A 144,179-nucleotide genomic window follows, 5' to 3' on the forward strand; every position below is an offset into this window, starting at 1 on the left:
ACTCCTCTGACATGCATTATGTGGACAAAAACAGATTTATTTTACTGCACAACAAATATATAATTATACAATTAAGACATTCTGCTGTCTGTTGCATAAACATCAGGGCTAATCGGCCATACTTTTCAGATTCAAATAGACCAGATCTACTTTTTTAAGACATTTTTTTTAGATGACTTGCTTGTAAAACTGCTCTAAGCAGTTTATGCAAGTGCAGTGCCGGCCTGGTCTTACCCTGCACATTACGTTGTCTCCCCACTTCCGAAATGCACCCGGATTATAAGCATGCTGACGGCTTTAAATTTACAAAACTGGCAGCACTCATTTTCAAAGGTGTTTCTGACCTCCCTCTGCCTTCTCAAATTGACTTGTTCAAGCATAGGAGGCTCTGTCCTTCAGTTTACAGGAACACATTCATCTCAGTGCAAATCCATTTCCTTTTCACTCGTTCTTGCGGGCTGAAGATATCCCTCTTTATCTGTTCCTTACAAAACACCACTAAAATTACACCCCTCTCCTGGGACTGTGGGGAAATGTGCTCTGCTGAAAGTGCAGAGCGTTTATTTCATCACTGCGCTTTGCAGATCAACTTGGGCTGCCTGCGTCTGGTCGACAGCCAAATGCATCCTTGCATCCACTACTTGGCTTCAAAACCGTTCCGGTGCAAAATATTCTGACAAAGAGCAAAGAACTGAAAAGTAATTACTTTGGGTTTAGTGACAATAATACAACGGCTGTACACAGTCCAAAATGCTCCAAGCTGTGCTAGTTCTGGTTGGAAATGTGATCCGTGTTGAGAAACATTTTGGCAAATGAGATTTGCTAGGATAGGAATACACAGACAGGCCAGGAAAGGATAATCTTGCGCTGCTTTTTATAGAAAGTTTGAATTTATTAAATATTATTTATAAATTAATTTAATTCATATTTATTTAAAATATATAATTTGCATTCCATACACACTGTTAAAATTGATGGTATTAAATCCATGTCTTACACTCTGCTACCCTCTAGTGGCATATAAAAAGGATTTTTTGATGAGTGAAAAATAACACAATGCATAAGCTCTCTGAATGTAATGATGCAAATATATTTCAAACAAGTCTCTTAATTCAAAAGACAATAAGTGTATGCTTCATATAATTTCCCAATTTTCAATATAACATTTCCCAAGTATTATGAAATACATTTGTCAAACCAAGATCCAGAGTAACAGCAGCGATGAGCATGTGTGTGAACGATAACAACAAAGCCTAAAGTAGAATGTTTCCTTTGTGTCTCAATAGCTGTTGAGGATCTTCAGTATGTCCTGATTGAGTGCAGCAGAAGAGTGCTGCTGTACCCCAGGAGCTCCAATACTGGTCTCCCAGCAGTCAAAGCCACAAGACTTTAACTCTTCAATGGTGCTCTGAATCACTGATGCATCCGTCTCTGCAAACAAAGAGGGAAAAAAAACAAACCCATTAAAGCACTATGTAGGATTTTTGCATTAAAATATCCAAAAACCACCGGGCCAATGTTATATATTTTGTTCAGTTAAGTTCTTATAAGAACCCAAATGTTTCCAACTATTTGTAAATTGTGAGAAAATTACTATTTTTACCAAGAAACCAGGACATCAGAGTCGCTGTCAATTGCGTCATACTCATATCTGCGTTACCCTCTGTTTCCGCAGAAATGCTTTATTCTTAGCAGTGTGAACAAGTGTCACAGCAGCCGGTGACCGAACGCACCGAGTCAACACACTCAAATGTATCTAATATGATAAACAGAGCAGCATTACCTCGTACTCATGACTGGAAAAGCAGAAATGGCACCAGCGACTGTGTCGCGTCATAATAAAAGTCCCGCTGCTGCATGATATGCACGCTCTTAAGGCTGTGCAATTGGGCAATTAGTTGAAAGGGGTGTGTTCAAAAAAAATAGCAGTGTGGCATTCAATCACTGAGGTCATCAATTTTGTGAAGAAACAGGTGTGAATCAGGTGGCCCCTATTTAAGGATGAAGCCAACACTTGTTGAACATGCATTTGAAAGCTGAGGAAAATGGGTCGTTCAAGACATTGTTCAGAAGAACAGCGTACTTTGATTAAAAAGTTGATTAGAGAGGGGAAAACCTATAAAGAGGTGCAAAAAATGATAGGCTGTTCAGCTAAAATGATCTCCAATGCCTTAAAATGGAGAGCAAAACCAGAGAGACGTGGAAGAAAACGGAAGACAACCATCAAAATGGATAGAAGAATAACCAGAATGGCAAAGGCTCAGCCAATTATCACCTCCAGGATGATCAAAGACAGTCTGGAGTTACCTGTAAGTACTGTGACAGTTAAAAGACGTCTGTGTGAAGCTAATCTATTTTCAAGAATCCCCCGCAAAGTCCCTCTGTTAAAAAAAAGGCATGTGCAGAAGAGGTTACAATTTGCCAAAGAACACATCAACTGGCCTAAAGAGAAATGGAGGAACATTTTGTGGACTGATGAGAGTAAAATTGTTCTTTTTGGGTCCAAGGGCCACAGGCAGTTTGTGAGACGACCCCCAAACTCTGAATTCAAGCCACAGTACACAGTGAAGACAGTGAAGCATGGAGGTGCAAGCATCATGATATGGGCATGTTTCTCCTACTATGGTGTTGGGCCTATTTATCGCATACCAGGGATCATGGATCAGTTTGCATATGTTAAAATACTTGAAGAGGTCATGTTGCCCTATGCTGAAGAGGACATGCCCTTGAAACGGTTGTTTCAACAAGACAATGACCCAAAACACACTAGTAAACGGGCAAAGTCTTGGTTCCAAACCAACAAAATTAATGTTATGGAGTGGCCAGCCCAATCTCCAGACCTTAATCCAATTGAGAACTTGTGGGGTGATATCAAAAATGCTGTTTCTGAAGCAAAACCAAGAAATGTGAATGAATTGTGGAATGTTGTTAAAGAATCATGGAGTGGAATAACAGCTGAGAGGTGCCACAAGTTGGTTGACTCCATGCCACACAGATGTCAAGCAGTTTTAAAAAAACTGTGGTCATACAACTAAATATTAGTTTAGTGATTCACAGGATTGCTAAATCCCAGAAAAAAAAATGTTTGTACAAAATAGTTTTGAGTTTGTACAGTCAAAGGTAGACACTGCTATTTTTTTGAACACACCCCTTTCAACTAATTGCCCAATTGCACAGCCTTAAGAGCGTGCATATCATGAATGCTGGGTCTTGTTTGTTTTCTGACAATCTACTGAACCTACTGGTAACTTGTTTGCCACGTAGCAATAAAAAATATACTAAAAACCTTGATTATTCTGGTTAGTCACATTGTACTGCTATTATTTTGAACAAGACTGTGTGTGTATATATATATATATAGTATTTATTTATTTTTTAAATTGTGACTCACTTTTTTTAGAAAATGAAACTGGATGTAATTGTACGTGCTTGACACGAAAACAGACCTCTTTGCCATGTCAAGTGGAGAGAAAATTTAACGTAATAAAAAGTATGAGACAAACTTTGGCTTAAAGTGCCCCAATTATGCTATTTTAAAGGTTCTTACCATTTATTTTGGAGGCCCCCAAAATAGATTTACATGCATCCAGGGTCAAAAAAACACTTTAATTTTCTCAAAAAATACATTGCAGCATCACCTATTTTCTCACAGTGTCTAAGGGCGTGTTCACACTTAGTTCAGCTTAGAACCATATTTTGGTTCACTTGGTTTGTTTGGTCTGGACCACAAAAACAAAAACAAAAAAACATTGATGTGTTCACAAAAGACATATTTGCTTCATTTAAAATGAACCTTGATGCGGTTGGTTCATTTGAATCAGTGTGAACGCTGCTATCCGTACCCTGATGTGCACCAAACAAGCTAAACAAACTCTCATCCAGTTCAAATGAAATGCAACACAGACCAAAGACATGTAAATGAACCAAAATGGGAAGATGAGACACTAAAACAAACAGAATGCTCACACATTCCTGTTTTTTTCTCTTCATAGTTGAGATGTTGCTCATCACAGTTTGGTACAGGCATCAGAGGTTCTGGTTGCCTGTAGCGACCTGCGGTGGGCAAACTCGCGACTATGACATGAAATAAAAGGGATGCGTGAGCATTCTGTTCTTTTAGGGTCACATCTTGTGACATCATTTTCCGTTAGTGGTTAGTTTTCATGTCTTTGGTCCATGTTGCATTTCATGCGAACCGCACCAGAGTTTGGAAGTGGACCGAGACTCATTCAGAAGTCTTGGTCTGCTTGTTTGGTGCGCATCAGGGTTAATCCATTGGAAGTGCATGCAAAGTGGAATTGCTTTTGCAAGGCAGAAAACTACAGTGATTTTGCAGGCTTCAGCTACAACTACAGTGTTTGATTATCCGTCAAAGCAGACGCGGGCAGCCAATGAAGCCCATAGTCTGGAATTATGCACATTTTTTATAAACCTACATAGATTTGTGCAGAACAGTACAGTATGATTCGGGAGGGTAAACCCTGACTCAGCTTGCGTTTCCACTGCCAACAGTATTCTTATGATAGGCGTTGTGTAGCGATCGACCATTCTCGCAAGAAAGAAGAAAGCGACACAGTAAACAACAGTGTCTGACATACAGCAGATCTTGTTCTTGCTTCTCGGCATGTGGCAGTTTGTCACAAGAAGAAGGCAACTTTGTTTGACCCAAAGCTCAAGGAAAAACACAATTGAAAAAGCATGCACAAGTGACGATTCTCGGTCAACCAATCAACGTTTTGCAGTGAGTCTAGCTCCACCCTTTAGTACTGGACTACTATGCTAATTACCCCAACGGAAGTATGCCAAAAACTTGGGAAAGTTCGGAATTAGGGTACCATTCACAACTTCTGACAATGGAAACGTCAAAAACTGCATACTGTACTGAACTGTACCGCTCGGTAGAAACAAGTCATAATTGCTGATATGGTAAACAGCCTGATTTAAAGAAGCGACCCACAACAGCTGAGAAAGACCAATCCTGTCAGCAAATCAAATGAAGAAAATGACTTTACTTTAGAAATCTCAATTCAGCCTCTCTCGTACCTTAAAAGGCCATGCCTAGAAATGACAATGCCACATACTCAAGCTGCTAGGCTGACATCACATCATAAACGTTGCCTGGCTTCTTCCTGCATTGTCTCCTCTTTATTGGAGGCTGTTTTTGAGGGTTCTAAGATCCTGATTAAAATTCAATGTGTTAGTGGCTTCAGGCATAAACAAAGAGTGTGGCCCAGTGTGACAGCTGCTGCGTCAAGTTGTTAGCTTTGTCAGACAAGAGTGACAAGCAAGATTTACCTCACAAATCACGTTAAACAGTCACACAGTCAGCAGGGTGCCACCCTCATGGAGATTTTTCAAACAATATGCAGCAATCAGACTGATTAACCACAGGAAGCATATAAAAAATATACACACCAGGGGTTCCATGATTTCATTTTATACAAAAACAACAATGATTGGTACAATTATAATAAATCAGCTGTCGGAATTGACAGAAGGTTATCTAGTTACATCAAAAATGCATCACAAAGCTTGAGCAGTGTTGGGGGTAACAAATTACAAGTAAACTTATCAGATTACCTTTTTTTGTAAAATAATGCACTACTCTTACAAAACATCAAAGCAAAACATCAGAGTAACTTTTTCAAATATGTAATGCAAGTTACTTTGTTTTTCCATTTGTTGACTGACACATCTCCTGTCCCCATGTTGAGACAAATCGGAGTAAGTGCAGAGGTGTTGTATGTGCCATTTAAGCATGATGGTTACTGTAGTTCTAGACTAAATGTGAGCCGGTATTTCACACAAAAACAGTGAGTAGTCTCTAAAATTAATAAAAACAGTAAAATGGAAACCTGCAATAATTAAATAATGTTAAAGGGTTAGTTCACCCAAACATGAAATTGATGTCATTAATGACTCACCCCATGGGCGTAGATTACACGAGGGACGGGAGACGTGTCCCGCACTTTTAATAAAATGTATTTTCGTCCCTCGCACTTTTACTTGGTCTCCCAGATCCTAGTCGACCATTCTCTAAACTAGCGCGCTTCTTAAAGTCACGGGCAAGTGTATTTACATGGAAACTGAAAGCTGAATTTACCATCATTACGCCAGAGTCCAGACTTCAATGTCACATGATTCCTTCACTAATCATTCTCATATGAGGATTTTATAATCAAGAAACATTTATGATTATTATCAAAAAAAAATTGAAAACAGTCGTCCTGCTTAAAAATGCTGCGGAAACCATGATAGGCCTATTTTCCAGGATTCTTTGATGAATAGAAAGTTCAATGAACAGAAATTATTTGCATTTATTAAATAAATTATTATCTTTTGTAATATTAAAAAATATCACTTGTGATCAATTTAATGCATGTTTGATAAATAAAAGTAATAAATTCACTCTTTTCATTTTATCAGAAATGTTAGAATGGCTTGGTTGTTTCCACAAAAATGAAGCAGCACCATGAGCAGCAAAACTTTTAAACACTGATAATAATCATAAATGTTTATTGATATATTATATATATATATATATATATGTTTGAAGTACATAAACCAATCGCATTGGCATAAATTGGCATAAATATAGGAGAAAAATATTATAGATATTAGTGGTTATTGATCAGCAGTGTATTTGATATCTTACCGAATTAAAAGCAAGAGATGCGATAAATTATATCGGTAAAAAAAAAAAAAAATGGTATTACGACATTTCTGTCCCCCTCACTTCTGAAAAAATGGCTATGCCCCTGACTCACCCTAATGTCGTTCCACACCCGCAAGACCTCCGTTCATCTTCAGAACAGTTTAAGATATTTTATATTTAGTCTGAGAAATTCTGAACAAGAGGAAGAATCGCCGACAACTCTCTCTCTCCCGTGCGCAAACTACGTTTCCCAAACTACACGTGCGATGTGACAAGTAAACAACGCGATATCACACGTGCATCAAAAACGATCATATTTATCATATTAAAATGATAAACTGCACAAACTTTGCTTCAAACTGTATGTGCGCTGATTTGTGGAGAAAAAGAAAAAAGATTATGGCGGAAGAAATTGTTGGAGAGACCGAGGGAGCCAAGATTGTGTCCTGCAATAAGAGTTTGAGGTAAATAAACAATTTTGTAATGTGCTGCTGCTGTGGCTGGATGTGCAAATGTTTGGCCTTTGTTTCTGTTTGATAGAATCTATTAAAATACTGATATTCTGCTCTATAACTCCTCCCTGAACGTCCTGCTGCCCTGTATGTCACTCTTTCATTGGCTGTCGGTCATCGCCGATGTAATTTTCAGTCAGAACGCTGTTCACACAGCAGGAGTTTCAATCGCCGACAGGTCCAGATATTTAGCATGCCAAATATCTCACAGGCGTTGGCGACTGGTCAGCGATTCTCTCTGATCGCGTCTTTGATCATTCACACTGCGTGATTGTCACTCGCGTGCACGAGCACCGATTTGACTGTGATCTCGGGCATTTGTCGGCGATTTCGCAAAACCTGTCGGCGACTCAAAATCGGGGCAAAAATCGGGCAGTGTGAACTAGGCTTAAGGGACTTGGAAAATGAGCCTATTTTCAAAAAAGTGGAGTGTTCCTTTAAATCCTCAAACAAAGATCTGAACGGTTATGAATCAGCGTATTGATTCATGATTTAGATTGCCTGTCAAACTGCTGAAATCATGAATCAATGAATCCGAATCATTAATCATTACACTGATTCATAACCGTCAATAAATCGCAGCTTTCTATGTTTCACTACCAAACACACGCGAGAATCGATAAGTAAATTACACAAAATTGACAGGAATTGTTAATAAAAATGGCAGCCCACAAGAAGCTTGTGATCTACGTAAATTGTCTGTACGCTGATTTACAGCAAAAAGGAAAAAAAGATTATGAACTGAAGCCATGCTTGCTGATATTCTGGAACTTTCCGCTGCCCTGTATCTTGCTCTCAGAACACATTTCACACATCAGGATTCTGAGTCGCAGACAGGTCCAGATATTTAGCATTCCAAATATCTCACAGGCATCTGCGATGCATCGTCGGTTCTTTGATAACCGTCTATGATAATGCACACTTCGGGCATTTATGCAATTTTCCAAAATATGTCAGGGAGTGAAAATCTGGGCTAAAATTGTGTAGTGTAAAAACACTGCTGAAAAATATAAAGCCCATGGGGTATTCCATTAAAGCAGGTTATGTGACATATCTGAGTATGTTTAAGAGTAAGCGGATAACCTTAACTTTCGGTTCCAAAAACTGAGGTAACTTTCAGGGTATGCAATTAGCCAGAGCAACCTGGTAACAACCTTATAACAAGGTAATATTTAAATGTTAATTAAATTCAAATATATTTATTATTTATTTTATTGTCATCTCACATGGATCTGCATTTAATAAATTAGCATAAAATAAACAACATAAATCGTATTTTTAGTGAATAAAGATTACTTATTAAAGCAGCACTAGGTAACTTTTCAACCTTCATAATATATTTTTTAAGACTCTTGTGATGATAAATCTACTTACAATAGGTTGAATGACACGTCTGCCATAGCCTGATGGGGTCTGTATCGTTTTTAATCGTACTTTTAAACTGCGGGTTTCGGGTAGTAACCCGAGAAAAAGAAAAGAACTACAAAATTCAACTGCTTTACGGCATATACGTCACTTCCACCAACACACACACTTCCTTACATTCGGACGTGCGAGCCCAACTTTGTTCGTCGGATAATATAGTCATGTCCGAAGCAGCAGAGACAAATAAGAAAGAAAAGGTTTTGTTGGAGGAAAGCAATAAGAGGAAATGAAAAAATGATGGGATTAAAGGCAGGACGAGGATCAAAATGTGACCAGGGTTTGCTCGTCGGCGTGAGCTGAAGGAGGCGTGCCCGACCGATGCTGTCCTGCTTGTTACGGTGAGCTACCACTCAAACATTGAACTTACTGAAGTATCATATAGATTCTGTAAAATGGTAACCAATAGACTACTATAATGACGCTGGCTTGTAAACGTGAGCATCGTGATTATTTGGCGTTTAAAAAAAACAAAACCCATGAAATTATATTCATATGACATGCTGAAACATATGCCACTGACTGTAACGTTACCTGGGATGAAGACATTTCACACGCGACGCCAGAAGAACTCCTCTTGCAGTTTTCAGGGGAACTGTTAGTGCTGCACCGACCGCACCGACCCGCGGGACGCTTGAAGTTATTTGGCCCGCACCGCACCACTGTATATATTTTTACAACACGCCGCGCACCCGCGACCATTAAATAGACATACGGGGTCCGCGGGTTATGAGACGAGACTAGTTCAGGGCTATCAGGGTTGTCATGTCAACAAATGCACGCGCGATGGCATCCCCTGTTGTAGGATTACAGAGCTTACGACAGTAGTTGAGGACATAATTTTTTCCAAACTGTAGGGGGACCCCGAGAGCAAAAGTAGCCAAGTGGGGCTTTAAAAGAAGAGATTGAAAAAATGGCTGCACAACCACCAAATAGTTGGCAATGTGCACTAAGTAGGTTATGTTAATCTGCATTAAACAAAAGAAGAAGGGGGGAGTAGAATGGCATGCTCAATCTTAGCGTCTGTTTCCATAGTGAATCATCGATTCGTCGCTCTGTTAAGAATGTTTTGTAAGTTAGCTGGGAACATGCTCAGAGTATATACATAACATAAGTTCTATAACATAAGTTCATTACATAAGTTCAGAGTTGAACTGAACTTAACACCCGTATGCATTTTTGGAACCAGCATACCTGGATTAAGCAAGGTTTGGGTTAATCAACCGAGAGTTCAAGGAATACGTGACGGTAAGTGAACCTTGCTTTCAGGAATATCCCCCAGTTGAGAAAAAGTAAGTAACGCAAAATAACGCAACTAGGTACAGTTTAGGGAGTTAACATCATATTGTAATTAATTACTTTTAAAAGTTACTTTTCCCAAAACTAGCAGCCACTTTTAACATTTTAGCATAAAGGCATAGATTTTTGCATGGACAATTGCCAAAATCTTTTTTATGTTATTCTGGTGTGTGTGTGTATTGGTACCTGGTCGTAGGAGAGTGATTCCACAGCCTCCTCCTCCTGCCCCTGTCAGTTTGCTGTGCAGCCCCCTGGCCAGAGTGACCCTACACAATGTGTCCAGAGACGAATGACCCACACCCATCACATTCAGGTGGTGCTGGTTTATATCAATTAGCTCCTGATGACAAATGACACACAGAGAAAAGTCTAAAAAGGATCAATAAAAATGCCTCCATCCATCAGGGCTTTCTCTGGTCTTCTGCCACTTTTTATTTAAAGGAAATGAAGAAGGGCAGGAGATTATGGGCAGAAACTGAGGAACCGGATAAAGATTCAAATTTGCATCACTCTTGTGCCCTACTCAAATCAATGTGTAAATGCTCAAACTGCTGGGCCATGTGTCCAACAACACAATAGCATCTTTGCTCTTGTGTAATGTAACAAGGTTTGCAGGAATACAGACAATTGTAATAAATTAAATAGATCACTATATTGGTTGTTTATAACACAAAATGTTTTGTTTGTTGCAAATGTAAGGGTTTAGCTAAGATTGATACCACTGACTGGGAATTGTATGTCACCATATCCATGTCCATTTGGATGTACTTATTTACATGCAAAAAATAAATGACGACACAAAACCATGCAACCATTTTACTAATGTTAGTAATGTTTTGCCTAGAAAATAATGCTAAAACAAAATACTGGGGTCAGTAAGGTTTATTTAGCAAAGACACATTAAATTGAACAAAAGTGACAAAAACATTAAAATAGTTTAAAATAATATATTTTAGATAAATGCTGTTCTTTTGACCTTTCTATACATCAAAGAATCCTAAATAAAATGTAGTTTTAAAATCAGGTTATTACACAGCACAACTGCTTTCAACACTATGACTGTTTTGAGGACCAAATCATACAAAAAAACTTACCAATCCCAAAAGTTTTAACTGTATTAAATCACAAAAGCAACTGCAGATTTTTTTTAAATTCCCTAAATTTATCTCAGACAGAAAAAAGAAGCAAAAAAATGAAAACAAGTGTCTGGCACAAATAATAATATACATCTATTAATTCAAATTTCCTTCTTATAAAGGAAAAGCTGTGTGATTGTACCTCTAGTATGTTGTAGTGCTCAGCTGAAGGGCCGTGTGCAGCTATCTCTGTGAGAGTCTGTTCACAGGTACAGGACACGGCGCTGACGGACTCCAGAACTGGCTTCATTACGGAGGGAAACTGCAAAACATCAGTGCAGAGGACTAAAATGACAAAAAAGTACTGCACAGGTGAGGGAACAACATTATTCATCAAGCAAAATGATCAGCTTAAGCTTGTCACAGTACAAGATAATTATAATGGTCATCCTTAGTCAAGCATAATATCACCGTTCAACTGCAACTCAAACTCTTGCTACTTGAAAATAATAGCCCAATGTGCTGCCATCGACATTCTCTAATAAGAAATGAATGTGCCATTATTGACAAATTAAATAGTCAGTGGTGGGGTTTGCGTTTAACTGGTTTGGGGTTAAAAAATATTATGCAGCTTTGACAGCTGCCATTAAATTAGCAGACAAAGTCGAATAATAGCACATGTATGCCACCTAAAAGGCTGGAGTTTGAACAGAAGAAAAAAAAATCAATGGCATCTGCTCTTGGGTGCTTTACGAAGTGTCAAGTTGAAGCATGATATCCTGCCATCGTGCTGAATAATTTCAACCAGATATTCTATAAACTCTCATTTTTGTGTTCAGCAGAAGAAAGTAAGTCATGCAGTTTGGAATGACATGAGGGTGGGTCATGATGATTCATTTTGGGTGAACCGTACCTTTAAAAGAAATTCTGAAAGAGGGTGGAAATTGTTGAGTAAAACTAAATTACGCTTGTTCATGGCTCATTCCTTTGACTTATAATGCCATGAAAGTGTAGAATATGACCCCTTTCAAGCCTGTCATGACTCTTTCCACCCTAATAATACCAGAATTCCACTTCACCAATCGGGATGTGCCAGCAGTGAGGCTACCTGCTGCCGTTGTCAGGGTAACAGAGCACAGGAGCGTTGGCAGAGTGTTTCATTTGGACCTCTTATAAAAGGCACTCAGCACTGGGCCCCTGGAGTGTTCCTACCTCATACAACACCGGCCATTATGCTAATTGAAGGGCACAGGAATAAAAATATGGAAGCAGGCTGGGGGGAGTCATTTACTACCTTGTTAATTTTGTCCTTCACTCCAGAAACAAGCACTTTGGTGCTACGTGGTACTTTGGTGTTAGTGAGAAGGATCCTCAAAATGGGGACCCTGGGGAGGAAATGAACCCAATAACACACTTAGAAAATTATGTTGGTTATGAAATTTCATTGAAACAACTTTTTATATACTTTACTGATAAATCGGAACAGTAACTCAAAATAACTTTGCACAGTAATATTTTACCTGCTTAGTGGAGTTATATTACCAGCATGGTATCTTAAAAAGCCACCTGTTATAGAAAGCATAAAGTGAGAGTTTTGCAGTGCTGTGTCGTATACGTAGTACAAAAAAAATACATCAAGTAGAGAAGATTCATGAATGCATAAGACAGCAGTCACAGGCTGAGAGTCATACCCCATGTGCCAACAGCATTATCCACCCCTGAAGGGTTACCATGGATGATCTTCTCGCCCATGAATGCCCACCTGTTAATCAGCTCCATCTCATCTTTACACCATCTACAACAGAACATTTTCAATTAAACAGGTACACAAGTCTTGTTGCCAATAAAAAAAAAGTAAAATATGGTCAATGGTTAGCAAAAATAACTATATTGTGATATATATCATTATCGTGAAAAAAAATTGCTCATCAGTCTGAACAACCAAGGTAGCCACAACACGCATAACCTCGAGGCGGATGGGCTACAACAGCAGAAGACCCCACCGAGTAACACTCATCTCCACTACAAATAGGAAAAAGAGGCTAAAATCTGCACGAGCTCACAAAAATTGACAGTTGAAAACTGAAAAATGTTGCTTAGTCTGATGAGTCTCGATTTTTGTTGAGACATTCAGATGGTAGAGTCAGAATTTGGCATAAACAGAATGAGAAAATGCTGGTGGTGGTGTAATGGTGTGGGGGATGTTTTCTTGGCACACTTTAGGCCCCTTAATGCCAACTGGACATCGTTTAAATGCAACGGCCTACCTGAGCATGGTCAGAATCAATGTCCATCCCTTTATGGCCCCCATGTACTAGGGTTTGAACGACTTCCGATTTTTTTAATTCGACATTTATGTGATGAAAGTCGAATCGACGTCAACTAGTCGCTGATGACGTCATTAATGAACAAATAAGCCTGAAAATTGAGCTGAGACACGAACACGGATTTTCTTGTGCACAAGACAGCTAATATATGACACAGCACTGCAAAGCTCTCAAGTCTCACACTTTGGCCGTGAGAAACACATTTCAACCCGTTCTCACGCAGAGAAATCACTAGGGTAACACACACGAAGTTGCGCGCTTTCAGACGAATCAAGCGAGCTCCTCAGAGTTCTGAAGGCCCTGCCACGCACCAGTTAATCTAATCTAAAAAATATATAGATACCGAACAGCCAATCATAAAATAGATTTGCTGTATCTGGGTAAGATTTAGATATTCCCGCCACAAGAACGTTTACGCTCTGATTCCAACGTCACATTCTGTGATTCACGGCCTCACTCCTTGATTCAAATGCTCGCTGAAGTAACGTTAGTTGGCAACTACAAGCCCCGATGAAAGACGTTGCAGAGACACAAAGATAATGGTGTTCAGTGAAGTTTCTAAAAGCACTTTGTGTTGCCTGTTCTTAAACCCTCAACAAAACTTAAAGGAAACATTTGTCTCGAAATCGAAATCATGATTTGTATGAAATGCCTTTTGCTATCATGTACGTTAATGCGCTCTCACTCAGTGAACATCTGTGCTCACCTGCACTCGTGAATGCAGTGATGGACAGCTGTCCTCCTTCGACTGGTGTTTGGATTTAATGTAGTTTCTCAAACTCACTTTCATTAATTAATTTTATTAAAAGTAATTCCATTTTGTAACCATGATCATTAAGTGATCAAATACAGTCGAGTTATTAACATGCTCCACAGCACCACCCAGTGGATTTAGTTATAATTGCGAGATTTAGAGGGATGTATAATGGATTCACTGCATTTACGGCCAGCGAAGCAATATAGTAAAATTTAAATATTATTTTTGTTTTTCCAATATTAATCACAGATCGAATACCCCTGCACACCCCTATTTATGGAAGCTTAAGTGTAGCAATATTAAATTAGCAATGCAATATGCAAAATGGCAATGCATTTTAGCATTTAAATTTACATTTTCCATACCATGTGTGCAACATTTCGAGCAAAATGATAATTCAAATTGAATAATATAATTTACATTTGCTATTTCCTACACTAGTTTTAACATATACTTTAAACATACATTTGAATACTTTATATAAGTTGCAAAATTCAAATGAAAATGTATTACAGAAATAATTAGATGTGTTTAACATGTTCAAGCAAAATTATTATTTAAATTTTATTATTCTAAATTGAATTTACACTCCCATTTAAGATACTTGCGATTGCATTTTCATTATATGTCCCGCAATGAATGTAGCTAAATTCAATGTGGAATTGAAAATGCAATCCGAGCCGATGAAGTCTCCGCCCCTGCCCGGTCAATCACCGCATCAAGGTGGGGCCAGGTGCTGGAAACATGCGGCAGCAAAGATATGAGCGAGGCGTTCACTGCCAGATGAAGAGGAGCAAGAACACAGAAAGTCTTGCTGAAGTGAGCTGTAGTTTACAACAGATTATTTTACTCTCAAATAATCTTAGACAAGCTGCCCATGATTATTGTTTGCTTTATCAGTATGGTTGTATGTCATTCCAAAAATTATGCCACGTATCCTTGTCACCGCACTAGCCATTATTTTTAATGGAAAAGAGACATAGGTGTGTTATTCAAGCATTAATAAAATTTTGCATGGTGGCAACTTTTTTTTTTTTTACATTTCGTTATTTTGCCTTAAAATGTATTTTGTTGGAAATATTAACTGAATTCAGAAATGTTTTTGAAATTAAAAACTTTGCATTTAATAAACAAAATACATTTTTGAAATAAAGACTGTTTGGAGTGGGGTGCTCCTTTTCCTGAATCCACAGCCTTTGTTGTTATTTTGAGTGTACACAAATAAAAGTAGACAGTTTATAATTATGTCTTGTACTTAGCCATCTCTATAGCAAAAAATGATGGCGTATTGGTGTGGGAGTTGTTTCCGCTGTCATAAAGAGAGGAAAAAATACAACCATACTGATATAGCAAACAATAATAATGGGCAGCTTGTCTAAGATTATTTGAGAGTAAAATAATCTGTTGTTAACCCCAGCTCACTTCAGCGCAACCACGCATGTTAGGGTGCCACCAACCCCTGTGCTGAAGGCCTCAAAAACCTGCTACCAACACCTACAAACACCACTCACACTTACACTTAAAGATTACATCTATATGAATGCATTAGTGAGTGATTGCGTGTGAATTAATTCTACCAGCAGCATCTCTCTACTAATAGTGAAGCTGTGAGTTTTAGTCATCAATAAATATATGCTAGAACTTTTCAGTTTCTACTCTATTTTATTGATAAATCACAGAACAGTGTTGACGATACATTTCTGCGCTACTGAAGGGTTTTGTGTGAGGCATGCGCGATCTCCACGTGATGTGTGATCGGTTATGTGTGTGCATTGCAATGCAGCACGCATTAGTTTAGCACGATGATTAACTTAAGTGTACAATGAGCGAGCATTCTCCTGATCAATTTTGAGCATCCAGATGGTATAAGCAAACATTTCTTGTGGAGAGCTCTCTGAGTATATGCATTTATTTGTCATTTTTAACTGTTGAAAACAGAGCCTGCAGGAAATTGCTTATCCTGTTGTGCCCTCTATAGGCCCTCAACTAGTCGATGTCAAGCTTAAAAAAAAAAAAAGACAAAAATGCATTTGCCCACATATCTTAATGTAGGAAAGAAGTTAAATAAGCCCTATTTCTAAAAACTGTGGAGTGTTCCTTTAAAAGTTCCTTTTAAAGAGTTAAAAGTAAATGAAACAACCCTTACCTACATTACCTACATACCGTTAAAAGCCCCATAATTCATTCCAATGAAGTGTTACCTGGCTGACTCCTGCTGTGATGTATGGGACGATATGGTCCCTCTGGCAGACAGCAGAGCAGCAGACAGGCAAACGTTATAGGCGGCGCTGGAGCCTAACCCAGCTCCTGTGGGCAACTCTGACCACACTGACACTGTGATACTGGCCAGAGCTCTAGAAAAAAACAGCAACAGAGTTCACATGAAGCTTTTAAATATTTGCAGATTTCAAGTGCCCCTATTGTGCCATTTTAAAAATTCCTCATTTTATTTTGGAGGTCTCTTACAATAGGTCTCTTAAAAAAAAACGTACTTTTCCTCAAATTATACAATTAAAACATCATCTATTTTCTGAAATATTTTTTTTTTTAAATCAAGGATTCAATCTTTCTAAACCCCTCCTTACTGAGAGCCTACTCTGCTCTGATTGGTCAGATGGCCCAGTCTATTGTGACTGGTCTAGTTTATAGTGCGTGACAGAAACAAGCAGCAACCTCCCCCAGGTTTCTGTTGAAGCTAGTACAAATGTGACTTAAGCTGAAATTCCTCAACTGGCCACTAGGCACAGGCTCCAGAAGGGAGCAGAATCTCATTGAGCCCCATGTTAAAATGCCCGACTTCACAGCAGAAAAAAAACAAAAAATAATGTTTAAAGCCTGGTACAAATTGAGGTTTTGGTCTATACGGCTAATTTTGCCCTTCATGACAACTGTGAGGGGGGTGAATTTTTTTATATAACTCATTAGTTTACATTATATGAAGCCTTAAAGTTCTGCATAATTAAAGGTGTGGCCACTTTGAGTGGCAGGTGGATAGTTTGAGGGCAGGTCAAAGTAGATATTGTTTGTAAGCAGCCAATAAAGACCACAGGTGGGTATTAGAATCAGAATCAAAATGAGCTTTATAATAACTTTATTTTTTATATTTTTTATATGCCAAGTGTGTGAAAACACAGAAGAAAAGCTGTTATGGAGATTATGTTAATTTGTTACAAGCTGAATCTGTTCTTTCTTTTGAAAGACAATAACTGCACGTTGATATTTGAATCATTGCAGACAGCTATATGATATATTATGTAAAAAGGTAGCATAATAGATCACTTTAGTGCTTAAGTGTTCTTACTCTGCAAAAACAGTCAGGTACATGTAGAGGAAAGCCAACACTGCCATGCTTCTTGTGTCGGTGGAATCATCTGATATGCCTGTGAATTCACGTAGTCTCTTCAAAAGATCTGTGTCATGTTCCTTCAGGTCCCCCTGCTCTGCTGAAACAATGATCAGTTAAAGAAAAACAGAAATGAAAAGCCAGAAATGATTGCTTTCTGACACTGCATTATTTCAACCTCAATGAACAGACAAGGTATATACAGGAGAAAATAATGAGTTTTTATTTTTTATTTTAATAAAAAAACATATATCTAGCTCCTCTCACCTTTACACCCAGCCAGAAGTGGCTGCAGTGCAGTTATTTCCCAGGACAGAAAAGTGTCAATATTGGGGAGGTTGATGCGCACTTCACTGGATGACGTGGACTGCAGCCGCAGATATGTGCGCAAATTCAAACTTACAGCCAAAGCAACCTGTTTAAGATTGATCAAGAACAGAAGAGGGACTGTAAAGCTGCTGTATGTAAGAATGACAGCTAGTAGTTGAAATGGGTACTACCGTCCAAATTCTAAATATTGTTAGCCTCACACCCGCCCTTCCACCTCAGACTCAACACTCACACAGGTTGCTAGTTTAGGACACGCAATTGGAGCGAGCTCAATTGAAAATTTGAGGCGAGGAGACTTACACACTGTAAGTTGATGAGTTGATATTTCATTTTAATATGCTTCTGTTCATAGAGATTGTTAGATGGACGCTAATGCTTTTTAGGTCGGGTAGAATCTGAACCAGTTTGTTTGCTGACTTCCATGGCAGCAATACGGTGTGTTTTCCACCAACTGGAAAACCGGGGTGTCGAAATACTTTTGGGTAAAATGGCAGTGTGCAGTATCGCACAGATCAAAACAAAAACAGAAATTCCGACACAGAACACACATTTCAAAGTAGAATAACTGGCTGTAGCATTGTTTTCAGAGAAACAAGTGTGAACTCATGTTTCCTGACTATCTGCAAACAAACTGTGGTATTTTTATGCCGTAGTGCGGTCAAAAAATGTCATACAGCATCTTTAAAGAGATAGTTCACCCAGAAATGAAAACACAAAATAATATATTTTAAAGAATGTTGGTAACCAAACAGTTGACGGTAGCTATTGACTTTCATAGGGTCTTCTGTTAACTGTTTGATTACCAACATTTTTCAAAATATCTTCTTTTGTGTTCAACTGAAGAACGAAACTCATACAGGTTACGAAGAACACAGGGGTGAGAAAGTGATGGCAACATTAAAATTTTAGCTGATATATCCCTTTAAATTCAGTTTTGCAACTGGACAAAATAAAGCTGAATGATCTGAATGATAAAACATTTTAACCCTAAAACCAACACTACAACAGTTGTTATTAAGTGATACCAAATTAAATAATACCTACTAAAAAATATTGATTAAAAACAACAGTAGTAAAAACGTTACATGTTGCAGCTTGCTTAAAAAAATAAAATAAAAATCCAAAATACTGCCAACTGAGACCGTATTAAATTAAAATATCATATTTAGTATTTTTTCAAGTTAGTATTCGACCTGAAAATAATTAAACTGTAATAACTTTTTACAACATTTTAGTGATTTGAAAATTATTACATCGCCTCAAAAATATAACTTATATAATACAGCTTTTGTAGCAAAATGGAATAACTATAAATGTTAAACTATACACAACATACAAAATATATATTTATTATATATTATATACACACATATACATATATATATATATATATATATATATATATATATATATATATATATATATATATATATATATATTAAATACACATAATGAAATCAAAACGAAAAAAAATAAAGAGACTATTGCAATGATTTTCAGGACAATAAAACATAATTTTCTATCAAATTTTCTATAAAATAAAGCACATAAGGATCCAAAATATCCTTTTAGAAATAGATTTGTCTAAACCAATGACTTCCTAAAACACTTTAATGAAGGAAAATGAAGAAGAAAACAAAAACAAAACAATTAATAGAAGTCAATGTTTCGGGTCTCTGATGATAAAACACCCACCTTTCCGTGCACGACAGAATGCTCACCGTGGAGAATTACTTTCCCTGGCGCTGAAACGAAAAACTCTCTTGTTTGCATTCTGATTATAAGAGCTTGCGTCAAACTTCTAAATTTGCAAGATATTTTGCAGAAAACGTATCAGTATATTCTGACCAAAGCAAAAAACCTTGCTAAAATCTCATATTTGTACTTATTCACCGAGCTAAATACAACGCACTACTCTTGCATCAGGTTAAAATAAAAGTTTAGCTAAATAACCGAGAAATCCTGAGGTAAAGTGTCATACACAGTTAACCATCGCTTCGGCTCGTCCATTGCCATACACGTGAAACTCCGCTGCAGTTTGAACCAATCAGAATTGAGCTCTCACATCGCTGACTCTTAACCCGCCTATCAGGATGAAGCTTTCATAGTCACCGACTCTCAAAACACCAATCGAAATGCGCACCACCTCGCGTCATAGGTTGCGCCATAGAACGTCCGTCTACGGGCAGCATAAGCTGTCAAAACGGTCAATAGTAAACACAGAAGTGCGTTTAGAAATGTTTTAGCGTTTATGATGTTATCTTTCGTGACCAGGTCCACAGGTCTTCACCGTGCCCTTCGTTTAGGGACATGTATGAGCATAAAGCAGATGCAGTCTGTGTGTGGGAATGAAATAAGGTAAAACGACTGTTGGAGCTTTGAAGCCCAAATCACACGTGTTCCAGGCTAATGTGGCCAATGAACTACAGTGAATCAGTTCAGATACGTTGTGTGTTTTTTCTCACTTTTCCAAGGTATGCCAGCACATCTGAAGAAAACAGAAGAATTCCCAAGATATACACAAAAACTGGAGATAAAGGTTAACGTTATTTCATTTTATGCTCGTGCTGGCAGCCTATATTTTGGGATTTTGAAATGATCAACAGTATATATTTACCTCAAATTTGGAAATGATGATGATGGATGCTAGAGTTGCATGTCAAACTGAAAGTCTTTTCAATGTCTCGCCTTATTAGGCTTTTCCAGTACCTTCACAGGTGAGAGGAGACCAAAGGAGGATCTTATATTTGATGCTTTGGGAACAACGGATGAATTATCATCAGCAATTGGGTAATGGATAGAGTTAATGTAGCATAATGTGTGGGTCAAATTACTTTAAAATGCTTTTCAACAAGAAATCATCTGATTTTCAGGTTAGCAAGAGAATTTTGCATTGACAGTGGCCATTCGTTCACAGATCAGCTGGAGAAGGTCTGTTTCTCTGTTTGATTAGAAGCAATGAATTTTAACTGCAGTGGACCTGAAATTATTTGGACACTTAAGCCACTCTTTAAATGCATGAAGGCATGTGCAAATAGATTTTGCTAGGCCTTTCCACAGAATTAATTCCAATTTACAATTACTTTTAACTGGTATCAAGTTAAATTTAGTGGCTGTCAGTTGACCTCAGATTTAAAATGTTTTCAAATAACTGGCACATGGTTTACATTTTTGCATGTCTTAAGTGTCCACATACTTCTCTTGACTGTACAGATCCAGTGTGTACTACAGGATGTAGGATCAAATATCGCCACTCCACGGTCCTCGGCTAGAGACAGTCACATCCGTAAGCTCTAAGCAGAACCAAAGGATGTTTTTTTTAATGTTCAAATGCATTTAAATATTGAATTGCATAGATTAGCAGTAAAATATGAGTATTATTCTTATGTTCCTGTTCCAAACAACAGAGAAAACGAAGTTCAGCTCTCAAGCTGTGATTGAGTTGGAAAGGTGGATTGATTCACTGACTGAGGAGCTGCCTCCTCTCACCAACTTCATACTTCCTGTATGTATTTTCTAGAAATATGTATGCTTACTTAATCTCCAGAGTTGACTGTCAATTAGACACTAGATTGGAAATTGCAATTGTTGTCTGATTTGGGTTGTTAAAGTCACCATGAAATCAAAATTCATATTTTATCTAATTCCTGCGCCCTCGTAATCTATAGATTAATTTCCCCTCCCTCTTGCAACAGCATCTCTTCTCTGATGACGTGGGACAACATGTCAATCTCAAGAGATTGCAAAAGCAAACCATAATGATCCAGTCAATTTCCCATGGATAAAATCAAGTCCCACCCTACATTTTTTATTGTTCGATAAGCTGTTACACTCGGATATATACGTCACAATAGGGAAGAAAAGATTATCCCAACTTCTGTTTCATGTTGACTTTAATGACATGTTGATGACAATTAATATTGTTAGTAAGGTGATTACTGAGGGAAAGCCATTTAATATCATACTCGATTTGCAGTCAGGAGGGAAAAGCAGCGCAGCTTTACATGTGGCCAGAGTAGTGTGTCGACGGGCTGAACGCTGGTCAGTCTCAAATTCACACAAACAATATTCTCATTTTCACTTGTGTTACCTTAAAGCTGTGTCAGTATCAAATGTTATCTATTACAGTGTTGCCCCTGTTGTCCGTTCGGGTGAGACAGACCCTGAAGTTGCCAGATATCTGAACAGGTATGAACTTATTCTATTATCCTTGTCATTATACATCATAAGTCATTAAAAGAGTATACATTAAACTTTTTGCTTCCACAGATTGAGTGACTACTTGTTCACGGTGGCTAGGTATGCTGCAATGAAAGAGGGAAATGCAGAAACCATCTACAAAAGACCTGAATAGGGGAAGAAGAAAACATCTCACCGAAAATTTCAACCATGTTCATAATACATATATAAATACAAAAACACTGATCTGACTTTTGGTCCCAGAGTATACTTTATGAAGTTTTGAGAAGCCTAACAATAAACAAGGGAACATATTTAAGCTGAAAAATTTTGAAGTTTATGAAGTATATTCCCTTCATGTCAAATTAAAATGGTCACTTTATATGTGCTTTATGAATTACTTTGATTAACTACTGAGGTTAAGTAATTTTAATATTACCATCTGTAACCTGAAATTTTTTGATTTTTTTATATAAAAATACATCAAAGTTTAAAATAACTACATTTGTTTTTGAAAGGAGCTCACCAAGGGTGCCTTTGATCAAAAATAAAATAAAAAACTGATTTAAAACAATTTTTATTTTAATATATTTTAAAATATAATTTATTCCTGTGATGGTAAATACACATTTTCAGCACCATTACTCAAGTCTTCAGTGTCACATCATGGTCCTTCAGAAATCATTCTAATATGCTGATTTGCTGCTCAAGAATAATTTCTTAATACCAGTATTATCAATGGTGAAAAAAGTTGAGTTGCTTAATATTGTTGCGGGAACTAATACAATTCAATGAATAGAATATTCAAAAGAACAGCATTAGGTACTAATTTATAAAGGTGTATATATATATTGTAATTTTATGTTTCCATTACAAATAACACTAGTGCTGTTTTCTCCCTTGAATGAATAACTTGCATTTTTGTAATATTCTCATTTAAAAGTCACTTTGGATAAAAGTATCTGCTAAATTAATACATGGAAGCATAAATGTGCCATTTACTCCAAGAGGACTGTCCCTGCATAGTTGTACAGAAGAGTTCTATGAGACAGATTCATTAAAAATTCCCATGTTTTAATACATATGTTTATGCAAAGGTTTAAAAATGGTGTTATATTAAAGGATTAAAGAGACTTTCCCACAGCCAGGGTAAAAAGGCATTTGCTTTGTGTCCTCTCTGCAACAGTGGCTCTTACAGTATAGCGCACCAACCCTGACTCCTCAGATTCAGAGAACTGGCCAGACTGACCAAGGACAGGTTGTGGTCCTCATAAGGTGGATAACGCAAGTATGCCATGCACTCAATCCGGGTGGTCCGCAGAAGACAGGACTTCTTATGAGAGAATGCATCAAAACTGTAGTGACCATGATAGGAGCCCATTCCACTGGCACCTGTCAATAAATCCTGAAGGTTACTGTATTAAACTCCTTTAATGATTAAACACTTTAGCAAATAGTGTTTGCATTGCCTGATTTCTTTACATGCTGTAATCAGATCAAATGAGAGCCTCACCAATTCCTCCAAATGGCAATCCCACCATCACACTCTGTAAGACGCTGTCATTCAAACAGAAACTCCCGCTGGATGTTTCATTCATTATCTTGGAAATCACCTTAGAATAAGAGTGAGAGAGTAAATGCATGTGTTTATGAGTAACATGTGCATCATTTTAAATGTAGCTATGCCCATAGGTTGTAGAGGAAGTATTTACCTTGTTGTTACTAGAGTAAGCATACACACATAGTGGTTTCTCTCTGGAATTGATGAAGGCCACAGCTTCATTTGCATCCTGGACCGTCAGTATGGGAAGGATGGGTCCAAAAACATCCTGCTGCATGATTGGATCAGACTCCACAACCTCCGTCAGAATAGTTGGTGCTTCAGTTTGAAATAATAGAAAACACAATAATTTCAATAACTATGCCTTTTAGGCATTTTTTTTCTGGATTTGGTGCCACTTTTTTATGTTTGGAGGGGTTTTGCATAATTAAGTACAGCTAAACTGGAAATGATGCAATATTAAAAATTTTCATTTAGCAAGTCTTATATTTATATCTCAGGTATGCTCTTTACTGACACTGTTGTTTTCTTGGTAAACATGTACATTAAGCAAAAATAAATAAATAAACAAACAAAAAAACTGTATTACGACCAAAACGGTTTCATGTGTTGGAAATTTTCAGTTGTAAAGGACAGTTGTAATAAAAAAAAAAGAGATGGAAATATACAATAAATACTAAAAATGATTTATGATTATTCGTCCAGTCTGTTTAGATGATAATATTTCTGCTTAGTTTTAATCCTTTATTTATTTTTCAAATTAAGGGGAAAATAATTCATTATAAACATAAAGGGCATCTGATTCATAGCAAATATACATTTTAATGTGAGCTTTTTAAAACTAAATAAATAATCTGAAATCAACCAACCCCTGGGACATACATACAAGTGCCTGGAGTTGAAGAAAAACACATACATAACTCATTACCATATTGGATTTAATTAGCATTTCGATAAAATAATGTCTGGTAATTCCACACTGCTTCCACTCACCAATGTACCTCTCCATCTCATTCACCTGACCTCCTATGAACACCTTTCCAGATTTCCAAAGCTGGTCTTTGGCCTTGGTGAAGTTCTCCTCATTCACTATCCTGCCGAAGCTCCTGGACTCGCGCGGATCAGTCCCATAGAACTGCTGGAGCGCGCAGCGGAGGGCCTGCAGGAGGTTTTCTTTGGCATCTGCATGGCACAGGACGTAGTCAGGTGCCACAGAACTTTGGCCAGCATTATGGAATCGCGCCCAGGTAATGCGACGAGCTGTGGTGTTGAGGTCACACTGACTGTCAACATAACAAGGGTTTTTACCATTCAGTACCAGAGTCACGCGAGCCAGTGTGCGAGCAGCAGCTTGAGCTACTTTAATCCCATTCTCTTTATCGCCTGAATGAAAACAGAATTAAAGCTGCTAGTACAAAAGACTTTTGACACAGAAATCTCACAAATACATAAATCCATAAAGTTGCAGCACTCTGAGCCTTGCGAAGTGTATATTTTAAAATTAAAGACTGTTAAAGGCTTTAAAGATTATCATAGTTAAAGTTTGTGGCTTTTGTTTTGAGGATAATACTGTAATCCTATGAAAATGTTTTAACAGACATACATATTTAAAATGTATACACATTTCATTCAATATACGCTAACAAAACAATCTTGTTTCTGTTTGAAATTTTGATTCTTATTGTTGTCCTAAACAGAAATAAGATTATTTTTCTTACATCATTGGTAAATGATTGTGACCCTGGATCCCAAAACCAGTCATAAGTGTAACATTTTTGAAATGGTGATTTATAAAAATAAATAAATAAGCTTTCCATAGAACAATATCTGGCAGAGATACAACTATTTGAAAATCTGGAATCTGAGGGTGCAAAACAATCGAAATATTGAGAAAAATCACCTTTAAAGTTGTCCAAATGAAGTCCTTAGCAATACATATTACTATTAAAAATACACTTTTTATATATATTTATGGTAGCAAATATACAAAATATCTTTAAGGAAGGTGATTTTTACTTATCCTAATGATTTTTAGCATTAAAGAAAAATTGTTAATTTTGATCTGTACAATGTATTGTTGGCTATAGCCAAATATACCCGTGTGACTAATGACTGGTTTTGTGGTCCAGGGACACTTGTTTTAAGCAAAAACTCAACATCCCCAGAAAACAAAAACAAAAAATCTTATGTAATTTTACTTATCTAGTAAAATCATCTTGATTTAAGAATTTTTATATATTTGGACTGGGGAAAAAAAGTCAAATCCTGAAAAAAGAAACATGAAAAAATGTCAATTGTTTTCAATTGAGCATCATAAGAAATCTTTCTTGAGCACCAAATCAGCATGTCAGAATGATTTCTGAAGAATCATGTGACACTGGAGTAATAGCTGCTGAAAATGTGCCCTAAAAGCAGTCTCTTACAGAGCCCACACTTGTACCATTATCTGATAGCCCATGTGACATCATAGCATTTTAAAATAATCTGGGATCAGCAAGGCCTTACCGGAGAAGAAAACATGATCAAATTTAAGGTCTATCATTTCTGGAATTTCGTGTGCTGCAGCTACAACAGAGTGAAAGCATTCCTGAAAATAAAGCACATGTGAAACGATTAGAAAGAACTAGGATAGAATTAACACTGCTGTGCTGATGGACTCAAAGCAGTTATGCTGTTTTACTCACATTGTCCAGGTAAGCTGGTATGAGTCTGTGTAGAAGCTCAGCTGTATGAGGGCAGGTTTCTGATGGGCTTATAATCACACAGTTACCTTAAAAAAACAAAACTATAGATCATGGTGTTTTAAACTGATTTCTCATCACCAGTAAGCACAGAAATGAAACGAACTTACCAGCTGCAATGGCACCTACTAAAGGTACCAGACAGAGCTGGACAGGACTGGTCCAGTTCCCAATGATCAATACCACACCCAGCGGCTCATTTACCACTAGACATTCATCAAACGCGGTCGCCTGGGAATAAAAGAGGAGGTGACCTCTCAGTAGAAAATGCACAAAAAAAAATGATGTGTGTAATGTTCAGAAAAGAACTCTAATACAGTGGTTCTCAACTTTTTGGCCGTTGACAACACTGTCCAACGCAATATCCAATAGAACCTCATAAAATGAATGTTCTGCTTTAATTATGATAAAGCTGCTTGTTTTAAAACATTTTTATTAACAGAAACTGGGAGTATCTAAACATTTAACCAACCACAATTATAAACTTCCAGAAGTTGCAAGAACTGTATATATTCTTCAAAAACAATAATAGTAAATCATAATAATAATTCAGTTTTGTAATAAAGCAGTGTTTACATGTCAAAAAAAGTTAAACCTTGTTTCTTAGAATTTTAAGCTGAAAGGTTTGAGTAACCAAAAATAGTAATCAGTAAGGCATCACTGCGGAAACCCCATTTTGGAACTTTTATTTATGTAGTGTCTCCTTGGTGGATTGGTGTTTGTTCAGAGGGGTGAAATGGTTGACATCATGAAGCATAAAAAAGCTTCACCAGGTTTTAGAATCATCATCATGGCTTGGGACATATCAAATACTAATAGCTCGTTAATCTTGTGACAGAGAATGGCAGCTATGGTCTTCGTCATAAGCTACTTTGACAAGCTGAGAGAAAACCCAATGTGAGGCTTTGAATGAACACATGTTGGCCAAGTGTCTGCTTCAGTCACTTCTCAGTTTATACCCAGTTGCGTTCTATGCGTTGTGGCTCCATCCACTTCTTCAAGTTGCTGATGGTGTGAAGAGCCTCACTTTTGACAATCATCAGCTCTGACATCACCGTTTCAAAGCGAGGCTGTATGAGAAAGATCACAAAGAATGTTTCATTCCACCCAAATTTGCTTTGGCTACAACAGGGTGCACCTCAATGCTTTGCAACTTTTACAAAATCATTTAGTTTTTTAATGGAAACTAAGCAAATTCACACTTAGTAAAGATTCAAATTGAGGGTCAGTAAGATTTGGTTTTTTATTTTATTTTATTTTTTTAAAGAAATTAACACTCAAAGAATGAATTAAATTGTGGATTAAAATTACTTTCAAATACTTTTAGATTTCTACAAAAACTTTTTCAAATACATTAGGGTGACCAAACATCCTGTTTTTCCAGGACTTCGATGTTTTGGTTATAGATAGTATTTTGTAATATAACAACTTTCTATCCATACAGAGGGGGTATACTTTAAATATATTGAAATAAGGCATATTTGAGTAAATTTTCGAGTATCATTTGAGTATCTCATTGCCAGGCAGTGTCCTAGTTTTTCGGTAATCAAAATATAGTCACCCTAAAATTTAGTGTTTTTTTTTTTTTTTCATGAATGAATGAATTCTGAAAAATAAAAGCTTCTAAAATTTCAGCTTTGCCCCCACAGGAATAAATGACATTTTAAAATATTTTAAAATAGAAAACAGTGTAAGAATATTTCACAACATTACAGTTTTACTATATTTATAATCAAATAATTTCAGCTTTGGTGAGCAAAACAGCCTACTTGAATCTGCGATATGGCAGTTGTAGTTTTTAAATGTGCTTAAAAGCCACAGTGTTGTTTTTTAAAACACAGTAATGATGATCCATCATAGTTTTTGTGCTTACCATTATCTCCACCACACTAGTTAAACCAGGCTACAATGCAAAAACTATGTCATATAAGAAATCGTTTGATTATAAGTTCATCTGACTTATTTGTACGAAACTCATGTTATATTTACCTTATGCAAATCCCTTCCAAGAGCATCTACAAAGTCACACTCGTGGTCCATCAACAAGCGCACCAAAGCCTCCAGCTGGGCCAGTCTGAATGTGTCCTGGGCTGTTCGTCCAGCCCTGAAAGCTGCTCTGGCTCTCTTCAGGACCTCTGAACATGCTACTCCACTCTTCAGACACACATCCTCAATCCTTGTCCTGAAATACAACCATGAAACACATTGTAATATTGCACAATATTTTTAATCAAATAAATGCAGACTTTATCAACCCCAGTTTGCAATAAAGCAGTCATTTTATCACCACTCTCATTAACAATCAGTCTGAAATTCAACATATTTTTCTTAAGCTTTAGTTAGTCTGAGCTAAAACTCTTAGGTTCTGTTTAATAATAAAAAACGCAAACTTCCAAGAAAATCAGAGTAAGTGTAAATGGGTGTAAAATGGTGAATTTTTACAATGTATACATTTTGGGGAATTTTTTATTTAATAGGTGAAAAAGACAGTAAACTATAAACTTAAAAAAATAAGCTAGTTGACATTTTAAATGCATCAATTAAAAACAAACATTTTTATTTTAGTCGTACTTACCTCCGCAGAGATTTGAACCACCTGGTTGGAGAAGGACTTGGTGGGGAGCTCATGGTTCTTCAGTTTTAAAAATATCAGCACATCACATCCAGCAGTGCACCATGGGTGAGCAGAACCTCAGCCTCTGGCAGTGCTCTACACAGACTGAGAGAAAACTGAAAGGCATCATAAGTTAATGTAAAAGAGCTTAGAACAGAAGGGGGTTATATAAACAGATTTACCTGCAACCCTCACTGTAAACATGTGACTGCTATTTTTACTTCTAGGACTCGGTTACATACATTTTGTCCCTGCATTATATAGTAACATGCTCTGTTCTTACAACATAGAGCATATATCCCATGTTTTCTTTATATATTTAATATGGAGCAGAGTTAGAGTCAGGACCAGACCCTCAAAGACCCAGAACAAGGGTAGACTCCTCAAGACCCAGATCAGTACGGTTGAAGAACCAGAAAAACATTCCTGGATTTATTGTTCTACAAAGTCATGTGTAACAGAGACAAGCTAGTAGTAGTTGCTGTGCGTGTAAACCTCACTCCTCTGACCTCAAGAGACGCTCTAGCGACTGACAATAGAGGCTGCAGCCTTTAGCCTCCTTGTTAGAGTGTCCGACTCTCATGCCAGCGGACTGGGGTTCGAGTCCCGGTCCGAACAGAAGGAGTTGCACATGCAGTTATCTTTAAGATGCTGAGCCAACCGTTAGTACGTTGGAAACTGACTGTAGTCTTTTCCTAAGATAAGACTGAGACCCATATACTAAAATATACGATCACGACCGATTACATATTTATAGGATTTTGAGAGGTTTCAAGTTAAAGACCAAAACTCTAACTCTGATCTGACAATGTTCTAAAGAAGAAACACACTACATGTCTTTTCAATCAAAGAATGTAAATGATTACAGAAAAACAACTGGGCATCATACACTAAAAGACTGAGGATCACAAATTACCATACTTTCACGTTGTCCGAACACAACAAACTCATGCAGAAACAATCACCTTGTGCTAGAAGATATATGACAAGTAAAAACCATGTGTTCTAACATCAGTTTAATATCTTTAGACTGGATAGAATCATATAAAAAAATGTATGTGTGGCAATCATACTGTTATTTTCTGTGAGATCTGCCAACTTCAATCGGCCAAAATCTGCAGACTGTCTCTGACTTTTGGCAACAGGCTTTGACAGTAAATCAGGACAAAACTCTGTGCAGAAGTCACGTAGTGCAATCCGGTCTTAACTAGCCTCTCACCAAATAATCAAATAATAAAACGACAGTAGACAATGTTTGTTGTTTAGTAAAGTTTTTAGATTTGGATATTCAAATGTTTACATGGTTGTTCGACAAATAAAAGTCTACATTTTACAGAGGAAATTTTACTGTACACATGAATAACTTTACAATGCCATTGCTTTTGTAATATACTGTGTATATAACAACCTGCAGTTCACGTAGTGCAACCAAATTCAAAAGACACTTCTTCATCAGGTAAATGAATAGAGAACAGACACTTTAAAGGTAGTTGCATCCCTATCTAAGAGAGAGAGAGAGAGCGCAAGATTCTGTGACATCATGAAATTCAGGTGAGTCGTTTCACCATACACAGCACGGTCCATAAAAACTCTTCATTAATGTGAATATTTTTGCATTTACAGCGTTAAGCCAAACACATTCCTCATCCGCAACACCAACCATAGCACTTGAACATCTTTCAAAGGGAATATCATGTTAATGTCAGTTAATTTAAATACCAAACTCTGCTATGGGAAACAGCCTAAGCCCTTGTGCATTAGGACAATACATTTATAACTTAACATTAACAGTAACGCATACAAAAAAGTTACATGAGCTTAAAGCCATTTTCACATCTACAAATGTCTCTATGCATCAGAAGATACTTTCATGCCTTGATTTATGATGAACTGGGAGGGGGGGCAGACAGATAATGGTAGGTTAACTATTTAATTTTGCATATACTGCATACAAAGGGAAGAGGGTTTGCATATATTTATATATATTCTGGAATAACTACAGCCGTTTACAGCTTTTTAGAGACCTGAAACCAAGGGACACAATCGTCATAATTCATCCCAAAATCAAAAGAAAAACTAAGGAAAAAAACATATTTTGCAAAACAAAGCCTCACTAAATACAAGCACTATATCCCAAAATATTATCTGGATATAATGACTTAAAAAAAATGTAAAATAAATACTTCTATGATGTATACTTAAAACTGTAATTTTCTAATTCATATAAATAATATACATTTAAATAATGCATTTGATCATTTAATAATTTGTTTTAATAATATATATTCAATTTGTTTTCTTGGTGGTCAATTTAAGTCTTGATGTAGCTAAAAATAGGCTTTCCTTTTATTTTTTTGCAAAACATATTTTCTGTTTTTCCTTTAGATTTGGTGGGGGGTGGGGGATTTCTTAAAAGACTGACCCTAACCTTCATTATGCCAAAGAAAAAGAAATAGAAAAGTAAGAACACAACACAACAGCATAGACAGCAGACTCTGACCTGTGTGACACGGACATGGAATCCTTTGAATCATCCTATGACATCATGCAAAGGGAGATTTTTTGTCAACTCGGAATAACAATTTATGATATTCCATTGAGCCCGTCGACTATTCAGAGAAGTCGCTGTAACACTCTCCCTTAAAGAAAAAAAAGTCCCTTCAAGAGCTGGTTTGATAGCTAGTCGTCTTCACCGTATGGCTTAATTCCAGTATACGCCGCAAGAGTTAGTGGGAGATGACGGGGGAGAGATTTGTCATGTGATGATTGATTACTTCCAAGCTGGAGTAAAATTACTTTTAGTGGTTGCGTTCTTGCCTGTATTAGTTGGTCAATAAGACAGCGATAGAGATGAATAGCATGAGCAGAATAACGAGTATAATATAATGAGCAAAAAGGAATGCCAACATCACATTAGGCCGATGATGCATTCTGGGTCAGGGACCCTGTAGTGTATACCATGAGAAAGCAGGAAAGGAAAGATGTATCTCTGCAGGGACATCTCTTATCTGACATACTGCTGGCTCTGCCTCACTGAAGTCAGTCAACAGTGCTGGGTTTCCTCTCAGCGCTCTGTCCTCAAGTCCAGCAGATGCTTAGTGCGCTATGTGTTTGAAAGCATTTGCCATACAAACAGGCAAAAGCCTTCTTTGTGTCTTGAGTTGCATGGCTTGCATTGCGTTAATATTGCTTTCCTGTTCTCTTCCTGTGGGAGTAAGACACGGAGACCTGAGAGACAATGCTGAACTGTTTCTGCAGATCTTACATCTTTACATCCACCATTGTATCTGCTGTAACTTCAACAGGAGGTTTAGGAGTGTTCATGGGCATAGTGCTTAAAAGCCAATGAAGACCAAACCAGATTTAGTTTTGGAGTTACTTTGGATGCACGCACAGTTGACTTTCTCAGTCTCCGATTGACAGGTTTCACTAAAATCCTGGTTTGACAACATTAAATTGAGCTGGTTTAAAACTGATTGTATAAGGCGTTTGGAGCTCTTTTGGCTTCAAATGCTGAGAATGAAGAACATAACACTAAATATGGTTCTTCAAGTGGTTCAAAAACTTCTCTGAAAGTAATGTTTGTACAGTCTAATACACTTCTATGATTGAGCTTCTCAAAGCGTCTCTTAGTCTGACTTGATACGTTTAGCTCAGTAGTATTTTAAGTTAGTTTGTTTATTCATTCACTTTCCATTTGGTGGACAAGAACAGAGTAGACATTGATGGAAAAATTGAGCTTGAGCATCTCAAGATCAAGGGCCTTAATTGAAGGCCACAATGCCAATGAAGCAAGACTGTAATCTTGTAATGTCTCCTACTTCGACCTCTGTGTGATCACCTTTACCAGCTAGGTCATCGCCAGTTTTGTTGATGTTCATGTCTGTAGATGTTCGTGTTTGTACAAATAGAATGAACCAGCATGGGTTATGAAAGCTCAAAGCCAGTATTCATGCTGATTGCGTAGCGGAGTTTGTCTCTGAGGATGCTCTTCTTGCTGTAGTTGGGAAGCTTGAGCAGGTTGAAACAAGTGGATGATGTAGGGAGGCGACCGCCTGGCTCCTTCTTACGGATGGTGAAAAATCCACGGAGAACACTGCCTAAAGTGTCACCTGTGTCCTGCATACACAAATCAAACAATAAATGAGAGATGAAACAACAAGATATTTGCAGAACAGTGCATCGATTAAGATGATGAAGTGATCTAACCTGATCGTCAGATACTTCCACACAGCGGATGGAGAAAGGGGGCTTGAGGTAGGCAAAACCGAGTAGAGGAGGTCTTGAGCAGCTGGTGACAAACTGTGATGAAACAGCAACTTAATAGACAGCAATAAACATTGGAAGAACTTCTATGAGAACTTCTATAAGATTTGATAAGTGTTACCTTGAGGAACATGGCTCTCTCCTCAGGGGAGAAGTCACTGGAGAGAATGTCCCACAGCCAAAGAATGACTCTGTGGCTGCTATGGAAGCCTCCATAGTACACAGTGTGCTTCCTAGGAGAAAGAGAAAATGACATGAAACGCTATCAGTAACCTTTTTAAGACTGTTCTTCACAGCATATGATTATATGACTACAGGTGGACATCTTTACAATTTCTGGACTGATTGTGGAAAGATCTGCACAATGAATATAAAGAGGGCCTAAAATTAACACTCACCAAGCGTCAAATGCGAGTAAAAAAATCGGTGTTGGAGAGAATATGATATGAAACGGTATTACAGCCTAATATTCTTGCTACTGTCTGCTTTTAATGTTAATCAAACAATAAAAGACAAATAACAATCACTTGCTGCTCTTGACTGAATACGTTTTCTAACTTTAATAAGGATTTATCTATATTTCATGGCTGGTAAAAAAAATTACGTCTGGTAAATTTTCTTAAGTCACCGGCCATTGGCAGATGTGGCAAAAATGTTAGGATATAAATGTGGTGAAATTAAAATATTTTAACAATTGTGTATGGTAAGAAACAAAATATGATTTAATAAGGCCAGAGACCAGAATGATTGTAAAACTGAAAAAAGAAGAATGAAACAGTAGTGTGGATAGTACTTCTACACAAAATCTCATCAGAGGAGATAACAGACGAAAGCGAGACACTCTACATGTACCCGATACAAGTTAACTCGCCAGTGTGGGAGTTATTCAAAAAGGTGTTACACAACTTAGTGTTCAGGAAATGCTAATCAACACTAAGCACATCTGGTATGGTTTTGTACAGTTATGGTTACAAACTCTCTCTCCCCAACCCTCTACACACATATTTTGAGTGTGATACATTGGCCAGAAAAGACAAAATAATATTGTTATTGTGAATTCTTCTGCCACAATAATTGTGAAGTGAAAATATGATATTGTGACAGCCCTGTTTCAGATGAGTTTCATTGCCTAGCAACACAGGCAATTAAAAAATTAAAAATGGGTGTCTGTGTACTGAAGGTATGATGCATTAGATGCTTCCTTGTTGACTATAGAGAGCAAATTGGGTTTAATGTATTGCTTCATTCTTAGTTTGTATTTCAAATCAACAAACTAATAAGCAAAACCCTTCAAGGGCAGAGTTAAGAACTGCAGGTTTACTTGAGATCATCCAAGTCTATTTCAGCGTTGTCTCCAGAGATGAGCCTCTGGACCTCAGGGGTGGAGAACATGTGCAGCCACTCTGGGTTGATGATGCTGCGGAAGCCCCTGATGAATGCTGCGGTCTGCTCCTTGATCTGAGTGTGCATGCGGAAGTGGGCCATCAGGTGGATGTAGCTGATCCTGAAGGGTGGAAGGAGGGTTAATGACAAAACAATATACTGGAAAACATTCTTTTATTTTGTCCTATTCCAAGCTTGCAGATAAGTTAAGTATTTGTCTGTGGTAGCAAATCCCTAATTGCTTTTTGAACCGCTCTGCTTCCAAAACTAATTTGTTTTTTCATCGGGTCATTTCTTCTTATAGTATTGACTGTGAATAGGAGGCAGCTCTGCCATGAACATTTTATTTACACTTGAATGAAGAGACAAAATGAACTCACTTGTTTTCATTAGTGACAGGCATAGTCTTTCCACCAGGAATTAGCTCATGACAGACTAACTGTGAAGAGACAAATAAAGGAAAAGAGTATAATAGAGAACAAGGAAAGCCTATAGTCACAAGAAGCAACAAATTAGGTTGCTGACACAAAAGTTGCTTACCTGCCCCATAACCTCTTCATCATAAGATAAAGTCAGACCCAAATCACTGACATCCCCATCATAACGCTGAAAATCAAATGAATACACAAATGACATGTCATGTTACTACACTTACAGTGAGAAAAGGCTGGTTTTCTGTCATTTAAAGTGTAACACCAAAGAATAGTGATATAAAATGTACTTTAAAGGGTAACTAAACCCTAAACCAACTTTTTTTAGTTAATGAGCTGCAAGACTGGGGCTTTATTAGTGCTCTTTATTGATTCTAGTACATTTTTTGACATTTGGGTACACTGAAAAAAATGACTTTGTGGTATGGTAAAATCTATTACATTAATTCATGTAATTATTACATTGTAAAATCAAGTTTAAGTTGGAACTATATATCTTAAGTAAAATGTACACAGTCTATTCATGTAATAAATTAACTGAGAAAAAAAAAGAGTAAATTTTATCATATATTTATAAAAAATATTTAATGTTTTATAGTCACAGCACATTCACCTAAAATATTAAGTAAATTTTAATCTTAAAAGCAAAGTGCATTTGAAAATGCGCACAGATTTTTGGCAAAGATCCCACTTGTTCAGTGGTGGCAGAGACAATCATTTTGGGATGTTGCTTTTATGTGGCTGACTTATTCTAAATAAGTTTTGACTTTTCACTGAACGTGAGTTTTAATCACAATAACGGTAGCCAACGCTACATAAGTTCTTACTGAGAATTAATAGAGGGTTTTTTTATGTCACCATTATGGCGATTAGTGTTTTCTTTAGTTGGGCAGTTTGGCGACTTTTTAATGTTAGTGTTTCTCTCACTGCTGAGACTGAGTTTGCTATGGCAAGAAAAGCAGAGAAAACATGATCAGATGCTTTTGGCCGCTTGATGATCAGAATATGATCATTGTGTAGTGGCTTAATTCACATCTTATACGTGAATATGAGCAATATACTATTAACCTTGTTTTATTCTAGAAAAGATCCAGCACAGTTTTAACCAGAAAAGTTGAATACATTTTATAACAGACTGTACACTAAGCACTTTGAACACCTGCGATTTTTTCTCACACACAGATATCAAGATTCAGCCTAAGAATCTCAACAATGGTGACATGCTTCATGCCACAATGCATTCTGGGTGCATCATGCAAAACTAAGAAATATCAGCAATATTCACTTGGGTTTTGTAATTGGATGCAATGGTAATCTGAGTGAAAGTTACAATCTATAAATGAGTATTGCCAGTGCAATTTACTTGTGTATTTTACATAAAAAAAATAAGAGGTTCTAGTAAGTAAATATTACTTAGAATAGCCAGAGTAAAGATTACAAGCACTTTATGTGTGGAAAAAGTTTCCTAGCTTTTTTTAAGTAAATGTCACTCCAAAAATGTTTCAGTGTATAAAGTGTTTTAATTCTACAATATATGGTGTAAAAGAATCTTAAGGTTGAATGGTGGCTACTGCAGTCAAATTTTCCTATTGGATGTTGTAGGACATTGTGACTTATGATAGTACTTACTAAAAATGTATCAGTTTCACATTAATATCTTCACATCATTTTGATTATGATGGAGTTATATAACAGATAGGATATTATTACCAGTATTTTAGGGGTAACAGATTTCAGTAACTGCTATTACTGCCTTGTAGGATTTGATGACGTTAATTTGGAGATGTTCACCCAAGTGAATTTGGGTAACATTAAAATAATTCTGTAGATGCGATTTTTGGACACCTATCACATACTTCCACGTACTTGCGAAACATTAAAGCAATGAGACTCATGATGTGCAAGGGATCCAGGTCCTCTACTTGATATTTAATGTTTATTTTTCATTAATCATTTTTCTTTTACTTTAATCACACTAGACATCAATTTCAAGGACAATATTCAAAATCCAATCACATTTCAAACCATGAAAACATAATTCCAAACAGTACAAATGCTACAATAGTCACATTGGCACTGACCTTGATAGAGGTAAGGTTTTTGTAGAACTCTGAGTCAAGGGAGGGCAGCTCATCTATGGAGCTGTAGAAGGTGCTGTGATGGTGACCTAGAACCTGACTGAGGAAGAAAGAGGCAAAAGGCACGTCCACCACAATGCCTTCATACATGGCCTTTCCCAGCATCTTTCCAACAAATTCAAACAACTGAAGGTGGTTCTCGTGGATGCTGGAGGTTGGGGAGGGGTATAATCTCTCATTCCCACTGGTGGTCTGAAACAAAGAGAAAAGATGAAGTCAAGGTTTATTGGTGAAGTAAACAAGCTCTTATGGGGATTGTTTTAGGTGAACTGCTCCTAGCCATTTGGACTAAGAGAGAGCAGTGAGTACCTTAAACAAATTGAGCGCTGGGTTGAAAACCTTCTTGATTATCTCTTCTAAAAACTCTTTAAACACACCATCCTGGTCAATTCCAGCCTCATCCACTCCTAAATCATTCACAAACTTCACGCGGATCACTCCCTTAATGGAATTTACTGGTAGACGCCGCAGCTGATCATAACCATCCTATAAAGAGTAAGGAATAGAAAGAGATTATTACTATGATCATTATTATTATCCTACAGTCACATTTATACATTTGACACTTTTATCCAAAGTGACTTTTATTGGATTAAAGGTATACATTTTTATTAGTCCATACATTAAGTGGGAAACAAACTTGGTGCCATGCTTTGTTGTTTGAGCTACAGGAAAGCTAATAAGCATAATACTCATTGTGAATATTTTTATCTATCAAATGAATGATAAAGCATCCATTACCTCCAGCATGCGCGAGCGTCTAATGGTTATATGAGTCACGTGGGGAGAGGCGGAGCTTGTTTCCACCAATCCTAGAGTCTCTTTCTCTTTTGTCACAATGTTCCGGAACAGCAGCACTCTCTGCAACAAAAACACATCTATAAATTTCAGTTTTTGTGTTAAAAAATGAAAAAAAGATTAAATTGGATACTCTATGTCAGGAAATGGGGATCTTGGAGAGATGGAGAAATGGAGAATGAATCAATCAAATTGTCGAATTGAATTATGAATTGCATGATCAATCTACTAAAGCATTCATGACCTGTGGCACCTGAGCATTAATCATTTCTTTGATTCTCACATTTTTGTGTGGGATGACATGAGGAATGTACTGAAGTAGCAGCTGTGCTCTTTTTTTGCCTTTCTCCAGCTCCTGGAACAACAGGCTGGGCTTCAGGTCTCTGTATTAGGAGCGCAAACAAAAAGAAAACAAATGAGACATATTTTTTCCGCCGTTGCATTTATCTTCCTCCTAAATGAGAACAATAATCTCTGTAGTTTGTATTTGAATGGACCCTAACCCCAACTCTAAAGTAAAAGAAGAGAATAATTAGGCTCAGTAAGAGTGACACACTTGCGGAGCCAGTGATCTTCAGGCGTGAATCTCCTTCGACAGTCCCGCTCATACAGAACCATCAGCCAGCCGTGAACACTGTGAAATAAGTCCAGCTTCTCCCCTTTGGCATTCTCTGAAATAAATTAATGGCCACAGTCACACACAAACCGAAAGCACTTTATCACAGGCGATGGGTCAAAAAAACTGTGGTTTATCTAAACCACAAGAAATGACTGGAGAAAAAGACTGGACAAAAGAATGCAAAAACATAAAAAGTCCCTAGCTGCAAAAACAAACGTATTGGCTAAATAATACCTGCTCACCTAAAATACCATCCCAGATCATCTTGTACACAAATGTGTTGAGAAACAAGGAGATGGTGACAAGCTCTTCAATTTTAAAAGAAATCTGTTCCTCATATACCTCTATGTCATCCAGAATCCTGTAATATAAATCACACAACAACATACGCATTCACTGTTATTTCTGACATTTGTTACATACTATTTTGTAGTAGAAGTAAAAAAATACAAATAAAAATAAAATAAAAAAAAACAGAAGAAATAGAAGCACCGCCACCAGTGAATTATACAACTCTTACGTGATGAGATGTCTGGAGCAGTCACAGAAGAGCATCAGCATGGCCAGGAGCTGTTTGGACTCTTCTGTGTCATTATTGAGACACTCCATAAAGAGTCGTAGTCCACCCTGAGGGCCAAGCTCACAGATAAATGCCCACAGCTTAGGCAGCAGTTCATCCAGATACGTCAGTCCTTTAAGTAGAAAGTCAGAGTTTAAGTAGAAACCTAACATCAAGATTAACAAGAATATCAATCTAATTTATTATGACATAAAATATTGAAAGGACCAATCAATTTTTGTTTCACTGGCAAATACTAAAGTAGTCTTGGGCCTATTCTACCCTACAGACAACTATTATTCTGCACAAGTGTGATGAAAGCATACACATTTTTCCAGGATGTGGAAACAAGGTGATCTGTACTCAAACTCTTGGAGCATGTGCATTAACCTCTGGCTCTGATAAAATAGAATACGTTACTATGAGATGAAACATTACTGAAGCATTTGCTTGTGTGAATATACATTCATGTGCGTAAACAGCACTGACTCCATAAATGGTTTCATATGAAAAGCATGTACCTGTGAGAATCTGCAGGCGGATTTGGGTGAGTGTGGTGAGGGCTGTCTGATACAACACACAAATGCTGCACACTTTCTGGACCTCGGCTGAATCCACACGCTTCCCCCCAACCGGTTTCAAGATGTTCCGAACAGACGCAGACTTTTGGAACGCTCTCTTGAACAGATCTAAATGTGCAGAGTTTAACAAGGGTTCCTCAGTGAAAACAGGATGAATACAGACTTGATGAATAAACGAGACAGTGTGGCTTCCTTTAGGCCATCCTATAACCTCCAACTGTCTATTTTTAAAGACAATACCTGAATGCCCTCTAATATATTTCAGATATTTTGGCAATATATCAAAATAAATAAATAAAATAATTATAAATAATAAAATGAAGTCCATAAGAAAAAAAAACAAAATTTTCTTGATGCTTTACATTTTTATTACCAAGTCATAATTTACAATACTTTTCTTGTTTGCAATTATTTTTTTCTCTTTTTTTGGACCCATCAAAAATACTATAGAGCATATTTAACATAAGTTATATATATGTTATATATTATGTGTCCATTTAAAATGACCTCATACAGTATATCCAGGTTGTCCAAGAACATGAGAACCCTGGTTTTAAGGAAATTATTTTTTTAAGGTAATGGCAAAATATGAAACATAATTTCAGCTTATTTTTTGATTTTTTTTTTTTATCCTTTTGATTTGCTGTTTTAGCTTATTTGAAACCTTCTTTTTTTAATCTGAAATAATTTTAAGCCATCTTGTGACACCCTTTGGAAGTGTGCTGAGGCCCCCTAGTGGGTCCTGGCCCTATTGGATGATAACTTTTTTAGGGTTAGTACAAAAAAAGTGGTCAGAAATATGGCAGAAAAAATTGAGTAAGTGGTCTTCCAATCGGAGTCAACATCCTTGAGTGCGCTTTAATGATAATCCATGTCCATGTGTAATCATCTACTTAATAACTTCTGTTCTATGATTATGAGCAGCGGCGCAGCTCCAAATTTTGGGCCCTGTGTACAAACCATCTTGCTAGGCCCCGTACCATGTATGTGTATGTATAGAAAACTGACTTCTAAGGGCCCCCCCCTGCCTCGGGGCCTGGTTACTCTGTACCCTTTATCCCCCCAGTCCGACGCCCCTGATTATGAGTATGGTTAAAAAAATATATATATAGTTTAAAATGATGTATTTCTCACTTTTGACAGGCAGGTTATTCTGTAATGAGCTTTGCTGAAGAGGGGGTGGTGGGGTGGGATCTTGAGTTTCTAGCTTTTTGCTGAGAACGTCACAGAAGAGAGTGCAGATCACTGGAACTCCCCACAAACACTGTAACTGCTTTGTTACCAATGGCATAGACTCATTAAGCCTGGAGAGAAAGCAAAAAGAGAGAGAAAAAAAAGTGTAAGACAATTTAATCCAGAAACGATCTGCTTTATTTTGTCAATAAAACAATGACATACCCATAGTCAACAGTCTGGGAGAACCAGCCCAACACCGGGTGCCAGTGTGTGAGATTGGATTTCTTCTGAGACACATATCTCTGACAGTATGACAACATATCCGTCAGATCCTTGACAAAGTGTCCTGCTTCCTGCTCTAGAACTTTTACATTAAAGTATCCCAGCTGAATGAGGTTACCTGGAAACAAAACATAAGAGAGACGATGAGATAAATGATCTAGGAATTACAAACTAAGAGCTAATATGGCCCAGCAGTGTACATCTTAAGTATTGATTCTTAGCTCTCCATTCACCAGTCTACCAACATTCTCCAAATACACACACCAAATGCCTACCTAGTAAGCACAGAGTGTGGCTTCCCTCCAGACACACACAGATATCCAAACACTGCTCCTCTCGGCTTAAAAACAAGACAAACTTGCGAAAGAGGTCATGGGTCTGCATGGTGACCATACACTGCAAGGAGCACAAATTCAGACAGATGAAATCAAATCATAAACCATTTTTATTTTGAGCGTTTTTATTTTATTTTTTATAAGATGCGCATGCAAATGAGGTATTATTATCTTTCTGTATGCGTTTGTTTCTTACATCTGGAGTAAGTGTGTTGAGGTGCGAGATGAACGCTGGAACAGACATGATGTGGAGGAGGAATGACCTCAGCAGGTTGTCTGAGAAATGTGCAGCAACAACTGGCCTGAAACGCACCAGAACCAAAAGCTCATCACATTATAGGCAACTTCACAAAAATAGAGCTACTGATGTAATCAGACCGAGATGTCTCAGAGAGCGAGCAAACAGTTCTCATGGCAACAGACCTGAGTGACAGCGTAAAAACAGCCGTGAGGGTTCCTTTGGAAAGGGAAGGTCTGGATCTTGCCAGTCCATTTGTAAGCAGAATCTGCGAACAGCAAAGATCCTTATAATGTCAAGCGTTTGAAGCTCAAACTCTTAAGGTTAAGCTAGAGCTTTCGATCAGTTAAAAAGTTTAATCAGATAAGGGTTTGAATTAATTCCATATACACTTCTGTTCAAATTTTAGGTCAGTAATGAAATTAAAAGTGACAGTAAAGACTGTTAACAGATTTCTATTTTTTATACTGTTCTTTTGAACTTTCTATTTATTAAAGAATCCCAAAAAATAATAAGTAATGTTCCATACAGACAAAATGATTGAATGATTAATTTGACAATGAGGATTAATTTGACAATGAGTAGGAATGGCTGATGAAAATACAGATTTAGCGACCCTGAATCTTTGAATTAAAGTGCATATCGTTATTTGCAGGGAAAAGTTCAAAGACATAAACGGCACTAAATGAACAAAGCTACATTGACTGCCTTAATTAATAGTGCAAACCACATATTAAAATTATTTGAAATGATCTACTGACAGCCTGTGACAAGATTCTAATTGACTGTTTGGATGAGCAGTACCTGAAGAACAGAGTAGAAGCCCTTCTGATTGAGATGTCCCATTATGTTCTCACAAATCCTGTTTAAAGCAGGCTTGAGGGCCTCACCTTAGAAAAAAGACAGGAAATTCTAGGAGGGTTCTAAGAATTTTAGCCTGGAAATTATCTCAAAAGCTCTGATTACATGACACGAACCCTTTCCTCGAATGATTTTCCATGTTGATGTGTCAGTGAATGTTATCAGCATTGTCAGGTACAGCGTCACCAATTTATTATCTTGCAGTATGTCAGGCTGCAGAGAGAAATAGAACAGGAAATAAGCATTCTTCAAGAAGCACTTCCTGACCTGTACAGATAACTGACAGACTCCAAATTGAACAGTTTTGGACTCGGAATTGCTAGTATGAAACTTTAAGGATGAGTAATTCAAAAAGATAAAGAACTGAATATTACCTTCAGTTTTTTCAGGAATTCACACGAGACCCAAAGAACATCTTTGACCTGTTTCAGCCAGGGGATGGTAAGATCTTTTGAAAGGGCCAGAGATACATACCATACCTAGACAAATAATAGCTTGTCACGACAATGCAGAAATGTGGAACTAATGTAATTTAGGATAGGATAAAAAAAAAATTATTCATTGCTTGGTTAAAGGCTTACTTTAGGTTCATTCTCAACATCCATGCTACTTAGTATGATTCTACATAACTTCTCAAATCTCTGTGGAAAACAAAAAACAAATAAATCAATTCCATTATTGCACTTTGGGATTGTTTTTAACTATGAAAAGGGCTTTACAAATAAAATTTATTATTATTATTATTATTGAAAATAATCACAAAATGTGTAAAATTAAATTTAAAAAAATTCACCTAAATAAACAAGTCTTAAAAAATTTAAAACATGACATTGTGTGATGCTTACCGTCTTATCTTCCTTGCTCAATATAAATAACAACTTTCTAGCAATTTTAAAGATGGATAATGCATTTCTTTTTGTTGACCCTGCATCGCTGACTGCAATGTAATCATCAACCTCTTTCCTGAAACAGAAAGTAAGATGAAAAATTTGTCAAGAGTATAAATTCTCAAACAGCAACTATTGTAAAATGGGAATAAAAAAGAAATACCGGTAGTAAAATTCTAAAACTATTTGGAATCATTAAAAAAATGATAAAAGCACAACATTGAACAAATAAAAATCTTTATGTATATTAATAAATTACTAAAAAACTATAATAGGATATTAACAATCCCAGATAACACTGGCTCAAACAAAACAAGTTATTTTAAATAGTTGTATTTACATTATTCATCACCCTTACATTCAATAGACGTAAGAGAAAGTATTAATACTGAATTCTTCACCTTTAATTTTCCTCTGAGGTTTCACTCCTTATTTTCACTTTTTATCTTAGGCCAACAAACTCAGCAAAGATATGAATGTCAAGAATGGTTTGACTATTGTAAAGAACGGTTAATGCCAGCCCTAACCTGATTTCTCTTTGCAACCTGCAACGGCAGATGAACCTTCTGACCAGAGCCTGGATTTGTGTGGCAGCTCTCTCTTTCTCCTTATAACCCTTCCGTTCCTCCCGTGCTATCCTGGCTTTATCCAGAAACTGGGATTTGGACGTTTGGGTAGCGGTGAACATGTTTTCACTCTTAACTGTGGGTTAAACTTTAAAATATCATGGCCAAGAACAAAAATCTACATCACAGCTGAGGGCAAAAGTCAGAGGCTATGCATGCAAGTGCATAAGTGTAAAACTAGAGACATTTATATTCAAAGCATGATAAATTAATAAAGAAAATAATTGTCTAATTTACATTTTTAAATATGTAAGACCTCTATTTTATATAAACAAACACACACTCACACACACTCAAATACCTTGCCCTGTGTAATGCGTCTGCTTCCACGGGTCACATGAATATTATCACATATTCACACGTGTTGTTCTGCAGATCCATTGGACTCTACAGAACAGAAAAATAATTCACTGAGATAAGTTTTATTTACCGTAATAAATTGAATAGTAATTTAAAGTACAAAAGAGCTATTGGGTTGCAAGTCATGAGTTGTGTTATTAAAATAACATAATTTTGATTAATATAATTACTCTGGAGATGGTACGTTATAAACATATGAGAGATTTTACTAGACACAGATCACAAAGCATCTGACAGAATTATATCAGCCCAAAACTGAAGAGAGTCCTTAACATTTAATCGAAACAGCGATTACACGACGCAAACAATATTGACACTAAAGGTTTACATTAGTTGAAGATTTGAACAAATCAAAACAACGTAGTTCACGTGAATTAAATAAACACACAGAAACAATAACATTCACACTAGCTATCCAGCTAGCGACATTCAGCGGGCTGGCAACGCTTGGGAAACGTTGTCAGTTGACAAACGTGTTTCAAATGAATTGCAAAGAAAGTCTTTACATTATGCAGAGAGGTTTCACTTACCTGAGCGTTGGGTAATAAATGTAAAACTGATGTAAACAAAAGAGCGACCCAAACACCGCAGCTCTAATCCATTAACGGTGTAACCTCGTAATCCTTCCGGAGAAACATTTGTAATGACAATCCACCTTCACAAGAAAATGGATCATACTTGTTCTTTGTCGTGATGTCGGCTCATTTTTTAAAGCGATATTACACGTAACCATTTTAAACGTTTAAACAAGACATTTGAGGATTAAAACAGCAATAAGCTATTTTTTTAAACAAACCCTTTGTGGAACATCTGGCGGAACCCTTTGTGTTACATTTGGGCTGCGTCTGAAAGGCGAAAGATGAAAATGTTGATGTAACGTTAGTTAGTTAGTTAGTTAGTTAGTTAGTTAGTTAGTTAGTTAGTTAGTTAGTTAGTTAGTTAGTTAGTTAGTTAGTAGGTATTGAAAATACAGTAGAGGAAGACCGCCATAAAATAAATCAGTATACACCGACACATAAATAATCTTTAGATTAATTTAATCTGATGAAAAGTCAGTCATACATTTAAAACATCAATAACAGAGATGTCTTAACACCTTAATGATTGTTCTTTATCAAGATTAAAGAAAAAATAACCATTAAAAACAGTGGTAAAAATGTCACTGAAAAAAACTTTCTTAATTTTGTACAGTTGTGTGTGTTCTATTGTACCGTTTCTTCAGCCTAGCTAGCCAGCCTATGTCATAAAACAATGTAGTAGCCTACATGTGTCATCTGGTGCTCTTTCCTGTTAACTTTATCTTTGTTTTTGTATGAGACAAATTTTATTTGTATATATATACAAACACAGCCATAAGTGTTATTATGACAAGCGCGATTATTTATTTGCCCGACTCACTGACTGTAAGCGCGTGACCTGAAGCCCGTGCACGAGTCTGGATTGCGACCGGAAGTGATCTAATTCCAGACCCGTTTCAAGAGGCCCGACAGAATCGGGGGGATTTCTATGGTAAGTAATGATATTTGTCTGATATTTCACCTAAATATCCGCTTCTGTTAGAGTATATTTTAAATCCCATTTATTTGGGCGTGTAGTTATTAGGTTTTTATCAGACATTTCCTTTTTTAATTAAACAAATTTAGATAACAAGCTAGTATGCTAGTTTAGCTCTTTAGCTCCTGTAACGAAGTCATCTGTTTCCTATAAGTATAACTTTAACTTTAACTATTTATTTTCTTCGTATTTAGTTATGACTGATGTGTATACAGACAAACAAATATATACAGGCGTGACATGCTCAAATCTACTGGGTTTACCTGAGAATTCCCTGCAGGTTTTGGCGTGACGTCATTAAATCAGTCTCAGTTTGCGATGAACCTGGTTTCTCATTGAATGATAAGTTAACATGGTTTAATGTTTTACAATTAATCAATTTGTTCATGTGTTACATTTCAACGGACTTAAGGGAATGTTAAGTGATATGCCCTGCCCCATCCCCTAACATTTTTAAACACGTCCATAACTTTATTTTTTAATTTATATTTTTATTTGAACATTAAGAAATTCCACATTGTCGCTTGCTGTGTTCATACACATTTCATTAACATTTTGAAGAATGATAGTGGTGTGTGTGGGGGGTTTGAAAAATAGACTCCTATGTTATTCATCCCCTGAGAGAAACTGAATATTAGTTTGTGTGTCCTTCATTACCATTCATTCCCATCCCTGTCTGATTTTCAGGAAGAGATGTCAGGAGAAAGTGTGGTGAGCTCGGCTGTGCCGGCAGCTACAACACGGACCACCTCCTTTAAGGGGTCCAGTCCTAGTTCCAAATACGTAAAGCTTAATGTCGGGGGAGCACTGTACTACACCACCATGCAGACTCTGACCAAGCAGGACACCATGCTGAAGGCCATGTTCAGTGGCCGTATGGAGGTCCTCACGGATAGTGAAGGTAGCTGTGCTGTAAAAGCTGCTGAAGAAGTGTTTTAGTAGAATGATGAAGAACATGGATGCAAATGTGTGGTTATTATGCAGCGTCCAGGTCTCACTTTTCACCTCTGATCTTTCTTCAGGCTGGATTCTGATTGATAGGTGTGGGAAACACTTTGGGACCATCTTAAACTACCTCAGGGACGGAGTCGTCCCATTACCTGAGAGCCGAAGGGAGACGGAGGAGTTACTGGCAGAGGCAAAATATTACCTGGTGCAGGGCCTGGTGGATGAGTGTCAGGCAGCATTACAGGTAGAGTAATGGTTACAGATAGTTCACCCAAAAAATAAAATTTTCATCATTACTCACCCTCGTTTAATAAGATATCTTTTGGGGGGGGGGGGGGGGGGGGGGTGAAACACTCAGTTTCAGTCAATCTTGAGTACCTATAGAGTAGTATTGCATCCTTCATATCTCCGAAAAGTCTTTAGTTTTATTATATTTATAAAAGAAATATAGGCTGTACCGAGTCTTTCCGGAAAAAAACGAGCGCCTGGAGGGGTATCATGTGGGCGGAGCTAAAGAATGACGAGCACACCCAAAGCGGTTCCGTCCTCAAGCGTGGAGAAACCCATGTATGCTTTCGACCCATGTATGCTATTGATTGGATTCAGCTAATACGTGATCCAGAATCGGGCTGAAATAAATTGAACAGGAGCAACAGCAGGACGTCCGTCTCTGTGGTATGTAAGTTACTGTATTTAGTGGCCTGTCAACATTTGTGTGTCTTTACTCGCCGTTTATGAGGACATGATTCGGTTTATGGACTATTGTATGCGACTAAACCTTAGCAGTAGCAAGCAAAACGGTTTTGCACGTCAGACTAGTGTAACGTTATACAAAGAACAACAATGGAGTAACCGTTAGCGCATTTGAATGACGAAGCACGCGATTGTGTCGATTACTGATGTTTACTCACGCGACGAGCCAACAGCACAGACATTTGAAGCAGTTTTACTCACCGGCTGCTTCCAAAGCAGGACCGAACCTTTATCGCTGGGATCGCTCCGTCAAAAACACACTTCTTTGGTATGATTTGGTGAAGTCCTGTAACAGCAGTGACCGTGGAAATCTGCGATGTTGTGAAGCTTCCAGTCATTTCTGCGTTCAAATCGGTTCAAATGCAGCGCTGCCTTGCCGGAATGCTGTGCTGAAGCGTTGAAGTCGCTCGACGTCACCCATAGGAATAAAGTGGAGCACGGCGCGTCAGAAGTGTTCACGGACGACTGGATCTGCACCTGAGAGAGTGTTTATGGGCGTGCATTTCCTCTCTCGCTCTAGTCACACGTGTGCGCGCACCCTACCGGGAGAAGAGCCCGTACGGCCCATACAAGGACCTTCCGCTCTATTAACGTCAAACCGACCCATACTGGAAAAAAACTCTCCGAAACTTGTGAGAAACCGGAAGGAGTATTTTTGTCAAAGAAATACTCCATCAAACGTCCAACATTAGTTTTTGAAACTTTGTCTATGTTTAGGATGGGAATCCAAGTCTTTAACAGTGTAAAAAGCTCAGTATGCATGAAACAGCATTTCACCCCCCCTTTTAATGAAACCTGAGAAATTTGTGTTCCTCCATTTATTTGCATATATTACACTAATAATCATTTCAAAAATAATAATGATTGAAATTGCGTATCTTGATCGTATTTGTGACACATCATGATTTTTTTTTCAAGGATTGTTTGATTAATAGAAAGTTTAAAAAGAACAGCATTCATTTGGATAAATCTTTTGTGACGTTAAAGGGTTAGTTCACCCAAAAATGAAATTGATGTCATTAATGGCTCACCCTAATGTCGTTTCTTACCCTTAAGACCTCCGTTCATCTTCAGAACACAGTTTAAGATATTTTATATTTAGTCCGAGAGTGTATCCCTTAAGTGTATGCACACTTTACTGGCCATCTCTTGAAGCATCAAAAACGCTGCACAACGAGAAGAGGTGACTGGGGACCTGGGGAATGCGGCACCTGTAGTCCATTTCCTGCACACGCCTGTGCACGGTGGCTCTAGATGTTTCTACTCCAGACTCAGTCCACTGCTTCCACAGGTCCCCAAGGTCTGGAATCAGTCCTTCTGCACAATCTTCCCCAGGGTCCAGTCACCTCTTCTCATTGTGCAGCGTTTTTTGCCACACTTTTTCCTTCCCACAGACTTCCCACTGAGGTGCCTTGATACAGCACTCTGGGAACAGCCTATTCGTTCAGAAATTTCTTTCTGTGTCTTATCCTCTCGCTTGAGGGTGTCAATGATGGCCTTCTGGACAGGGTCGGGTCGGCAGTCTTAGCCATGATTGCGGTTTTGAGTAATGAAGGCTGGGAGTTTTTAAAAGCCTCAGGAATCTTTTGCAGGTGTTTAGAGTTAATTAGTTGATTCAGATGATTAGGTTAATAGCTCGTTTAGAGAACCTTTTCATGATATGCTAATTTTTTGAGATAGGAATTTTCATGAGCTGTATGTCAGAATCATCAGTATTAAAACAATAAAAGACCTGAAATATTTCAGTTGGTGTGCAATGAAGCTAAAATATATGAAAGTTTAATTTTTATCATTACATTATGGAAAATAATGAACTTTTATCACATATGCTAATTTTTTGAGAAGGACCTGTACACCGACTCCAAATTTATTCAATCAATTACTGTATATTGTGTTCAATAAACATAAAACATTTGTGATATTTTGCCCAAATATTTTATTTAATGTGATGTTGAATTGCTTTGCTTGTTAAGATAATGTAAACCCATGAGGCAAGAAAAACTTAAAAGCATATTCATATATCTAAAAAGTTTTGGTTACATGAGCCTGAGATCTTTTCTATAAAATCCATGCAAAAGTTAATATCATATCATTTTCAATACAGTTTAAGATGTACCAAATTTTCTTCCATTTTATGCAAAACATAAATCTTCATATGATCTCAGATCTGTCATATGGTCAAAAATAAGAGCAAAAAAAATCTTTTTTTTGCATAGTTGTTTGACACATAACTGTAATAATGTATCTTACAAAGAAGGACAATGTAACCTTGTTAGGTAATTAATGTAATTAAATCAGTATATTAAAAAAAATTCTGAAGGATTGTGTGACACCGAAGTAATGGTTTCTAAAAATTCAGCTTTCCATTACATGAATAAATTACATTAAAAAAAAATCAAAATATACAAAGCATTTAAAATCATTAATAATTCCAAAAATTTCATGTAGTATAAACATTAATCAGCGCACCTATATAGAACATAACAAATCAAATAGGATAAATAGAAGCTCGACCGAACATGCTTGATGCACATAAACAATCCTCATTGGTTCTTAGGGAAACTCAAATGTGATTGCGTGACACGAGAATAAACTTCATTTTAGAGTCCATTTACTGGATTTGATGTGCTCTATGTATGTGTCAATGTTTATTTGTGAATAAAAGCCTAAATTAAATTAGTTTTTCATATAAAGCGATCATGTCTCTGAAAAGTTCAGATTTTTTCTGAATAAATGACCTAAATACATCTCTCAGGATTCATTAAAAATATATTTATTTGTGTTTTGAAGATGAATTAAAGTCTTATGGGGTTGGAATAACATGAGAATTTAAATTTTTCGGTGAACTAACATTTTCCATGTTCAAGAAAAATATATATTTTTAAAAATTATTATTTTTAAAAAATGTAATCTTATGTTGTACATTTTGGGTTTACAAACATTGTCAGAACAAAGATGCGTATGAACCATTCTGTAAAGTTCCACTGGTGACATCATCTAAGGAGGAACAGAGGTTAATTGCCACTGCTAATAAGGTACAAACACTTCACAACCATGTATATCTTAAAGAAATTTGACTTGATTATGCCCAGAACAGAACCTTGACTTGTCTTTCTGTGTGTTTGCAGCCTACAGTCAAACTGCTGTACAACAGGAGCAACAATAAATATTCATATACGAGGTAAAATTAGTTGAATTTCTTACAAGGTTTAGGTTGGGATGTATACTGTTGAGCTTTCACCTGATCGATTTGCCCTTTCTCTTTGTAGCAACTCTGATGACAACATGTTGAAGAACATAGAGCTGTTTGACAAGCTGTCTCTGAGGTTCAATGGCAGAGTGCTCTTCATCAAGGATGTGATTGGCGATGAGATTTGTTGCTGGTCTTTTTATGGCCAGGGCAGGAAGATTGCAGAGGTGTGCTGCACCTCAATAGTCTATGCTACTGAGAAGAAGCAGACAAAGGTAAAGGGTGTTCAGTCGTACCACATGATTAAAATCATATTTTATCCAGTATATCATCAAGGTTTCTGCAGGTCTTAAAAAGGTTTCAAAATGTTTGCCCTTCAACAAATTAAGGGCTTAAATTGGAGTCTTAAATGAACAAAGTCATGGCATTGAATGTTGCATGCACTGCAAAGATGAATATCTTCCTTAGTATTGTTGTGTTGTTTTCCAGAGCAGATATCTGTCAATGAATGGAGTATGAAAACTTCTTTTTGCATTGAGTAGATTTTTTTGAACCCATTGGCAGATATTTGCTCTTGTTTTAATCAATAACATTTAATTTATCAGAAGACAAGACTTATGTGATTTTTGTAATCCAATAAATATATTTTTATTTAACAATAATTAGATATTTGCACTTGAATGCAAGATTTAAAATACTGAGGAAGAACATAACTTTTTGCAGTTTGATCAAAAGGTTTAATAAGTTATTTCCATATTCTAGTGGTTGGGAGTAGAGGTATACAAGCCGTAAGCCATTTTTTTGTCAAATAAATTTAAAAAAGCAACTGTTGGAAGTTGTATTTTCAAACTTCGAAGTGTTGCTAATACAAGTCATTGTTTGCTTTCTAGAAATTTACATTTTGAGAACATATTGACATTATTCCCTTTAATTTTTTCTTTACATTTTATTTACTTGGTCTTAAAGGGTTAGTTCACCCGAAAGTGAAAATTCTGTCATTACTTACCTTCATGTCGTTTGACACCCGTGAGACCTTTGTTCATCTTCAGAACACAAATGAAGGTTTTTTTTTTAGTTTAAAGCTGATGGCTCAGAAAGGCCTCCATTGACACCAATGTCATTTCCTCTCTCAACACACACAAAAGGTGCTTAAGATGTCGTTACAAAGCTCATCTCACTACAGTGATTCTACAATAATTTTATAATCCAGACAGAATTTTCATTTTTGGGTGAACTAACCCTTTAAGTTTTACCTTCAGAAAACCTTTTTTAATTGAAGATCAAGAACAGAACTGACATCTAAAATATTGTAAGTTTGTCACTCACCTTTTTTAATGCTTCCCTCCTTCACAGGTTGAGTTCCCAGAGGCTCGCATCTATGAAGAAACCCTCAACATCTTGCTCTACGAGTCTCAAGATGGCCGCGGACCAGACAATGCACTGCTGGAGGCCACAGGGGGCGCTGCAGGTCGTTCCCACCACATCGACGAGGATGAAGAGAGGGAACGAATTGAAAGAGTGCGAAGGATCCATATCAAGAGGCCCGATGACCGCACTCACCACCACCAGTGACCCTGCAGTTTCTCCACTTTTTAGTGCCTTAACAACTACCAGCGCTTCAGTTAGGTCCCTCTATTTGCACACAGACACGCCAGTGAAGTTTATACGGAGTCTGCTTCCTTAGAGACACAAAGGGATACTCTCAAAAAAGCTAGTATTGATAATGTTACATGAATATAGCATATAGCGCAGTACAGCATTGACCTCAAATGTCAGTTGTGCATTTGAAGACCTTACTAAAAAGGTATTATGTGATGAACAGAAGTGCGCAACAGATGATTTACTGCATTCGTGACATTCCCTTAATGTTTTGCCCTTCTTGCTAAACATCAAGCAAACTGCAATGAATATATCAAGTTGATCAGCTAAACTGTCATTTAAATGTAGATTTGCAGCTAAGGAATATTATCAGAGTTCTCATCCCTAGTATTTGTCGTCATTTACCTTTTCTTTTTTTTCTTCCTTTTTTTTTTTGAAGACTAGGGTTCCTGGTGCCTTATAGATTAATACTCTGTACTTTTTAGTGTTTTGGTTTTGCGTATTGTTGTAGATGTTGGATTTTTTGTTTAGTTTATCCCCAATTAATATGCTTTGTCGCTTTGAATTGAAGCGTTGGAGCAACCATTTCACAGTGCTGATCTGTCACAGTGTCTTACTAAGAGTGTCTTTCAGAAAATGAAGGAGTCTTCAATGAAGGAGGATATGACAATTCAATCCAGAGCTCCCCTGTTTTTACACTCATTAGAGGAGAGTGTAATATAAATTATTAATTTGTCACTGGTCATTTTATTATGCTTGTGCAAAAATATTTCCAAACTGTCACTTGATCTCTGTGCTGGACTTTTAAGAGGTCTATGAGTTTGGCCAGTAGAGGGCAGTATAGTGTTATGGTGCTTTCACTCATGTATATGAGCAGGCACTTTTAGATGATCAAACCCAGTAATTAGAGTTTTCTATGCCCTTAGAGCTACAATCAGTAAACTAATAGAGTAAACTCTGATTATGCTTTTAAATACCTTCCTGTTGCAATGTATTCAATTTCATCAAGTTAATTAGGCTTCTGGGTTTTATAAGTGATCACATACAAGAAACTGAGATGTAGTCAGAAGCGTTTGGATGTATATCTGTAATTGAGTAATGGACACCAAGTATGAGAGTGTAATCAGAGACTCGGCCACGTCAAAGAAAACTTCATGATGTAGAGGAGTGCGAGCTCTCTTTCGCTGCAGCGTGTAGCATCACAGATAGTTTGTGCTCATTAGTTTTATTAAAGATGTATTTAAAAAAAAACAACAACTATGAAATCTGTAATACTGTAGAGAAGTTTGTATAGACATGCACATGAATAAAACAATGTTTTGCATACAAATTATTTATACACAAGTTATCACAAATAAAGATTTCTATAAAATTCTTAAGACCAAATTGCTTTTGTTCATCTTTTATTTCTGTGGTTTGTATATTGGTATAAAACAATATTATAAATGGCTCAACAAAAAAAGCATGAAAATTACCAAATAAAATAGTCAATTTACAAGAAATGTCATCACAGGAACTGTAACCCTAAACAACTTGGACAAAATAGCTTTCTTTTTTACTATAGTTCTAATTTTCTAGTTGTACTTCCAATGATCAATGCTGCTTTGAATCTCCATATACTGAGCTCTTAGTGGTATGTTGTGTGTATCACATTTTGGGAAGTGGAGAAAGATATCTTCTTCCATAAGGATTTCCCTCATGAAATATACAGAGACTTGGTGACCTCCTTCAGATCATCGAGACTTGATCCGTGGAGCCACCTTTCACATTGAAAGAGTCTTAAGCACATGAACAATAGTATTAAATTAAGCACAAATAATCACTTACCACCATCAGATGACCATTTTTTCCTTTATAAATCATTGGATCCTGGCCGGTGCTGAAGTCTACCCCGCTCTCCTTTCCTGTCTGGATCTCAAACTTTATGCTGTGAGAAGATCAGGCGTTAACACATTGTTCCAAATGTACATGCTAGGTTGGAAACTAGGAGATGTTAGTGTTTTTACCTTCCCTGAACAACCTTGATGTTATTCTGCTTGTTTGCAATCATAGCCAGTTTGGTCAAAGCTTCAAACAGGTGGTCACATTGAAGTACCAAGTCCCCCTTGGATAAAGGACATTTTATTAGTACGTGCAAATTAAGCATGAATTTCTGTAACGTTCTACAGTTAAATAATTTAGAGTGGAGTAATTTCATCCCATGAAAGTCTGGTTTCCTCACCTTTTGTTTTGGATCATTAAAAGCCACATGAAGGATCATAACCGAGTCACCCAGATTACTGACAGAAGCACCTGTGTGAACAAAAAAATTCCACTTTACAAATACAAAACAGTATTTTAAATAATCTTTCACAATATTACTGTTTTACTGCATTTTTGATAAAAAATAAATGCAGGCTTGATTCTTTCATAAACATTTGTTTAAATCATAGTGGCTCCAAACTTTTGAACGCTAGTGTAACTTATAACAGATAATATTACCTAAAATTGTCTCTATAAAAAGAAAGTGCAAAAATGATACTTTTAGTATAAATGGTACAACATGCCCTTAAAGGGTACATTTTGTATCATATTTACCTCTAAATAATGCATACGGGTACCTTAGAAGTACATTATTGTCCCATAGTAATGCAGGTACTAACATGTACGCTTTAGGGGTATATAAGTCACAAAGTTTTACCTATAAAGATAACAGCCCGGGTAAGAAGCTAGAGAGGAATTCTACATAGAAATAATTAAAAGGAGATGACTAAAAGTTCTGTAAAGGTCTTTTATTTTACTAAGTTACTACTATGTTAACCCTGTTCGCTTTCTGGACCTACCTTTTAGAGAAACGTAGTCCACTCTCTGTTTGATTTTAGCCTCTTCTACCAGATATACAGCAGCCTGAGTGAGAACAAGTTGCCTTTGTCTGGGTTTAAATCCATTCCTGTCATACTTCACCACAGGAACACTGTACTGCAGAGAGATATTGTGTTTAGGTGGTGTATGGAGAACAGGTTCTTGTTCTATTCTGAATAAATAACAATTGATTTACCTTGATACGTTCATGTCGTATAGTCTGAAGAACCCTCGTATCAATATCTTGTTCATCTGTAATATAGGGGAAAATGCTTATGACATGCAAAAAGATCTGTTCAAAACGAAGTGCTTTTTTATGTAAAATAAACTGTACTGACTGATTCTAGTGTCCACAAAAGGAGCAGCGATGCTTGGAGGATAGCTATCCTTCTTTCCTTTAAAGATGGCACTGGTTACTACTTTTTGTTGCAGCTGTGAAAAGATTCAGCATTCAGTCTTCATCGTCATCAATAGCCAGTTAATAAACACAGTGATTAGGATGTAAGTGTACAGTGATAGTGACCTGTGCTTTTTTCTGTGGCGTAATTCCCCGCACATACTTCCTCACCATCATACGCGTGTGCAGCTGTCGCAGAATCTCTGAGGTCTACAATAAACAGCATCAGAGAGTTTCCCATATATATATATATAGAGAGAGAGAGAGAGAGAGAGAGAGAGAGAGAGAGAGAGAGAGAGAGAGAGAGAGATATCTATATCAGAAATGTTGTTTAAATATGCAAATGAGGTAGTATGTAATTAAATGTGCACAGATTTGCATACATTTCAAAAACTGAACATTGGATAAAGCCAGATTCAGTTTCCTGTTTAATTTTGTTTACATATTGGAGTTAAAGGTTTTTACAAAAGGGATTTTGTATGTAAGGGAATTGATATACGAGTAAACCCCTCTGTAAAAGCCTTCAGAATATAGCTAGGAATAAAACTGTAAAGTCAAATAGCCCAAAGTTAACCAGTGCATAAAAACAATGTGTTTGCCTGCAGCGCTCCAATTATGCTTTTTGTAAAATTCCTCATTTTGTTTTGAAGGTCTCCTGCCTACAACAGGTTCACATGTATCGAAGGTCAAAAAAAAAAAAATTCTCATAGTATACATTGCATATCATCACATTTTTCAATGATTCTCAAACAACTTGACGGATTAATCAGTCTCTCTAAATCCCTCCTTCCCATGAGCTGCTCTGCTCTGATTGGTCAGATGGCCCAGTCTGTTGTGACTGGTCTACTGCTTACAGTGAGTTTTTTTTTCAGAAGCTAACACCCATTACCATAACTGAACTTCAGCTCTGTAGACTTCCTCGGTCCACAACTATTGTACACACTGTAAAGATAGTAACGATGACGCCAATTTTACCAAATCAATCCATGCACGACTCTGATAATGAAACATGGAAGGTCTTATTCAATTCAAACCTCCATCGCAAGGACAACATGAGAAGGACGCATGGGTGTCACAGGCCCTTTTATCAAGTAAGATAAATGTAAGCAGCTAAACTAAACATTCATGTTTGACAGCTGCTGCTTTAAGTTAGAAATGTTAAACAAAAGACAAAAATATTCAGGCAAATGAATAAACTTCTGTCGAATTTTGACATTTTTAACTGAAAATGTGCCTATGTATAGTGTAGGCTTAATAAACAAACAAGAAATATTAACAACCATTTTCTTTAGATTAGGCATAAGATTAATAATGAATGTGTATATATTGTAAATTAATATAATTCCATTTGTAACCTTAATAAAAACTCATCTTTTTTCAGCCTGTATTGCGCATAATATTAGTAATTAATGTGTTTATATTGTATTTAATAAACTTAATAAAGAGTAAATTAATGTGTCTAAGAAAATTATTCATAAAACATAAATATCAGTATGTTAATATGTAAACCATATGTTTACTTTCTTCACTGACAAAAATTGAAAAACTATATCAGTCAAAGCTCTCCGGTAAGCTGGAGACCTACCCAATATAAAACACAAAACTATGTTTTTTGAAAATATATACATTAATAATTCAAATAAACTGGGTACTAACCCATCTTTCAAGAGCAAGTGTGTTGCTAATCCCGTGTTGAAGGGTGGGTCAAGTTGTCCTTCAGCAGACGACGTAAAACATAGGCGGGCGTTATACAAATGAGTTAGCTAGTGACATGTAGCCGTAACTGACTCAACTCATTTAGGCAGTTCAGACAATAGTACTCTGTTACTTACTTTACCTCGTTTTCCTGATGTAAGGGAAGGAGTACTGCGTCTTTAGATTTCTCGAATTACTGAAACATTTTTGTAAAATCACGCGGTGCTACTGCACAGTCAAAACAAGTGTCGAGACATCTCGCACGCTATTGGCTGGTCAGCGGGAACTGCATGAACCAATGGCAGTGCAGCATAACTGAGCGAACCAATGGGCACAAACCCACAAATTGGGGTTTAAAGCCTGTGGAACGGGGCACAAAACCCGCCAAAGAGCGCCCTTAAATACGCAGTACTCCTTCCCTTATCTCAGGGAACCGAGGTCACGTAAGTAACCGAGTACGTTCCCTTTCGAACGGTCAGTCAAGTCGTACTGCGTCTTTAGACGATATGGGAACCTGTTCAATCCCGCCGTGCTATTATAGGTGTAATGAAATGTACTCCCTTCAGTTGGACACTATTAAGAGCCAAAAACTTGAGTTATTGACATGTTATAATATATCCATACATATAAATATATTATCTATGAGTACTGGGCTCAAGAAGGCCAAGACATTTATTTATTCATTAAAATATTGAAGCATATGAAGGTCCTAGACGTCAACTTATTAATAGGACGGGTTTGCAGAGGCTGTCTTAGTATTTTTATACAGCAAGAACATGTGCCTGCAGTGCTGGGACTTCCAGGCTGTAGAATCAAAGTAGACGGTGAGGACCAGCCTGCCGATCTACAGATGTCACCAATAGAAACTCCACTAGACCACGCCCAGGATGAGGCCATGCCTCTGGTGGAGTGAGCTTTGACACCTATGGGGCATTAAAGGCCCATGGTGTCATAGGCTAACGCTATTGCATCCACTAGCCATCTGGCCAGGCTTTGTTGGTGACAGGAAGATCTTTAGTGTGGTCACCAAAACGTACAAAGTTCTGCTCCGAATGTCTGGGAGGACTGCTCAGTATATGTTCTCAGAGCCCTAACTGGGCAGAGCAGGTGTAACTGTCTCTCATCTTCAGAGGGTGGGAGAGCAAAGAGACAGTGATTGCCTGTGCTATGAACGTGTTGATAGCACTTTGGGTATATAGCCATGTCTCGGTTTGAGGATGATATTAGAATCGCCAGGGCTAAATTCTAAATATGACATGTTCACAGAGAGTGCTTGAATGTCACCAACACGCTTAACGGATGCCAGTGCTAATAGCAGGGCAGTTTTCAGTGAAAGCGGTTTTAATTTGGCCTTCTGCAACGGTTCGTAGGGAGGTCCTTTTAGTGCTTGTAGGACCAGTGAAAGGTCCCGGGCTGGCACTGTAGGAGGGCGAGGAGGTTGAACCTCCTGGCTTCCTTTAAGAATTTTATGACCATGTTTTGTCTGCCTGATTGGCCAGCTATCGGTGCATGAAAAGCAGTGATTGCTGATAGGTAGACTTAGAGTGTGGATGGAATCCGGCCTGCATCCAACATCTCTTGTAGAAAACGAGAATCTATAATATCTTGCATGACACTGGGTTATGGTTCCTGGCTGAACACCAGTCAGTGAACACTGACCATTTTTAGGGCATAGAGACACCTAGTAGATGGAGCTCTAGCTTCACTGATAGTGCTCAGGGCACTCACTGGAAGGTACTCAAGTGGAGCCACAAGCAGGACTGGAGGAAAAGCATAAAGCAGACTGCTGGGCCATTCATGGGTCAGCGCATCCTTACTCTTTGAAAAATAAAATGGGCAGTGACAGTTGTCTTCAGAGGCGAAGAGGTTGACCTCTGCCTTCCCAAAAACATTCCATATCATTTGAACTGTCTGGGGATGGAAGGTCTATTCCCCTGGTGAAACAAGGCCCCCGGAGAGCATGTCTGCTCCCTGGTTCAGTCTGACTGGCACATGCACTGCTTTTAGTGAATGTAATTTGGGTTTCGCCCATAGGAGATCTCGACCTGAGCCCGCCTTGGCAGTTTGTATAGGAGACCACTGTTGTGCTGTCCGTGCGAACTAGAACATGGTGACCTGAGACGTGGTAGAAAAGTCTCGAGGGCTAGCACTACTTCCAGCATTTCTAGGCAGTTTATGTGCAACCGTGACTCCGTGATCAACCTTGATTCGAAGGCCGGTTCGCCCTCACACAGAGCACCCCAACCCGTGTTGGAGACATCAGTGGTGACCACCATCCATCTGGAAACTGTCCCCAGGCTCACCCCCACCTAATAGATGCAGGAATTCGACCACTGGGCCAGGGCTTTGATGCAGCTACGGCCCACTTTGATCCAAAGCTGGCCTGGAACCCGTGATTTCAGCCAGCACTACAGGGGGCGCATGCGCATCAAGCCCAGCGGAAGTACTGGAGAAGCTGACGCCATTAGGCCTAGCATTCTCTGAATTTTTTTTAGGAGTCTGTTGGTTCCCGTGTTGGTTTCCAAGCGGCAACGTCCCGCGATCTCTCTTGAAGCCAATACGGAAGTAATGTAAACTGTAATTCCTTAACTGGCCACTAGAGGCAGGCTCCAGAAGGGAGCAGAATCTCATTGAGATTCTGATCTCTGAATTCTGATTCTGAATCTCATCTCATTGGCAACATGGCGACCAGCATTCAAACCCCTCACCCGTATGTATTTTCAATGGCATATTATAAACTTACGAGAATACTTTATAACTTGAAAGAAGTAAATATACGTTAATGAGCACATATATTTTTGAAAGAACAAAGTGTGTTTAGCTAAGAATAAACTAAAAAAGTTACACAGTGTAGCTTTAAGGGCATCTTTTGGCGGGTTTTCTGACCAGCCAATAGCATGCAAGATGTCTCGACACTGTTTTGACTGGGCAGTAGCACTGCGTGATTTTACAAAAATGCTTAATTAATTCAAGAAATACATTATTTCCCATTGCGCCTAAAAATGCAGTACGACTGACCGTTCGAAAGGGAACAATTCTTTCTTTTGGTAGACAGTAAGTTTATTTATTCATATACTTTTAAGTGTGGCATAAGTGTTTCAGGCTTAAAATATCTGTTCAGTTGTATTTATCCTTTTTATAGTTTTTTAAAATCTATTTTTTTTTTATTATATAATTCATAAAAGGTTTGTATGTAAATCACTTTGAATTCCCATTGTGTATGAAATGTGCTATTAGTGCCATTCAAATAAACTTTTGTTTGTAATAAACACTTTTTGGAGCCACTGTTGGGTTCCTCAGATTTGTGAATACCTCTGTCATAACTGGGGGAGGTGTCAGCCATGTGGTCTTGTCCAGGACAGTTTTTGGTAAGTTGACTTTGAGTCTATTCAGGTAGCTCTGTCGGACGAAGGCCAGGTATTCAGAGTTGTCAGTAGTTTTAGCATCACGTCTGGTCATATAGCCCTTAATAAACCTGCATTGAAAAATAAAATAAAAAAATGTCATAATGAGAATGCCATCTCATCACTTTAGTGTGAAAGGTTATACACCTGGTAAAAAGTGTATTAATATTATAAACTTACTAACTTTTTAATGACTTTGACAGCCCAGGCTCTGCGGTCTTTCTCTTTGCGTGCCTGCACTCCTCTCCAACATGTCTCAATTTTTGTAGCTAAATGATGGCAAAAAAAAAGATGAATCACACAGTAAAAATGAAAATAGTGCGTATACTAAAATAAATATACTTAACCCTCATCCTTCCCTCACACTTTGTAAAAAAAAAAAAAAAAAAACTTCTCTCACGGGTCCTAAAATTAAACTTAATATTTTTGTCCAGAAAGCTTATTTCATAATAAAAAATAAAAAAAATCTTCTATTTTTTATTTTAAAAAGTCCCGTTTTTATTTTATTTACCTTTAAATTACTAGATTTTATCAATAAATAAATAGCAATGCAAGCACATTCTTTACATTGTTTCAACTTATATTCAAAATAACACAATTTCATGCACAATTTCATGCACCTTTTGATTCAGCTAAAAATATCGTACATTGGGTGTCTTAGATCACTACTTGTGGAAAAAAAGATTATATAACATGATATTTCATAACTCTTGCCACTAGATGGCCTTATAGCTCTACATGGAGCAAATGAGCTGTTCCACTGGGTCCTAAAGTCAGTTAACAATATGCATTTAGATACATGTAGACAATTCTTTTGTTAAAGTTTTAGCATTTTTAGGTTTTTCTATGTGCACTGAAGCATTCTAGCATTCAATTAATTCCTATGGAGGTCAAACTGACCTACAAGGGAAGGATTTGTTAATTTTTTTAATTTCAACCACAAAACTCCACAAATCCAGTCATTTTTTATACATTCGTTGTTCAAGTGTGACAAAAGGTCTTGGACCACTCTGATGAACACTCAATTACAAAAAATAAATAAAATAAAGATTTTTCTGATGAGGGTTGAGGGTTAATGGACTGTCATAATGTATCTGTGTAAATCAATAAATATCGTTGCTTACCAGCCTCTTTCTGTTTTCGAAACTCTCCTTTGGCTCTGTAGCCTTTGTATTTGGCCTGTATTCTTGTAGCTGTAAAAGCAACATTCGTAATGTTTCACTGTTTCACATTTATATATATATATATATATATATATATATATATATATATATATATATATATATATATATATATATATATATATATATATATATATAAAATTAATTCATTATTATTATTTATTTAAATGTTTCTCTCTGTCTCTGTTACTTACCCAGGTTATGTTTGCAGATTTCAAAGGCATCTTCTATGGCAAAAAGTGTCTTGGCATATCGTATAAATATCTTTGTCCTGTAGAAGGAGGTGACATTAAAAATGTGGAGTGCATTTCAAATCAGCTCCCTAGCTTCCTAGGTAGTGAATCAGACAGGCCTTAAAATGGCTAACCGCCTGATCAGTGCCCTGACAACTGAACTAAGGAGTTGATTGAGACGCACTCAAAGTGTAGTTCAGGCTTGCGTGGTCAAAAACAGATTCTTTCACCCTTTAAGTTTTGTAAAGTTGAAAGTCCAAAGCAGCTCACCTGCCCATTTTATACTCATCAGGCTGGTAGCCTAGATGTTGCACCAGGGTTTCCACTCCATCTGCAGGTATACCTCTCCAGTGGGGCCAAGTGGCAGGACAAAGTGCTTTATACCTAAGGAACATTGCATATGCCGAGTATTTCAATGCTGAAAAGCTAACAGCTGTCAATTTAAGGGCTTTCAATTCTGCCAGTATACCTCTGTAGAAAAACCTCATATCTACGTCGATATGCAAATCCAGCTCGTCTGACCCTCAGGTGCTCCATTAACCCCAGATATTTCACCTGGTGCCTGACCAGAACTTCATCAAACTTGCCTGTGATGTAATAAAAATGCATTTGACTTACAAAAGTAAACAAATGTGCTTATTAGTATAATGGTAACATTTTGTCTTAACCCATAAGAACCCACAGTGACACGGGTGTCCCAAACACTTGTGATTATCTGGAAAGGTATTTTTAAAGCATTATCCCTCCATCTCTCAACCTATCTCAACTCAGAAAGTCCCTAAGTGACATATAAGGAACACCCAGGTTCAGTCATGGGACAATTTGTGTATTTTTTTGCCATGGCAACGTTTCCAAAATGGTGGCCTGTCTAGTTAGCACCATTAGCACATGTTGCAGTGTCAGCAATTTTTGAAAAAGCTTTTTTGTTACTAAAGGTTTGTTTCAACCCATGCAACAATTCTAACATTTAAATAACATATCAAATATCACACTTAACCTGATTTTAATACATTTCTTAAACAAATTGATAAAACAAGTAACGAAAATATTGTGGTGACATGTGTCACATCGGGCTGTTAACCTTACAACAGTTGGTGGAATTTTGATTTGACGTATTTGTCATATTAAGAAATATATTAATGAGCTGCTCAATTAATTTAGCTGATACATTTTGTGTGTTTGTGTGTGTGTTATATACGTTCTCTATGTGTTATATAAAATCTGGGACTCTGTTTAAAAAAAATAATATTGATTGGTCTGAGCATTATCTGCACCAAATGCCAGGAAATCGTGCATAAAAAATGAAAATGACAAATGAAAAATGACAACAATTGTTCTTAAAATCAGCAAGCCTGTCTGTACTGATAAGTGTTGGAAGATCCGTCCATGGCTTGATATGTTTTGTTAATAATTTTATATAGCATTTTTTTAAAACTGAGAAATAGATGCCCAGTGTAACATATATGTAACATAAAAAAAAGATCATAAACACCCAATGTCACATATATATTTAACATTACAGATATTTCACAAGGAGGGGTTGTATTTCAAAAAGAACTGCAGAAACATGTTACAAGTGATACATTAAGCCTGTTTTATATGCCCCATCATTTTCCTATAAGGAGAAATTGGTCTGGGTTCTTATGGGTTAAAGTTTAACTATGAGTTATATTACATGTTATGCGTTCACATTTTGACACAAGTTCTCACCTGGTTGTTTATTGTCATTGGACTTGAGGCAGCGCACGTACCATGCTTCTTTTGCGGTCAGAATCTCCGTCAGCTGCAGAAGACTGTTCTTGAACTGAGTGGCCACCTACAGATTTCATATTAAAATTCAAATAAGATTGAATGAGATGTCACATTTAGTTAGAAATCATGTGGGCTGTCAGAGCAGCAGTTTTTATTTTATTTATTTTTTAAATCACAATATTTTATCTTTCGCCGCTAGAGGTCGCTTATTCAAAACAAAGGCATAGATTGATGACGCCTAGGTTTCGCTGTTTTTTTCCACAGCAGATGAGCACTTCCACTTTTTCCGGTCATGCATGGTGTAACGCAGTGCAATTTTATCATATGGTGTATCATCTATTGTGTTTCCATGAATTCTACAAAATAAAACCGGAACTCAATTGTTAACACGGGTACGATGTCAATCATAGGTGACGCACGGACACGGCCTGGTGTCCTGGTTAAAATGACTTATTTCCCTGGATTTAAACATTCTTGGAAACATTTGGGATAGTGTAAGTACCTAGCCTAGAAATCTAGACGCACCCTAGCGGCAGCAAATCTAATTTGCTGCGAGTGTCGTCTAGCAACTCTCAATACTCTGAGCTGTAAACGCTAAACTCTGGTCGGGCCAATCACATTGTGTATAGAGTCGGTGGGCGGGGCTTAACATAATGACGGCCGAGTTGCGCTTGCGTTCTACTAGTAAACATAGAAGCTGGCGAGCAGTGGCCTTTCAAATCAGCTTTGACCGCGACTCTGGAAGACTTGGAGTTAAGCTTTTCTCTGAGAAAAGAACAAAGAACGGCACTGAAGTCATTTTTAAAAAGGGAAGATGTGTTCGGAGTTTTGCCGGCCGGATACGGCGAATGTTTAATCTATCAACAAGCTCTGTTTCACCTTCGTTGGTTGGTTGTAGCGCTATCCTATCGCGTGCAGAGGGAGTTTGAAAGACAACCGTTTATCCCGCCCCTCGGATTGAGCCCTGTCAATGGTGAGTTTCCAGACCAAACATCTTGATGTGGGTCTGGCTTGTCAGGCTAGTAAGTACCAGTGCTGGGAAATTGATTTGCATCCAAAAAACAAACAAAAAAATGTGTTTACATATATATGTGTGTTTACTTTGTATAATTATTATGTATAAATGCACACTCATTATCATTATCTATAATTTATATATTACTATATAAATATAACATATTTTTCTTAAATATATACATGCATGTGTGTGTATACCAAGCGGAAACCTCCTGCAATCTCTCTTGAAGCCAATACGGAAGCAATGTAAACTGCAATTCCAGAAGGGTTGCACAGGCTCCAGAAGGGAGCAGAATCTCTTTGAGCCCCAAGTTCAAATGTACAATTCCTGAAGAAATTGTGAGTGGTGCTTGCCGTGGCAAAACCCGGGCCCGGGTATGCAAGTGACTGCAAAAAGCCCACCCCCATGTCTGTATGATGTTGTGGAGCTGAGATATGGCTTATTTGTGTGTTTTTACAGTTGCTAGGGTAATCTAAATGGTTGCTAGGGTGTGGCTATACAGTTTAAGGGGTGATATTTAAAGTCTATTGGCCAGTCAAAAGAGCCCAAATCTGTATGTGTACAATTCTCTGGTGCTTAGATATGGCTTGTTAATGTTGATATACGGTTGCTAGAGTGCTGTGACTGGTTGCTATGGCGTGTCTAGGAAGTTGTGATGTCACTATTTATTGTCTGCTTGACAGGCCAAGCCTTAAAGTTCTGCATAATTAAGGGGCGTGGTTACTTTGAGTGACAGGTGGATAGCCATTTATTGGCCGTCTATAGTGATTGCCCTTTTTGCCCATTTTCTGTTATCTGGGAGTGACACGCGATGACTCGCTCGCAAGATGGCAACGCCCAGCTCGCCCCTACTGTACACTTCAGAAAGGCTTCTCGGAATCCTATGGGTGACGTCACAGACACTACGTCCATACTTTTTTTTTATAGTCTACGGTATATACGTAGGCCTAATAATTAAACACAGTACCCACACATATATTATGTAAACACAAACATTTATTTTGCATGTGATTAATCGATTGCCCAGCACTATTATACAAGTCAACAAAATATATAATATTGTTTTAGTGGCTTTTTGGATATTTGAATATAGCACGATCATTTGAATATACTCTTGGGTTTCTACTGATACAAAGCCATATGCTAAATCGCTGAAGTAACCCTTTAAGGCAGGATGGATTCTGATTGGCTGCCAATGTTAGCGTTCATCAGCTGGGGAACAAAGATCGCTTTGAAAGTGATTCCAACAATATTGTTTCTCTGTGGGCTCTGCTATTCTTTTATATTTAGAATTTTTTATTTTATTTTATCTATATCCTTATAGTTATCGTCCTTGGTGTGAAGGGGCCTTAAAGGGATAGTTCACTTTAAAATGAAAATTCTGTCATCCTTTACTCACCCTCAAGTTGTTTCAAACCAGTATGAATTTCTTTCTTCGGCTGAACACAAGGGAAGATATTTTAAAGAATGTCAGTAACCAAACAGTTAACTGGAGACATTGACTTCCATAGTAGGAAAAAAAAATACTATGGAAGTCAATGGCTCCAGTTAACTGTTTGGTTACTGACATTCTTTAAAATATCTTCCCTTGTGTTCAGCCGAAGAAAGAAATTCATACTGGTTTGAAACAACTTGAGGGTGAGTAAAGGATGACAGAATTTTCATTTTAAAGTGAACTATCCCTTTAAAGGGGTGTATTTTCAGTACATACATAATTCCTGGATCACATACAAACTTGCAGTATAGTTTCTGTTATCTGGGTTTTGTTGATTGTATAATCATAAAATGTTGCATTATGTTTCAAACATGATATGCTAAATTTTTGTCACATGACCTTATGTGTAATTTTTATTATTTTACTATTGTTTAAACTTTTCTGTTGTGTTTTTATTCAAAGTTTGAGTCACATGCTAGTCCAATCAAATAATGAAAAATCTTGAAATTGCTTCTGGTTTCATATATCATAGCAAAGGAATGTCAAGAGCATTGCAAATACAGTATACATTGTAAAAAGTGTGCTGCACAGTATGCTCCGTTCTATCTATAGCACATTTTGACAAATAAGACATCGGGGTCTATCAAAGCTTACTGTGGTATGAGTAAACACAATGCAATTTGTTCAATTTAATTTCATCAAAAAAACAAACATAATTTTAAACACTGCAAGCAGACTCACTGTCTCAGGTCTTCTCCTGCTGTCTCCCTCAGTGGCTGGAAAGCACTGCTGTATTATTGGGTTCTTTGACAGGCGCATCACCTGTTGGTTACATACAAACACATAAATGCAGACACATAAGAAATACACGTGCACACACATTTACTGCCAATAACTCATGTAGGACCAAAAGTAAGAGAAAGCAAATCATTTTTTGAGCCATTTTCCTTTCATCCTGACCAGCGTTATCCTTTATTCTACACCCTGTGCACTTACGTCTTTGATGTTCTTGTACAAAAGGTCATTGTTTTTGTCAATAAACCCTGTTGAAATAAGACAAAAAGAATGCATCTTAAAAAAAAACTGGTTGTGAAAGCCCCCCCAAAAAAAACCTTTTTCAGAGGTTTATTTATCTGAAATGTGTTTTTCTGTCTTCTCTTACCCACAACGCAGTAGGTCACCTCCCCTGCATAATGAAGAAGACGAAAATCTCCTCTCTCCAGAGACTTACGGGTCTTCTTATCAGCCAGTTTATGCCTTCAGTTCACAGAATAGCAAAGGAAATTTCTCTCATAAGACCAGAATTAAATCAAATCACTAAAAACTAAACTATAAGCAGAAGTCTTAATTTAAACCAGGCAAGAACTAATTGATAACACTTTACTTAAATCCATTACGCATAATACATTATGAAGATATTCATATTATACATTATAAAGAATTAAATCATTTCATAAGTACAAACCCAATTGTAAAAAAGTTGGGACACTGTACAAAGCAATAATTTATAAATCTCATAAACTTATATTTTATTCACAATCAAATATACTGTAGATAACATATCAAATGTTGAAAGTGAGACATTTTGAAATGTCATGCCAAATATTGACTCATTTTGGATTTCATGAGAGCTACACATTCCAAAAAGTTGAGACATGTAGCAAAAAGAGGCCAGAAAAGTTAAATGTAAGGAACAGCTGGAGGACCAATTTGCAATTATTAGGTCAATGGGCAACATGATTGAGTATAAAAAGAGCCTCTCAGAGTGGCAGTGTCACTCAGACGTCAAGATGGGCAGTGGATGACCAATTCCAGAAATGCTGTGGTGAAAAATAGTGGAGCAATATCAGAAAGGAGTTTCTCAGAGAAAAATTGCAAAGAGTTATCATCATCTACATGCATAATATCATCCAAAGATTCAGAGAATCTGGAACAGTCTCTGTGCGTAAGGGTCAAGACCATGCTTATTGCCTGTGATCTTCGGGCCCTTAGACAGCACTGCATCACATACAAGATTGATACTGTAATGAGAATCATAACATGAGCTCAGGAATACTCCCAGAAAACATTGTCGGTGAACACAATCCACTGTGCCATTCGCCGTTTCCGGCTAAAGCTCTATAGGGCAAAAAAGAAGCCATATAGCCTACAGAATGATACTATTATTTAGCCAAAAAAACTCACTTTAACCACATTTTCTTATAGTAAGAAAACAAATGTTGTAATGACTGCTTATTTCTACATTTATTTCCTTTTTTTCTATTTTTACAGAAAAAAGCTGTAAAATATTAATCAAACTTATGTAAAAATACAGAAATTTCCTCTTAAAAAAACGGAAATTTGATGTAATACCAAAATACAAGCAATTCCCGTAAATTTAATAGTCAAAATATAAATTACAGCAAATATCTGTAAAACAACAGGCATTTCACTGTATAATGAAAAAACAGGAAAATTCTGTAAAAAAAACAAAACTATGTAAAATTACGTGTTTTTTTTGTTTTTTTACAGTGATGCATATCTAAACATGATCCAGAAGCACAGGTGTTATCTCTGGGCCAAGGCTCATTTAAAATGGACTGTGGCAAAGTGGAAGTGTTCTGTGGTCAGACCAATCAATATGTGAAGTTCTGTTTGGAAAGCTGGGATGTCATCCGGACTAAAGAGGACAAGGACAACCCAAGTTGTTATCAGCGCTCAGTTCAGAAGCCTGCATGTCTGATGGTATGGGGTTGCATGAGTGTGTGTGGCATGAGTGTGTGTGGCATGGGCAGCTTACACATCTGGAAAGGCACCATCAATGGTGAAAGGTATATTCAAGTTCTAGAACAACATATTACATTATGAAGTGAGTTAAGGCATAATTACTTCATTAAAAATAACTGTGTAATGCAGTCTACACAAGGGCTTTAAGTAAAGTGTTACCAAACTATTTATGGTCCTTAAATTGCACACACGTAAACATGATGTTTTATATGTACTGATGATAAATACAAATGTAAACTGTGTGTTCATAAAAATAAAAAAAGATTAATTGGAGGAACATTTAGCTGAATATTTGCTTTGTTTGAAGTTAACCATTTTTAATTTGCATCATATATTTTTAATATTTACATAATTTGTCAAATAAATATAATTTTTTTATCTGAATATTGAAATATCAAATATCATCAATGTTTTATTTTTTCTATATCACAGACCCCCTATATAAGATCCAATCGCTTTTGTTCTGCTTAGAAATACATTTATGATGTTCTTTAAGTTAGTTTTAACTTTTACTTCAGGTTGTTTGGATGTGTGTTTCCTGGGAATCATCCAACCTTGACATTTCTAGTGCTATGGTCTACCAGTTAAGTACAATAACTTATTTTCTTTCTTTTTTTCTGGAGGTTCTTGGCACTCAGTCAGTAATTCTGGAACTTAATTTGTATCTGATGTGAGTAACACACCATCACAGTCTCCCAAACTGCTGTTCATCCGTGTGTCAGTCAATACAAGGCTTAAGAGAGACAATGTGGCCAAACCAGGGGGTGAATGCTTCAGTTTCAAATACAACAAGGCTTGGCTGATTCTTCACCATCAGAAGCTTGTAGTGAAGAATCACACTGCTGATAGTTTCTAGCAGTACTGAATTAATTAAAAGATACATAAGAAGAGGAACGCTTGTTTAGCGTCACATACAATACTGAATTATATAACACAAACTCACGTTACAAAGTGGGGATGATTGCCCATTTTCTCTTCAAGTTTCTCAAGAAAAGTGAGATCTGTAGCATCACCTGGCCTTACACACTCATCATCCTGAGATACCAAAAGACACAAGTTGTCATGAAAATGCTTCAGTTTGCAACAAACAGGAATCTTTCATGTCAAAATGTGAATTATATATATTTATGTCTCTTTAGTAAAACAGTGTTCTCATTCTTCTATACCAGCACAGAGATGATTCCTCTGTGCTTCTCCTCCACCAGGTCACAGATGATTTTATTGTTGAAAAACTGCACCGGTTCCCACTAAAACACAGTGAGAGAAAATGACACTTACTCTCTTTTTAAACTTTAGAGGATCATTCCATACGTGGTGTTTAAATGATGAATGATTGATGTGCTCTAACGCACCCCAATTCCTTCAGCTTCATATTCCTCCTGTTCAGACTTCAGCGTCAGTTGAATGAAGAGCTGCTGTAGCTTCTCATTACAGTAGTTTATACAAAACTGTTCAAAACTAAGCACACGTAGACATACAATTAACAAAAGTCTACAACATCATGCACACAAAATCTATCTATCTATCTATCTATCTATCTATCTATCTATCTATCTATCTATCTATCTATCTATCTATCTATCTATCCATCCATCCATCCATCCATCCATCCATCCATCCATCTATCTATCTATCTATCTATCTATCTATCTATCTATCTATCTATCTATCTATCTATCTATCTATCTATCTACCTATCTACCTATCTATCTATCTATCTATCTATCTATCTATCTATCTATCTATCTATCTATCTATCTATCTATATTTATGTCTGTCTGTCTCTCATTAATTCCAAACACATACCTGTTGACAGTGAATACCTCAAATCCATAGATGTCTAACAATCCAATGACTGTCTTCCTGTTAGAATCCTAAAAAAAGAAAGTGACCTTTACAAAAAATAAGATTACTTCGAGTTAAATTTCAAGTATACTTCATGTAGTATACTAAATGTACTGAAGTATACTGTTTCAATACTTTTAAGTTCAAGTGTAGCAGTAGTAAACTTTGAGTAGGCCTACACTAGTGTATACTTGTAGTACAAACAAAAAACTAAACTTTTTGTACTACAACTATACTACAAATGAACTTAAAGGTATACTAGTTGTCAAAAACATTTTTTAGTTTATGAGAGTACACTTTGAAGTATACTCTATTAAGTATGAAGTATAAGTTTACTTTAAGTGAACGTAACATATTTGTAGTTTAATATTTACATATGTTTACACTTTGAGTATACTATGTTCCTATGTTGGGTATTAATGTTTTATACTTGAAATATACCTTTAACTGCACTTTAACTCTTTCCATTATAGCTTCATGCATCCTTATTGATTAACACTTGAATGTGGTTTAAAAAATGCTTAAAAAAGCAACATTTAAAAATAAAAGCTGAGAAAATATGGATCGGATTCAGGTCAATGATCAAAACACAGATTGAGTAGATTTAGTCCATCAACACCCCAAATCTTCACAGAAGTTTTCTCTTTATGGGTTCAACATTTCTTTCAGTAACATTAGGTAGTTTTGAACTCATATGCTGTTTAATATTTGATGATCGCGTTATTTTACATGTTCGTAAGCAATCTTCTATCACTTGTTTCTGCTTCTTCACCTGTGTTTTGATCAGGAGATTCTGTACTATTTCAAAAGATGTGCCCCCTATCATATAACAGTGAAAACATGGATAGCCAGAAAATTCAGTCATTGGCAGGAAAAGAGACTTGACATAAACAATAATTTGCAGTAGCTTACATATAATTTCATATATTCAGAATTAGAAACAGTATATTTAAGTAATTACATTCCTGAGATGCTAATAAAGTATATTTCTGAGAAGTACATAAAAAGTAGACTGAAAGTATACATTCTTATTTTTAGTTTAAAGAAGTATAGGATACTTGAATTAATTTCTTTTTCATACGGGAAAGAATGAAGCAAGTTGTTTAAATTTTGTTTCTTTAAAGCTGTCCGGTAGAACATTACACATTTTTTTAATGGAACAAACCACATTCAGTGTTTTTCAGCAAAATGCTACCAATAGATTTACAGTGTAACCAAACATTGGCTTGAAATGGTAATTATATGAAGTTTTTTGTTGTTTTCCTCTTACTTTATTCTCCAATGACTCGTTGATTCGGTTGACCAGCCATGTGAAGGCACGGCCATAGATGGCTTTGGCCAGGGCATCTCTGGCATAGATAGCATGATCAACAGTGAACGGACTCAAGACCTGAGGGTCAGAAAGATAGTTATCGCCTGCTTCAACAAGGATTTTTGTTTAAAAATTATTTATTTTTTACCTCCTCTGATTTGGCTTCAATCTTTCTGAACGTAAGCACTTCATGAAGGACCTGAACATGGACCCCTAACAGCTGAACATAAACACAAAAAAAGGAATGATATCTGAACCAAATCAACAAGTCAGATGTGTGATAACTTAGAATATGTCAGTTTCGATATAGTACACTTTAGAAATTCTATTAACTATAAGTAAATTTGCTATTCTAACTACATGTCAACTAACTCTCCTTAATTTTCAAGTACATGTCAACTAACTCTCTTTAAAGTGTTAGTAGACTGTTAGGTTAGGGTCAGGGATAGTAGAATAAATTGAATAGGTATTTGCAAAGTTATTTATAGTCAGTACATTGTATGTTGGGGGACATTAAAATAAAGTATAAGCAGATATTAAGCAGACAGTCTTACTCTAATGACTACTAGTAGTTGACTTGTAGTTACTGAATTACTTATAGTTAGTAGAATGTCTAAAGCAGACTATTGAAATAAAGTGTTACCAAAAACTGACCTTGGATACCCATCTCAGAGCTGCATTAGAGTTTAGAGTAGCATAACCTTTGGTGTCTCCATCAAAGTGCACATTTCCTAGATGGAGCACACTAGCTATGATCCCAAAGAGGTGCTAGTATATTAAAGAGAAAACGATCTGTTTATTATCAGTGGTCCGGTTGTCCATTATAGATCATTTAAACCAACAAAAAAATATTGTATTTTAAAAACTCTCCTTACCTCAATGTCGTTAGCATCAAAGTCAATGATCGATAATGCATTTTTAACCGTTTTCCAGTCGTTCTTGTCATTAATAGAGCTCACATTGGAAGATTCTCCCTTTTAAGACAGCAAACATTTTTTGTTTTTTGTTTTTTGTTTTAACAAATAGTCTGATTCTACTTAGATTTAATTATTTAACTATTTTGTAGTTATGTTACACACCGGATTAAAAATGAGAAACCATACCTGCACTAAATAACTATAATGTTTAGTGTCCTTCTCCAAACCCAGGTGCCTCAGTAGGTCTTCATCTCCTCCCTCCACCAGCTGGTAAAATATATGAAAGTTTCTCTCACCATGGTTTTGGTGAACCACTCTAGACTTTTCCAGCAGGTAGCTGAGTATGTGGCCACCAACAGCATCTCCCTACATATTAAAATAAAGCGTGAACCTTCTATAACGTGTAGCATTATTGATGGGATGAAGTTAGAAGGTATCTATACCTGACTATCAAACTGGATGTCCATATACTTCCCAAAACGGCTGGAGTTGTAATTTTTCATCGTCTTTGCATTTCCAAAGGCCTAAAATCAGATTTGATGAATGCATGGCATACATAGTGAATGTCAGACCTATTATAAATATTATTGTTGGACTGACCTCTAGTACAGGGTTGGACATAAGCATACGGTCTCTCACAGTGTCGAGTAAGGTGGAACTAGGGCAGCTGACTGCATAGTACTGCAAGATCTTCTTGGAGGCCTCAGTTTTGCCTGCTCCGCTCTCCCCAGATATCAAAATAAAGTGGTTGTTGGCTTCTGATAACATGGTGTGGTAAGCATTATCTGCTAATGCATAACTGAAAAGGACATAAGATGTACAACATTTTATTTTAAAATGTCTTATTGACTGGTTTGTCAATGAAGATAAAGTCAAACACTTACATATGAGGGGGCAGCTCAAAAAAGTTCACTCCCATGTAGAGGTCCATTTGTTTCTTGTTATAGATGTCCAACTCTTTGTATGGGTTTACGGATATCAGCAGAGTACCTATGTAAGTCTGTGAGTATAAAGATGCCTTTTGGTTTATAAAATATACAATCACAATGAATAATGAGTAAAAACGATAATTAACCTTTTTTTTCACTCACGTATATCAAGTCCTCTGTGAAACGTTTTTTCAGATTGTCCAGGAAGGCTGTTTCACTGTTGTGGGCGTCAAGAAGCACAAAGTCCTGGATGCCAACTCGGTCTCTGGCAATCAGGGCTCCCTCCAAGTCCAACTGACCCAGTTTAACCTTTCCTTTCTGCCAATCAGACAAGCACAACACTGACCATGACCCAATGCAATTTGTTTACATTGACCAAGTCTATAGGATTGTGTCATTCTAGATCCGTTAGGTTCAGAAGCTTGGTTTTTAAAGCAGCAAAAAACAGACCTAAATATCCATTTCAGTTAAATAATCAGTGAATTATTTTCTGTGAGAAATTGGTTATGGATGAAGAAGTGGCAGGACTAAAATGGAATTGGCTATTATAAGGCATTTCTTAAGCTACAGAGTCTAGCGACTCTTCCCCCTTTTATTAATAGACTTGCTGTCATGTTGAGACTGAGACCGAGAATCAGGGTCTAAGGTCTCTGATTAAGTCACGATCATCCAACCGCATAATCCCCTGCTGATGTTTAACTAAGTACTTTATAATGCTGTTCTCTATTGTACAGGCTTTTGTAATGAGATATCATCTGCAATGAGTAGACCATGTTCTTGTCCCTGTGAATGGCAGCTTTGCTTTCGCTATAAGAAACCTGTTCAAAAAGCATATTGTGATTGGAGACCGCATCAGCATTCAGCACATGTCAGGCAGCCATATCTTGGTTCTGAGAGATATTTATGAAAGCAATGAGTGCATTCACTCCCTGAGAATTGGGTATAATCAAAGCCAATACCGATTTGATCAATGGCAATATCTAGTCTCTTACTCTTACTTAGGACTTATTTAGCTTATGCATGCTTTAAAAGTGAAACCAGAGAGAGGTTTATCCAAAAAATTAGCAATTTGTCTGCAAAAGCTAAACAGTCCTCAATCAGAATTTGCTGTAGTTCCTCAGTTCAGTGTCTGTCATCCTATTTCAGTAAAGAGACTAGAGAAGTATATTTCTCAATATATGAAAGACACTTTTGAGGCATGTGTCAAAATTGTGCATTTTTAGAACCAAGATATTTTAAGATTTCCAGTGGTCTTCTCTTTACTTCAGAAATTTGTCTTCTCCCCATTTTTTAGAATCCTGGATATTTGACTTTCATATAGCAAATTGGAAGAAGAAACTGAAAAGAGGGGAAAAAACTAAGTCTAATCTAACGACTAGAAGCCCCCAAAATCTCCCCCGCCCCCCTTTCACCCCATAAACCTCATTAGCTCTGAAAGAGGCCAGTTTTTTTGTCCTGTAAATTCCAAAGACGATGGACAATGAAGAAGCTTTTAAAATGCAGTCTACATTCCATTACACATATTCTCTCTGCATATCCTTTCAAAATTTATTCATTAGAAAACATTTAATGTCACACCGAATTTCACACTGGGCAGTCCCAGGACAATAGATGAGATTTGGCCTATTTGGGCTGGTGCGGGCTGGTTGGATGTAGAGGGGGAGAGGGCAAAGTAGCAGAAGAGGGAGAGAAAAAGAGGGAGATATGGAGGGAAGGAGGGACACAGGAAGGGAGGGAGGGGGTTGCTTATATTTGTCTGATCTGAGAGCTTCTGAAATGAGGCCTTCTTGAGACAACAGGACAGACTAAATTGTGCTGTAACGGTCTGTGTCCCGCTGCTCTCTGAGACACTCATTTAGCATGCCCTCAGGGCACACAATGGAGGCTTGTTCTGAACGCCGCAGTTATACGAACACCGTAATCAAGGGTACTGTGTGTGTTCGGGAGGGGGACGTATTTCTCAGATGGGAGATTTTCGTCCACCTGTCCGCCAATAAAATTTTCATCCCACCGCATGCACCCCTAACTTGTGAATCACCACCCACCACATCACTTCACGCTCCCCACCATTTCATGTCCTTACCGACAACCCCAAAACATGCCCCTCCCCCTCCCCCTGCTTTAAGCCAAAGGGGCAGGTGAACAATATCATTGAAGATCCCCCATTTGAGATGTCAGAACCAATCTCAATCTCAGCATTATTGTGGAGACTCCCCCTCTCTAGTTTCTGTCCCCACATGGGAACAAGCTGAACTCAATGTCACATGAGGAACAATGGACAGAGGGGTTGCTAATGTTTATAGTGTGACACTTTCAGTGTGATAAGACTCATGGACATCAGCACAGGAAAAGCCTGTTCCTCTTCCCAAATGAAAGATGCAACTGAAAGCAGTTACATTGATGGGTCTGAGGTACCTGTATATTCAACACGATCACATGGCAATGTGTATCAATAGTACGAGTGTGCAATCTCGTGGAATTTATACGGCAAAATGAGTTTTGGCGTGCATATGCTATGCAGTTTTTCGCATGCATACCATACGCACTTTATGGCGTGTATATGACACGCTTTTGGGTAGGTTGGGGGTGGTGGGGTGGGTGGTTCATACGTATGATAATACGCCATAAAGTGCGTCTCATATGCACGTGAAAAACCACGTACCATATGCATGCCAAAACTCATTTTGGCATATGCATTTCACGAGATTGCACACTCGTACTATTTATACGCATTTTCATGAGATCGGGCTTGTATGGTTCACATATAAAGTCAAAAGTTTTGACACACCCACCTATTCCTTTATATGTAAATAGTTTTTAGAATTAATTATGAAAATACTTAATTTCAAGCATTTGTGCGTAAGACTTTTTAAGAGGATTTTTAAAGATTTTTTTAAGTGTGTCCGGATATTCAAAGCAAACAATAATGACAAAAACAAATGCACTACTAGTAATGGGCATGTTTCTACAATAGATAATTCCCAATCAATAAAATACCAGTCACCTTAGTCAAAACTATTAAGGTCAAATATATTTTAATTGTTGTGTCGCCTGTATGAAATGCCAAAACAAAATTGAACCTCAAAGCCAAGAGATCAAATAATTTTTCTTTAGTTATAAGCTTTAGTTTTTCCCTTTTTTAAGAAAATAAAATAGTTATTAACACACAAAGTGTTTAAAATTACATTTGTCACATTATAGGTGCTCTTCAGTATAAAAGCTATTGTCTTATGATTAAGAGATGGTACTTCTGCCTGGTCTAAAGTGTCAGTCGCGGCTGAGTTGAGATGACCTCAACCAAATCAGAGAGGGAGGAGAGAAAGATATGGTGAAGACATCCTACTCCTCAGCAGGCCTGGCCAAGAAAAGGAAAGACTAGACATAATGGGCAATAGTAGCACTCTCCTAAAGTGAGCGACGAGGTCTAGTTACATCTCTCTTTCTCAGAGTAAAGAAACCTAAAGTTTTGACAGATTTACAGCTTTTGATCGATCAACTGAGTGACATTGGATATTATTCTACACTAAAGCTTTCACTGTCAATTGTGTACAGAATAAAAGCAAACAGGAAGTAGAAACTGAAAGAGTATAAGAGCATGTTAATGGCCACTTTGAATGCTGAAATGTATTGCTTTCTTTTGATCTTTCTTTTGATATTTTCTTTTCATCATTGCTATTATTTATATGCTATTGCTTTCTTTGCTGTAGTGAATTTCTGGCTGATGTAATGACAAAAGCAGTTAGAACATATGCTAAGCAAATATCTGTAGATACATGTAAACAGATCCTACCTGCATCTTGTAAGCTGAATGGGTCAGTCGCTGATTAAAATAAGGGAACTAGTTGCATCAAGACCAACTTTGTCCTTAAGAATCCTTTCACATCGAGCTAGCGCCAAACAAATCCTAACATCCCAACACGTGCCATGGAACACCCCAAAATTCCACCGTGATTCTAGAAAGAATCTTCAGTGAAACTTGTCTAAAAACTCCTTAAAAGTTCATTTCAGCGTTTCTAACAAGGCATGCAAGTGGTTCACGCGGTTCAAGCTTAGCTGGTTCAAACGCGGAGAGGATGTCTATCTATTATTGCTGTGTTCTTCACGGTAATGACCCATGTTCTGGTTGCAAGGCCTGGGTATTTAATGATTCATGGACCAGTCAGGAGGGGGTTCAGAGAACCAGAGATCTTATTCAGTGCTTACCTAGGTGTCTACCTGGGTGAAACACAAAGATACAGAAACATGATCTGGCCAAATGTGGACATCAACCCTTCCCCCAGTCCTCTACCACTTCTACGGTAACTCCAAACATTACAACAGATCAGCTCCTGTTTCTGATCTTTGATTAGGGAAATAAATTAAAGGCTAATTAAGCACTGTATATTCAATCAGTGAGTTTGAAAGAGAACCACAATAAAGTCGTCATTTGGGCTGACAGCACTCGACCATGCTCTTAGCCACTTGAAGCCAGCTGGCTCAAGACTCAACCAGCATATGTTAGTCATTCAATCACAGCTTGTCCTGTAATTTAGCAGAGCCAACGAACGATCACTTCATGTGGATCTTGGATTGACTAGACTTTAAGATGTTTTAGACAGTGACATTACTAAGCCCAACTTCATTTTCCTTTTGCCTTGTTATCTGACTCATGCTTGAGACGACTGACTGGTATCTCTTTTCGCCCCACTAATGACCCAAATAATCCAGTAGAAAAGATTGAATTTCCTACAGCACTTGCCTTGAATCTCAAGTGTGAGAGATATACTGTGTCATGCTTGACATGCATGTGATATTCAGTGTCACTCTTGCTAATTTTCAACAAGGTGACAAGTGAAGTAAATAAATAAATAAATCAAAGTTAAATTAAACTACATTCGCCATGTTGTCATTATCATGTGACCTATGAGAGTCAGTTATGTTACTTCAATGCACACTTTAGAATCTCACCGGAAGAAGAAGGCCATTCGGGTACTTTTTGCCTACTGTTTTATAGATACTGTAAATTTGGACATATTTCTTTTGTCACATACTGTTTTTATCCTACTATACAGTAGAGAAGCATGCAGTTTTAGATGCAGCCGATTTATAATACGTTTTAATGCTTTTAGTCGCGTTGCACTGCTTGCGTCCGGTGACGGCAATGGGCCCTCTTTTAACGGTCGGCATGTCAGGCACATGGTCCAAAAGCGTTGTACCTAGTCTCCTAATGAGTCATGGGTGTGTTTTGGGTGTAAAGTGCGATAAATATTTACATGGCAGAATTTGCAAGGAAAGTTTTTCTCCAAAGCGGAATGATTTTATTTTTAATATTTAAAGGTCCCGTTCTTTGCGATTCCATCTTTCAAATTTTAGTTAGTGTGTAATGTTGCTGTTAGAGCATAAATAATACCTGTAAAATTATAAAGCTCAAAGTTCAATACCAAGCGAAATATTTTATTTAACAGAAGTTCCCTTTCAAAGCCTACAGCGAACGGCCGGTTTGGACTACAGCAGGAAGTGCAGGGATGTAATGACATCACTAGAACCGTTTGTTGACTAACCCTCCACCCACAAGAACGCAAAATAGAGGGTGTGGTCTTGTTGCTCTCCCACGTGGAGAAGAGCACGCATTCAGCGCTTGAATCTCCCCGTTATGGTAAGAGGCGGGACCTTTCCGGGCAAAGTGCGCTAAGCTGCTGTCCAATCACAACACGGGAAGCGCTGGCCCAATCAGAACTCGTTATGTGTTTCTGAAGGAGGGACTTCATAGAACAAGGAAATCCTCAGGCCGTTTTTAGGACAGAGAAAACAGCGCTGTACAGATAAGTAAATTGTGTGAAAAATACTTTTTTTAATTGTGTGTTTTTTTACACGCGAAACATGAACTCATGTTATATTGCACACTGTAAACATAATCAAAGCTTCAAAAACACGCGAAGAATGGGACCTTTAAAATGTTGTGGTGCTGCTGCGCTTCCCTGTGTGTGCAATAAGGAGAGTGTATGCATGTTGTGCACCTGCCTATAGGGGCATATTGTTAACATTTCCAGTTGCGCTCCAAAAAATTCACCTGAACACACCTCGTTTTCAGCCCAGCACACCGAGGGTGAACATATGGGCATGCTTACATTTGCTATTTAAACATACAGGACATAAATATTATAACTGCGCTGGGCTGAAAAAACTCCTGCGTCGTGCCTGACGTCGCATTGCGCGATGTGTATGATTGGGCCCCATGTGTTACAACAATTCTTCTCTTAAAACTTATCCAATATTTTATTTATAAAGCTGTTTAAATAAATGTTTTTATAGTTGTTTTAGGGTTTATGACATTGCATTGTCATAGTGACAATTGTAAAACTGGATATAACTTTACACTAAAAGGTAAATTTTTTGTAAAATCATGTTAACACACATATTGTCATTGCCTTGAGGCTATAATTTATGACCACATATAATTATAATTTATATGATTATCTATAAGTTTTGAATTTGGCATTATTCACTTCCAATGTAAGCACCTTACTTTGACCAAGATTTATGAATTTTTGTATTACTTTCTTGTATTACTTCTGTGCAATATTAAAAGAAGCTACGTATTTTGATAAATGTTTTTTTGTTCATACAATGACAGTCAGTGGTCACCTACATACAACTAGGCCTATTTGATGACAACATTTTTCAAAATATCCTCTTTTGTGTGCCTCACAAAGATGAGCGTTCCTTTAATTTGTTATGAACCTGGAATATTGCTTTAAACTTTGTTCGAAATCCATTGTTTGCTTTCATCAAATGGCCTTATAGTTCTGCAACTATTGCAAACATCAAGGCCATTGCATTGTAAAGGTAGGACTACGCACACCATCCACAGTCATATTCACACTTGTCCCATTCACAACCTCTGTTGTCAAGGCTACCTTCGCCCCCTTCACCACAGGCCCGTTTTGCTCCACACCCCCCTTTCTAGTAATGCTTGTCCAGCCTTAACAGGCTTTGTGCTGCCCACTGGGCCCTGATGCAGCACGAGACCCGGCAAATCCTATTATACAGGAGTCACAGCACTTGATTTTCCCATTAGAGATTCCAAGCTGAGAATAAGGGTGTATTATAACACCGGCTTTGCCTCGTTCCCACCGAAAGTCCCACCTCACTCTCTCGTTTTCATGAGCGCTTTTCTCAAGTATTAGTGTTTCTTCAGTTTTTTTGCTGCGTGCTTTTTGTTGAGCAGTATGAGCTAGAAATCACAACTAGAAAAGATTAACATTCTAAATTACAGTAATCATCCCATTTCTACTGGTTTAAATTTAATGAATGAATATTTAATAAAATTTCAGGCTTACCTAAGAAGTATCTTGTGGCTTGTCAATTAATAGATACTCTTCACGCGCCATTGTGAGTGTTCCTGAAATACTCTTGAGGTTCATCATCAAACAAATCAACCAAAAGGCAACTGTTTTGACCTAAGCCAAGTGTGACAATACAAGTCGTTTTTAAAGGTGAATGAATAGCAGCGAGAAGAAAGCTTTCTTTTACTTTCCCTGTCAGAGTTTAGATCAGCCATGACCTGTTGATATGACTAAAGGTCAAGACTAGTGTCAAGAGGTGACCTGATTGGTGACCCCCAAGACGTGGTGTTTGAACTGGAACTTTGAAGGTCAAAACAGAAACAGAAGAATAGGAGGTGACCACTAACACAAGGGAGCTCAATCAATTGATTTGAGAGTTACAAATATTTTCTATGAATGGCAAGGCACACTTTTGCATGTTTGGTAATCAGTGATTTTGGGATACAGACTAAGTTTAATACATTAATATTAGTAATCACAAAGTGTGATCATGTTTAACAAACATATTGAATCTTGTAACAAAACAAAGAATTTAGCTACCTAAAGTGTTGTATATTATTTCTCCTCCTCCCCTTATTCAGGTAGTTTAACCCATAAAGACTACTATCAAATGATTCCTAATTTTAACGCCTATAAACTATGTCCAATTTCACGCTTACAACTTTGCTTCTGCCATCTGATTGACAATTTATAGTTATTAAGCAAAGGCCTTTAAGCATAATCCTTAAGTCCTTACTGATTTTTATACAGTGAACGAAATAATACATTTTACATTATATTGACAACACTTTACAATAAGGTTTCATTAGTTACCATTATTGAACTAAAGGATTATTAAGAACACCTGTTCAATTTCTCATTAATGCCATTAACTAATCAACCAATCACATGGCAGTTGCTTCAATGCATTTAGGGGTGTGGTCCTGGTCAAGGCAATCTCCTGAACTCCAAACTGAATGTCAGAATGGGAAATAAAGGTCATTTAAGCAATTTTGAGCGTGGCAAGGTTGTTGGTGCCAGACGGGCCGGTCTGAGTATTTCACAATCTGCTCAGTTACTGAGATTTTCACACACAACCATTTCTAGGGTTTACAAAGAATGTTGTGAAAAGGGAAGAACATCCAGTATGCGGCAGTCCTGTAGGCGAAAATGCCGTGTTGATGCTAGAGGTCAGAGGAGAATGGGCCGACTGATTCAAGCTGATAGAAGAGCAACTTTAACTGAAATAACCACTCGTTACAACCGAGGTATGCAGCAAATCATTTGTGAAGCCACAACCTTGAGGCGGATGGGCTACAACAGCAGAAGACCCCACCGGGTAACACTCATCTACACTACAAATAGGAAAAAGTGGCTACAATTTGCACAAGCCTGGAAAAATGTTGCCTAGCCTGATGAGTCTCGATTTCTGTTGAGACATTCAGATGGTAGTTAGAATTTGGCGTAATGTGGTGGTGTAATGGTGTGGGGGATGTTTTCTTGGCACACTTTAGGCCCCTTAGTGCTAATTGGGCATGGTTTAAATGCCACGGCCTACCTGAGCATTGTTTCTGACCATGTCCATCCCTTTATGACCACCGCATGTACCCATCCTCAGATGGTTACTTCCAGCAGGATAATGCACCATGTCACAAAGCTCAAATAATTTCAAATTGGTTTCTTGAACATGACAATGAGTTCACTGTACTAAAATGGCCCCCACAGTCCCCCGATCTCAACCCAATAGAGCATCTTTGGGATGTGGTGGAACAGGAGCTTTGTGCTCTGGATGTGCATCCCACAAATCTCCATCAACTGCAAGATGCTATCCTATCAATATGGGCCAACATTTCTAAAAAATGCTTTCAGCACCTTGTTGAATCAATGCCACGTAGAATTAAGGCAGTTCTGAAGACGAAAGGGGGTCAAACACAGTATTAGTATGGTGTTCCTAATAATCTTTTAGGTGAGTGTACATTAGTTAACATGGACTAAGAATGAACACAGCATTTAATAATCTCAATTAGTGTTAATTTAATCATTTACTAATGCATTATTAAAGTCAAAAGTTGTATTTGTTAACATTATACAAGTTAATACACTGTGAACTAACATTAAACAATGAACAGTTGTATTTTTTATTAACAGTAACAAAGATGAATAAATACTGCAACAAATGTATTTCTAATTGTTAGTTCATGTTAGTTAATGCATTAACTAATGTTAACACATGAGACCTTAATTGTAAAGTGTTACTATTATATTTTATAAAATACACATTTTATAAATATAAAATATAGATCATTTATTATTATTTATGATATTATTTATATTTTTAGATGAACACTTAATGGACCAAAGCAACTTAGGTTTACTTGGTTATCCGTACATCATTTTCAGATGAATCCTGTTAAAAATCCTGTGAGTATCAGATACAACAGGCTTTTGAAGGATGCCTCTCAATCATCCTTTAATTGCACTGCATTGTTTTGCCCCTCCACAAATATGAACTAGTTTCATTTAAATATCATATTATTAATATGAGTGGGAATTGATATAGTGTATGCATTTTTATGTATAGTGTATTGATCATTGCAATAAGAATTTCACCTTACTTTTTGGCTGATTCATATTGATATCAGAATATCAATGTTGTCTTGATCCCATTTTTTAAATATAAAAATGCTGTGTAAAACCTTTTGCTAGCATGTTTCAGATGCTTTCTTTATACACTTATATAGCTTGTTTCAGCAGAACTAACAAGACTGTTGCTAATTATTTCTCAATGGACACTACTGTCCACCATGTGGTCACTAAAGCTTCTTTAAGGTTTCCTAAAGAACCCTTTGACCCTTCAGAGACAGATCGTCTTTAGACAATGCTTTAGGCTCTTCCTCTGCTGTGGTCCTGTGTCATCCAGCGTTCGGTCTGCGAGACAACCGCCCAAAGGTCACTCAAGGTCTCTCATTAGTCTGGAAACAGAAAGAACCAATGGAGTCTACAAGTGATTGGGTTCAAACAATTAATATGAAAATCAAAACAACTTAAGTGTGAAACAGTGCTGTGACTTCTGTATGGCAATTGTATAAACCTGTTTGTCAAAAGAAAATCCTAAACCATGTGGTAAGCTTAATGCAGGATGACAGTTTTATAACAATATGAAGAGGTAACTAAAGCCTAAAGAGCTGAGAGACTTTCAACTCGCAGTATACATACATTTGGATAATATGCATAATAGGCTATTGTAAGATTGGCAACATTTTATTATACCAACATATTTAATCTAAATCTGCTCTGCCTAAAATAAATAAATTGATCTGTAAACCATGGCTAATAGACAGAGCAGTGTCCATGCGAGAAAAAAAACACCATTAGGGTAATACAAATGTATACACTAAAATAATTTACAGAATTTAGTTTGCTTTAATTTATTAAAGACATATATCTTTTTTTTTTATTTACATTTAAAATAAAATAAAAAACACTAACAGCTGTTGTTCTGTTGAGATTCTCGGAAAAATAAATGTAGCCCTGCTTTTTCAATTTAAAACAGTATTTAAAAAAACAATTATTAACACTTTAAATCTGTAAATTCAACAACTGTCTTCTCCAGAACTAGCAAGGTCACTGCTTGCTAAAATCTAAAATCTGACAACCACCATAACATTGCTGGTACAGAAAAAGCCACATGATTAAGAATTAAAGTTCATTACAAGTTGCGTTTCCACAATCTGAAGTAAATAATACACAGTGATGTAAAATATTTGAGTAAATGTAATTGATTACTGTATCTTTTTGGCTGCTTTTTACTTTGAGTATCAAAGATATTAGCAACTTTTAAGATTACAGTTTTAAGAAAAGGTATGTGAACCGCTTGCAGAATCTGTGTAAATATGAATAGTTTTAACAGAATAAGCAGTCATACAAAATGCATGTTTTTTTTTAGTTTGTTTTTTTTAGTGTAGGCTAGTACTGTCTTGAATAAGATATTTTACATTAAAAAGGACTCATGAACAACCAGCTGAGAAAAAAAAAACAGCTGTGGATCATCCAGGTAACGACACACGGTATTAAGAATCAATGATTCATACACTTTTGAACATGGGTTCAATTGAAGAATTTTTTTTTTTTTTTTTTTTTTTTTTGCATTGTGGACTATATGTAAACATTTTTATGTAAAAGATCTTATTCAGGAAAGCTCTAAATAAAAACAACATGCATTTTGAATAATCTATTATTTTGTTAAAATTATTCATTATTCACATTTTCAATCTGCAAGTGGTTCACATACTTTATAATCTTGCAACTATAGGCTCTTTATCCTACTTCAATACATTTGTAATGATTAATACAAAATACTCAAGTTAAAATCAGATAGCCTACTCTAAGACTTTTACTCACTTGGTGACTTGTACGTTGAAATGGAGTTATTTTCGCTGTAAGGTATCTGCACTTTTCCTTGAGTGGTTTTCAGGTATCTTTACACCTCTGCTAATCTATAGGCTAACGGTGCACAGTGCCATGCACACAAATACAAAACAGCACCACGTTAACACACACGGCACTAAAATAATGTAATAAATACAATATTAATGTAACAACATAAGATGTCAAATGAATATACATAACTAACAAAAATAATATGATTTTAATTTCAATAAATGCGATGTATTGTTTAATTTAAAATAACATTGTATGGTAACTTGACCAAATTACAGGTTTTTATATAGCCTTTTCACATAGTTTTTGCTTTAACATAAACTTTGCAAATAGTGCAGTCTAATAGCTGCTGCTGAGGCACATACGGTCTTTAGGACCCAGCGTTGTTCTTTTGGGAGCGTCTTTTTGTCCGTTGCAAGTACGCATTGATTGTAACCATTGTGACTTCGCGATTTACCATCTGTAGTGTCCCATGTGGTTCAAGTCAATTAACGACACCAGCCGGATCACTTCCCACAGGATTTGAAACCTATATTTCAAAATTCAAAAAGTTTACTGAAGTTATGTTTAAAGAAAAATAGGAAATGATTAAATTATGAAGAACTGTGGAAATTATATTCTTGTTGTTGCCTTGAATGTATTCTGGATTCCTTTCTCCACTATTACCCACTTACACAAATAGCATATTAAACGGTGATCTTACTATTACTAATCACAATAATACCTGTAATTATAAGCAGCACCATGATCATTAGATATGCGCGTGCACGTGGTTTGTTTTACTCAGCATTTCTAGGTTACAAATAAAATACTGTAAACGATTTTTAAAACACTTTATGGGACATCAATATCATCATTTGCCGTCTTTCGTATTTATTTCACACACAGGAGAGCTATTAACTCACGGCATGATATTACATTTTCAACCAGGGGGCGAACCTGTCATATCTGTGTGAGATCTGTCATGTCCAGCGCGCGCCACTCTGTGCGTTTTTCCCGCCGCAGTGTAACCAAAACGACGCGGCTTCAAAGGCGGTTAAAACACGAGCAGTAGACTGAACTACAGCTCTTCCTAGGACAGAATATCACACAGAACCGCACGGAGAGGATGTGTCTTTTTTAAAGGTCTGTTTAGAAAATAAGGCTCCTACATATAACGTTAGGCTATATAGGTGAACAATAATATCAGGAATTGGCATTTGTGTTATTTAACGTTGCCTATGGCTACAGGGGAACATGGAAATCACTGCTGAATCCGTTACAGGTCTCTGCATTGTTGGAGTTTATATCAGTTTTCTCCGAGTTTATAGGAATTTATAGTCTATATAAAACGATGCCTGCCGTAGAAACTGAGGATTTGGTCTAAACGCTCAGCTTTATGTTTCTATTTTTTGTTTGTGGATAAGAAGTTGCACCGGACTTGGAAAAAAAAACGCACCTGTGGACTAAGTTACTGCACAAAGAAAACACGGAAGAAAACACAAGTCTCCGAGGAAGAAAAGTATTGATTCAATTAAAAACACTGGAAACCAGTAGGTGAGATGCTCTGACAGATAATCTGCTTGATTGTGGAGGCAAGGCAACAACAGCTGTCAGTCAGAGCACGAGACCCCCTCCCTTCGTCACGGCTCGCGCTGCGTGTGCACACAGTGCGCATGACCGTCGCGAGCGAACCGCACAGACGAGGGAAATTTAAAAAACGGTTTTTTCTTGTGGGACAACAAGTGCCCCGACCAACAGTAGAGCTTTTCTCCGTCTCGTTACCCAAGATTTTCTATATCCCAGAACAACTTCAACAGAAACGAGGTAAGATTCCGTTTATCTCGTGTTTTATTAGTCATTTTTAAATAACTTAAGTCAAGAGGCTGCGCACCTGTTTCGGACTGACATTTTATACAGCCTGAACATTGATGTCTGACGTAAATGTCTGCCTTTAATAATCACCTGGTGTTTTGAAGAACAACTACAAACAGTTTCTCGTCTATGTGTTTTCTGTTAAATACAACATTTAAGATTTAATATTGAAACGCTAGCAGACTGACAGGTAACGTTAACGGTGACTGATGACGTCTGATGATTAGTCAACAAAACAAACGTCAAAAGTAGTGATATATATTTTCTTTTTTAAATATTAAAATGTACTATTCTCTCTTTTCCCCCTTTCTTGCTCAGTTATAGTGTCTTTAGTTTTTGTTGGGCATCGCCTATTTTATTAATATTCACAAATTAATGTGTTCTTATGTGGCCATGTGATTAACTCGAGTCAGATTATTGTTGTTGTTTTTTTACATCGCAGATGATGAAAAAGTCATATATTTGTACTATTTGTATTTTCTTTGGACCAAATGCACATTTATAAAAATAACTTTTATTCTGTATTTTGCATGGTTCATTTACTTTTATCTGCAAAAGATGATTGAAAGTGGAATTACAAGCAGGATGTCTGGGATTCATGAAAACCCTGGACAAAGTCACCACACCTCCGCACAAGACTACAGGTAGGGGGTGATTTCCTTTGATGGCTGAACCCATTGCTTTTGAACCTTGAGCAGATTAGAGAATAAAAAGATAATTTAGGGAAGAAGAAGAGCGCTGCTAATCTTAATACAATCTCCACCTTCCCTATTCTGTAAAATAAAAGTGTGATTTGAGAGGCAGGGAATTGGGGTTTGTGGAATAAGAAAGGAGCGAGAGAATACATCATCTTTGCTCTGAATGGATCTGTCAGAAAGCATCAGCTCTGTTTACACGCCCGCTGTCGGCACACGGAGGGATTGAGTACCTTGAAGGGGGCCCCCACGGGTCACCAAGGAGAAGTGGCTCCCAATTAGAATGTAAACGAGGGCGACTTGAGCTGTGATAAACCGTGACTGTGTGTGCCCGCCTCCCCCTTTCTGTGGGACACGTAATGGTTTGCATCAATGAGCAAATAAAATCATTTTTTCTTTCACTTGTATAACCGCACCCTAATGACCGTAAACCGTCCAATACATAGCTGGGTTTACAATTGCACTTCAGAAATGCTAATAAGTACAAGGATGCAGGCCCTATTTTGTTGACGATCCTAAATTTGAGTTTATGAGGCATGTTATGAATTCTTTCCAAAATAAAGCCCCTACCCCTTCCAATTACTGAAGCACAGTTTTTAAAAGAGTACTATAATGAATACTGTTATTATTATTTTGTTCCTTTATTATATCTGTGCATCAATAGAATATAAGTCAATCTCAGATCTGCGGTGTAAGATGACATTTTCTCAACTGAGATGTTTCTGAAGTTACAGTGCAGCCATTGTCTGGCAATACAACAAGTGGATGCTCTTGGCAACATTAAATTGTCGGCTGTAGTCATGTCAAAATCAGTTTTAGACCTGTTGGATCTCTTAGGCTTTGTGTGAAGGATTTTACACACTTAATTTAAAATACTACAACATTTATATAATATTATGTAAATAATAAAAAATATATAGATATCATAAAATATAATCAATAATGCTGGCAATCGATTAATCACATTTAAAATGTGTGTACTGTGTGTAATTATTATGTCTATATAAATACACAAACATTCATGTATTTATTAAGGAAAATATGTTATATTTATATATAAAATATTTAATATGTAAGAGATATATATATATGTATATATATATATACACACGCACACACACACACACCATGTATATATTTAAGAAATATTTGCATATATATATATATATATATATATATATATATATATATATATATATATATATGCAAATATTTCTTAAATATATACATGGTGTGTGTGTGTGTGTGTGTGTGTGTGTATATATATTATGTAAACACTAACTTTTATTTTGGATGGGATTAATAGAGATTAATCAATTGCCCAGCACTATTCAACGATGCAAAAAATTAGGGAGTTTAACAATTATTGTGTCAAACAATTTAACTTTAATTTAAACAAGCTTTCAGCAGACACGTACAGGGTTTTGTTTAAACAAATGTTGTTGAAAACAAATCTTTAAATGCTAAATAACACTTTTGAAATGATTTAGGTGAATATTGGCTTACAAAACTAACACTGAGGAAACCGATAATTTAAAGAAATTAAGCTATTAAATGGAAGGGCAGAGACATCCAAATGAATTCCATTAAAGATAAGACTCAACAGAAAAAGACTGATTAACAACACTCATCAGAAAGATGCAGGTCTGATAAAGCCAGGTGTTAAACTGTCCCTTTGCAAGGTGTCTTTTTCATGTCTTTGTATTGGGACAGGCATTAGGAAGACATTTCAAAGCGCACAGCTGTAGTGTTGACACGTTGGTGTCTAAGGTTTCATATTTGCGAGTGTGTCTGTGTGGGTGTGTATAAAGGATAATTATTCAGAAGCTCTAAACTGGAGCAACCAGGGTGCTCAAGGCCACGTCCCTAAGTTCTTCCTTCAATGCTGTAATTTATTCAGGTGGCAGACTGTGTGTGCAGTGTGGCTTGACCTCCAACTCCTTCAACTACCCCCTCCCAGCTACCCCCCTTAGGTACTGTCTGATGCCTCCAGGCGGGGGGGATGGGGCAGAAGGGGACAGGGGTTGGGTGGAAAGGGACAGGGAAACAGATGGCATCCTATTTTTCTCTGTTGTGTGAGGCCTGTCATTCCAGTAGATTAATGCAAGGGGTTGGTTAAAAAAAACGGTAAAGACAATCAAGGAAGGGTTTTGGGGGGGGTGTGTGCTGGGAACAATAGAGCCACGTGCCGCTGTGCAGATTTGTCGTTTGGGACACAATAGGTGATCATTTTTCAATGGGGCTGGACCAACTGTTGCAGGCAACGTGTGCCACATACCCATGTTTCAAATGATCTCATGCGTTGTTTACATATGATTCAACCAATGACAGTGAAGAAGGCACTGGTCACCTGACCAATGTTAGAGGTTGGTTTAATAGAGAGGGGGGCACTGAAGTGTCCAGACACACAAAATAACTGAAAAGTGAGGGTTGTCATAGCGACCCCAATTATTGGACTGAATAGCGAGTTTGCAGGGAAGTCTAGAGAGAATTCAAGAGGGTTTCTCTGCTTTCTTGATACTTAGTGGAAATGAAGAAATAGCCGAGCAAATAACCCTGCCTGCACTGGATTAGATCAGAGGATGAAAGTATTTTTTATTTCTATTCCCTAACAATTGATTTAAAAAAAAGACTTGCGTATTTTGTATCTATTTAAGAGAACTTAGAAAATAAGAAAACAATAAAAAAAATAATACAGTTTAATATTAGCAATGACCATTAGAAGCATTTAAGAAAACTAACTCCAGTTGAACAGTTCAAGAGCATTTCTGTGCTACAGTTATTGTCTTGTTTTATTCATATTTGTGTTTCAGTACTGAGTGCTATACTATGTTTTAGCAGACTCCTGACTACCGACCCTTCACAGCTGAAGGACGAGCTGCCCGGTGATCTTCAGTCCCTGTCCTGGCTCACCTCTGTAGACGTTCCCCGGCTGCAGCAGATAGGGGGTGGTCGGCCCGACTTCGCCAGCTCTGCTCAGAACAGCCTACTGGAGCGGCAAACAGGTCAGGAGATTTATACACTATGTATACAATTAGTGTGAACAGAGGAAAAGATGGCCGTAAAAAAATTGTCATTTTAGCTTTAACCAATGAAAATTCATTATTAATTAAATGCTGTTATTTATTCGTATTTGTTTATTTGTTTGGTGTCAATTTTATTTCTTTAATTTTAAAGTAATTGTAAAGTTAATGTATATATTTTATAACATGTTTCCATTTTGTGTTCACTCTGACGTTGTCTACCTTTAGCTTTAGGCTTAGTTTCTTGACCCAATTTATTTTAAAAATGTTGTGGATTAAATCCCCATTTGTAAACCAAATACTCACACTTTGTTAAATCTCACAGCTCAGCTGAATAGCATGACAGTAGCAGGAGGAGCAGGATCTGCGATTCATCTACAAGGTGAAATGCAGCACAGCCCTCTGGCCATCAACAGCGTGAGTGAGGACTACATATACAACCAGGATCAATCAGAACTTAACAAGCATTTGCAATTGAGCTAAAAGAACCGTGTGTTAACGGATTTGTTCTGTTGTTTTTGTAGATGCCGCAGTTTTCCCCTGGGTTTCCTTGTGCCACATCAGTGTACCAAACCACCCCTCAGCAAGTGCTCACTTTCACTCAGGCAAACCAACAGGTTGGTTCAGTATTTTGTATGATTTGTAAAGACTGCTCAAAACAGTAATATTCAAAAAATTATATAACATAATTTTTTTTGTTATATTCCTTAGTGTTCTCCTGGTGGACTTTATGGAAACTACAACAGCCAGAGTCTGTTTCCTCAGCCCCGTATTACTGCTCACAACCAGGACATGCAGCCCAAGACTTTCCCTAAACCCATCTATTCTTACAGGTGACTTAAAGTTCACTGTGACAACCTCTGAAAAACATAATTATTTGGAAAGGGAATAAGATTTAATTTTATTTCAAGTTGACTACATTTAATTTCATCTATTTTCAGCTGTCTGATTGCCATGGCTTTAAAGAACAGCAAAACCGGCAGCCTTCCTGTTAGTGAGATCTACAGCTTTATGAAAGAGCACTTCCCTTATTTCAAGGTGAGGGATTTATGTAAAAGCACACTGGAAAATAATTGGACAGAGCCAACACGCCATGGAATCAAATAAATCTTACTTACAGTATATCGTCAATAACTATGTTTCACAGACAGCACCTGATGGATGGAAGAACTCTGTACGCCACAACCTGTCCTTGAACAAGTGCTTTGAGAAGGTGGAGAACAAGATGAGTGGTTCCTCTAGAAAAGGCTGCCTTTGGGCACTCAATCCTGCAAAGATCGACAAGATGGAGGAAGAGATGCAGAAATGGAAACGCAAAGATCTCCCAGCCATCCGTCGCAGCATGGCCAACCCAGGTCTCGAATCTCGTGACTATTATCAGTGCTAGGCAATTTCATCTTGTATTGACAGCTTTATAATATGTTCTACTACTAGACACTTTTGTTGTTTATACTGGTATTCCGGTCACCAAGCCATATCTATGTACAAGAATATCATAGACTTCAGTGTGGTTTCTTTTGTCTTTGGGCAATACACAATAACCCAGAACACCCTTGAAAACACAGAAATGGAATACACTACATATATTCAAGTCACTCCAAACACAAGACACTAGGAGATGCATAATGAGTGAATACAATGCGTTTCTAAAATCTACTCAAAATATCAAACATGTTTGATATTTTCCGACTGGATAAAATCATAGTCTGAACCCATCATACATTATGTGATTTTTAGTGAATTTGCAGATAAATCCAATTAAACAACGTCATTTACATTTTCCTGTTTTGTTACTTGCTTTTACTAGATGAATTAGACAAACTCATTACAGACAGACCGGAGAGTTGCAGACAGAAGTGTGTTGATACTGGCATGACTCGCTTGCCCAGCTGCCCACCAGGACAGACCCTTCCGTTAGCAGCTCAGATGCAGCCCCAGCCAGTGGTCACTCTGTCTCTACAGTGTCTCCCCATGCACCAGCACCTTCAACTGCAGATCCAGAATCAGTCTCGCTTGGCTCCAGCCTCCCCTGCTCCTGCTCAGACACCCCCACTTCACACAATGCCAGACTTGACAAACAGCTCCCGCCCCCAGCATCCAGCCAAGCAACACAGCGACTTTTACACGATTCACACCGACATGAATTCAGAGGTGGATGCACTAGACCCAAGTATTATGGACTTCACATGGCAAGGTATGTGTTAACTAGAGAATGGTCAACTAGTGTATTGAAAGCCATTGGATGTTTCTCCACTCGAGTCTGATCTGATCTAAGAGGCTTATTTTATGATTACAGGTAACCTGTGGGAGGAGATGAAGGATGACAGCTTTAACCTGGAGGCATTAGGTACTCTCAGTAACTCCCCACTTCGGCTGTCTGACTGTGACCTGGACACTGGCAGTGTCACGCCTGTGTCCAATGCAGGAGGACTGCCTTACCCAGACCTGCAGGTGACAGGCCTCTACTCTTCATACTCGGCCATTGATGCTCTTTCTAACCAGTACATGAACACACAAGGAGGAACAAAGCCTATCGTTTTGCTTTAATCGCACGCACAAGCTAAAGCTTTACTCCGCAGGATCCATAAAGCTTTTCAATCCTATAGCCTTTATGGTGATGTAACAGTGTTCGTGGTGCAATTTGCATTGACTATATTGATTGCATTAAATGCACTGGATTTTAAAAGGACCAAATAAGCAATTATGTTTTTTACAGAATTTGCATGGTGAGAGAGTGATTTATAAGGGATTTTCTAGAACAGTCCAGTGCAGATCGCAATATTAGCATTGTGGCCAAGCATCGTCATAAGTAACTACAGTGCTGCTCTCATTATAAACATAATGCAAATTGCTAGTTATCACAACACTGAAGAAACAAAGAAAAAAAATAATGGGAATTATGATTTTGGGGTTGTTGCCAAGCTTTTTTTTTCTGTTCCATGAAAGAAACTTGTTTTCTTCTCATTTTGTCCATTTAATTGTTAGCCTTGTAACTGTAGTTGTGTGTCTTTTGTTGTACTGTAATAGACACCGTATCTGCTCTTTTAATGTTTGTTTATTTATATTTATGAAAAGAGCTGAAATGGTGACATGAATCATTTTTTATTGTACATATCTAAATATTTCAAATGCAAGCAATAAAATTTCACATTCAGATTGAAAGATGCATTCATGCTTTCATTCTCAACTTGGACAAAATGTTCTTAACACCTGACAAAGATTTCTGCTGCACATACGTGACAAACATACAGCATGCATAGACTATACTGCAAGGTGGCTTTTAATTTAAGTAATATATTGCTTAACCTGTGTATATTTATAAGAGTAAGATAAATATTAATTGAAAAATGACTACAACACCAAGATGAAAACACATTATTTTATTCATAATTATGAATTTCATTTAATCCCGATATAAAGTCAACTAAGACAGTCAGGGACTCGATTAGAGTTCAGGCTCTAGACTTATTCTGACTTGTACGTTTTACAAAGCACAGAAAAACGATTAAAGGCAACCAATCTGATCAAGAAGACTTTAATCAGAACTATCAGTTGAGCATGGTACAGCAAGTAGGTACATATTTATCCATTTATATAACCAGCACATGATTAATATGAACAGAAGAATTATTTGCAGTCAAGTGAAAAAAACTAAATAAACAACCACGATTCAAGCCATTAAAACATAAAGTGGCTGTGATATTGATAATGCTTTATAATAACTTTATGACATAATACATCAGATTAGTTATGAATTGAAATGTAATGACATTTGTAGCATTTTGAATGTACATTAAGAATTAAGCATTACAGTATATATTGTACTGTATGTTATTAGAAATAAAAATTATTATGAAGAATTACCCTGGTATTTACACAGTGATTCTATTTACGTATAATACTGTTACTTTACTCTAATAATAGAGATTAACTCCATTTGTTCTGCTTAATATTTGTTGCATATATTCCTGAGGAAGTGCCATACAGCATGAATGTGCGCTTAGAGCATTGGCGATTCCCTAAAATAATCTAATATATAGTCTTTTCCACTTATTGTACATTCATATGTCGATTATACCCACAAAATTGACACAAAAGGCACAAACGTGAATATATAAATACTATATAGTGGTTTCCCTCTCTTGAGAGTGAGTTTAAAGTAATACTCTGGTGCCATTGTGAGAAATGTTTCTCCTAACGTGATCACTGTGAGTCACACACAAACAGTAACAGTAAGTGGGCTATGTGATTGCTGGACATTTTCGGTTGTGCTTTTAAGTCTACTGACTAATGCGTGGATCCAAAATATTTTTAAAGTTCTTAAGCGTTATTGTTTAATTCTACTACTGATTCTCAAAAGACACGTCCTCGCTGTGTAGATTCATTTAAATGGCATGTATGTGATCAGCTGGCGGTGGAGTTGTCCATGGTGGCCAGCAGGTGGCAGACTTTGGCTCGCTGTGAGGGAGTGATGTTCTGCGCCATGTGGATGATGCAGTCCATAGTCACCTCTGGGTTGTCTTGGACTAAGCTAAACATATAGTGCAGGAAAAGTCATTGAGAAAATTGCTTTACGGGTATTTCAGTCTCCAGCTTTAAAAAAGATCTGCTGTTACAACACTGACTGATTTCCACTTAGTTGGTCATTGTGTTAGTGGTAAATTTGATGTGGAATTCACCTGGTACTTTACAACAGCTACCGGTTTGCTAGATTTAGGAATCGTATAAGATTTGAGAAATGTAAACCCCTGAATGATGTTACTGTTCAAAGGTAATTTTTAGGGTTTTTAATTATACTTTTAGTCTGAAGCAACATTAAATTAATCAAAAGTAACAATAAAGTTACAAATAACTATTTTTTATCAACAACAAACTATTTTCTAATCCTGAAAAAACTATCTTTTCCATAAAAATATTATGAAGCACAACTGTTTTCAACATTGATAATAAAAAGTTATGTTTCTTGAAATCATCATAATAGAATGATTTCAGAAGGATCACATGAGTAATGATGCTGAAAATTTAGCATTTTTGCCATATATATTAATTAGATTTTAAAATATATTAAAATAGAGAACATATATTTTAAACTACACTACTAGTTCACAATATTACTGTTTTCACTGTATTTTTGATCGAGTAAATGCAGTCTAGGTGAGCATAGGAGTGCTACTGTGTACATAAGTGCTACTGACTTAAACTTTTGAACGGTAGTGTATGATAATGCATCTAAAAATTGCCTATCGAAGTGAGAGAAAATTACCTGCGGATGTGTTTGAGAGCGTAGTCCCTCTTTAAGCATTTGATGTTCTCTCTGATGACAGAACGTGTTCCATCCTGCTGTGACAGATGGTTTTCCAGCCACTCTACCACCACTTTGTTATTGTCCCACAGATATGCCTAAAAGATCCCAATATCAAAGGATTACCGCACATGAGATACATAACTGTTTCATGGTCAAGTTTGCACATTTTAGTAGTCTAGGTAGATGCATTTTAATCATGAAGCCACGTTATAAGAATTAGCAAATCTTGACTACACTGTCCACCACTGTTATTTTAGTATAATTATAGTAATTATTAATACTGTGAATTAGCATTTCAACACTTTGTATATTGTTGTGAAAGCTTTAGTATTTTTTTATACGTTTTTGTTTTTAAATATTTCTTTGTAACTTAAATTTTTATTTCAGTTTTAGTCCTTTTAGTACTTCAACTTGTTTTATTTCAAGGCAATATTACTAGTTTGTTTTATTTTAGTATGTATATTATTTAATTTACTATTTTAATGACCAAAATCAATTTACAGACTATTTTTAAATAGTTTTATTTAACAATAACAACACTGCTGTCCACTACTTGTAAAATCATTCCAGATCCTAAGTGGGAAATGATTTGAATCATACGTTAAGTTCCCTTACTTTTACAGCCCCCTCTGTCTCCACAAACCAGCGGCGCAACATGGACTGTATGTGTCCATTGCTCAGGTCTTGGTTGGCCTGCACGATCTCCCCCTTCACCACCTCCTCCAACAGCAGGCGCCGCAGACGCCAGTAAAAGAAAGATCTAGCGTTTTTCCAGTCCAGGATGTCCTAAAAACATTTGGTTTGGTTATTGTCAAAAATTTGAATGGCCACTAGTACATGTCTTGCATGTGTCTGATCCACAGCTATGGGGAAATTATCTCCTCATGAAAGGGTGTACAGTCACATGGAGCCTTAAGTGCCAGATTTAAAAAAATAAAATAATTATGTTTATACCGTGATGACACCCTTTTCCTGCATCCTTCCAGGAGTGTCATGAAGGTCCACAAACTGCACTGCCACCTGGTGGTAGATGGGAAGAAGGAACTCCTCTCTAGACTTCAGTTTGGCCTCCAAGTCTTTATGATCCTGGCTTGATAACTCCGGCTTGCCTACGTGGAGCACAAAAGTAAACCAGGTGTGTCACAGGAAGTAGATATAGCCATTGAAAAACCATTTGTGTTGAAGTCTGATTAATTGCAGTACCGAGCTGCTCAGCCAGTTGAGAATATACAGAATCAGTCCTTCTCATGGTCTTTAGCAGGTCTTTCTTTCTGAACTTTATCTCCACAGTGCCCTCGGCCTCCAGAACACCCCCTCTGAAGAGAAGACAGGAATCGAATAAGATCAGTGGGCTGAAAACTTTAGATTTAGGGCAGCCTGATCCAGGTGCATCTTTGTTCTTTAGTGTGTGCGTCAGTAGATCACATCATGCGCTTTATTGGAATTGTGTTCATGCTAATTTGCCCCCATTAGTAAATGTGTCCCTTAGAGTGGTGAAGAGAAGCTGTATCGAAATGCTCACCTGCTCTCTCGATCTGCATAGAGCTCCATGTGTTGAAGGTTTATAGTGGGGTCAATAACGACCCATGATCCTCCTCTGAGCTCAGCATGAGGAGGGATGTAGACCAGTACAGGCTGGCTGAACTCTCGCAGGGCATCCACGATGTAAGAACCAAACTTAAGCACCTGGTCATACATATCTGACATACAGAGCAATCAAGTTCAAAGAAAACACCTTCAAATACATTTCAAATGTTATTTTTTTAAAGCTGTATCTTATCCTCACCAAGGATGAAGTTTTTTGATCAAAAATACAGTACAAATGGTGTGATATATTATTAGAATTCACATGATCGTTCAGAAATCATTTTAATATGCGGATTTGGTGCTCAAGAAATATTTCTCATTATCAATGTTGAAAGCATCCGAGACTGAAACTTTTATTTTCAGGATTCTTTGAAGAATTTTAATTTTATTTAAAATACTTTTTTTTTGTAACAAGGTAAAAATCTAATTAAAGGTGGACTATTGAACTTTCCGTCCACTGGAGGGCGCCTATTCAAAACAAATGCGTAGTTTAATGACTCAAAGTGGGAGCGCAGCATCTTGGGAGATGTGGTCTTCTCATCACAGCCGGTGGAAAATAGGACTCGGGCAGAAATCACGTTCATGCATGCGGTTATTAACGTTACTGTAGTCTAAAGCAGAGCAGAACCGAGTGTTATGGACCTGATCACAGCTGCTGGAGCGATTGTTAAACAAATACCCGCCTCGCGAATACCGGGACTTTTATTATGACGGGACGGGACACAGTCGCCGGGCGCCTGCACAGATTCGCTCTTCCGGTTATGATTTTGAGGTAATGCTGCTCTGTTTATCATATTAGATACATTTAAGTGTGTTTAAAACGATGTTATGACGTTACTCCGTGCGTTCACTTGTTCACACTGCTAAGAGTAAAGCGCTCCTGCGAAATAAAAGCCGAAACCGAGGGTAACGCAGATATGATGCAATTGACAGGCGACTCCCTCAAATGCAATGCTGAAACGTCCCTGTCCTTAGTTAAAATAGCAATTTTCTCACAATTTACAAATAGTCGGAAACATCTGGGATATTGTAGGTACTCAACTGAACAAAATATATAACACCGGCCTAGTGGTTTTTGGATATTTTACTGCAAAAATACTACATAGTGCACCTTTAAGCCATCCTTGCATCCTTCCAAAACTTTTGAACAGTCATGTAAACTCAACTAAAACATGAAAACCAGCTACAGTATATACCTTTCATGCCTCCAGAGAAGCCCCTCCAATTGGCAAACACCATAAGTGGAAGTTTCTCCCTGTTGAAATCCTCAATAGCCTGTGCAGTTTTATATGCAGAGTCTGGGAACCACACTTGACCGGCCTGCTGAAGGATCTGAGGCAGAAAAGACACTTCATGCCAATACCGATAACAAGAAATGGACATACAAACACAAAAAAAGTGCCCAGAGGGGAGACACAGTCAGGGCCTAAAACATCAGTCAGGACTCTTACCTTGGCCTCCGAGTCTAAGTTGGCTGGATCTGCTGGAATGGCAACCTCAACTGTGCGGGTCTCCACGGCAATGACCCCGAGAGGAATCCCACCAAGCCTGTATGACATTCACAGTCTCACTCAGCTCAGAATTTTCACTCATATTTGACATTTGACATCTTCACATCATGTTCTGGTTCTTACCTGGCTCGGCCCACCACCACTGTCTGTGCCCAGGTAGCCATCACCTCCATAAACGTACCATGGTCAAAGAATCCACTCTGCCATGCTCCCTTCACAGCTATCCACACAAATTCAAAGAAAGAAAGGCTGAGTCTGAAGTATCATCATGAGCGCCCATGCAGACAGGTCCACAGAAATGTATGCAACAGATTGTGTGGAAAATGTGATTCTTACTGGGATGGGGTCGTCCACAAAGCAACCAACGAGGGTCATAGGGGGCTTTTGTGGGAACAAAATCGATCTCTCTCTCTACTGGATCAGTGGGAGGCAGTATAGGGGCCGGACTCTTATTGCTCTAAATTACAACAGCCAACACCAGTAGGGCTTGTTATTAAAAAATATAAAACAAACATGCTATGACACAGTCAATACAAAATATATTCTCTGCCATTTTGTCATTTTGACTAATCAAACCCAAACTACTTATAGCCTATCAAGATCATGACTGGGTAATTTTTCACTTTAAATTAAAAAATACATAAATAAAATTGACTACCGGTAATTAAAAATGTCACAAAAAAAGCATTTTTGTAACACTGCAACATTTATACCATTACATTTATTTGATCAAAAACGCAGTAAAACAATGTTGTGACATATTTTTATAATTTATTTTTAATGTAAAACATTCTTAATGTCTTTACTGTACCTTTTGATCAATTTAATGCATCCTTGTTGGATAAAAGTATTTGAATTTTAAACGGTAGTGTATATCATGGTAAACTTTGTGCCTATATATGCTGATTTAATTTAAAAAAAACTGGCAGTGACATTCAATACTGAATCTTTCTGAATCTGAGAATCATCATTTAGAATAATGCCAAATCCCAAACTTTCATTCGAATTTCACAAAAAATAAAAATTACAGTTAGTTATGAGAACTTGTAGGATAAATGCCTGACTAAAATGAATTGTGAATTATAATTTAAAGGGGTGATGAATTGAAAAATCAACTTTCCCTTGAGCTTTTGATATATAAAAGGTCATGGTAATATAAGATTATTCTGTAAATTTCAGAGCTGAAAACTTCCTTGTTAGTTAAAGAAAAGCTTTTATAGAAACCAGGCTCAGAAAACGATTGTGTTCGCATCTTGACGTCATCTAGTGGCGAAACCAGCCTCTACAGAATAATAAGCATGTGTAATTCAGTAGCCCCGCCCACCGAAACATTGGATCACGCTAGCCAGCAATAAACACGTCGAAGAAGATAGCAAGATATTGTGGAAGAAAACAGTCACTGCAAAAGCTTCCTTTGGATCCTAATATTAGGATTGTGTGATACTTTATTATTTTTTTTAATTATTTTTAGTGAAGTTCCAGCTCACGTGGGTAAGACATATACACGTGTTTGCTTCATTTCACTGCGGAATCGTTTGTAAACAAGCCTCAAGTGCTGAATTTGCAGACACAATGTTGTGACTTCTATATTGGATCCGACAGGAATGGTGCAACAAACTTATGTGAGTAAAACGTCTTTTTTATAAGTAATAGTAGTCCCGGGGCTGTGTGTTTTCCAGACGGGCTAACAAAACTTAAGCCCGACGGCAGAAATAATATTGTCTTGATCTGGGCGCGCGCACGTCACATGTCACAATCAATCGCGGGTGGATGAGAAATAAATCATTGCGTTTGTTAGATAAATACGTTTACGAGCCCTGTGAGAGAATCATCCCGGTTGCTGCTTTCTAATCAATCCCTCCCTCTTTCATATGAACTGAACTGACAGGGGTATAGATATGACAGCGGAGCTGAAGCTTATTAAATATGCAAATCTTATCCAATCCTAGCCGTGGGCATTTACTTCCAAGTCTCCAGTTCAGCACACCCATCAAAACCCAGCGTTCAGGAGAGAGCCTCAAAACCAGTGTAGAAAATAGCCTATTACATATTAGTTATGATGTTTTTGACTGTAAAAACCACATGAACGTTTTAGTTGATCTCAGACAACAGTATACTTTTTTTTTTTATTATTATTAAAAAGCCAGTTCATGACACCTTTAAAAAATATTTAGGGGATAAAATGGACATGTTTAAGAACAGTCTACCTTTGGCATGTAAGATAGCCACTGTAGTATAGTGAGCACCCCTTCAAAGTCATCTGGCACGATGGTGTGTGTCACTCCATTGTTGTGCATGATCTGAACCCCTCCAAGCTGGTTATTGGAGGTGTAGACTTCACGACCCAGCACCTACAAAGAAATGTATTTAGAGTTAAAGAATTTAAGACTTATAAATCACAAGTGACTTTATCAATGCTCGAAAAGGAAACATAGTCCAAATAAATGTAACACTGTACAGTGTAATGTGTTACTGCAGATGTGAAATTCCACACCTTGTTTAGTGCACCAGCCCCAGTCAGGATGATATGGGAGTTTTCCACTTGAATTACTCTTTGTCCTAGACGTACCAGATACGCACCAATTCCTATGGCACGACATGTGACCTGGAGGAACAACGGACACTCTTACTCTTAAATGGTTACTAGATGACCAAACCATGGATACAAAACTATATATTGCATATACAATAAATTTCTGGCATACTGTAAAATGTCTGATGATATTATGGGTAGATGTTAGGTCTCACCATGCTGATGGTGATGACTTCTTTATAAGCCTGGGAAGTTTCTCCAGCTATGGTGCCTGAACCCCTCAGATTCTCCACTCCAAGACCATCTTCCTTCCCTATGATGTCTGTGATGATGTACCTACGACATTATTTGAACGCTTAAGAGCCGAGGAGAGAGGTTTTTTGATATAGGTCTTTCCGTGCATGCTAAAACCAGTAGCTTACCTGGACTCGCCTCCCTCCTCTACATGGTGACAGTGGACAGAATTAGAGGAACTGATGCGGGTGTAGTCCTGAGGTGTCAGATACAGGTACTTAAAACCCTGCAGGAGGACAAAGCAGAAGAATGGTCTTGAACAAAAATTGAAAACATTTGTAAAATGAAAACCCAAGAGTCATTCAGAAGTGCAGTGGTTCTGAAGTTAAGTGCATTCGGCCACCTTATAAGGGTCAGCAGGGTCAATCCAAGCCACCTGAAACATGTGGCGGATCTCCTCTGCCAGGCCGATACGAGCTCCACTGTTGGCTGAGATGTAGATGCGTGGAATCCCCTCCGCTCTGGCTAGCTCAGATGCCCGTAAAAAGAGCTGATCCTCCTGGGGCCCAAAAGAGCCAATCATATAGGTAATATCATTACAGATCACAATGATATCTCGGCCTTCTGGGTACTCAGGAGTCTTCATCTTCATCCGGAAAGCCACCATGCCAACCTAGAAAAGGAGGATAAACAAATGACTGATCCATTTACTTAGCTGATTTAAATTAATGAATTCATTTATTTACATATTTTGAAATGTTTTCTTTACAAGCCAAATTATGGAAATGTTCCCTGGGTCTGACTGATGAACAGTGTTCCTCAATAGTCCATAGAGAATTATTACTGTCCAAGTCCAGTCACATTTATTTATATAGCACTTTATACAATACAGATGGTTTCAAAGCAGCTTCCCAGTAATAAACAAGAAAATAACCTTATTCATGTTGTAAAGTTCCTATTATGAAACAAATACAATTTCAGCTCAATTTAGTTTAAGTATTGTACTAATCCAATAGTGTCAGTGCTTTCAAATAGATAATGTTACAGAATATTAAGTGTCTTTTAAACCTCAACTGAACAAGCCAAATGAGAAACTGACAAGGAACCAAACTTTCATCAGGTGATGGAGGAGGAAAATCTTTAAGAGAAACAAGGTTCAGTTGGGGGGTGCCAGTTCTCCTTTGGCTAAATGAACAAACACAGTGTGATTTATGATCCAAAGCAACATCACAAGTCAAACTATGTTCACCTTCTGCTTGATGATTGCGATAACAGTGTACACACTGCCTAAGAGAAAATTCCTTAAGGAATATAGTAAGAATTAATCAATGCACCTCATTGTCTCCTGGTAGTCTGTTCATTTGCACAAGACTCCCCTGAGAATCCAGGACCAGTTCAGTACACATCAACACGTCTTTAGGGTAACTGTCTCCTGGTCCCCAAAGCTTAAACAAAGCCTGACAACAGAAAAAACAAATAATGAGCGAACGTCAACATTTCAACAACACATCCCATAAACAATCACAGTGAAAACTTGTTCCATCACTGCACCTGTCTGAACATCTCAGGGAAGTCATAGACGTATGTGGTGCCAAGACTCTGAGCCTGAAAGCGTTTAGCCTGCAGCAAATCTTTTGTGACATATGGTGTGTTGATTAGCATTCCATGCAGTGGACCTTGCTTGTCTCCATACGACAGGAACATTATCTGTAGAACAGGAATACATGTAAGCACTGTGGCACACAACAACAAATTTCTTTTCTTTATTCTGGCATGAAATAATAAATAGTAATAGTAACAAGACAACAGCTTGGGCATCTTGCTTGGATGACATCAAGCTCAAAACCCTCTCTTCTAACTAGCTACCCAGAACCTTCTGCCATTGTACTGCAGTTTATCATTACAATTAAATAATTAAAGCAAAAAAAATTAATTATATATATAGAGAGAGTATATTAATATGACTATTTTAATAAGCTTTTTACAAGGCAGAATTTGTGAGAGGAAAGACTAAATGCTTAATGCTTCTCCAGAGAGGTATCCTTTATTTTTAATTAAAAATGTTTGTGTATGTCTGCTGCACGTCCCCGTCCCTATAGATGCATATTGCTAAATTGCGCCCTTTAAATAACAAAAAATACTGCACTAGTGAGTTTAGACCAGGTTTCAGTTGGTCAGTTGTCTCCAAATAGCAACACGCCAAAAATGCACCTGAACACACCATGTTTTTAGACCTATTGTCGAAAAGATGGGTGCAAGTGCAACTTGGTGCTGGACATAAGAATGATAACTGCGTCGGGCTAAGACTAGCACAAAACACGGCATTGCGCCGGGTGTATGATAGGGCCCTTTGTGTTATGCAAATGTGTAATTTGGTGTACCGGTAATCATAATCCTCCTAACAATGCCACTTTAATTAAGAACTATAGTGAATGTGGGCTGCACCTGTCCAGTGGCGAGGTCAGTGACCTCCTTGTATAGGCTGATATCCAGATAGTATCCGGACTCATTGGTGAGGAAGAGGCGTATGGGAATGACATCTCCGGTGGTGGTGAGGCGGATGTTGATCTTCAGCTCAGCCTGGAGAACACGCAACTTCCACAGACGACTTCCGTACCGCATCACCATGGAACGGACAGACTCCTCGATCTGTAGGGAAAGAAGACTATCTTAGCAATACAGCCCAGGAGCAATGGCAGTGGCTATGTCTTTGAATCCAACCTTTGAAGGGTCCATAATAACAGTGGGTACAAAATTGAGGAAGATGTGATTGCAGTCAGTACGAATGGGTGTGTTACTGAAGGCCACCACCTCAAGCTCATCCATCGCCTCCAGCAACAGCCGCTCTCCTTCATTCTGCAAGTACTCAAATGAGGCCTCCTACAGAAAGAGTAAACTAATTTAATCAAAAAAATCTTTAAATCAAACTTAAAAACTTTTAAAAAAAAAATACCCTCAAAATACCCATCAACGAACCACACTGGCATGTCATATTTTGTTATTATATTGAAATAAGAACTTTGTGTTTCCAGCTTTAAATTTAAGATCTAAGCATTAGTATTGACATTTTAACCTCTACTGTCATTTTATATTGCCAGTTTGGAAGTTTTAGACATAATGTACATAAATAAATACCCTATTGTTCAATGGTATGAGGATTTAATTGTACACATTAAATAATCAAAAGTGACAATACAGACATTAACATTGTTACAAACTTTTTCTATTTATAAAAGAATCCTGAAATATAAAATACTAAAAGACTGGAGTATTGATGCTGAAAATTCAGCCTTGCCATCACAGGAATACATTACATTAAAGATTTATTCAAATAGAAAACAGTTATTTTAAATTGTAATAATATTTCCCAATATTATATTTTTTACTGTATTTTTGATGCAAATAAATGCAGCCTTGGTGCGAATAAGAGATTTATTAAATTATTTTAATGGTAGTGTACTCTAAACAAGTATATTTTTACACTAGTCAGTAACAATTCTGTGTAATATGGTTCAGTTTTATGATTGATGCCAAAGGTTAATCAAGCATGCATTTATGATGATGTTAAATTAGACTATTGTAATCCCACACTGACTAAAAAAACAGATAAGCTACCTAAGCTGCAGACTGGAACAGTGTTTCTGTAGCTTGTAGTGTAACTGATAAAACAAGGTGCTAGCAGCTTCGAGGTTATGGGTTTGATACTCAGGGAACAGACTAATAAACATATTAATAACTTGTATAAATTGAAGTGATAACTGTATGCCGCTTCTGTAAATATGTCCTCCAAATAAACAAATATAAATATAAAAATGTAAACAGTCACAGAAAGTAAATAAAAAAAAAAAACTTGCCTTTCTCTGAGGAAGACTCTACTAAATGTCTGTGAATATCCTCCAAGGTATTACATACAGCTTAATTCCTATTAAATAGGACACAAAATTCCATACTGTGTAATAGGAATATTAGTTACCTTTGTAATTAGGTCAGAATGGCGAATGATGGCTCTGATAAAGAAGCGATAATCTGTGACTTCTGTCCCCTCTTCCACGCGAGCAGCACCCAAGTACATTTGCATCCTGTGATGGGCACAGGGAACGGCCGTCAGATCAAAGTTACGCATACGATTCAGCTCAAGCTGGAAGGCTAGAGCAGGCTCCAAGTTACGGTAGATTCTGTCTTCATGGAACTAGAGAGAAAGAGGTGGACAGTGTTACTCTTTAATGTACGTTTTTAAATAATCAAATCAACAGAAGCATCACTTACTTCATCCCTGGCTCTAAACGTGAAGTACTTTGGGAACTCTCGCTGAGGGGGAAGAAAGGCATTCGCAATTTTAATCTCTTTTCGATTGACGATATATATATATATATATTTAGGCAATGTCAATTGTATATGAGCATTCACCTTTTGTGCAACTAAAAATGTCACTCTTCTGATTCCATATTCATAGAGCAGAGCTTTCTGAAATAAACACAGAGTCAAGCCACTGACCAGCACAGCACACACAGCTAAAAGGTCAACAATCTTTAAAATACTTACTTTAGAGTGAGCGAAGGCAGTGAAAGCTGTGACTAAAGCATCATCATCTTCAATGTCTGCTTGTTTGATAGACACATTTATGATGTGTATGGGGTTTTCCTTCATGTTCTGAAACAGTATATATGTATACACTGACATAAATAGTTCACCAAAAATTGTTTCACAAAAGAATGCAAGGTTTGGAACAACATGAGAGTAAGTATATGATGACATTTTTTATTGTTGGGTGAATTCTTTTTGCTTTTTCCTAACTCTCACCTTGCAGCTCTCCCCATCACAGAAGGTGGAACAGCCATCAGAAAACAGAGCGCTCTCACACTGCGGATCCGCAAAACGAAAGATCACTTCATCAAAACACCTACAATACAATCAAATCACAGATCAGACTAAATCTCCCATTTAATCCAACTCTCTATTTATAACCACTAAATGTAAAGGGACCTTTTAAAGTGGTCGAAACTATGAAAGGCAACCATGGCACCCATCCTCTGACATGGGGGCGACAGCGCTCCATCCAGGAAGAGCTCACTGCCTTGGCGACGCATTGTTTGAAACTCTCTCGAATCATTCACAGGAACAGACAATCTAAGAGGGGGAGAAGATGGTGTGTGTGTGTGTGTGTGTGTGTGTGTGTGTGTGTGTGTGTGTGTGTGTGTGTGTGTGTGTGTGTGTGTGTGTGTGTGTGTGTGTGTGTGGTGTGTGACAGAGAGCAAGAGAGCAAATATGCAAAAAAAGATAATTAAGGGTGGACAAAAACATAAACTAATGGCATTGCTTCAGTTTCAATGCAAAATACTCTTCTTCTATATTCCCAGTTTGAGTGAAATAGGATTATGTAGCTCATCTTAATTAAAATGGCAAGGTGTCAGGAATTAATTGGTAAAGTCCACATTTTAACCCAACAAATTGACCAATTATGTGAGCCATTAAATCCAGAAAAAAATAGTAAAAAGAACTGTCCCTTTGAGGCCAAATTTCTTCAAGTCATTAAATAAAGTAGATGCATCCAGCATGCATTGCTGCAGACATACACGGTAATGCACACACAAGACTGACTGGTTGCAGGGAGGATCTGTACTCTACCTGTTCAAAGTAGGACTGCTCCCTCTGAAATGAGAGCAGGCGAGTGTTAGTATGGGATCCTCATCCTCTAACTTCGGATCTCTTTTTATCATGATTACCGGTATGTTAAAAAGCAATCTTAGAAATATTTTTCGAATTTTTTTTTTGGAAAAATAGATCTATTAACCATTATTTATCATTAGAGAGAAACAGATTAGCAACAAAAGTAACAATAAGGGAATCACTTTGCACTCAGTGACAAAACACAAAGCTATATACAGAAACACCAGTTAATGTGATTCAGTGTGATTGACCAATCTGCTTTGACTTACATAACTATATCTCAGATTTTTTGTGAAACACTGTAAATATTTTTCTAAATATTGTGTAAATATTTTATATTTTGAAGCTTTAATATTTTTAAATGACAGAAATTTCTTCACATCCCATTTAACTTCCATAATATTACATTTATGATTGTATAATTTAATATAATATACTATATTACTTTTGTCTTTTGACCAATCATTTACAACAAGGCCAAGAATGTTTAGTAAGATAGCAAAATGGGTCAATTTTGACTTAATGTCAAAATATATATTTCAGTTCCTATTTTAGATAAAGCTTTTAATAATGTGTAAAATATAATTGCAATCTAATCATCTTTTTCTTTCAAAGCATGTTGATCAATCTTAAGCAACCCCAGTGTGAAAACTGTGAAATCAGATCTCCCATTATAGCTTATAAGAACCCAAAACAGGCCCAAAGGGGGGGAAGTTAGGAGTGTAAGACAGGGTCTGTTGCTGTGCACTCTGTTAAATATTACTTCATTAGGGAGATGCTAATAAATATAGAGTGTATTACGTTGATTTAGGCATGGACTGGTTCACTGAGGAGCAAGGCTCTCTTTCAGAGGAAAGAAAACAATGTCAAAATAAGCAAATAAATGTTATAATATAGGGGGATTGTATATAAAGGTCAAATTGTCAAAAAGTTCATAAATAGTGTGTTAAGTGCCATAGTAATGAACTACTATTCATGAAGGTCAAACCAAAAGCTTCTATATTTGAAAAAAGTTGGCCACAAGACTCCCGTTGATTTCATGGGAGAAACATAATTGTAAGCCCTACTCTGGATATAAGGATCTACATATGATTTGCTGCTATACCTGTTTGGGTGGGATGATGGTAACATGAACTGGAAGTCTACTGCACATGTTCCATCTTGCAGCTGATGATGCTGAAGGCTGTTAAGCTCGTAAGCAATATATCCCCTCCGTACGTATACCTGAGAAATTCCAGAAAAGTACAAGGAAAGTCCTGACCACATACCACTAAACATTTGGGAAGAAAGAAACGAGCTTTACTGACCTCTAAGGCAGCCATACAGACCACACGGTTGTTGTGGTAGAAGAAACTGGGCAAGACATCGAAGATGGAGGTCTCAGACAGGATAAGTTTCTGCAGATGCAGGATTTTTGACTTGTTATGCCTTTGTTAGAACATTAACAATATTAAAGTGTTAAAGTGGTAATGATAACATAATCACGGCTGCTTTACCTTGAGGTTCTCGGGACAGAACTGATGCCCATACATATCAATAGCTGATAAAAAGATGGATTCCACCTGGTTATGTCTAAGTTCATATGAGGGCAAATGAGAGGCGATCAACACCTGAAGAAAGATATAGTGTTGTTATGGCTAGTGTATTGGTTACTGCAAACTGTATGCTGTTGGAAACAGCTGTGCATTTTGTTATTTTTGTGGAAATGAGCTTTTTTTAAGGATTCTTTGTAACATTATACATATTCTTACTGTCACTTTAGATCAATTGAATGCATCTTGAATACAATTTTTTTTTTCTTTAGTAAAAACTTAACTGACCCCCAAACTTTTAAACAGTTCAGCAGAGGTCTAAGATCATGACCACTGAGGTTTCGTTCATACCTGTCTTGCCCGAAGTGCCACTTTAGAGTTTTCCATTTTACTGAGTTGCGTAAGCTCATCCAGAATGACCATGAGCTCATCAGCAAGCATCGGGTCCCGGCCACACAGCTGGTCCTGAATATTTTTATTTTTTAAAAGAGAACACAAAGTGTCCATTTACTGAACTCAGTCATGTTACTCCTTAGATAAGGCACGTGTGCTTATTTTCATAATGATTGTGGGAATCAGCTGGCAATGTCACATCTTAATAAAACAAAAAAGCACTGTTAAGTAGTTCAGGAAGGATCTTACTATGAGCATGGTGACTAGAATGTTCTTCTTGGAGACCTGAGCATGGGAGAAGATGCACTCCAGTACTGGAGTCATGTCAGGCTTATACTGCTCTCTGAGATTGATGACACATTTGTCATAGTGAGCTGTCGAGAAAAGTGAGAGATTTATAGATTTCTTATTAAAATGTATCATATTGTTTGCACTTCATCTACCTTTTGCCATTATTTTTCCTGACATATTCTCAAAAAGAAAGGCAACATTTGTGAAATAATTTTCTTTTTGCTCTGCTGTGATGGTATAATCAAGGTTGAAGTTTGCATATACCTTGCTGAAATTGCATCTCCACCTGAAGGTACCGTCTCAATAGATCCAGCACAACTGATTTCATATAGCCTCTAACTCCACTACGGTATCTAAAAATTATTATTAAAAAACAGATGCATTTTGATATTTTCCAGTTAACTGAGTAATCTTTTGTTATCTTAAGATAACAGGAAACGTAGGCTCTATTTGTGAGTCATCTGGCATTTCTCACCTTTGCACAAGTTGCACAATGCTTTGAGTGTTCATGAAGAAAACCTCTCGGTCCGCTTTCCTCTGAAGCGTAGCAGCATGGCTGTCAAGTATATTTGCTATCTGGAAAATTGTTGATTGAAAACTGAATAAAAACTGAATAAAAACTGTCATTCATTACAATATCCTTATAAAGCAAATATATCAAGTAATATCATTTGGTACATTTTTATCATGATAATCATAATTATTGACAATGGTTCATGACAATATATTTGAAGGTTTCAAGTGGAGACTGTTACATTTGACTATATGTGATACTGTCTAGCACAATCTGTTTCAGATAAGCATATGTCATCACTCACCCTTTGGCTGGGGAACTGACAGAGCACAGAGGTAATGTTACTGGCATACTGTGCCATGACCTTTCGAATTGCTTTCTCCACAGTAACTGGTATACGCCCAGCCACGCTGGTCATAATCTCCTGCAGTTCAAGAAGAGGTAGAGACGGATCCCGAAGTGTCTTCATCAGCGTGTCGACCCACTTCTTCAGCTGTAAAGACATATGGATAGTTAGGAGATTAGTCTGCACACTGTTTTCATGCTGCTTTAACTCTGATCAGTGTTCTCACTTTTGAACTGAAGTATGGCTCTGGCAGACAGTAACCATTCATTATCTTGACCAGGTTCTCCAGGACATTGTGGAACACCTGATGAAGTCTCTCCCCTACAATGGGTAATGGCTCCTGGGATGGTAACGCCTCTGTGTTCGGCTTTACCTGAGGGAGGAGACCAGGAATTAAAACGTCTCATTGCATATGGGAATGAGTTTAAAAATTACACTAGTAAAAAAGCAAATCAACCGCCCCAAAAACATGTATGAATTCATAAAATCCTTAATGTCACTGCATTAGATACCAAACCAAGTGGCATCTGCAACCAATTCATGCTACAGCAATCATATTTGTGGTCATCAAACTCCTCAATAATACTTTCGGCCAACCAACCTAATGGGAGAACTATCATATTTTTAACATTTGCCCAAGAAAATTAACAACTTAAAGATAAATCACCGGATGAATACAACTGGGGTCATCCAGGTCCATTCGCGCCACTACACAGCCGGGCTCTAATACTGTTCCTGGTCTTTTTAAAAAGTGAATAAAACCGGAATGCTGGACATGCAGAGTCATCACCATCTTCATAACCTGTAAGAATGAGACAAAAGCAAACAAGCACTCTAATAAGTCAGTTAAAACTGTCCCCTGCATCCATCCATACAGTATGACAAAGTGCATTCTGTAGAAACGGCTACCAAGAAATGTAAAACACTTTGCCTCATTTTTACCTCAATTTCAGCATAAGGCTGGGAGGCCAAAACATGAGAACCATCATCGACCACATACTGCAACAGCTTTCCAGCAGAGGGTGACCTGAGCACCGTAGGGTCTCGCTCCTTCTCAAACACACACGTTTTGTTACCCACTGTGATGCGATAGCTATTTATCATATGAGAAAGACCAAATAAATATCAGTGGGTACAGAAGCAAGTACACTGCATTTTACAGCCCAAAACCTCTACTTCACGAACCTGTCAATCTCCTCCTTCATGTAGGTTGTGTAGCTGCTGCCACCATAGGAAAGTAGTAGACCACCATCACTAAGTCTATGGACATCTACTTCAATATCTGAATCATTCATTATGATAACATACGTGGTGGGTGACTGGCGTGCAACCTGTAACCCAGACACAAGCACATAAATTCACATCCGTTAATCATGAATTAAAAGATGATCAAAGGTATTTCACAAAGCGTGTTTAATGTTACCTTTAGGCAGTATTTGACTCCATCATAAATCAGATCAGCATTGAATGTGTTGACCAAACTGGCAGCCGGCAATACTTGGCCCCTAAAACACACAGAAATGCATTAAAACATAGAATAAAACAGTATAGTGGTATTTTTAAGCATTATATGCTGAAGTGCCAGAATATTGGTTATACCTCTCCAGTGAATGGAGGAAATCAGACATGCTCTTTCTGAAACTTGCATCAGCAACATGTAGAGCACCGCATACCACACCTAAAATGGTGTCTGGTCTCTCCGCCTAAGAGAAACATACAATAAACATTAAAAAATGTCACTTTACCTTAAATGGCATCAAAGTTAATTTTACATGGGCCGAAAGTAGAACAGAGTTCTTATAGACACGTTGTCTTGATCTAGGCCAGTTCCCAGGTTTGGGTCCTACCTGCACTTTTTCTGCAATTAGGTGGTCCAGCCAGCCAGTATCAATGTCATTGTTCCTGAAACTCTCCGTCTCAAGCAGTTTAATGAGGTATTCCACTGTGGTCCTGAAATCTCCTCTGATTGACAGCTCCTTCATGGCTACCACCATGTTCCTGGAGGCCACAGAAACAAAAACTTTATTTATTCACCATAAAAAGAGAGGTCTGTCTAATTTTTTTCTAAAAAGCAAAAAAAAGAAAAGACTGCTGATCTGAAAGAACTCACGAGATTGCCTCTTCTCGATTCTCGCCCCAGGAGAAACAATGTCCAAACTGAGAGTCTGCAAACTCATGTAAACCTCCGGTTGCTCCAACACTGAAGTAGCCCCACACATTCTTACTGCTGCGGAAATTCAGCTCCTGCACTGTGCCTGAACTTGGTTTAAAGCCCTTATGAAGACAAATAAATTAATCTTATGAATTAATCAAGAAATGTACTGCTAAAGTATCCTTCACAAACTCTAAAAGTTTTTTTTTTTAAATCTAAGATGATAATTATGCATAGGTAACTAAAATTAGCCTGTCAAGTCAGACCCAGGGCTCAGGTGGGATAAACGGTTGTCTTTCAAACTCCGTCTGCACGCGATAGGATAACGCTACACCCAACCAGAGCAACGAAGGTGAAGCGGAGCTCATTGACAGATTAAACTTTCGCCGTATCCGGTCGGCAAAACTCCGAACACATCTTCCCTTTTTAAGAATGACTTCAGTGCCGTTCTTTGTTCTTTTCTCAGAAAAAAGCTTAACTCAAAGTCTTCCAGAGTCACGGCCAAAGCTGATTCAAAAGACAGCCGTTTGCCAATTTCTTTTACAGTCCATGGTGTTTACTAGTAGCACACAAGCGCAACTCTGCCGTCACTAGGGGCCCCGCCCACCGACTCTATACACGATGTGATTGGCCTGACCAGAGTTTGCTTTTTACAGCTCAGAAGAGTATTGAAAGTTGCTCGCGGCAGATTAGATTTGCTGCCGCTTGGGTGCGTCTAGATTTCTAGGCTAAATTAAAATAACACTAATGCATGAATACAAGCAAGAAGTCTAGTAAATGTTGCATTATTAGGCAATTGTAGAAATGATTATGCATATAAAATACTGTTTAAACATTTGGGATTGGTAAGATTTAACACTTTTGAAAGAAAGTCTCTTAAAGCTCACCACAGCTCTTAAGCTGAGCATTTATATGACAAAAAATATAGTAACTTTCAACATCATTCCTCCAGTCTTCTAGCCTAGAAATCTAGACGCACCCTAGCGGGAGCAAATCTAATCTGCCGCGAGTGTCATCTAGCAACTCTCAATACACTTCTGAGCTGTAAAAGCCAAACTCTGGTCGGGCCAATCACATCCTGTATAGAGTCCATGGGCGGGGCTTAACATAATGGTGGCTGAGTTTCGCTTGCGTGCTTCTAGTAAACATAGAAACTGGCAAACGGCGGTCTTTTGAATCAGCTTTGGCCGCGACTCTGGAAGACTTGGAGTTAAGCTTTTCTCTGAGAAAAGAACAAAGAACGGCACTGAAGGCATTCTTAAAAAGGGAAGATGTGTTCTGAGTTTTGCCAACCGGATACGGCGAAAGTTTAATCTGTCAACGAGCTCTGCTTCACCTTCGTTGCTCTGGTTGGTTGTAGCGCTATCCAATTGCGTACACGCAGTGCAGAGGGAGTTTGAAAGACAACCGTTTATCCCGCGCCTCGGATTGAGCCGTCAATGGTGAGTTTCCAGACCAAACATCTTGATAAAGGGTTTGGCTTGGCAGGCTACCAGTCTTCAGTGTAACATAATCCTTTAGAAATCATTTTAAAATGCTGATTTGCAGTTATTATATCCACATTGAAAACAGTTGTGCTAAATAGTGAAAAAAAATCCAGGATTCTTTGATAAATAGAAAGTACAGCTCATATACATCATAAATATCCTTATTTATGATCAATTTAATGTATCCTTGCTAAATAAAAGATTTCATTTAATTAAAAAAAAAACTTTTAAACAATACAGTATAGAATATGCAACAAATTTAAACCATTGTGTAAACTAAAGACTTGTTGAATCAAGCTTTATATAATTTTCAAGCTTTTATGTTGAATAAACCTGAACGAATTGCTCACCTCATCTGGGTTCTCACTGGTGATGCGTGCAGCTATAACATGTCCTCGTGGACAGGGGATGCATTCTGGAGATTCAAAGTTAATAGGCGTGTCTCCCCACGGAGCTTCACCAAACAGCACACGGATATCCTTAATTCTGTAAAGAGGGATCCCCATCGCTATCTACAGAGAGAGGGTACCAAAAGATTATGATCAGCAACAACACAATCTGAAAAATATTAGAGAAATATATATATAGAGTACCTCAAAACTTCATTCAACAAACAACAGCTCTATTGGAGGGGTCACTATAGCATACTTTGCTTTACCTGTAGCTGTGCAGCAGGAAGGTTGACGTCAGCAATCATCTCAGTGCAGGGGTGTTCCACCTGTAGCCGTGGATTCAGCTCCAGGAAGTGGAAACTTCCATCCTCGGAAAACAGATACTCTACTGTACCAGCACTCACGTAGCCCACCATTTTAGCCAGACGCACTGCATACTGACACGCAGAGCAGAAAATTAATTGTGCATGTCAATATGATCACCATTATGGTACAGTTATCAAAACAAAAAGATTTTGTGAAATAAATAATCATATGCAAACAAATATAATGACCTGCGATTAATAATGTAGTGCACATGAATGTAAAAAGACTAGAGCATTTTAGTACAAATTGTTCTGATGTTCATATATTGTGTATTTATTGTTCTCCATATTTCCCACTGGCATTATCTTTATCAGACACGCATGCGGTCCAGTTTTGTTTGGCATATGATGAATAAACTTTTGTAATACTCTAAAAACCTTAATATGGATGAATAATACATTTAAGTCATATAGCAAACACTTTCAGTACACTTTCTAAAGGGATAGATCACCCAAAATGGAAATTCTGTCATTATTTAGTCACCCTCATTGTTGTTCCAAACCTGTATGCGTTTATTTCTTCTGCTGAACACAAAAGAAGATATTTTGAAGAATGTTTGTAACAAAGCAGATAGAACAACCATTCACTACCATAGTATTTTCCCCCTACTATGGTAGTGAATGGTTGTTGTATCTGCTTGGTTACAAACATTCTTCAAAATATCTTCTTTTTGTGCTCAGCAGAAGAAATAAATTCATACAGGTTTGGAACAACATGAGGGTGAGTAAATTATGAAAATTTTTGGATTAACTATCCCTTTAATTAATCTAGGGCACAAAGTTACAACTTATTGTTTACTAAATATCATTCACTATGTGACTCTACGTCAGTATCTACCCATTATAACTTTCGACCTACTAGCTACATTGTGCTATGAGAACAAATACTGCAACCGAATGACTTATAAAGTTAGTTACAAACTAGCCTCTAGCGTGATACATTTTAAGTACTCCAAGTTACAAGTCCTTAGTCTTAGCCACAAAACCCCAAAATAACATGGCTAAGAAATATTTAACAGATTTTTGCCTCACCTGCTCCATTTGTTCAAAAGTGGTGGTGGAGGCAATGGAAGCAGGAGCTTCTTCTATGATCTTCTGGTGGCGGCGCTGGATGGAACAGTCTCTGCCGAACAGAGAGATGGCATTGCCATACTGGTCAGCCAGGATCTGCACCTCCAGGTGGCGTGCGTGCTCAGCTAGTTGCATGATGAAAATAGGTGAACCTGGCACTTCAGTCTGCACCTGTAGCAAAGAACAACCAACAGAGACACTATGCAATGAATACAAACCTATAACTACACTGAAATAAGCGCATTTTATTTTGATAGGACTTCATTATTTTAAGTAATAATACAGCAGTGTGCACCTGTCTGAAAAAGCTGGGAAAGTCTTCGGAACAGTCCACTTTCCGTATACCTTTCCCTCCGCCTCCCTCTGATGCTTTGATTACCACAGGGTAGCCAATCTGTTCTGCACTCTAACCACAACAAAACATACAATTAGCAGGATGAAGGAAGTCCAACTGTAACACAAATGTTAAATTCTAAAACACACCGCTAGTCCATCATCCACATCTTTAACACAACCCTGCACATAAAGTTCAGGAGGAACACTGATCACACGACCATGTCTCTGTTCTTCTTCTGCCCACTCAACCCTCAGACCTGATAAAAGACAAAGAAGGAGGGATAAAGGCATCACAAAGAAAGCTCTAGCAATAGGTCATGACATGCACCGGATCTCTCACCTGTACCACTCCAGGGCAATGTGGGGATGTCTGCGCTCTGAGCTACGATGGAAGATGCCACCTTATCTCCTAACGCCCACATGGCTTTACTAGAAGGCCCTGAAAAAGACAGAAGGGCCGTTTAACATCTAGCAAGGCTAAGCTGGCTAAACAGGTTATGGATAATTATATGTCAAAAAATACCTAGGAAACATATCCCTGATTTATGGAGGAGCTCTGGTAGTTTGGGGTTCTCAGAAGCATGACCCCATCCAGCCCAAACAGCCTTAAAAAAACAACAACAAAAAAAAACAAAAAAACATCAGTAATGATGAAAAATACACATCTAATACCAAGACAGATATTGGTGAGGCTGTACCTGCACTGGAATCCTTTTGGCAATATCTACAATCATCTCAACATTGGCATAGTTGTTGTTATTTGGGCCCCCGGGGACTGGCACATAGTGATCAGCCATTTTAATGTATTCTGGAGATACACACAATTAACTTTAGACATCGTTTTTTCAATAAATACAAATAGAAGATAAATGCCCAATAACAATTTATACCAATTCTAAAATTAAATGCTACATAATATAATTTAACTTGTGACAAAAGTGTTCCAGGTCAAACTTTGATTTTCTTTTCTGCAAACCTGCATTGGCTTTCAAGTCTTCAGGTGTGACCATCACCACAAAGCGAATGGTTCTCTCATTACGGAACATTTCATAGGACCAGCGGCGAATTGAACGCATGCATTTAACTGCAGCAATGCCATTATTAGCAATCAGCACCTAATGTGAGAGATAATTACAAAAACATACATACATATTAAATAGATTTTTTACAGTTTTGTGAAAAGAAATAATACAACATACACAAACACGTCACTGACCTTGTCTATAACGCGGTTTCCTCCAAAGCGAGTGACAAACTCAGCTGGGGATGCAACAGTGAAATCTCTATGCACATCCATCTTCCTGTGTTCTTTGCCTTTTTTCAGCAGATGGGGGCCTGACATGCTAGGCCTACAGACAAAAATATCATTAGTTATCTGAACATGAACAATAAATCTAAAGAAAATGGTTAAAGCTCCAACAGTTAATAATGTTAAATAAACATGAATGTGCACGTTTGTGCAGAACTTACATAAGACTAACATTATCAAGTACCATTTAAGCCAATATAAAAATACAAAATGATAAAACTTTACAAAAAAAATACATACGAGGTAAGAATCCATCAAATCCGCATGACTTCTCAAAGGCAACTTGATCATTAAAAATGTTCTCTACTGATCTGGCCTCTGTACTCTCCACCTGTCAAAGTGTGCTATAATATAAATGCTCACACAAGCAAATCAGCCAATCACAGCTTAATGTGTTATCATAAAGGCTACAGACAGTACTGACTAACTGAACTAACCCCTGAACTGTAAAACTACAGCTAACTTCACACTTCAAGTCACAGACCCAATTTTTATACAAAAGCAAATGTAATGATACCAATTTACTGTAAAAGGTGGACTGAAGAAGAACAAATGACGCATGTAGCTTAAAATACTACCTTTACCATATGCCAAGGTGACAAATGAATACAAGCAAATAATTGCTGATCATCTGCAGGATCACACTTCATTTATTTTCTGCAGTCATCAGTGGAAACAAAACTCTGTAATGCAGACTATTGTTTTTTTTTTTAGATGCGTCACTCAAAAAGCCACTCTTTATAAGATACGTTATCTTATGCAACATTTAGACAGGAACCAGTTTTACCAATCCGACCAGATCGTATCAATATAAGAATATCAATAAGACAATAATAATTTTCATGTTGGCCTATAAACATAAAAATTCTTTACCATTTTAAAAAAATAAAATCAATTGTTATCGTTTTAAATTCTAAAAGTGAATTTAGGTATTACAATATATAACATATATTATGAAAACTGGATATTCATTTGCTATAAAAAAATTTATTTGCATTTATTATTATTATTTTTTTAAATAACTTTGAATGTTAAATGACGATAAAATAACATAAATGTAAAAATAGGGATATGAACATGCACAATTAAACGTCCAAATAATACTGACATATACCAGTCTTTAATATTGGCAGATAATCAATATGGTCCTGACATAGTGTGTCCTTAGCATATTTTTAGATTTTAAATGGTTTATAATTGATGCAGTCTTCATAAGCGGTAAAAACAATGTATTGAAAACTACATGATTAGTAAAAAATAAAAAAAAATTATATATATATATATATATATATATATATATATATATATATATATATATATATATTTTTTTTTTTTTTTTGTAATTGCTTCATTATGTGTAGAGTATTAGGTCAATGACATGACATGCTTATGTTTGTATTTTTGCATTATTTCCTTTTAAAACAATTTGATAAATTCATGACATTCACTTTATTCTATAAAACCTATTTAGTTTGAATATAATATCTTAACTTAACTTATAAAAATATTTTGTTATCTTAAAACCCCAAAATGTCAGGTGGTGAAACCTTTTGAACAAATAAACAGAATAAGAAAACTATTGGTTTTCTTAATAAAAAAAAAAATTAAAACTAAATTACATGGCATAATTTTAGGTTTGAAACCTTTCATATAAACACTTTTTATAAATATCAGTTTTTTAAAGCTGTTGCGATAATTGAAAAACTTTTGCCCAGCAATTTGTATATTCTTAAATGTCAGGGTGGCACAACTGCAAAAATGGCTTTTTTATTATGAATTGACAAGGTAATAACAGTAAACATGATAATGCATCATCCGGAGGACCCTAACTGAAAAGGTTTGTAGATCTCGCTCAAACACTTATAAGAACTGCTAATTTCAAGTACGGGTAGATTGTCTCACTTTCCATGTCAGGTGGTACAACTAAAGTGTGTGTGTATATATATATATATGTGTGTGTGTGTGTGTGTGTGTGTGTGTGTGTGTGTGTGTATTTGGCCCCCTTGAACTTTGCGACCTTTTGCCACATTTCAGGCTTCAAACATAAAGATATAAAACTGTATTTTTTTGTGAAGAATCAACAACAAGTGGGGCACAATCATGAAGTGGAATGAAATTTATTGGATATTTCAAACTTTTTTAACAAATCAAAAACTGAAAAATTGTCCGTGCAAAATTATTCGGCCCCTTTGAGTTAATTCTTTGTAGCGCCCCCTTTTGCTGCGATTACAGCTGTAAGTCGCTTGGGCTATGTCTCTATCAGTTTTGCACATCGACAGACTGAAATTTTTGCCCATTCCTCCTTGCAGAACAGCTCGAGCTCAGTGAGGTTGGATGGAGAGCGTTTGTGAACAGCAGTTTTCAGTTCTTTCCACAGATTCTCAATTGGATTCAGGTCTGGACTTTGACTTGGCCATTCTTACCCCTGGATATGTTTATTTTTGAACCATTCCATTGTAGATTTTGCTTTATGTTTTGGATCATTGTCTTGTTGTAAGACAAATCTCCCAGTCTCAGGTCTTTTGCACACTCCATCAGGTTTTCTTCCAGAATGGTCCTGTATTTGGCTCCATCCATCTTCCCATCAATTTTAACCATTTTCCCTGTCCCTGCTGAAGAAAAGCAGGCCCAAACCATGATGCTGCCACCACCATGTTTGACAGTGGGGATGGTGTGTTCAGGGTGATGAGCTGTGTTGCTTTTACGCCAAACATAACGTTTTGCATTGTTGCCAAAAAGTTCAATTTTGGTTTTTATCTGACCAGAGCACCTTCTTCCACATGTTTGGTGTGTCCCAGGTGGCTTGTGGCAAACTTTAAACAACACTTTTTATGGATATCTTTAAGAAATGGCTTTCTTCTTGCCACTCTTCCATAAAGGCCAGATTTGTAAACGACTGATTGTTGTCCTATGGACAGAGTCTCCCACCTCAGCTGTAGATCTCTGCAGTTCATCCAGAGGGATCATGGGCCTCTTGGCTGGATCTCTGATCAGTCTTCTCCTTGTATGAGCTGAATGTTTAGAGGGACGGCCAGGTCTAGGTAGATTTGCAGTGGTCTGATACTCCTTCCATTTCAATATTATCGCTTGCACAGTCCTCCTTGGGATGTTTAAAGCTTGGGAAATCTTTTTGTATCCAAATCCGGCTTTAAACTTCTCCACAACAGTATCTCGGACCTGCCTGGTGTGTTTCTTGTTCTTCATGATGCTCTCTGCGCTTTAAACGGACCTAAGACTATCACAGTGCAGGTGCATTTATACGGAGACTTGATTACACACAGGTGGATTCTATTGATCATCATTAGTCATTTAGGTCAACATTGGATCATTCAGAGATCCTCACTGAACTTCTGGAGAGAGTTTGCTGCACTGAAAGTAAAGGGGCAGAATAATTTTGCACGGCCAATTTTTCCGTTTTTGATTTGTTAAAAAAGTTTAAAATATCCAATAAATTTCGTTCCACTTCATGATTGTGTCCCACTTTTTAAAAATTACAGTTTCATATTATTATGTTTGAAGCCTGAAATGTGGCAAAAGTTAAATATATATAAACATAATAATATGAAACTAATTTTGTAAAACATTAAAAAAACATTAAAAACCGATGAGGTTAGCGTGTATTTCTATGAGTTCATATAAGCTCTATGAGAGGAGAACAAATGAAAACTGGAGAAAAAAAGAAAGGTTCTCCCGTTATCACATCCAGTTCTCCAGATAACATTAAAAACACATTAAAAACATTAATGTTTTTTTTAATGTTATCTGGAGAACTGGATGTGATAACGGGAGAACCTTTCTTTTTTTCTCCAGTTTTCATTTGTTCTCCTCTCATAGAGCTTATATGAACTCATAGAAATACATGCTAACCTCATCGGGTACATTCATAACACTGCACGCACAGCTCAAACAGTCTGCTTTGAGTTATGCAGGATTTTGCTGAAATGCAACCTACGTTCTGCATTCCAAAAGTCCATTCTAAAACTACTGTGCACTTAAGATAAACTCACACGCTGCTGTGTAGTGCTACACAGCTAGGAACAACAACAGAAACCACACTCATTTGAATACTTTCAGCATGCTACCCATGCCAAGAACATACTGTCCACTTAGAAAAGGGAGGTTCTAGAGAACAAAGTGCATGTTTAGTCTGGTACCAACCTCTTGAGGCACTGAAACCAGTTGAGGGTTTGCTCTCCTTCTCTGTCCATTGCAAAGTATCAGATGATAATGCAGGAGATGAAAAACAACAGCTAACATGTTTTATGTTCCCTCCCTTTTCCTCTATTGCTCTTTCCTTCTCATGTTCCCTCCCCCATGCCAATGAAGACCTCCATTCACCACCACTTGTGTAAGAAAAACATGCTATAAACCTAGTGTGGAATCTGTGGATAGTCACTGCTTTTATTTTTTTCTCTAGAAAATGAACTGCAAAATAGTAAAACTTCTTGCTAAATCTCAGTTAAACAACAAGTTCCCGAAAGTTATAAAAAGTATTGCAAAAGAAGTATTGTAAACAGCAAACTGCAATAAATGACATGAACTTACTCAACAAATGTCACCTACAGAATGATCTTACCTTTGGCCTTTGAAGATTCCCTTCCATTGCAAGAAAAACTAAATGCGTATGTCCTGCTCTAGATTATCAACCTTTATCCATTTGTTCTGTATAAGTCCAGCCAATTGAGCCTATGAAAAGTAGGCGACTTGCTGGAGAGGAGAACAACGTCCCTCGAAACAAACAGCACACAAATAGCCGGAGACTACATCAAAACATCTCGACCCAACTCAACCCTAAATATACGTCTAGGGTATTTTGACTCTGGAAACGATCTGGAATGTTTTTTACATTGAAACGCAATGAGAATGACTGTGAAAGTCAACATCGGAGCATTGCTTCCATTAATAGTACTGAAATGTGCGGCATGTCACTTTAACAGGTGACAAGCATGAGAAAGTCACATGATCACAGAGTGTGCTGAGAATGACCATATGGCTGTACTTCAGGTCCATAACTCCGTCCTGTTTGACATTGGACTCTTTCATGTGGTGTATAGTGTCCCCTACCGATACTAAGAGCACATCTAGGGACTAGAGAGCAAAGTTAACTATTAAACCAAGATTGGGAGTCATACTGAAGCCCAAAAGGGAAAATCTGTACTAGCCTTTGTGAATTAATTTCACACTGCATTCAAGATCTGACTTGAACAGAATTCATAAACCAGTTCTGTACAGCCAATCTTTTTAATTTTCACATAAAACACAAAAACTAAAATGTCATATCAACAGCACATCTGCAGCTTGAAACCTAATTAGACAAACGATATATCTAAGGATGCTCACCTTAAACCTGTTGACCGAACCGGGGGTGACAGAACTTCTGATGGCATGGCAGGTACGGTGTTAGGCGTTTCTGTGCTTCCGGGCTGAAGTTTGGTGGCCTGGCCCATAACCAAAGGCTCATCATCAGAGGAATTATCCTCAGAAGCTCCTAGAATAAACTTCAGTCTCTCTTTAGCCTGAACTCCAGCAGCAAATCTGGGCCTATCAGATTTACTGCTTTCCATGGTAAAAGTATTGGAAACAGATTCCTCTGTGACTTTTAACCGGTCAGTGAGATCACTGGGAGTTGAAGCAGGAATTCCCTTATTTCCAGTCGAGGTGCTTGCTGATTTAGGGTCAATTGTAGGAGACTGTTCCCTTGAACAGTCTTTGGTGGGTGTTTGTGATGGCATCTCTATGGACCTCGATGATGCATTCAAATGGACAATAAGAGTAAGAGCTGACAACCCATAGTGGTTGAATATAAATTTTGACCCTACTTGTAGGATACGATGATGGTCCCTTTTATTTTTGTCATGAGTTTTGTAATTGTTTAGCTGTAAAACAAAGAAATACAACTATTAGGTTATCAAAAGTATGCACAACACTAGGTGGCATCAGTGTGAAATTATATGATGCAACCAAAACACTGGAAAATGTTAATCTGATCACTTGTATGACATTAAAAACGAATTATTATTATTATTTAAATGAAATTAACTCAAATAAAAATGATCATCAATTATTTTTAGAAACTGAAATGCAACTGATTTACAGTATATTACTAAAATATATTTGAAGAACAAAAAGAACAAAATGACAAGCTCTTATCAAAATTACAAAAATGTAAACTAAAATAAAAACGTAAAACTAAAATATAATTCAAAATATAATTAAATACTACAATAAAATGCTTATAATACTAAAATAAGTGATCAAGTGCACACAGCAAACACTTTCCACTACATGCATGTAGGCTACACACAGAATCAAATAAACGCAAAGATAAAAAAAAAAAAAGCCATATGCAAAGCTTAAGTTTATAATTAAAATATTCAGTAAGACGTTATCAAACAATTAAGAAATAAAAGTTGTCAAGTTTTTGAAAACTGTTAAGATTTTAGAGAAACGTCTTGCTCAAACCTTTAAAGCAGACAGTCAGTGTCCGGGCCTTCCCTGTTATTGGAAAGCGTATACATAGCACTCAATGCTCTTCTCCTCACAACTGCCCAACAGACAGCCACCACTGCCATTTAACAGAGTGGACCCAGTGTGTGAGATCTAGGGGAAAGTTCGGCCATGATGGTAAGAAATGTGGGGGAGGGAATGGTAGTTCTCACAAACAACATGAATAGCAACAACATCAAAGGTCAACGCGTGCGATTTGTAACCGAATACGTCACACTGATCTCAGGTACGGGGGCACATTAGGCACAACAACAGTAAACACACTGTGAACCTGAATTCAAACACACAAGCTACTGCTTTAGAGGCTAGGCAGACCAATAAAAATGACAAAAACCCAAGTCTGTATTTTTGCAAGAACTATTTACTAGTACATATGTATACATTTTAACAGGTTTCGGCTAACGACTGGCGGGGTGCTGTCACTGTCCTTGTACTAGCGAATTAGTTGGCGAAGTTATTCCTATGGTGAGAAAAGGCTCATATAAATATCAGTCAGGTAAAGCTGTGGTTGCATCTTTCCTGAGGTTTGGCCTGTCTTATCAATATTTTAAAAATGTTAAGTTGTGTAGGCCTACTGGGCGAATATCACGTAACGTTAACTTGATATTCATTACGTTAAACCTCACTCATAGTAGGATTCATAATTTCGCGTCTGTCTCAGCCGGTTGGGCAATGTGATGTGATGCTGCCTTAACGTGATATCGTAATTATCGTAAATTCTAGTTTTATAAAATTGGACACGAACGCTCAAGTGAAAATTTAAATGATATGAGGTCGTAATCACGACTTCAAAAGTTGGAAGTAGGACATTTCCGATAGGACGTGAAGTCAACATGATGGTTTAAAGTGGGAGGGACTTATCTGACAAACCAAAGCTTACATAATAATGTAGGTAAATGCAGCTTTACCTGCAAACGAGTCTCCACGATGTGTTGTCTCACATTGTTCCAAAAACACTGTAAGTTAGCAACGTTATTTGTCAACACACGCACGTGATGTTTTTTGACTTCATAATGTTCCTGTAATCAGTAGTTCACTGGCTCCTCCTCAACATTAAACCACTTGTAGTCGAATGCACCGTTTGCGTTACTACTACATGTTTGGTTTTCCATACGTGATGAAAGATTGTTTGCCAGTTTGTTTTGACGATCTTCATTCGTCCATGTTGCTGCGTGTGTCGTCAGGGCATGACGTGTTTCATGCTGTTCAGGACTGGTTGATATGTCTTCCTGAAGGGGACTATGCAAAAGTTTTTGGTGCAATATTTCCTGTAATATGTATGATGTGTAGACATCAGAAAATAATTAAAATTCAACAATGACCAGAAAGGCACACCTTAAGAAAAATGTGTTTTTCACTATTCCCATGGTGTATGATTGATGTAGAAAAAAAATTGTATTGAACATTTATAGCGCATCAGATGGGTTTAAATGGGTTTATTTTGTTTAAAATTCTTAGATGTATGGGGTGGCGAGGGGGGTGCCTTTTATCCCACACACGGGGTAAAGGGATCACCAGCATGGGGCAAATGGCCCACAGTAGTAGTTGATATACTTGATATATTGATATTAGTATTGAAATACTTTACTAAAATAATGTGTTTTAATAATGTCCAAGCTAATACTTGTTCAAAACAGTCACTTAAGCAAGATTTGAACTATTTAAAGTTTATTTTGATAAATATTTTTTTTATTAGCTAAATATGCTGTCATTACAATGTTAGAAATATATTTTAAAAATATAGGAACACAATTATTTTAATGATTCTGAAAGCATTGAAGGAGATCCCTTAAACTATTTTAATATAGATTTAGCCCTACAATAGTAACAATAAATTATATTTTATTATATTATATATTTTTTTATTATAAATATGATTATCTCTAAGGTGGACACACAGCTTAAAATATATATATACAATCTGAATCAAACCATGTCATGTCAATAAATGGAGCAATCAGCAAACAATTTATCATGTTAAATATGCTGCCTTTTACTTCAAATTCTTGTTAGGCTTAAAAATAATAATTAAGAAGACCTTTGTTGTCTCAAAATATATTTAATAATTTTAGAGATTTGTATTTGCTACTTACATATACAATGTTTGTAAAAACATCTAATATTTGATCAACTTTGCTGCTGCCAGTGATCGCGTCAAAGATCAGAAAAATTTCCACTTGGATCTTGTAAAGGCTTATGGATCTTTACTTCTGTATTCTGTAAGTAAATGTTTAATGGAAAAAAAGATCTTGAAAAGGCAAGTTTTTGTGCCATCTAGTGGTATAGAGGAAAATAAAATCAAATGAGAATTTTGGAGCTTTTAGCCTCGTTGTACCCTAATCAATATTTAATTACCAACAAAGTCAGAGAGATGTCATTCAAAAGTATACATAGGGTTTACCCTGTGAAGCATTACTTTGTCAAATTTAAAGATGATACTGGTTTAAATTACACTTTTTGTGACATTTATCCTGAAACTGTGTTTGGCACTGTCCCTTTGTAAAACAATTTGGGCTAAATGTATGTGATTTATATCACAAAGAATATTGATGGCCAATTTGTGTTATGGAAAAATGTATTATTTGATCTTTTGGAAAACTATAGAGACAAGAACACGCAGGTCTATATAATACAAGTTATTGTTTTAATGGCAAAATTTAATGTTTACAAACGCAAGTTTTCCTGTAAAAAACAAACAAAACTGTTTTATACCATTCAAGAACGAATCTGATTTTCTATGTAGCAAAACATTTTTGAAAATGTATACATATTTCAATATTTTTTGTGTATATTTACATTAAGACACCTTTAGTGTACAACTGTTTTTTTGTGGTGTATTTTCTTGTTTTCTCTAATATTTGAAACAGGTTTTTTTTTTAAAAATATCAATATTATTTAGAGGTGCATACATTTTTAACTATTATCATTGTTAAAATAATCAACGTTTTAAATTTATTATCGTAACTTTATTTATACAGGGGTCACTGAAAACACTATGGGTAATTGTACCCATGTTCTAGTAATGAATCAAAAATAATTATCCTCGTAAATTTTATTATTATGATAAATTACCATATGCCAGCCTATTTTATGCTTACCCCAGGGTGAAAAAGGTGCTCTAACCAAGGGTTAAGCATCGCGTGAAACACAAATCCATGTTTAAGAGGAGAAACGTCCCTAATAGTCAAATCATACTGCTTCAAAAATATTTTTTAATAAAAAAAAATTAATTAAATAAAAACACCAGTTAAATGTCAATGTAACAGTTTTGTGATTCAAGTGATTCATGGATCTGAATAAAAAAAATGCAAATCAATTGTTAATTAATGAGCCATTATAATCAAAAGATGTTCTTATTCGGACAGTATGGACCAGTTACAGACGGGGCTTAGACTAAGCTAAAATTAGGCCTTAGTTTGGCATTTAAGTAACTTTATAAACATTCCCTAGAAAAAGAAAAAGAAATACTGGTGTGCATCTTAAGACAAAATAATGATTAATAAATATTGATTCAAAATGATTTAAGATATTTCAGTGCAAGATTTTTTAAGTCAAAACAGCTCAAACACCGAGTAAAAAATGACAGGAGGCACTGCATCAGTGTTCACATGAGCACTTTGTTATTGATATTCATACATGATGGTAATGTTATAGGAGCACAACAGGAGAGTCAGGTGGGCTACAGGTATCATACAGTATATACAGGCCAGAAGTATTGGATGATCAAAGCAGACAGAGAGAGAGAAAGAACATTGTACAAACATACATCAACCTCCCAACTAAGCCTTCCTCTCTGTCACTGGTGTTTATCCTCTAACAATCTGCATGGAAAAGTAACAACAGGCTATATCCAAACAGGTGCCAGTTTCTTTTACTCCCACCTCATACAGAAAAAAAATGGCAATTGTGAGGAAAAACTCTTAAAATCTCACTAGCAGACACGTTGGTTCCAAAAGGCACTGGACAACTATTTCAACTATCTCGCAAACTCTCTCTCTCTCTCTCTCTCTCTCTCTCTCTCTCTCTCTCTCTCTCTCTCTCTCTCTCTTCTCTCTCTCTTCTCTCTCTCTCTCTCTCTCTCGGGATTCAGTGAAAAGCAAAGCATATTTGGAATGACCTTAAGTGACCAGGTTGACCTAAAGCAGCAGCACTACAATCTAGATTGCGCAGCTTTTTTGTGTGAGAGGATTTTCTTCTACTCATAACATCCCATAACAATAAAATGTACATTTGAATGTTTTTCATTATTTCCTGTTACCTGTTAAGCTTTTATATGACAAGTCAATAATGTAATTGTCCTTTCGAGGATATAGAATGCAACATATATACAATTACAAATACACAAAATAATGACTAATGCAGTTTATAAATAGAAAATAATAAAAATAATAAAACTGTTTTAACAAAAACATAATGACATCATCTATTGATGTCTCAAAGCAATTTGAAAAAATCAAATCAAAATATGATTTTATATATTACTTTCAACAAAAGCATATCAAGTGTCGTAGAGGGCCAGAGATCATTTTAAATAAAATTGCTGCTCATCCTCAAGTCCTGAAATAATTTAACGCTATAATAAAATACATAATACACATTCCCTTCCATAAGGCCTCACCTTATTCAGTTCAATTGAATGCATCAAATGACCATCTAAATGCACAATATAATGCAATGTTCTGTGTGGTATTTCACCATCCTTGTTAAATGTCTCCTTTAAAAAGCACAATAAAGTAGTTGTGGATAATATTCAAGCATGATCATATTGTTAGCTGAACGAAATCATCTCATTACTTCAATATATTTGAAGGAGAAGGATTTGCCACTCCATTTATTCAACTACAAACATAAAACTCTATAAATCCATCCCCCTTCTGTCTATACATCCATCTATTCATCTTCTACAGACAGATCTAGCTTATGAAATATAGGCCAAAATAATTCTCCTTAAACCAAAACCAAACAACCTAGTCTAAAGTAGACTTGTCTAAAGTCTAAAGTAGACATGTCTTCCCTTTCTGTATCTCCTGCAGATTGTGCGAACGGTTGTTATAGGATGGAATATAGTACATTTAAGGTTAAAGGTGGAGCTTATTTCATCTCTTGAGTATCAGAAAAGCAAAACATGTGTGGTGCACTCAATCACATGCAAACAATCTTGCTGTAAATGATCCCTTATTGGTAAATAAAGCATGAATTGAAGGGCCAGAGATTGTGGTGGTAGCATCTGTTTACCTGTCAAAGCAGCACAGGTTGGAGAAAAAAAGCCTCTGGATAGGCTAATTTCCCTTGTCATATAAGGCTGGGAAAATGTTGTATCTTTTTCAATGTTAATGAGCTTTAATTCCTGTAGACTTGCAGCAAAAACCGAGATGTCCCTTACTCAGTGGTGTACTATTCAGCTTCATACAGTTATTTGCGCGAACGGTTTGCGAGTGAGAACGAGATGTTCACGAATGACCTCCAGGTTAAGCGCGGCCTCTGAAGGGCACATGCACACACTCTTGGTCGCAACATATGAATTGGTTAACATCTAGATTACATAAAATCATACAGTATTTAATAAAGACAAGGCATATGCGCCAGTAGTGTCATCTAACAACTTCATTTGGTTTTTTAGTTCTTTTAAAAGGCTATTGACATTTATGATTACAGGCTATGCTGCAAAACCTGCAACAGTTTTACTACTCAGAAGCTAGATCTACACTTTCTAATCACTGGTTGGCTCATTGCTGTTCACTGAAACAAAGAAGGTGCTTTCACAACAGCAAAGTGTGATGTTTGTGTGTGTGTGAGTGTGTATTGGTGTTTACATACACATGCAAGCACAAAATGAATCCGTCAGACTCGTCTCTTGTGCAGCAGCTTTTATATTCAGAAAAGCAGTGACCCTCCTCTTTGTCCCCAATCGCATCACACACACTCATGAGTTTCAGCGCTCCTGACTGTCCTCAATCAGGGTGACGTATATGATGGGAACAAGGCCCTGGGTGTCCCCCAAAGCACACAGCAGCCAATCAGAGTCTGCCTGCTGAGCACCTGCATCACGTCACCTTTGTGGAAACTGAGCTGGCCTGGCTCTGTGGCAATATGATGGCATAATGCCTTCACTTCACTGAAAGAGATAGAAAACAGAAGGATGAAGATAACAAAGGGAAAGAGAGAGGGAGTCAAAGAAAAAAAAGAAATGTAGTTAATAACAGTAATGTCTTTTCATTTTCAAATAATTACATTCTAAATGCTAAGACAATTACAGTGCTTTGCAAGGCTGCACTTCTGTATGCATTTTTTTTTTTTACTGTACTTAAGCATAAAAATACTATAATATGTTTGCAGATATTCAGGAAACATGCTGATTTCACATCTATCTGTAAAACAATGCTAAAGCCAGATATTTTACTCTGAAATGTGCATTCTGTGTCAGAATTTTTTTTTTGTGTTGGTTTGTGCGATACCGCACGCTGCCAGTTTACCCAATAGTATTTCGACACCACAGGTTGCCAGTTGGAGAAAAACACACCGTATTGGAAGCCAGCAAACAAACTGGGTCAAAGATTGCAGATTCTACCCAAACTACAAATCCATACTTTGCATCCATCTAAAAATATCTATGAACAGGAGCATAAAACACGGATAAATAAACTCATCATCTTAGTGTGTAATTCTCCTCAGCTTTCATTGTCAATTGCGGTTGCTTCTGTTGCGTGTCCTCAATCTGACAACCCGCATGAGCGTCGAGTCTGAGGAGGAGGAGGAGGAGGAAACCACTCTCTCCAATATTTGAATTTGAACTGCAGTACCCCATTTCTACCGCTAGCTGTCAATATCTCATACCACACCTTTTTCTTCTTAGGAGCTGTTTATTTTACACAATACTGTTTTCAACTAAACGTTTTATTTGCGTTTTGGCAGTTAATTCAGTTCATTTAGGCTACGTCTACACTAATCCGGATACATTTAAAAACAGAGTTTTCGTCTAAAAACACTCTGCTTCCACACTATCATTTTCAATCGTTTTCCAAAAAATGTTCATCTACACTGAAACGTCTGAAAACGCTTACATCCCCGTACCACAAAACCAGACCAAGTCGCACGGGTATATTTGTAACAATAGCCAACCATACAATGTATGGGTCAAAATTATAACTTTTTCTTTTATGCCAAAAATCAGTAAAGATCATGTTTAATGAAGATATTGTGTAAATTTCCTACTGTAAATATATATATATATATATTTACTATTAGTAATATGCATTGCTAAGGACTTCATTTGGACAACTTTAAAGGTGATTTTCTCAATATTTAGATTTTATTGCACCCTTAGATTCCACATTTTCAAATAGTTGTCTTGTTTTTAGTTTTCGGCCAAATATTGTCCTATCCTAACAAACCATACATTAATGGAAAGCTTAATTATTAAAATGGTTTTGTGGTCCAGAGTCACAAATGAAAAATGTTTCAGTTTTTAGTACATTGTTGTCGTAAACATACCTTCAGTTTGTTGGAATTAATTCACCTCAAAGCGCTAAACAAACAGAATCATACTTTGATCATGCCAGTCCTGTCTTGTCTTTTTTATTTTATTTTTATTTTTTAACTTTTGTTTTTATAATACAATAAATATAAAAGGAAAATTTCACCTACTGACACCAGTGATGTCATTGTAATATTTGCATACTAAATTGTAATTGGACTTTATTTCTTTATTTTTTAACCTATTTCATCTTTTTAATCCTCCATAATAACCACCATTGCTTTACAAAGTGGCACAGAAGCAATAGGCATTGATACCTGTTGTACAGATGACGGAAAACAAGATGTGCACTGAGTGGCATGACAGTGACAATTTTTATGCAGCCTAAAACATAAGATTATTAAAACCTATTCTGTAGCTGCCTTGCCAAGCACTGGTTTCCTTTTGGAAACACAAATTATAGTCATTATGTATTGTCTAACAACATTACCGAGGGGCTTGTCTCTGTGTTGGGAGATTCTGTGTTTGTGCTTGTTCATTTGGGCCAAGGTGGGATTCTTGGCTTTGAGACGTGAGAGATTGTTGTTCTGCTTTTTTCCCCACTCCAACAGACTGAGCCACCAAATCCAAAACAGAACGGTCAAGACTCAACCAACCAGACGGCAATCTGAGAACATGTAGGTAGAAAAGTTAGCTAGTTTATATTAAAAATGCCTTGGTAGAAAGTGTTGTTAGTGGCTCCAATGGAAAAAGGTAGATGTTTGCCAACTCACCTTTGTTTCCTGACTGATTTCTGCTCACTTTTCTCGATCTTGCTTCCGTTTCCAGCTCCAAACAGCCGCCCCCAGCGGAGCACCTGTGCCGACCCATCCTCTCCCGCTCCTTCTTGTCCCTGAACCCCTTCATAGGCATCCTGGCATTCTAGCTGCTTCTCCTTGCTCTTCTTCAGCTCAGTGAGCACTGATTCCGGTGGACTTCCCATCCACGAGGGTTTCCCCTTTGCAGCTTCTGACAATGTTGTTTGGTGGAGGACTCCATTGCCAACACTATTCTTATTGCTACTGCTGGTCCGACCATGTTCCACCTGTTCATCCATCTGTTGAATGGCTTCGGCCCCCTCAACTACACCTTCTCTAGGAGGTGGCTGGCTTTGCCTGTGACTTTCAATGCCTCCTTTTCTCCTCTTCTCCCACTTCACGAATTTTGAGCCCTCAGCAGAGTTGTCGATGTAAACCTGTGAACTTTGCATCAGCTGATACCACCAGCCAGCTTGTCGGTTTCTCTGTTTGGCTCCATCTCCTTCTCTCCTTTTCTCCTTATCACAGTCTTCTCCAACTCCCTTCATCCTGCCAGCATACCACCCACCGCGCTCTATCTCCCCTGCGTCACTCTTTCGCAAACACTCTTTACCGACTCCAGCCTCCTTATCCCGTGATTCACGCTCTGCTCCCGCACTCTTCCACCCATCTCGTTTCATTTTTAATGTCACTCCCTCCATCCTAAGCCGGCTGTCCTCATCTCTCAGCATGATTTTTTCTCTCTGAGGCAACATTCCCACTTCCTGTGCACCAGACTCCAACATTCCAGAGCCTCGCATTAGCTGGAAGGTGGAGCGATCTGATTGGTCGAGGCCTTGGCGTGCAGAGCACAGCTGTTCTTTGCGTCTCAGGTGTTCTTCTCCTTTCTGCAGCTGGTGTGGCTCAAATAGCAGATCAAGGTCAAAGGGCAACAGTGACAGCGGTTGAAGCAGGAGCAGCAGCTCTTCGAACAGTGGCTGACACGCCCCTTGAGACAGAGGTAGGAAACCCCATGGGTGGTAGTGTGCAGCTATAATGTCTGAGGAACCATGGCAGAGAGAGAAAAGAGAGATATATACCTCAGAATTATACTGGCAATAGCGTATGTAAAACCTTGGCTCTAAATCACCATTGCTGTAAACAAGCCAACTACTCTTGAAAAAGAGTGAAAAGTACAAAAAGCATTTTCCTACCGTCATGTGTATAAATGTGATTGAACCAGAATTCCAAAGATCGCAAGCTGAAAAATAGTAAAGGTGAGTGAGGTACAAATTAAAGACTGGAACATTACTGCATAATAACAGAACAATACACTAGACCAGAGGTCTTCAACCTGGGAGCATTCATGAGAACATGCATATAATACTATATATTTATATATTTAAATAATTGAATACTCACATTAATACAGATTTTTAATTACTAATCATTTTTGAAAGAACTCACCAAGGCTGTTTTTATTTGATTAAAAATACAGTAAAATCAAAAATATTGTGAAATATTATTTCAATCTATAATAACTGTTTTCCATTTTAATAAATTTTAAAATGTAATTCATTCCTGTGAATAATTCCTCTGAATTACTCCAGTCTTTATTGTCTCATGATCTTTCCGAAATCAAATGTATAGATTTGGTGGTTTAAGTATCATTTATTATTATTATCACAGATGAAAACGATTATGCTGTTTAATATTTTTGGGGAAACATAAATATTTTTGTTAGGATGATATAGATGTATACATATGCCGATCAGTCATAACATTAAGACCACTGACAGGTGAAGTGAATAACGGTGATTATCTCTTGATCATGGCACCTGTTAGTGGGCATATTAGGCAGCAAGTGAACATTTTGTCCTCAAAGTTGAAGCCGGAAAAATAGGGAAAGCGTAACGATTTGAGTTTGTCAACGGCCAAATTGTGACGACTAGACGACTGGGTCAGAGCATTTCCAAAACTGTGTTCTTGTGGGGTGTTCCCATTTTCCAGTGGTCAGTATCTATCAAAAGTGGTCAAAGGAAGGAACAGTGGTAAACTCATTGATGCACATGGGGAGCGAAGGCTGGTCCGATCAAACAGATAAGCTACTATAGCTCAAATTGCTCAAGAAGTTAATAGTAGGGTGTCAGAATACACAGTGCATCGCAGTTTGTTATGTATGGGATGAATAGCCACAGACCAGTCAGGGTGCCCATGCTGACCCCTGTCCACCAACGAAAGTGCACGTGAGCATCAGAACTGGACCACAGAGCAATGGAAGAAGGTGGCTTGGTCTGATTAATCACAGTTTATTTCACATCTCGTGGATGGCCAGGTGCGTGTGCATTGCTTAGCTGGAGAACACATGGCATCAGGATGCACAATGGGAAGAAGGCAAGCCGGCAGAGGCAGTGTGATGGTTTAGGCAATTGTCTGCTGGGAAACCTTGCATCCTGCCATCTATGTGGATGTTACTTTGACACGTTTTACCTACCTATTGTTGTAGACCATGTACACCCTTTCATAAAAAAGATATTCCTTGGTGGATGTGGCCTCTTTCAGCAGGATAATGGGCCACAAAGCAAAAATGGTTCAGGAAGGGTTTGAGGAACACACGTAGAGAACTTAGCCTTCAAATTCCCCAGATCTCAATCCAATCAAGCATCTGATCAAACAAGTCCAATCCATGGAGGCCCCACCTCGCAACTTACAGGACTTAAATGATCTGCTGCTAATATCTTGGTGCCATATACCACAGCACACCTTCAGGGGTCTAGTGCAGTCCATGCCTCGACAGGTCAGGGCTGTTATGGCAACAAAAGGGGGACTAACACAATATTAGGTCATAATGTTATGCCTGATCGTTGTTGATATGTGTGCTTACATATGAGGACGTAACACAAATGTGTTTATCAAATATTAGAAATGAAAGTATTAGATCATTGGATATTTTAATGTAAAAAGAATATTTTATTCTTTATGTAAAGGCAGCACATGATGACTAGCTAAACAGTTTATGTATTATTAAAAAAAGCAGTAGCGCTGTAGACCTCCTAGGTTACCCCCTGTTGAAGACCACTGGACTAGACAAATCTGTTTAACACAAGTTAAATACTACAAGAACAACAACAAGGAGTGTGATTACTGTACTCTGTATTAACATTAAGAAGCAGAGTGACCACATCACAGAGTGAGACAGACTGATAGAGTGAGAGAGATCAGCATGCTGCAGAATGCATAATTGAAACTAATGATCAAAGCGCTGTGTCTGAATGTAATTTTAATGGGTGTGGAAAAGAGGAAGTTTGCACAGGAGCTGAGATGACTATGTCAAGACTCATCAAAGTAAAAAAGGAGCCTTTGAAGACTTCTAAAGACTTATTGAATCCCACTGCAAAGCTTTAGACAGCATGATTTGAGTTTTTCAGGCCTGGCTTCTTACAGTGCTGATAAAAATCATACACTGTCACTCTGTTCCAAAACCTAGTTCGATGCCTAAAAAGACGCCATTTTAAAATTATATGTATACTTTCAATGCAAAGACTTCTAAAAAGGTAGGTAGCAAAACGGAGAGAGAGAGAGAGAGAGAGAGAGAGAGAGAGAGAGAGAGAGAGAGAGAGAGAGAGAGAGAGATACCAATGATCCAAGTCAGTATTCACAATGTTTCCATAATGCGACACATTTCCAATTTAAATGCGTCACATGATAAAGAATGTTTATTAAGAAACTAAATTATATGTTAATGCTTTAACAAGCAAAGAATGGTAAGCGATACAAAAATGTGCTTTCATAGGCAGTGTGAAGATAAACGTGATTAGGAAGAGTGAACGGGAAAGCAGGGGGATGAAAAGAGGGCGAAACATGAAAGAGGCTTACTTTAGCAGGCCAAAGATGAAGGCATTGAGTCTCATACTGTGATTGGTCAGCTCAGAATACTGACTGACTTTAGAAAATAGACTGTGCAAAACTCGTGTGGAGGGACCTAGGACAGAAAGGATAAACATAAATAATTTCCTTCATCCTCATCCATATAATAATCATTATCATCACCATTCTTCTCATACCGAGTTGTGTGGAGGCCTCGACCACGCTCCAGGGCTGGTTTTTGCGTTGTCCAATGATCAGGTCCAGTACATATGCTTTCAGTCCATCATGCAGTATCTCACGAATGGCAGGACACAGGTACTTCAGAATAAGATGACCCACATTCGGACTAACAGAGCTATTACCCAATTTGGCCTGTAGAGAGAGCAAAAGTGGACCAGAGAGTAATGTAAAAAAAACAAAAAACAATTGTCTGCTTTTAGTGAGACACTTCAAGTATATTTAGTTTAACACTGTTATTTCAAATGTTATGTTGTACCTTAACTCCTGCATCCCGACTGGTGCCAAAATGAGCAACTATCAGATCCACTGCTATATTTATGGCCTTAACCAAACCTAGTAAAAAAACACACATAGAGGAAAATATCCTGTTATTTAATATATCTAATCAAATTAAACTCAAACTAATAGTATGTACACACAAACACACTCTGCTATGCGCTAATGCAGTTTTGAGGGTCTCGTTGAAGGGACCTGCCAATCTGTGAGATGAGAGAAAAGCAAATGGGCCATGTTTGATTGATTGGAGGACCCAGTGGGAACGATGAGACCTAGACCTCTTCTGCATTCTACTCACTAGGGCACATTTAACATTTACTGCAGATTCATATATGAGAGTGATGTATGTACTGCATTGCAATATGTGACCCTGTCTGTGAAAACCCAGCTAAAGTCATTTTTTTGTGATTCACTGTTTTCTACATAAAATCATCCTACAAGTAAAGAACATTCATGTAAAGAACATTCTGTTAAAATATTAGCTTGATATCTCTTAAGATTTGCTGAATTTCGGGCTCAGAAAATCATGTTTTTGAGAAATTCCAATTTAAACACAAGCTTATTTTTAAAACTGCAACACATTTGATGCATAATTATCCTGCATATGAGCCATATACTACATTAAAGCTGAGATTCTCCCATTTTCAGTGATATATGACTGATATATCATTTATGGGAAAATTCTTAAAGTTTTGTAAAACAGGCCTATTTATTATGATGCGTATGTCCAAAAAGCACAAAAACATTCAAACGAATTGGGGGTACAAGAGCTTGATTGTAGCAACAATTTCGAAGTCAATTAATTGAAATTATTTGTATAACTTTATTAATAAAATTAAATATCCATGGAAAAAGTCATTAATATATAAATTAATTCATATATTACATTTCAGTAGAAAATCTCTAACTTAAATTATTTTACTGGGCTACATTAAGTACAGTACTGGAGTAAAAATAAAGAGAGGGATAGTTCACCCAAAAATGAAAATTCTGTCATTTATTTACCATCATGTACCCTCAACCTGCACTTTCTTCAATAAACCAGGTTATATCATTATTCGGGGTAATTCCACCGAGATTAATATCGGATAAGCTGTTTAAGCAAACATCTATTTTCTGTTCCTGCTCGCGTTTAAGTGCTGCCATGTCAAATAGCCTAGATAACTTAATTCATTAATCCAGTGTTTCCCAACCTTTTGTCAGTCATGGCGCACTTTGAAAATGTTCTAAATTTTGTGGCACCCCCTCGCATACGTTATGCTAGGGGTGTAACAGTACAGATTGCTTACGATTCGGTTTGTATCGTGGTTTTAGGTTCACAGTTTCAGGTTCACGGTTTCTGTATGGTACGGTATTTGCTATGTTCATGGAAAAACGGACTACTGTCAAATAAAAATAAAGAAAAGAACAAATAACTTAAATATAAGCAGCAGCCGCACAAATAATTACTATTGAGCATAGATAGGCTACTAATAAAATAATGCTTTTTGGGCTTTTCAGGTAGGCCTAGGTCTAACATTAGTTTTTAACTAAATAAATTTAATAAAGTAATCAAATGAAAAATTACTGCATATTTAACTGTTTAAATTAAATATATTAAATATTAATCCTTATCAAACTTAAAAAAGCTATTCAATCAAGAGCAGTGAACAGACAGCAGTAAAGGCTACTGCCCCTTTAAGACCCAGGGGTATCACTTTCTCGACTGTAGCTATGTTCACTTAAGGCATATTCAGACTATAGCCCTATTCGGACGGGATTAGATTAACATGGGGACATGGGGGTAAAGTAATTTTACCTCAGGACGTCTGTAATATTAATGGCCAATTCGCACGGGATAAGACATCTCAGTAAAACTAGCAGAAGTGGGAGGAGTAACTCGCTTTACGCACCTCCTTGACGTCATGTGCGTATGACGTTACCGTTATAACGTGAGCAAACACACAACCTGAGCGCCAGTCTGAACTCTGTCTCCAATTTATATGTGTGTTTTAATAAACAGTTAGGTCCAGTCTAACGATTCTGATTGGATTGTGTTGGTAATAGACACTTTCCTAGAGCTAAAATGTGTTGTGCCTCTAATAAGTGCTTTTGATCTTCTTTTTGCTTTAAATGATATGCGGAAAATACCGGACATTTTCCACAGATTTGTCCCACCACCTACAACGCAACCGAATGCTTCAAGCGCCTCCAAAATTATTGCGCGCAAAATGCGCTTTTTTTAACTTTTAAACAGGAAATGACAGAATTTTACCATACATTTTTACAGCAGGTCTATTCGAACGGGATTAGTATTACCCAAGGTCATTTTTCCATACCTTTTTAAAAAGGTAAAAGTCTCGGTAATCTTTACTGACATTGTCCGTAATGATTACCGAGATGGCAGATTCGGACGGGATTAAAATCACCGAGAACCTCTGGTAATAATTACTTTACCCCCACGTCCCCATGTTAAACTAATCCAGTCCGAATAGGGCTTATGTCAGCTTGGATACTCATCAAGATGGACATGTTGACATCAGCTACTTCTTGTGTGAGTTTGTCCGTTCAAGCGCAAGACTTGAATGAGAACTCAATAGTTGCGCACTGAGACGTGCATGTGAGCGCTTTCGGATGACCGCACAGAGACAAATCTTCCCACATCGCGATCGCATGTGAGTTCTCAATCACGTCTTCTGGCTCTACACCCGTATTCATAACCGAAGATACGGCAGCACTCACATGCATTAAACAAAGTTTACTAAGAGAGACCGTTTTGCCCACTTCTTTTATTATTATCGCTGTTGTAATGTATCACCGAGGAGCCAGCACATGTATCCATCGACAGAAACATACATAACGCATTATTTTCCAGTTACAACCCATATTAAAGATGCGTCATCAGGTGTGAGATGAACCGCGATGCAAGTGCGTGCTGAAACCTTTTACGCGGCACCCCGCACTTCCCGGTTGGGAAACACTGCATTAATCTGACGCACCACCATCCACAACATGCTTTATATTGACACATAGCAGGCCTAATATGACTTTAAATTAAGATGGTTATTATTGGCACAATGTTGAGCTACAAAAAAAAGAAGAAAATATTAAAATATTGGCGATGACACGAAAATATCTCCAGAGACATCTGAACCCGGCTTAAGTCGCAATGACCTGATTTGCCGCTCGTCCCGATTGATATTAATGTCTTTCTCTTCCTAATGGTAAAAAAAAGAAGTTCCTGAACTGAATAACATACGAATCAGCTGGTGTTGTTGTGATGAAATCCCCCTGAGATGATAAAAATCGATGTTTAGGGAGCCCGCATCCGGTATTTTTTGTGTGCAAAAGTATAAAGTGTAGTGTCAATAAAATCACTAATTTCAGTATTTATAATGTTATTAATTAAAAATTGAGTATTGTATCTCAAATCCCCTGGTATAATTATCATTTACATCAATAAACACACATTACCTATTTTCGTCATTTTTATGGCTATGGCACTTTTGACGATCATCTCATAATTAAATTTTGCGACTTTAGCTGGGGTTTAACAGACGGGGTCAAATATTCCTATAATTTATTTAATCACTAAAGGGCTCACCACAACAATATGGTTAATTTTAACCGCATCTATCTTAAAAGATTTGCTATTATATTGCTGTATAAATGACTACATGGAGACAAAAGGTCCATCTGGACATTGTTTAAAGTGCAAAAATGCAAATTACTACACAGAAAAAAAGAAAAGAAAAAAATCACACACCTTTCTTCTGCAACAGGTCTATAGAAATGGATTCATCAGTATTAGCATCAGGAGATAAGCAGAATTCATCTGGGGGGCGCTCTGTCTGAGAGAAATAATCAGGCAGGAAGTCGCTGTAGCACTGCGGCAGTTGCCTCAATGACTGACCTATAAACAAAAACCACATCATAAATGCTAGATAAATAAAAACAGACAAAAGATAACATCACTGTCAAACAAGTGTTCACTAACTACAAACAAAATTATCCCCACCCCAGCCCCCTTTCCAGCTCCTCCCCCTACACTCCCATTGGGTGACAGAAATTGGTTCAGCACCATTCAGTCTTCCGAAGCTGAGTTGATTGGTTGGAGGGAAATCAAACACATTGCGTCGCATGACACGAGTTCGGGGTCTCTTGGTTTCCAAAGCACAAGAGAAAGAATGATGGCCGTCTTTACTGCGCTCCACACCCAGAGGGTTCTTGCGCCTGTACTCTCTCCATTTGAGTGCCTGCGGGGATAGATGGTGCACTGGAAGGAAAAGGGAATGGTGGCAAAGGATGGTAGTAAAAGAAATGTAAGAAGAGAAAGAAAAAAGTATTGGTGAATGGGAAGTAAGATGGATGGCATGTATAGGGAAAAGTAGCAAAAGGGAAAGAACAGTCACAAGGGTAAGATGAAATGCCAAAGATATGCAATGTAAAACATGGGCAGAAGTGGAAACAGGAGAGATAGAAAAGAGAAGTTGTTAGCAGCATTTAAAGGAAAGAAAAGCCAATGTCTAAGTATGGAAGCTAAGGCTTTGTTCAGATAGTCAAATATTTGATTGTTTTGGCCTATTCGACTCAGTTCAGAAGCAAAAAAGCAAACCATATTCATGTTTTTGTTTTGAAAGCAGAAAAAAATGATTTTCTCAACACTTTAATTACAAGTCATACAACTAGAACTGTGTCTGAATTCAGTCATTTTTGCTCCAACCTACCATTAGGCAGTCGCTGTGTCACACACACTGGTAAAACTTTCACTGGCTCTTCCTGTGGTGCTGGCTCCAACTGTCCAAGAGGACTGAGACAAGAGCTGGGAAGCGCCGGCAAATTGCCACGGTGGAAACAGTGATTTCTAGTAGGCAACGCAGGCATCAGTGGACTCTGTTTCATCAGTGGAGGTGGAGGCGGTGTAGGAGGTAAGGGGGCAAGTTTAGGAGTCTCTGTACGTATGGCCATTCCAGGTGGGGTATGCGGGGGCAGAAGACCCGCAGAGATGGGGCAAGAAAGAGAACGTGGCGGCCTTGGACCACCTGGGGTCGGAGTGCACGTCGAGCAGGTTCCAGAAGAGGTGGGTGCACCTTGGAGGCGAACTGGGGAGTAGCTGCCCAGTGGGGAGGGCCGCACTGTTGTAGGTACAATGGAGGTGTCGTGAGGTGGCCTGTGGTCTTCTTCTGGCTCATCTTCACCACCCTCAGGTGCTGCAGCTCCTCGAGCCTGCATATGGCTAATGTATCCGTCCAGAAGGGGAAGGATAGGCTTCGCCTGGGGTTTTCCAAACTGGTGCTGGAAAGTGAAGGGCTGAATAGGCAATGAGGTCGGACGTTGATTTTTGCTATAGCGAATTACAACCGGAGAGGAGTCCGTGGAGCTAGACAGGCCACCTAGGGGTAGAAAGACAAGAGATGGAGAAGTGTAAAGAGGGGTTGGAGATAAAATATAAGAGACAGGAAGATTAAGACCAAAACATCAGAATCTACAGCAGAGCAACATTCAAGACAGTAATGAACCATATCTAAAGCTTTACAAATTGTTATAAATTAAATTAATGGTCAAATATGCATATAATTATAATATGAAGCAAATTATCTGACCTGAATTTAAACTAGAATGGCTATGGCAGTGACACAGCATTTTAAAATAGCTAGAATAAAACTCAGCATTAGCAATAGCAAAAGAGACAACAGAGTCTTATTATGAAACATGAAACATAGCCATACATATGAAAAAAAATCCTACTCTGTCAAACACATACCTTAAAACACTGCTCCAAAAACAATGACCAAATGAGATACAAAAACAACCCGGATAATATGTCAAAAACAGCCTGTTTATAAGGCTCCTCTGTGTACACCTCTGGGTATGTGTGTTTGTGTGTTCTCTGACCAGCACACAGTGTGTGTGAAACGTCACTCGGCTATTGCGCAAACTGCCTGAATACTCATATGTCAGAGCTCTTAGTACACTGCTGTACTTAGTCACAGCCACCAGGGGCAGCACAGCATTAAGAAGAAATAAAATCCATTGCAGTAACACAACACAAGCTAACCCATCTGTTATCAGACACTGCCTTGCTTTCTTAAACCCTCTAATCTAAGTATTAAACTTTAGCATGCAACTCTTGCACTGCTTGTGCTACAGATATTGGTTCCATAATGCAGCTTGAAGAAAATAGTTACTTTACTAAGCAATTACTATTACATTCCTGAGGTATAATAATTGATTTTAACCTGGCAGACTATAAAATAGCTAAAAAATAAAAAATGCCATAGACATACATAAAATAATATTTTACCCAAACACTGTCATATTTCATTCCCCTATATGTTGTTCCAAACCCACATGACATTAATTTATTCACAGAAAACGGAAAGAGAGCCTGATATATTTTTTGTGTAATATGGAGTAAAGTCAAGTGACTCGGGTATGATGATGAGTAAATGATGACTGAATTCACATTTTGGTAAGTAAGGAACTATCAAGAACGTCTTAGCAATGCTCTAGAAACCACCCAGAACACCCTCGTTACCACAGATCAACCTTTTAAAAACTATTCCTTAACAACAGCCTAGCAACTTTCCAGAG

The 144,179-nt window shown here is 37.4% G+C and overlaps 9 protein-coding genes across 18 annotated transcripts in view; 3 read left to right on the top strand and 6 right to left on the bottom strand.

The window, feature by feature from the left end:
• Positions 1–896: 896 nt before the first annotated feature.
• Positions 897–19,761, bottom strand: mvk (mevalonate kinase). Of its 3 annotated transcripts, none has more exons than XM_067439318.1 (10): positions 19,417–19,761; positions 17,659–17,806; positions 17,350–17,491; positions 16,250–16,402; positions 12,656–12,759; positions 12,485–12,530; positions 12,259–12,349; positions 11,167–11,286; positions 10,075–10,228; positions 897–1,431 (listed from the first exon to the last, which is right to left on the bottom strand). In XM_067439318.1, exons 1-10 carry the CDS (start codon positions 19,492–19,494, stop codon positions 1,280–1,282), a joined length of 1,188 nt encoding a protein of 395 aa, XP_067295419.1. In that variant the 5' UTR covers positions 19,495–19,761; the 3' UTR covers positions 897–1,279. The 3 variants fall into 3 exon arrangements, with proteins under 3 accessions (XP_067295419.1, XP_067295422.1, XP_067295420.1); XM_067439321.1 differs by having other exon boundaries at positions 900–1,431; positions 17,350–17,488; positions 19,443–19,761; XM_067439319.1 differs by having other exon boundaries at positions 901–1,431; positions 17,350–17,488.
• Positions 19,762–19,873: 112 nt separating this feature from the next.
• Positions 19,874–22,151, top strand: mmab (metabolism of cobalamin associated B). The gene is made up of 9 exons (XM_067439322.1): positions 19,874–20,079; positions 20,196–20,260; positions 20,418–20,511; positions 20,595–20,652; positions 20,935–21,007; positions 21,129–21,226; positions 21,698–21,762; positions 21,850–21,909; positions 21,991–22,151. The coding sequence occupies exons 1-9, from the start codon at positions 19,973–19,975 to the stop codon at positions 22,073–22,075; spliced, it is 705 nt and encodes a 234-aa protein (XP_067295423.1). The 5' UTR covers positions 19,874–19,972; the 3' UTR covers positions 22,076–22,151.
• A 150-nt stretch (positions 22,152–22,301) lies between these two features.
• Positions 22,302–28,911, bottom strand: aldh3b4 (aldehyde dehydrogenase 3 family, member B4). Its single transcript, XM_067439317.1, has 10 exons — positions 28,778–28,911; positions 28,192–28,384; positions 27,162–27,272; positions 26,313–26,433; positions 26,146–26,231; positions 25,967–26,048; positions 24,455–24,844; positions 23,613–23,779; positions 23,414–23,513; positions 22,302–23,292 (listed from the first exon to the last, which is right to left on the bottom strand). The coding sequence occupies exons 1-10, from the start codon at positions 28,828–28,830 to the stop codon at positions 23,093–23,095; spliced, it is 1,503 nt and encodes a 500-aa protein (XP_067295418.1). The 5' UTR covers positions 28,831–28,911; the 3' UTR covers positions 22,302–23,092.
• A 1,159-nt stretch (positions 28,912–30,070) lies between these two features.
• On the bottom strand, positions 30,071–45,036 carry ube3b (ubiquitin protein ligase E3B). The gene is made up of 27 exons (XM_067439323.1): positions 44,887–45,036; positions 44,298–44,383; positions 43,898–44,072; positions 43,329–43,446; positions 43,065–43,124; positions 42,858–42,962; positions 42,600–42,696; positions 42,427–42,512; positions 41,808–41,890; positions 41,581–41,686; positions 41,325–41,445; positions 40,990–41,167; positions 40,726–40,895; positions 39,532–39,699; positions 38,972–39,143; positions 38,694–38,812; positions 38,389–38,503; positions 38,116–38,215; positions 37,776–37,895; positions 37,344–37,520; positions 36,978–37,226; positions 35,006–35,071; positions 34,846–34,904; positions 34,404–34,586; positions 33,204–33,315; positions 33,026–33,118; positions 30,071–32,935 (listed from the first exon to the last, which is right to left on the bottom strand). The coding sequence occupies exons 3-27, from the start codon at positions 44,056–44,058 to the stop codon at positions 32,744–32,746; spliced, it is 3,210 nt and encodes a 1,069-aa protein (XP_067295424.1). The 5' UTR covers positions 44,059–44,072; positions 44,298–44,383; positions 44,887–45,036; the 3' UTR covers positions 30,071–32,743.
• A 698-nt stretch (positions 45,037–45,734) lies between these two features.
• On the top strand, positions 45,735–53,786 carry kctd10 (potassium channel tetramerization domain containing 10). The gene is made up of 7 exons (XM_067439325.1): positions 45,735–45,865; positions 46,598–46,811; positions 46,933–47,102; positions 50,560–50,646; positions 50,740–50,792; positions 50,881–51,076; positions 52,155–53,786. The coding sequence occupies exons 1-7, from the start codon at positions 45,863–45,865 to the stop codon at positions 52,371–52,373; spliced, it is 942 nt and encodes a 313-aa protein (XP_067295426.1). The 5' UTR covers positions 45,735–45,862; the 3' UTR covers positions 52,374–53,786.
• Positions 52,807–74,523, bottom strand: myo1ha (myosin IHa). Its single transcript, XM_067439324.1, is given in 32 exon segments — positions 52,807–54,160; positions 54,228–54,327; positions 54,407–54,504; positions 54,622–54,692; positions 55,223–55,358; positions 55,438–55,493; positions 55,580–55,673; positions 55,765–55,848; positions 60,646–60,808; positions 60,922–61,006; positions 61,862–61,930; positions 62,113–62,189; positions 62,422–62,535; positions 62,621–62,738; positions 63,862–63,967; positions 67,098–67,178; positions 67,353–67,399; positions 67,519–67,613; positions 70,066–70,157; positions 70,289–70,369; positions 70,475–70,580; positions 70,929–70,996; positions 72,238–72,357; positions 72,428–72,499; positions 72,934–73,047; positions 73,155–73,253; positions 73,383–73,562; positions 73,640–73,720; positions 73,797–73,995; positions 74,081–74,196; positions 74,288–74,476; positions 74,479–74,523. Coding segments are annotated over 32 exon segments (3,183 nt in total). The 3' UTR covers positions 52,807–54,133.
• A 13,014-nt stretch (positions 74,524–87,537) lies between these two features.
• foxn4 (forkhead box N4) lies at positions 87,538–94,603 on the top strand. Of its 3 annotated transcripts, XM_067439337.1 has the most exons (11): positions 87,538–87,675; positions 88,282–88,367; positions 90,319–90,391; positions 91,260–91,423; positions 91,767–91,858; positions 91,966–92,058; positions 92,153–92,274; positions 92,383–92,479; positions 92,589–92,796; positions 93,249–93,635; positions 93,738–94,603. In XM_067439337.1, the coding sequence occupies exons 2-11, from the start codon at positions 88,322–88,324 to the stop codon at positions 93,986–93,988; spliced, it is 1,533 nt and encodes a 510-aa protein (XP_067295438.1). In that variant the 5' UTR covers positions 87,538–87,675; positions 88,282–88,321; the 3' UTR covers positions 93,989–94,603. The 3 variants fall into 3 exon arrangements, with proteins under 3 accessions (XP_067295438.1, XP_067295440.1, XP_067295441.1); XM_067439339.1 differs by lacking the exon at positions 90,319–90,391 and having other exon boundaries at positions 91,257–91,423; XM_067439340.1 differs by lacking the exon at positions 90,319–90,391.
• Positions 94,604–94,960: 357 nt separating this feature from the next.
• Positions 94,961–126,152, bottom strand: acacb (acetyl-CoA carboxylase beta). 6 transcript variants are annotated; one of them, XM_067439327.1, is made up of 55 exons: positions 125,882–126,152; positions 123,807–124,342; positions 118,374–118,506; positions 118,134–118,272; positions 117,856–117,965; positions 117,681–117,762; positions 117,498–117,596; positions 117,305–117,414; positions 117,117–117,227; positions 116,783–116,992; positions 115,652–115,822; positions 115,344–115,505; positions 113,465–113,628; positions 113,202–113,352; positions 112,954–113,057; positions 112,778–112,859; positions 112,540–112,685; positions 112,297–112,447; positions 112,022–112,156; positions 111,581–111,727; positions 111,313–111,501; positions 110,970–111,070; positions 110,759–110,847; positions 110,453–110,577; positions 110,162–110,275; positions 109,775–109,888; positions 109,586–109,675; positions 109,384–109,502; positions 109,080–109,121; positions 108,237–108,260; positions 107,595–107,738; positions 107,412–107,511; positions 107,154–107,261; positions 107,019–107,075; positions 106,878–106,919; positions 106,585–106,800; positions 105,333–105,491; positions 105,057–105,260; positions 104,163–104,318; positions 103,946–104,068; positions 103,015–103,284; positions 102,800–102,897; positions 102,593–102,713; positions 102,339–102,449; positions 102,052–102,195; positions 100,181–100,301; positions 99,968–100,064; positions 99,785–99,881; positions 99,530–99,665; positions 98,269–98,446; positions 97,950–98,062; positions 97,701–97,855; positions 97,362–97,532; positions 96,705–96,841; positions 94,961–95,972 (listed from the first exon to the last, which is right to left on the bottom strand). In XM_067439327.1, exons 2-55 carry the CDS (start codon positions 124,196–124,198, stop codon positions 95,846–95,848), a joined length of 7,191 nt encoding a protein of 2,396 aa, XP_067295428.1. In that variant the 5' UTR covers positions 124,199–124,342; positions 125,882–126,152; the 3' UTR covers positions 94,961–95,845. The 6 variants fall into 6 exon arrangements, with proteins under 6 accessions (XP_067295428.1, XP_067295427.1, XP_067295429.1 ...); XM_067439326.1 differs by lacking the exon at positions 125,882–126,152 and adding an exon at positions 124,929–125,064; XM_067439328.1 differs by lacking the exons at positions 109,080–109,121; positions 125,882–126,152 and adding an exon at positions 124,929–125,064.
• A 2,886-nt stretch (positions 126,153–129,038) lies between these two features.
• Positions 129,039–144,179, bottom strand: part of rusc2 (RUN and SH3 domain containing 2) — a 28,742-nt gene continuing 13,601 nt past the window's right edge. Inside the window, 11 exon segments of the mRNA XM_067439333.1 lie at positions 129,039–131,000; positions 131,003–131,088; positions 132,938–133,114; positions 133,221–134,283; positions 134,438–134,484; positions 137,100–137,205; positions 137,288–137,462; positions 137,587–137,663; positions 141,352–141,498; positions 141,667–141,861; positions 142,313–142,978. Of these exon segments, the coding sequence (XP_067295434.1) occupies positions 130,906–131,000; positions 131,003–131,088; positions 132,938–133,114; positions 133,221–134,283; positions 134,438–134,484; positions 137,100–137,205; positions 137,288–137,462; positions 137,587–137,663; positions 141,352–141,498; positions 141,667–141,861; positions 142,313–142,978 (2,834 nt within the window). The 3' untranslated portion in view covers positions 129,039–130,905.

The sequence above is a fragment of the Pseudorasbora parva genome, chromosome 3 (genome assembly GCF_024679245.1).
Source record: "Pseudorasbora parva isolate DD20220531a chromosome 3, ASM2467924v1, whole genome shotgun sequence".
Taxonomy (NCBI): Eukaryota; Metazoa; Chordata; class Actinopteri; order Cypriniformes; family Gobionidae; genus Pseudorasbora; species Pseudorasbora parva.

Excerpts from the sequence above, each read along its gene's own strand:
- mvk (XM_067439318.1), bottom strand. The coding sequence starts at position 19,494 with ATGCAAACAAGAGAGTTTTTCGTTTCAGCGCCAGGGAAAGTAATTCTC. Across the intron at positions 16,403-17,349 it reads TACCTGACTGTTTTTGCAGA|AGCTCTGGCCAGTATCACAG; the intron begins GTAAGAACACTT and ends GTTTTTTTCTAG. Across the intron at positions 12,531-12,655 it reads TAATGCTGTTGGCACATGGG|GTGGCTTTTTAAGATACCAT; the intron begins GTATGACTCTCA and ends TTTCTATAACAG.
- mmab (XM_067439322.1), top strand. The coding sequence starts at position 19,973 with ATGATGTTATCTTTCGTGACCAGGTCCACAGGTCTTCACCGTGCCCTT. Across the intron at positions 21,227-21,697 it reads TCACCAACTTCATACTTCCT|TCAGGAGGGAAAAGCAGCGC; the intron begins GTATGTATTTTC and ends CTCGATTTGCAG. Across the intron at positions 21,910-21,990 it reads GTTGCCAGATATCTGAACAG|ATTGAGTGACTACTTGTTCA; the intron begins GTATGAACTTAT and ends TTGCTTCCACAG.
- aldh3b4 (XM_067439317.1), bottom strand. The coding sequence starts at position 28,830 with ATGAGCTCCCCACCAAGTCCTTCTCCAACCAGGTGGTTCAAATCTCTG. Across the intron at positions 26,049-26,145 it reads TACCAGCTTACCTGGACAAT|GAATGCTTTCACTCTGTTGT; the intron begins GTGAGTAAAACA and ends CTTTATTTTCAG. Across the intron at positions 24,845-25,966 it reads TGATCATGTTTTCTTCTCCG|GCGATAAAGAGAATGGGATT; the intron begins GTAAGGCCTTGC and ends GTTTTCATTCAG.
- ube3b (XM_067439323.1), bottom strand. The coding sequence starts at position 44,058 with ATGTTCACCGCTACCCAAACGTCCAAATCCCAGTTTCTGGATAAAGCC. Across the intron at positions 41,687-41,807 it reads GTTTTTACGCTGTCACTCAG|GCCAGTTGTTGCTGCACATT; the intron begins GTCTGTTGCCAT and ends GGTGCGTTTCAG. Across the intron at positions 33,119-33,203 it reads AGAGAGCCATGTTCCTCAAG|TTTGTCACCAGCTGCTCAAG; the intron begins GTAACACTTATC and ends GTTTCATCACAG.
- kctd10 (XM_067439325.1), top strand. Across the intron at positions 47,103-50,559 it reads AGTGTCAGGCAGCATTACAG|AACAAAGATGCGTATGAACC; the intron begins GTAGAGTAATGG and ends AAACATTGTCAG. Across the intron at positions 50,793-50,880 it reads AATAAATATTCATATACGAG|CAACTCTGATGACAACATGT; the intron begins GTAAAATTAGTT and ends TTCTCTTTGTAG.
- foxn4 (XM_067439337.1), top strand. The coding sequence starts at position 88,322 with ATGAAAACCCTGGACAAAGTCACCACACCTCCGCACAAGACTACAG. Across the intron at positions 90,392-91,259 it reads CTCCCAGCTACCCCCCTTAG|ACTCCTGACTACCGACCCTT; the intron begins GTACTGTCTGAT and ends ATGTTTTAGCAG. Across the intron at positions 92,275-92,382 it reads AAACCCATCTATTCTTACAG|CTGTCTGATTGCCATGGCTT; the intron begins GTGACTTAAAGT and ends ATCTATTTTCAG.
- acacb (XM_067439327.1), bottom strand. The coding sequence starts at position 124,198 with ATGCCATCACAAACACCCACCAAAGACTGTTCAAGGGAACAGTCTCCT. Across the intron at positions 110,276-110,452 it reads TTCTAGTCACCATGCTCATA|GACCAGCTGTGTGGCCGGGA; the intron begins GTAAGATCCTTC and ends AAAAATATTCAG. Across the intron at positions 108,261-109,079 it reads CAGTCCATGCCTAAATCAAC|AGGGAGCAGTCCTACTTTGA; the intron begins GTAATACACTCT and ends CTCTCATTTCAG.